This window comes from Podarcis muralis, chromosome 7, assembly GCF_964188315.1.
Source record: "Podarcis muralis chromosome 7, rPodMur119.hap1.1, whole genome shotgun sequence".
In the NCBI taxonomy this organism is placed as follows: domain Eukaryota; kingdom Metazoa; phylum Chordata; class Lepidosauria; order Squamata; family Lacertidae; genus Podarcis; species Podarcis muralis.
Genome location: NC_135661.1, coordinates 38,177,026 through 38,301,512, shown reverse-complemented (window position 1 = coordinate 38,301,512; position 124,487 = coordinate 38,177,026). Strand labels below are relative to the sequence as shown.

The window sequence follows — 124,487 nt, the reverse complement described above, 5'->3', positions numbered from 1 at the left end:
TGTTCATTACAAACTTTTCACTGTCACCTTCTGAAACAGAAAAGGCCTAGTTGACATAGAGATAGATGATAGATAGATAGATAGATAGATAGATAGATAGATAGATAGATGATTAGATAGATGATAGATAGATAGATGATAGATAGATAGATAGATGATAGATAGATAGATGATAGATAGATAGATAGATAGATAGATAGATAGATAGATAGATAGATGATAGATAGATAGATAGATGATAGATAGATGATAGATAGATGATAGATGATAGATGATAGATAGATAGATAGATAGATAGATGATAGATAGATAGATGATATAGATGATATAGATGATGATAGATGATAGATAGATGATAGATAGATGATAGATAGAAGATAGACAGACAGACAGATAGATGATAGATGATAGATAGATAGATGATAGATGATAGATGGATAGATAGATAGATAGATAGATAGATAAGCCTTTTCCATTGTGTGTGTGTGTGTGTGTGTGTGAGAGAGAGAGAGAGAGAGAGAGAGAGAGAGAGAGAGAGCTGTCAACTTTTCCCTTTTCTTGTGAGGAATCCTATTCAGAATAAGGGAATTTCCCTTAAAGAAAGGGAAACGTTGACAGCTATGGTGTGTGTGTTGATGTTTCATCATTGTGCCAGAGTGACAGAGTGCTTTAATCCACTTTAAATGAGCAATCCCACATCACTCCCTCAAAATACTGACAGTGTCCTAATGAGAGAGGCTTCCACATGTTGCATTCAGCGAGTGCACAATCTGTATACCTGTGTACAGAGGCAGTAGGGCCATATACCTGTACAGTTATTCACATGTAACACTTAGGGAGCTTACAGTCTTTGAACATAGTAGTTGAGTTTTACAAAGCAACAAATGTGCATCCTGTCACAGAAACACTTGTCCATGTGCAGAGAGAGCTTGCCCTTCCCTCTGTTCCTGGGTAGCATGTAAATGATCCTTCGGCACTGGAAGGCCAATATCTGAAGCACACACCCCCCCCCACCCCATACACTGCTAAGGTCCGAGAGAGATCTGTGTCCACTTCTTCCACATCTCTTTGGTTTATGAGCCATTGAACATGGATCAACCCTCTTGCTTGCCTGGATGGAAGGAATTGTGGCTTAAAAAATAAAAATAAAACTGGTTGTCTTATAATATAGTGTGCTCACATCTTACGTAGGAGAGCAGGGTTCCATACGGCTAATGTGCATATGTGAAAGTCGTGCATAGTCAAAATTGTGCTACCCGTGGAGCCGTCCCACAGCTAGCCAGCCTGGGGTGAAGAGAGAGCACCCCCTCTAGTCCCAGAGCTGGCGTGCCAAGCAGGCCTTGGCTGGGAGGCAAGGCTGAGAGCTTAAAAGTACTTTTTGCACCAGGTCTACTTGGGGTTACCCATCACGCTTTTAAGCTCTCTGCCTTGCTTTTAGGGGCAAGGCATGCAGACTCTTGGAGTACTACTAGGGATGCTCTTGTGAGATATGATGGGACAATCTCAGTTTCTGTGCGATCTCACAAGAGAATCCGTACCCGTCCTGTGTATGGTTGAAATCATGCAAGTTAAATGGGCGTCAGATGTGAGTATTCTCTCTCTCTCTCTCTCTCTCTCTGAAGTTGGAGCTCCCTGGAGTTACCCAGATTCACCACCTGTTATGTCTCATTCACATTTCACTTAAAAGCAAAAATAAGAACACACTGGAGTCCAGCTGGTAAGGAGAAAGGTCCTTTACTTACTGTTGCTTCATATTCACAAAGATGGCTTCAGATTCCAAACTACATGGCTGGAGCTACTTTCATGGCATCCTCGTACCAGGAAAGAGGGAGAAGACAGAGAGTGAGCAGGAGGAAGGGGCAGAGGTTAGGTCTTCAGTGGGAAGCCACACATTCCATATTCCCTGACTAACTCTTCGTCCCATCCCTGCCTCCCACTGGCTGGAGGCATGCAAGGTTGCTTATGCCCAACAAGATAAAAAGGTAAAGGTACCCCTGCCCATACGGGCCAGTCTTGCCAGACTCTAGGGTTGTGCGCTCATCTCACTCTAGAGGCCGGGGGCCAGCGCTGTCCAGAGACACTTCCGGGTCACGTGGCCAGCGTGACATCGCTGCTCTGGCGAGCCAGAGCCGCACACGGAAACGCCGTTTACCTTCCCGCTAGTAAGCGGTCTCTATTTATCTACTTGCACCCGGGAGTGCTTTCAAACTGCTAGGTGGGCAGGCGCTGGGACCGAAAGACAGGAGCGCACCCCGCCGCGGGGATTCGAACCGCCGACCATGTGATCGGCAAGTCCTAGGCGCTGAGGTTTTACCCACAGCGCCACCCGTGTCCCATTCAAGATAAAGGCTCACGCAAATTTACAGCCTAATCTGTACAAGGCTTCATAGGCAGGACCAGCCTGTCCATGAGGCAAGGTGAGGCAGCAGGCTCCTGAGGGTGACACCGCCAGGCAGCTGACACTTGGCACTGCCAGGCTGCTGTCAGATGCTTACCACCCCCTCCTGCTCCACCATGACACCAACCCCTGAGGTTTTACCCACAGAACCACCCATGTCCCTAGACGCCAGGGGAGCCATTACTGGCACCCTGAATTGGGCCTGGAGACAGACCAGTTGCCAGTGCAGCTGCTATAACAAGTGAGTCATGTCAGAGGCTGTTTTAGAGTGGCATGACTGGTGAGCTGCAGGGGGCGCCAAAACAATGCTGTAGAACCGAGTGTGAAAGGCTGGGGGGGGGGGCACGTCAAATGGTTAGCATTGCACAGGGCACTGCTGAAATTTGAAAAACCCAAAGTCCTTCATTGGTCATATACTCCCTGTAACCAGCCCTGATCAACAGTCTGGCTGCAGCTCTTTGAGCCAGTTGCAGTTTCTGATTTTCAAAGGGAGCCCCACGTAGAGCACATTACAGGAATCCAAATGGAATGTGTCTCATTGCGGCTACGTGAATTTTCATGATGGCTGTAGAAAAAAATCACAAGCTGGTGCACACATGTGGCAAAGTGAAGATGGGCCACATCAGAAGCTGAAATGCATGGATTTGCCCTTCTTTACCCACAGGAAGGACACAGCAGGCCAGAAGTTTTCTCCTACCTCATTCTGCTGCAGCGTCTCATTTCCCAGACCAAATGTGCTTCAATTAAGCTCCTCTCTTCTAACCTTTTTGCTTATCAGTTCAACTTTATCTAATATAAACTACTAAGGCTTCTTTGGATCAATTATACCTCCTCCCCTATGTAATTTCTAAAGCTTAATATCTCTGTTACTTGTCAGCCCCTGGGGCAAAGTTGTCCGACTGACTCCTATAAACAATCTCAAGCCTTTAATTCAATTGGATCTTCTTCTTCTCTTTCTTTTTTTACCACAGCCCAGGCAATTAGCGTAACTCTTTTATGGACAAGGAGCCTCTTTAGAAATAATCCAATAGCTCATATTAAAATATAGGCCCTCGCAAGAGCTGCCAAATAACTTGTCATAACTCTCAAGGACGGAGTTTCCAGCTTCTTTCATTTTGAAGCCATCAGCTCAAGAAGGAGGGCTTCCAAGCAATGCACATGACAGGAGGCCACACCCTTGGGGGGCAACTGGAGGTTCCCCTGGGGCCAGTCAGTGAAACATCACTTTATGTACCCTTAGAGAAAGATTTGTAAGAACTTAAGAAGAGCCTGCTGGGACAGGCCAAAGACCCATCTATTTTTTTTTTTTTTAAAAGAATTTTTATTAGGTTTTCAGTCATAAGGCCAAAGACCCATCTAGCCCAAGCATCCTTTTCTCACAGGGACCAGCCAGATCCCTCTGGCAAGCAGAACCCCCAAGCACAAGAGCCCTCTCCCTTCCTGCAGTTTCCAGCAACTGGTATTCAGAAGCATTGTTGCCTTTAACTGTTGTGGCAGCTAAGAGTTGGAAGACACAAGATTTGCCCACGCTGGAGGAATGGCAGAAGCAGTTGATGGACTACATGGAGTTAGCTGAACTGACCGGCAGAATCCGAGATCTGGATAAAGAAACAATTGAGGAGGACTGGAAAAAATTTAAAGACTATTTGCAAAAATACTACAAGCTGTATGAATCTTAAGATAGTGCATGATTAGGAAAAGTTATGCTTTTGTAATCATGATTAAGTAAATTGTAAAATAAGTGATAAAAGAGAAAAGGAGACAATGTGAATTGAACATGTTATGTTTATTTTAAAGGTACTGAAACTGAGATACAATATATTGAATTTGGGTACATAACATTTGAAAGTTACAATAAGGCATGAAATAAGGTAACAAAATGCGGACATTGTTAAATTTAAATAACGCAGAATCGGAAAGGGTGGGGAAGTCCAAGTTGTTTTTGTTTGTTTTTGTTGTTAAAAAAAGGGAAAATTTGTTTCTTGCAATTATGTTATTTGTTTGTAACCTATAAAACTATGGAAAGAAACGCAATAAAAAATTTATAAAAAAAAATAATAACTGTTGTGGCAGAGCATAGCCATTATGGCTAGTGGCCATTGGTAGCCCTCTCCTCCATGAATATATCTTAGCATTCCATAGTCAGTGCTTTTAAAAGTACATAATTTGTTTTTAAACTGCTTCTAGTGCTGTATTTTAAACTGGCCCACCCCACCCCAACACCTCTGCATGAAGGGTGGGTTAATAATATAATAATATAATAATATAATAATATAATAATATAATAATATATAATATTAATATACTAATAATAATAATAATAATGTATAAAAACTGCAGCTATAGAAACAATTTTAAAATATTACTTATATAAAAACAGGTAAAACAACCATTCCTTAAACAATGAGTGACAGTAAAGGATATATAATGTGATCCTCATCAGTAAGAGGATATGTTTTCCATTATACAAATCCTTCTACAGGATGACCTAAATGCTTAAAAAAACGATTCTCTCAAAGTTGGAGAGCCTAAAATGACAGATGTTCCCAATCTTAAAATTTCACATTATGCCACAGCAGCCAAAATTGGCTCTCCCCGCAACCCAAACCTCCCCAGTCAGAACTTCTGCAACAATAAAAGTTTCCACTCATCCACCAAAACCTTCTTCTAACATTCAGAAGGAGAAGAAAAATCTGGATTCTTTTGTGAATAATTTGTTCTGTACAACTGTTTTTGAGAGTGAGTCTGTAAATGCTGGAAAAACATTGAGATTTTGACACAAGCTGAAACGGTATGGGCAAGCTCTCACTTGGAAATGCTAGGGGGTAGGAATTAGGTTAGTAGTGCTTGGAGTAAGGCCATGGCTCTTTGGCAGACTATCTGCTTTGCATACAGCAGGTCCTAGATTTAAATTAAGATGACTGAACCCCCCCCCAAAAAAAAAAATTTAAAATCACATACCCTCAGAGGTGTTAATTGCACAGTTTTCATGTCCAGTATCATGTTTTCGATTTTCTCCTGAAAGTCAGTAATGAATGAGGCAGATGCACCTCACCAGGAAGAGTATTCCACAAACAGGGAGCCACCACCAAGAATGCCCTATTATGGGTCAATGTCAACTGGGCGGCAGCTGGAGGCAAAAGCTCCAAAAAGGGATCCCCAGCCAAGCGGAAGAAGAAGAGTTTGGATTTGATATCCCACTTTATCACTACCCTATGGAGTCTCAAAGCAGCTAACATTCTCCTTTCCCTTCCTCCCCCACAACAAACACTCTGTGAGGTGAGTGGGGCTGAGAGACTTCAAAGAAGTGTGACTGGCCCAAGGTCACCCAGCAGCTGCATGTGGAGGAGTGGAGACGCGAACCCGGTTCCCCAGATTATGAGTCTATCGTTCTTAACCACTACACCACACTGGCTCTGAGATGGTTGTGATTTGGCTAATATTAGTAAAGCATCCCTGCTGCATTTGGGAGTCCTTGTGCACATTCTGCTGAATGAGGTCCTGGACATCCACCCCAAATGTCTGTCCTGCCACAATCAAGAGTCTGCAAGCATGCTCCTCTATTTGTCTGTAAAACACTGTAGGGTATGGAACAGGGAATGACTTCTGGCACAGGTCTTGGGGAACCTCTGTAACTTGGGTATGCCCGGAGTAACCAAGTCAGTGCCCTCTAAATGTTGCTGGACTCCCAACATCCATCAACCCCAGCTGGCAAAGCCAACAGATACTAAGGGCCAGTGAGAGTGGGCAGAGCTCTCTCTCTCTCTCTCTCTCTTCCCTGCCCATCAGGCTCTCTTTGCAGGCTTTCAAACTAAACAAGAGCAAAAATGAAGAGTGCTGTGTAATTGCAAATCTGCTGGTGGTTTTTTGTTTTTTTTAAGGGGGGGGCAAAGGTTTTATAGGATCTGATGAAAAGGCAGAGTATAAGCTTGCTTGTTTTGAAACCCAAGGTACCCAGTGGAGGCTGATCTGTTAGGGCAAGTGGGGCACTGCCCCACCAACCTGAATCTGCCCTCAGCCAGCCTTCACCTGCCTGCCTTCTTCATGACAAATGGCCCTGGGCTGGCAGCTTCTTCTCTCCTTAGTCTCAGCGTTACCCTCATAAAAGTTAGCAGCGATTAGGAGGAGGAGGAGGAGAAGACTGGAATGATTAGCTCCACCTCTTGCTTGGGCTCCCTGCCTTCTGCACTTTTTCCGCCCCTCATTGATCCTGCCCAAAGGCAACATCTCTCCTTAGGCTGTGCCTCTGTTAAAGAAAGAAAAGAAAAGCTAACCTATCTATGCACGAGTTTTAAGGCTTCTTTCAACCCGTAGCTTCTGTGTTTAAACAGCTGCTGCCTTTCCAGCCAAGAGCTCGTTGAATTTATCGCCCATGTCAGCTAATGTTTGCAAAGCAGTACACCAGGTCTTCCTAGACTGCAATAGTTTCTGGACCTCATTCTCTGCTGTGATTTTCACTTCATATTTCAGCTTGAAAACATCGCCGCTGAAGGCTTTGAAATGGTTTGGGCACCTTCCATCATGACTGAGAGCAAAGGAGGTTGTTAATCCTTACAAGGCAAAAGGTGTGATTTGCAGAAAATTAGGCTCATACTAAAATTCATTCCATTTTTTCTTTCTCTCTCCACTACTTGCCATGCCTTCTCCCAAAGAATCCTGGGCATTGTCATTTGGGCTGCCTTCACACAGCTGTTTGGTCCACTTCCCTGACATTTCCCTAGCTGTTAATTTCTATAGTATTTTTGAGCTTTCACAGGACATAAAAGCCACTTCTGGGAAGCCAATGCTGAAGACTCATTCCTGTGTTATTTGATTCCAGGAAAAACCCTGTGTGCAGCTCCCTTAACCTGAAAAACAAGGGGGATAGTGACAGAATTTGGACCAGTATATTGACAGACCATTCATTCCTGCTATTTTCATGGGGGGATCCTGGGGGGACAGGAGTACACATCTATGAAAGGGTGGGGGAACAGCGATGTTGTCCAATGATGTTCACTGTTGTGTCACACCACGCCCACAGGTGCAAATGAAATATAGCACAACATGTGGCATATTGGTCAAAATGCTCCAGTTCTGTAAAACAGCAAGCACTGGAGTATGAAAGAAATGTTAGAAAACAGGACAGAAGGACATACATTGCAACCAGGGAAACAAATGTGATTATTTCCCAGGAGTGCATGCACCCTTGGTGAAGATATCCTTGGGCTGTGTACACATTCCTATTTACTCTGTCTCTAGTTCACTTCCACCACTGGTGCTGGAAGCCAAGTAACCAAGGGGTTTGCCACAATTCAAAGGTGTCCTATATAGCTTCTTGAGAAACACTTCTACTGGATGCCCTTTCCCCTCCAACCAGTTTCCATTTGATATGAAAATGGAAGCTGATGTGTGTGCGTTCCAGGCACCAATGGCACATGCTCAGATAACAGCACATGCACAAGCGACAGCTTCAGTGAACTGGAGTTCAGGGCAAGGAAACAAATCAGGTAATGGGCTTCAGGTGAAGACATCCCTGCCCATCTCCGGTATGTACAGCAAGGTAAGATTGTGACTTGAAACACAGTTGGAGGGTAAACAATCTCACAGCATTTCAAGCTGCCAATGTGTGCAGAGTCTTAGGTAGAGCTGGGTGGGAAACGTTGGCAGGTACTGCTGGGCTACATCTCCCATCAGTCCTGAGCACTGGCCATACTGGCTGGGGTTGATGGGAGTTAACTATGGGAGCACATTATTAAACGATGGAAGGCATCGATAACCAATGGTGGTTTTAAAAGATTAGACAAATTCATGGAGGCAGTCAATGACTGCTAGCCATGATGGCTATGCTCTGCTTCCACAATCAGATGTAGTAATTATTCTGCATATGAGCTTCTGGAAACTGCAGGGGAAGGAACTGCTCCTGTTCTCAAGTCCTGCTTACAGGCTTCTCATGGACACCTGGTTGGCCATTGTGAGAACTAGATGTTGGACTAGATGGGCCATTGGCCTGATCCAGCAGAGTCTTCTTATATTCCTGTATTCATATGTTCTCATCCAGCAGGCTCTCCTTATGTTCTTTAGAGGCTGCTCATGTGTTACATTGAATGCAGGTGAAACATGTCTCTGCACATGTATAAGTGTTTGTGTGAAAGGGATTTGTTGATTTGGACAACTCAACTATTCGTGCACACATGTACTCAGACTGTACACCGGTTGGATGCAATGTGTGAACACCACTTCTCTCTCCACCCATGGTCCACCTCCTTTAAGAGTGCCTGCTGTGTCTCTCCCTATCTGCTTTTGCATTTGTAAATGTAGCAAGCATTACAAAAATGTCCTACTTTCTCCAGTGGTGCAGTGAGGCAGGGAAAGGCAGGGATGAAACACAACCACTTGTTTCATAGCAGGAACGATGACACCATCTCCTGGGGTGCTATCTGCCTGTTTTCTGTATGCCAAATAAATAAAGCTCCCCACCCTCTCGAGAGAGAAACCTACCCAATAAGCAAAGCGAAGGTAGGCTAACATGGTTAAGTACTAAACAACACCAATGTCTATTTATACGCTACCTTTTCATAGTTAAAACAATGCTCAATGTGGCTTGCAGCATGGTAAGAGTTACATAACTAGAAAACATATATATATAACCAAAGCAGTCATAAGCAATATATTTAAAATATCAATAATTATGCAATAAAACCAAACAATCCCCACACAACGGAAGGGAGGTGTGGAGGGGCTCTTCACTTATAGGATGGCTGAATGCGTTGAAGAACTGAGTGCTGGTGGGACCCCAGACATTTGCCACCTTAATTTGCCCAAAGCCATTTATATCCATATACAAATATTTTGCAAATTGGTGCAATGTGCCTGTGCCCTGCCGTCGAGTCTTTTAAGTAACAGCACTACTGGAGGTCAGAAAGAAAGCAGGAGATGTTTAGATTTCACCACCCGAAAAGAATTGTCTTTCCTCTGGTCTGATCCAGCCTCTCTTCAAAGTTTAAAGCACCTCAGGTCTCGGGGTGATCAATGCCACCAACTGAAGGCACCAGATCCTCCTTACCGACTCCTCACCCCCACCCCACCCAAGCAAAAGCAAACACAGTCAGATTGTTTTCTATATCCCCTTTCTCCCTTGCCTGCAACTGCTTCAAGTGCTGTCAAGCCCCATTAGGCACAACGTGGTCCAGACTGATTCAAGATTAAGCCCTTTTTTGGTGAAATCCAATTGAGGACTTTTCTTACCTTGAGGGGGCGGCTGATATTACATTAACTAAGGCTGCCCACACTTTTCCACCCAGAAGCTCCGCAGAAAGAGAGAGAGGGAGAGGGGGAGAGAGAGGATCAAATTCTTCAGGGGAAACAACTATTTTGGGGGGGGGGGAGAGAAGGGGTTTCTGGGGCACCCCCTCCTTAATGCACTGAAGATCAAACCCGCTCCCCACTCCAAAGTCTTGAGCCTTCAGGAGAGAAAAGAATCCTTCCAGCTGCTCCAGGCTAAACCTACTTTCTCCAGTAAGGGAAACCGATCAGGATGCTCCAGGGCAAAACATCTGGGAGGTTTTTATTAATACAGTAATTCAATCACGTGGAAAGAAGAGAGACACAGAGGTTTAAAAAGCTCTCTGGTGCCTTGCCTACAGCTTTTCCTCTGGTCCCAAAGGAGAGCCGGGTCTGCGACACTCATCCTGCCCTGCTGGTCCTGTATATGTCTCACCCACCAAGCTCGGCAACCTTTGGGGCATGGGACATCTATCTTGGTTGAGTGTCGTCTTCTGCTAAGAGAATTAACCTGTCTGCTGGTGAGTTTTCATAAGACCTCTGTTAAAGCAGGGGTTGGTTTTGTGGGGGTGGGGTGGGTTAAGTTTTGTGGGGTTTTGAAGAAGCAAGGTGTGACCTCTGTCTCTATACACAACAATATTGTCTATTTTATGCAGTAGGGAGGAGTGGGTCTGGTGTTTTCAGTTTCTCTTTCTTTCTCATTTTTCCAAGCTGAAATTCAATTCTCCACATTGCTACATAAGGTTGTGGGGTTTTTTTTGTTTTTTTTTTATGTCTTCATGAAAATTTACCTGCTAATTTCTCCCATTTTGTGTATGCCATTTTTGCCAAATACTTTTGCAAAACAATGTTCCCAGCTGTGATGCATTTTTGTATGTTATTGTCATTAATATATGCTCTCACTCTCTCTTTTGCACACTTTACCCTAATATATACATTTTGTACACATTACTTGGATGGAGAACTGCATTGCAAAATTCAGAGAAGTGCATATTTCAAACTCTGCCTGCGTTTTTGGTTCTCATACTGTTTTGGAAAGCACCAATTAGATGTGCCTTTAAATGTGAACTGAACTGAATTTCTGCTCCATCTCCATCTACAGTGTGCAGATGTGTGTCCCAATGTGCACAGCATCATCATGGCAGACTGTGTGTCAGTCTGCTGCACTGCCTGTGCACAAATATGATTCTTCCATGTACAAGGTGTGAAATTTGTCTCAACAATGGGCCTGGCAAAACCTTAACAGTGTATATCTGAAGCACAGTTGTGTAAGACAGTGCATAGCTGGTTGTGTTTGGGGTTCTCTCTTGTGTGTCTGTGTGGAGGCATGTTAGTGTGAACAGTTCCTCTGCAATAGCTTTGGCTAACCCTGGTTCTGTTTACACTGTAATTGTAGGTAAATCCTGAGAACCCACATTTATCTCCCATTTCATGCATATGCATTCTAGGAACTATGCAGAACGGGAGTGGGGAATTTTTAGTCCTCCGGGTGTTGCCGAACTTCAAGTTTGAAATCCCATTGATTTTCATGAGAGGGAAAAACATGTACTTATCATTCTTCTTATGCTGAAATCAGTGAAGTAAAAAAAACCCACACACCAAAAACTCTTGATTTGGGCTAGATTGCCCCAGGGCATGAGATGTGTCACTGTTGCCCACTGCCTTGAAAGCGCACAGATTGGTTAGGCAGGTGTTATTTTTTAAATGCATTATTGACACTGATTTCCCTACCCTTTGTTGTTTCCTACTCTCTGATTCAAAGCTGAATTTGGCTTGTTTTTATTCTTTACCCTTCACTCAAATTAAGTGGAACAAGGGCAAACATTTTATAGCACAAATTGGACCACTATTGGATTGTGGTTTGAGCTTGAGAATGTGTGTGTGTGAAAGAGAGACAGACAGACAGATGTCTGCTAAAAACACAGGAATAGCTCAAGAACTATGTTGGATGAAGACTATGAAGGGATGGATCAGGGAGAGGAATTCACTTCAGATCTCATTTAAAGATGAAGATAACTTCTGAAAGCAATATGCACACCAAAATGCAGCTTTCTTTTAGACTTCACTCTTCGCCATATTTTGGGAGGAGGTGTGAAAATGCATGTACTGGGGGAAAGTGTGCGTAAAAATGCACATATTGCTGAAAATGACACATGAAGATGCATCATACTAGGGGAAATTACTTGCCAAATATTGCATTAGGCAAGATTGCAATCCAAAAAAAAAAAAAAAATGTATATAGTAGGAGAAAGTTGAACTAAACTGCTGATGGGTTTTCATTAGGACTTTTGGTTTTTGTTTTTTTAAAGCAAATTGATGTGGAAATGTGGAGAACTTAACTGAAGGTTTGAAAAATGATACACTAAGAGAAACTGAAATCAACATATTTGCCCATTCATAGTGACATGACATAACTATTCCAGAAGGAATTAAAGTCACCCTCTGGACTATGTTTGGATTTTGTTGTTTGGGGAGGGGTAGTACTTCTGGTGGAGGACATGTTGTGCTCCTTCTGGGGTAGTTTGTCCAACTTTGGTCACCGCATTGCATTCTGCTCTCACCTGTGCCTCCTAAAAGCTGTCAGCATGGGAGAGTGGCCACACCCCAAGAATGGCTTTGACTAGCTGGCAAAATCAGGTGAAGGTAGCCAATTGGTCTCAAAACACTTGGCGAGTCAGGGACTTCCCCTGCATGCAAATACAGGCTCTGGTGGGTTGAGTGGATGAGACCAATAATGGGTTCAGTGGTCAAGAAGACAGTTTCTGAATGTGCTGTAGAGGGAAGTGAGGGGCACATGAGGCTCATTAATCTAGGAAGGTAGCCCCTCTAGGAGAAGGGAAACTCTGATCCTAAACCTCCGCTGCCTTGTGGGATATCTTCAGGAGAAGAAAATGCTAAGGAGTAAACCCTACACAAATCCAGAGTGGAATCCTTAAGATTGTTGGATGGCACCTTGCATGCCTCTGTCCAGCAACCCCTGCAGCCAAGCTGGTGCCAAATGTATTGCTCTGCTTTGCTTTGGACCACATCAGTGAGGCAGAGAACCAGGTATTGTCGTCTGAGCAGCCCAGGACCTCCATACTCACTGCCCATGCTTGCCCCCTGGGTAGTTCACTTAAGTCAGGGGTCGGCAAGGTTTACCTCGCAAAGGCCGGTTCACTCCAGCAGAGACCCCTCTGTGGGCCAGATTGTGTGCATGTGTGAGCAAGCGCGCCCATGATTTCCGGCATCTGTGCAGGCGCAATTTCCAGCACTGTGGAAGTGAGTTACCGCGCTGAGTCGCACCAGTTTAGTGCAGTGTGCGAGGACTCGCCAAGCGGGTGGCTTGGTTCGGGGACGGCTCGTGGGCCACTTAAATGACCCCCGTGGGCCACTTGTGGCCCATGGGCCTTAGGTTGCCTACCCCTGACTTAAGTGCTGCTAATGCAGCGGTTTGACTTAATCCACAGAGGTGCACTCCATTGTCTCTCGAGACAGACAGATGCCAACAACGGTTACTATGTTTGCTTTGTGTGTGTGTAAGCTGCCCTGAGAATATTTTTATTTTTATTTCTGCAATTGAAGGGCAGCATAAACATTTTTAAAGTAACTACAGGCAAACAAATAAACACACAAGGATGGCCCTATCCCAAGTCTGGCAGTGTTGCATTGTAACTGTGATTCTTGGGAACAGCAATGCTGATTTCTGATTTCTCTCCATAGAGATGCCTCCTTTCTTCCACAATTTCCTAACAGTGCCGTTACTTGAGGATAGAGCATTTGCTCCAAAGGAAGCAAATGGAGCAGCGATTCTGAAATAGTAATTATCATAATTATTTATTGATTTTATTGGTCACTTTTTAAAAAGTAACTCAAAAGCAACTTACAAAAATAGCACATACCATAAAACTAAAACAAAGTAAAAGCTAAAGACACTTTCAAATTTATGAAAAGGCAGGACAAAAACATCCCACTCCCTGAAGGAAGCCACAGGTAATTTAAAACCAAAGACCTGGCAAAAAAGAAGCACCCAAGAACAGGTAATGAAGGTGACAGGTGGGCTTCCTTGGGGAGAATAATCCATCCCTAGTTCTTCTGCAACAGTGGTGGAAACCTGTGGCCTTTCAGGCATAGTTGCCAACTCCCTGGGTCCCTGGGTGCCCAAGCACCTACAAAATTCCCCATGAAGGGGCCAAGCACCCACAAATTTGGGGGCCAGGACCATGGCACCCACAGCCCTGGGCACCCATGGTCACGGGGCGAAGTTGGCTCTCCTGCTTCCAAGTGTTGCTGAATGTCAACTACTATCCTGACCATTGACCATGCTGGCTGGGGCTGATGGGAGTTGGAGTCCAACCACAGCTGGAGGCCTGCAGGTGCCCCATCCCTGATCTAGAAGAAGTGTGCAGAAGTGTGTGGGCTGGGACTGGGAGGCAACGAGATATCCCTGAGCAACGGGGGGGGGGGGATCTCGTCTGAAGGCAAGAGTAGGCAGTCCGAATTGTGTCTATTAATCGATGTCCACGATTCTAGAATCCACGCTGAACATTCTATCTGCGTGCCTAAAGAATCTCTCTCTCTGGCACTTAGCTTAGGTGAGCAATATGAGCAACATCCCTTCCCTCCCCTCTCCGCCTCGACGTGCGACTGTGCGCCTTGGGTAAAGCGGTGAGTCCCCAATTGAGGGTGGGAAGCTAACAGAGGCGGGAGAGTTACTCTGAATCCCAGGAGTACCGTTGCCTTGTGCCCTTCCGTGGCCACCTGCTTGGTGCGGAGCAGGGATGGGCGACAAGGAGGAGGGTCCGCTCCGCTGGCGAGAAGAAGAAGGCGCAGACGGTGCACGGCGGCGGCGCCTGGAATCAGGGGCCGGTTTAGTTTGGCCCCCGAGGTGGAGGAGGCGAGCTAGGGTTTTGCTAGGGGAAGGGTGTCAGGAAAGCGAATCGCTGCTTTTTCCATTTTTCCTCACACACCCGCCTCATTTGCATGCCCTCCTCCCTCACCGCCTCCTTTCTCCGAGGCGCGTTTTTGCGCTGCGCTCTTGGAGAGCCCTAGCCAAGAGCGCCCTTGCGCGCTCCGGGGGAGAAGACGAAGGGGGCGCTTCCGTTCGCTCCCACTTCTCGCCAGTCTGCCTCGCCTCCCACTCGCGCTTCGCCCCTCCGCTCTCCCACGCTGAGCTTCTCTTTCTCTCTCGGTGTGTGTGTGTCTTTCCCCCTCCCTCTTTCTCTCTCCTCTTGGACGTCTCAAGGCGACAATGACCAAGTCCCTGAGCCAGCCCGAGCAGAGGGACTCGGCGGTGGCGCCCTTGCGGGACTGCTCTGACCCGCCGCTCCAAAAGAAGGACGTGGAGCTTCTCCTGGTGAAAGAGCAGAACGGCGTACAGTACACCAGCAGCAACCTTCTGGAGACCCGCAGCCCGCGCTACAGTCCCACCGCCGCGGAGCCAGAGCGGGAGACGTGGGGCAAGAAGATCGACTTCCTCCTCTCGGTCATCGGGTTCTCGGTGGATCTGGCCAACGTGTGGAGATTTCCCTATCTCTGCTATAAAAACGGAGGAGGTAAGAGAAGTCTCTCCTCTCTCTCTCTCAATCTCTCTCTTGTACACATACGATCTTCTCTTCTGCATCTTTGTGTTTCTCCATAGCATAACCGATCCGACTAGCCTGTGGAAGTTTTACGCGAATGGTTAGTTAGGAGAAGGTTTGGAAGCCAGGGAGTGGAAGGCAGGTTCTTGTCCCACTGTGCCCTCCCTCGATGCACACGAAGGCCCTTAGCAAGTCGCATGCTCCCACCCTCAGTTCCTACCAGGAGAAGGGAAATAGCAGGGATCTACCTCCTAGGGTTGTTATGAGGGTGGCCGTATTAAAGAACACGGGGGCACCCTGATCTGAAACACGGTTGCTTACTTAGAGTTCATTTATTTGCTTATCCTTCACTCCTCTTCCTTTCCCTTCTTCCAAACAGTGTCAAGGAAGTAAACACCACCACCTCCTCTTTTTTTAAAAAAAAATTATATTGAGTGACAGGGTTGGCTTGGGGTCTCCTAGAACTTCACTGGATGAGTAGAAATTTGAATCCAGCACATCATGCTCCTTGTACTACTGCTAACTGTGCATTTTAAACTGTATTCTAACTTATATTTTAATCAACTGTTTTTGTGTGTGTTTTAATGTTTTTACTGTATTTATATTCAGTGTTAGCTGCCTTGAGCCCGGTCTTGGCCGGGGAGGGTGGGGTATAAATAAAAAAATATAATTATTTATTATAGGATCTAACCTTGACAGTCCCAGCTGATGCACGTTTTACTTGAAAGGTGCAAGGGGTTACGGCTTGAAAGTGTCATCCTATGCATGTTTACTCAGAAGTGAGACCCGCTAAGTTCGATGAAGCTCAGCAACATAGTAGTGATTCCCACTGAGTCTTACCCCACTGATAAGTGTGTTAAGGACTACAGCTTGTGTTTAGGATTGCAGTATGAAACTCTTTGCAGATTAAAGGGGAGTGTAGTGGGAGCAGTTGGTGGAAAGGGCAAGCTGTTTTAAGCACTTCTGTTTTCCTTGACTATGAAAGAGGGAGAGAGCTGAGTTACAAACTGACTATGATGAACATTTCTATACAGATCCAGGACTTCAAAATTTCCCAGCATCTTGGGGCTGATTCATTCCCTGCACTCTAGTCAGTGTCTCATTGCCTGATGACTCTGAATGGGTGATCTGCTGTGCTTTCAAAGAGAATTGTGTCTTTTGGGTCATGAAACAAGTACTCAGATTGCTTTTGATGATTGTTATATTAATGATTACATTTTTATCCCTTTCTTCCTCCAAGGAGCTCAATACAGTGTAGAGAGGTCTCTTCTCCACCCCTTCCTTTGTTCACACAACAACCCTGTGAGGTGGGTTAGGCTGAGTGAGTGATCAGCCCAAGCTCAACCAGTATCTTAAGTAGGATTTGAACCCAGATCCACTACTTTTGCATAGCCATCACTTGGGGTGCAACAATCCTCTAGTGATTGATGTGGTAGATCTATCCTAAAGAAAATACAGAAAGGCTGCTAAATCAGAACTTTGTTTTTTGTGAAATAGATGTGCACCAATCCACCCACCGTGGCTGTCCCAGAGAAGCTTGACTTATTTTGAGAGTGGATCAAATCCAGTCGCCCAGTGATCAGTGTAGGGCTGTGTACAGAACCCCCCGTCCCTGTGAAATTACTACCCCAGGGACTCCTAAACTGTGGTCTTCCAGTCACCAGTGGTGCACAAGCTTCATGCATGTGGCCTGTGGTGTGTCTCTAAAAAACAATCGCTATTTGAATTCTATAGAATTCTATTGGATTTGGATTGCAATGCAATCCAATACTACATAGAAGATAAACAGGGAATAAAAATGCAAATTAAAGTCTAATACAGGGCATTGCAATTGCTACAACAGGTATATTCCAAGTGGTCTGCCAAGACCCTCAACAATTTGCAGGTGGTCTGATGTGTGTATGTGCAGATTTGGGAAGTTTGGCCTATTCAAACTTTTCCGCCTTGCTGTATTTAAATTTGGATGAACTTCTTGTGATTTCCAAGCTTCTCTGACACGCAAAGGGGTTTGCTGGATCACATCAAGGACCCATCTAGCCCACCCTCCTCCTTCCCACATCAGTCCCCTGCTGGGCCCTCTCAGCAACTGGTGTGCAGTAGATGCTGCCTCTTGATTCCAATTAGCCATCAGGGCTAATAGTTGTGGCTCACCCAACAACTCATGCACCCATTTGTTCACCACTGCTGGATTTAAGATTAATTTAAGATTCCATTTCCATGGCTATGTATCTGTGGCTGCATACACACCATACATGGAAAACACATCTGCCAGCCTCCTGGCTAATAATCCTGGAAACTGTAGTTTGTCCCTCACAGAGCTACACTTCACAGCACCCTTAAGAAACCATAGTTCTCATGGGGTTTTTTGGTGACTTTTTCTTGTCGGGCGCTTTAAATGTGTTGTGTGTGTGCAGTCTATGTCAGGGACATGCGCTCCCTGCTGCCATTCCACTTGAACAAGAACTCCCCTTCATTGCAGAAACTGCAGGGAACCATGAGGACTAGGCAGTTGTGCAGAGTTGCATGATTTGACAGCTGTGTAAATTTGTCACAGCGCAACCAGGTGTAGAGCAATGAATTAGGACAGTTCAGATTTCATCTGGTCAACAGATAAAAGGGATAAAGGCAGGGCCGGATTTAGGTTTCATGAGGCCCTAAGCTACTGAAGGTAATGAGGCCCTTTATATGTCCAGCTGTCCTTTGTCAACAACAAATTGTCGCTGTTTTGTTTTTTTTGTGTTGAATATATGTTATATGGTAATTTATGGACCTAATAGTATCTGAAGCCATTTGCACATAACAAAATATGTATTTTATCAAAGTAATTGTTGAACTGAAATACAATTAAGAAGAAGTATATCAATAGTGAAATAATTATTAAGCTCTAACTTAAAATGATTTTTTTTATTCATAACAAACTTAATAATGCAAACACATTGGCATTTGGCAATAACACAAGTTCCTTTAGAAACACAGTTTACAAAGACTCATAATGAGCAAACCAGGGATATTTTAGGGAGCAGGCTAGCAGGCGGGGCCCATTACTTACATCATAGGAGCCTACACAACACAAAACACTGTTGCTGTTTGTAGGTTTTATTTTATTTCTTTTTTTGTCTTATATTTTGGAAACATAGATCCAGGTGTTTTTTCCTTAAATTTTTTTTGGGGCCCCCAAGAGAGTGGGGCCCTAAGCTATAGCTTGTTTAGCTTATACGTAAATCTGGCACTGGATAAAGGTGCTTCTCCTTAAGGAGAGGAGCTGTTGCTCAGTGGTAGAGCTTCTGCCTTGTATTCCAAAGGTCCCAGGTTCAGTCCACAACATTTCCAGGTAGGGCTGGGTATGTCTGAAGCCCCAGAGAACTGCTGCCAGTCAGAGAAGGTGATGCTCAGCAAGATAGTTCAAGGGACTGGTTTATATAAGGCTGTGTACACACAGGAGGCCCAGTCCTTCTAGTGTCTGTCTAATTGGACTTGCTTTTGACAACAAGATGCCTTCTGCATGCTTGCTGGAGTAACTCCATCTTTGGGAATCTGCCAGTTCCATGCTGGAGGAACAGAGAGCATGGCAAACAGATGGAGAACTCTTGGCAAGACTGGGGTAGACGTTTGGCTACAAGGGAACCAGCAACAGAAGACACAGCTATGCTATGATGCCTGGACCACTTGGTTGCCAGATTATAAAACAGTAGCTAAACATACTTCTTGCTTTTCAATAAATGATTTTTATTGAGTTTTAGTCAACATGCAATAAACACAGAGCAATATAGGCAATATAGGGACACAGGTGGCGCTGTGGGTTAAACCACAGAGCCTAGGACTTGCTGATCAGAAGGTCGGGGGTTCAAATCCCCGTGACGGGGTGAGCTCCCGTTGCTCTGTCCCTGCTCCTGCCAACCTAGCAGTTCGAAAGCATGTCAAAGTGCTAGTAGATAAATAGGTACCGCTCCTGTGGGAAGGTAAACGGCATTTCCGTGCGCTGCTCTGGTTCGCCAGAAGCAGCTCAGTCATGCTGGCCACATGACCCAGAAGCTGTACACCGGCTCCCTCGGCCAATAAAGCGAGATGAGTGCCGAAACCCCAGAGTCAGTCACGACTGGACCTATTGGTCAGGAGTCCCTTTACCTTTAATATAGGCAAAGTACGCTATAGGAATGTCTGCAACAGGATTTGGAGTGGTATTGCAAAAGTTCATAGCACAGAATATCTGTAGCCGTGTGCGGTGATTCAGAGTGGACCAATATAAGCGGAAGTTCTCAAGCAGAAGGTAGACGTTATAGATATGCCCTCCACAATGTAAGCTGACTCACTGAAAGTTGCAGTGGAAAATAGAACTCAAAGGGGATAGGTGAATATGCATTCCCCATAGCTTGGTGGGAGAGCATCTGCTTTGCATGCAGAAGGTCCCAGGTTCAATCCCCAGTATCTCTGAGTAGGGCTTGGAAATGCTAGATGGACCTAATTGAGCTAGATGAGTCAATGAACTAAATGGGCCTGCTTCTGCAAACCTTTACAATAATGTTTTTTACAGTGAGTTTTGATAGGTATAAATTAGAATTGCAAGGGATGGAACTAGCCTCCTAGAGCTTATGTTTTAGGGCCCAGAAAACAGTTTCCAGTCAGAAAACTTGCTTTGTTCAAGTTTACTTACACTTGCTTATGTTTCTGGTTACAAATGCAACATAATGTTCACATTCTGAAACTGAAGAGTGTTTGGCAAATTTGTCATGTGCCATTCACACAAGGAGGACATCACTTGCTTGCCCTGCGTATGATTCCTGTGCATTTGATATCTGATGGCTGAACTTGTGAACTGACTTGGCTGAAAAGCTTTGCGTTTGAGATCATGGGGTAATAGGAACTTTCGATTTGTTCTTTCTTTCTTTCTTTCTTTCTTTCTTTCTTTCTTTCTCTCTCACACACATGTACCACATAACTTTATGTAACCATTGACAGGTGATGGACACCCATATCTGAACCAGTTATATGTGGGTCACCAGAACCCTCAGGCTATAATCTTGTCCACATATTACACTCAATGCACGAGCAGTCTGTGTACCTCTGCACAAAATGGTTGATCTGTATACTCATACAGTTATTCACATGCAATGTGCAACTGGTGTACAATTTCTATACCTTTATACACAGTAGTTGAGCTGTACAAATCAGCAAGTGTACACTCTTCCACACAAATGTGTGTGTAGGGTCAGCATGTACCTGTATTCAGTGCAACATGTGTCAACAAGCCAATAAATAAATATCTTTCCCAAGTTAAGTAATATGCATGGACATCCAAACCAGTCGTAGGCATTAGAATGATTATTCCCTCATCTAGATAGCTGTGGTTATCCCTACAAGTCCTCTGGTGACTTGCTCAAGACAACCCCACACCTAAGCAAGCCCTGGGCCCATTGTCATTTTGAAGTTGGAGATATATCAGATTAAAGCTCTCTACCAGCCAGCCCATGAATTTGGGTCTTTCATTTTCATGCACAAACGCCGGATGCTTTAACTTCAATCACCTGGGTTTAAAAGATTTGGCCCGATTCCCCAAGTAGTAGCATAAGGATATTTAAACACACACACACACAAATCATTTCCTGCATTCTGGGGCTTTGTTCTCTGGTGATTTATTTATTTATCATTTGCCTTGGGAAGGTCATGGATGAGAGTTCTGGCACAGTGCGTCCTTTGTGCAGACGGCTTATCTCTACTAGCTCTTGCAGTAATTCTCCCCAAAGCATGACAAAGGTGAATGTAAAAGTCCATTTTCTTTGTAAAGGGAAGACATTATGGGTTGTGTGGGCTATGCAGGGCCAGTGTTGGGAGCTGGCACTGCTGGGAACCTGTCAGGGCCTTCGCACCAGAAGCAGTCGTGCTGCTGACTAAGGATATCAAAACACATTTTTTCTGCTCTGCCCTGTATTCATTGCATGCAGCGTGGTTTCCATTCTGCTGCAGTTCATCTTCCACCAAAGCCAACCTTTTTCATATCAGTGTCTGCTGCAGAAAAATTGTGCAACTTATGTACTTTATGTAATTCGTGACATTGTTCCACCCTGTTCATTTCAGGGCAAAGGAAACACAACGCAAAGGGAGGAATGTAATCAATTACATATGATTTTGCAAACTGAAAGCAACAACAATGGCAAATGTAAATTGCATTCACATGTTTGATATTAGTTCCGGGCATGGGGTAGCATTCAATGTTAGGGTGGCACAGAGCATACCCACTGAAGTTAATAAACATTATGATTGCCGTATTTACTCAAATGCAGTGCTTTTTTAAAAAAAATGTTTAGGGGTACTCTCATTTTCCTACTCATATTGAAATACTGCCCCTCAATGAGACCAATGTTTAGATTCATGAAATGTTTAGGGGTATGCATACCACTACGTCCCCCCAGAAAAAAAGCACTGCTCAAGTGTAATGTGCACCTTTTTTGGCCAAATTACGTCACGGAAATTAGGGTGTGCATTAGATTTGATGGTGCATTAGTCTCGATTGCAAGCTTGAAAAACACCCTCACTTGGCAAATACTTTTTTGGTTTCAAGGTTTTGAAAAAAGAGGTGTGCATTAGATTCAATGGCACATGATTTGTGTAAATATGGGAATTTCATAAGGTCTACTCTGAGTAGGACTAGTGTTGCATACCACCCACAGAATAGCATATCGTGAGCATCAGCAGTTTTCATTCCCTTCTCTGTTTTCATCTGAATTCTCTGAGATCCCTACAGCCTCACTAGTGTTGCTTCTCATCTTTACATCTTTATCCTTGCTCTTTGCAAGTCTCTGAGTTGTAAGAAGTTCAAGGAGGAGGAGAAGGCTCCACTTAACTTTGCTTTCTCTTGGGTTGTAGTGTGGAGAGTACAAGCAATTTATTTTTATTATTTTTATTTATTTATTTATTGCTCAAGGAAACCCAAAATGTGGAGCAAATACTGAGTTGCCTCTCTGCCTAGACTGGGAATAATTTAATGCCAATGGTGCACTAGACGGTCTTTGAGCAACTGTGAATCTTTCATGCTCCAAAATGCATGCAAATCTTAACAAGGACTCTCCTGCTCCACAAGATTTTAAGCTGAGCCACATGTTCAGCAGCGCTGGATGGTGCAGCTCTTGCTAGACTGTCCCAGTTCGAATTGCAAATGGAGAGCTACATGTTTCAATGCTCTCCATGTAATAATGTGATATAGAACATTACAGTATAGCAAATTAGGGGTGGGGTAAAAGGTCAACCCGAGGGCCACATTTCCTCCTGGGCAACCTTCCAGGGGCCATATGTCAGCGTGTCCTTGGACTCTGATAACACCTCCTGCTTCCCTGGATGGAGGTTATAGCAGTGAGTGTGTGTAGAAACTAGCCTCCTGTACAAAGGTTAGAATTTACATTTGTTGCTCTGTCCACTGGTCTCTGGCTCTGCCGATCTCTGAGATATGGAGCTCAGAAGTTTGCCCAGAAATGAATATGGCCTTTGGGATGAACAGGGTTCCCCATTCTTGGGATGGGGGTGATCTGAATTGCTCAGGGAGCCAGTGTGGTGTAGTGGTTAAGAGCGGTAGTCTCATAATCTGGGGAACCGGTTCGCGTCTCTGCTCCTCCACATGCAGCTGCTGGGTGACCTTGGGCCAGTCACACTTCTTTGAAGTCTCTCCGCCCCACTCACCTCACAGAGTGTTTGTTGTGGGGGAAGAAGGGAAAGGAGAATGTTAGCCGCTTTGAGACTCCTGAAGGGGAGTGAAAGGCGGGATATCAAATCCAAACTCTTCTTCTTCTTCTTCTTCTTCACCCCGGCACACATCATATGTGCCTGTCTTTCTCTGCCTTGATACTGCATGTGTGTGTGTGTGTGTGTGTGTGTGTATATATATATATATATATATATATATATATATATATATATATGCAAAGCACTCTGGCAAATCACAAAGCCATTCACCTGACATGTGTCAAAAGCCTTCCTATTGTTCCACGATCATTCTATTGTTCGTTGGTTGGTACTCTGCTCTGCTGGCATGTGTGTAATACGGGGAATCTTTTTTGCTACTGGAGAGCTATTCTTAGCTGATGGAAATAAGAGCCCAATCTATGCCTGCTGTGTCTTGAACCGCTTCCTGTAGAAACCGCATGTCGCACACTAGTCGAACGGCAAACTACTGGGGGAAAGAGCAGTTTGGAGAGCTCCTTTTGGAGTTCCTCATAATCTCATTTTTCCTCAGACCACCCTGATCAATTTGGTGCCACCAGGAAACTTGGCTGTTTTGCTACTTGCTCCTAACTCCAGGGCATTTATGAAAAAGTTACAAAGCACAGGTTCCAGAAGTGATTCTTGGCGGGGGGGGGGGGGTGTCCTACTTTTTACATCCCTTCATTGTAAAACAAAAGTAACAAGAACTCTGTATATTTATTCTGACTTTCTGCTTCCTTGGAACTTTGGAAGGGAGGTCCGACAGCTCGCCTGTCAATCATCTGACATATTTATGACATCAGATAATTGGTGCATTATCCTGCCCACCTGTTGAAGTCCTTTGCTCAGTATTTGGTAAGTGCTCAACTGCCAGCTGGTTGTTGGGCGCTTGGAAAGTGCAGTGCAAGGTGTTTTGCAAACCATATGCCCAGTGCTTGGGAAGTGCAAGGACTGGGGAAAACTGCAGCCTCATGGGACAAATTGACCTGCAAGTTGTAGGTTCTCCATTCTTGCTTTCTGCCTATAATATATATGCTCTCATTTGAAACCAAGAACTCCATCTTACCCATCTTGGTTTGGAGGCTCCTAGCATTAGCATATAAATGCTTTCAGTATTTACAGTGTCTTTCTCCAAAAGTCTTTGGCATGTTTACTTTGTTCTATGGTGCTTTGTACTCTTTGAATTGCTGTCATGTCCCCCTTGTGCACACTGATTCCCTAGTTCTACACCACTCCCATTTGCACCATCCTAAACAATTTAACCCTCATCCCTTGGGTATGATTTACCCTGAACTGGAGACTCCTCATCTACTGTCAGCTTTCTGAAAGTTGCTCTGCCAGAATTTTGGCTGTCATGTCCAACAATCTGTTTCCATTCTGGTTCACACAGAGCCCTTCTTCTTTGTATAGTCCTGGCTTGTCCCAAAATGCTCTCCAGCACCTACCAGATCCAGGCATCTTTTCCTGACACCAGTGTCATGGCTACCAGCCATGATGGCTAAGCTCTGTCTCAGGGTGGCCCAACTTTTCATACCAAGTGGGCCACAAGAATACTTTGACACAGAACCCACAGGTGCACACTGCCTTATTGGACCGGTGTGTGTGTGTGTGTGTGTTAATGAACATTTCCCCAGCTCTTGCACTGCCTTCCCAAAGCTGGGAAAGCACTAACTAGGCTTTGGGAAGGAGGCAGGAGGACTCTTGAACCCCGCTACAGCCTCGTGTCTCTTTCCCAAAGCCCAGCACCATGCTTGAGGGCAGGGCCGTCTTAAGCATAGCCGGTGCCATGGTGCAAAGATCCCTCCGGCGCCCCTCCAAAACAAGAGAGGGGGCAGTTGAAAATGTCCTCTGCCTCCCCCACCGCCCCGATCCCCAGTGTGATCAAGCAGGAAAACGTGCTGGAGGACATGCTCTCTGGCGTCAGGGCACCCAAGAAGGCAGCCCAGGAAGGCTGCACACCGCCTTTCGCCAGGAAGCAGGAGGAGGACAATGACCGGGAGCAGGGCTGTCTTTAGCAGATTCAGAGGCTTGGGGTCCTAAGCCTCTGTGTGGATCGCTGTCCTCCTGCAGAGGCTTGGGAGGGAAGCTGCACGCCCACCAGCCCACCAGTTGGTGGGGCGCAGCTGGCGGGTGTGCAGGGAACGGGGAGGCTGCCGGCAAAGCTGCACATCTCCCCCACTGAGAGGCCGGCGCCTTGGCGCAACGAACCACTAAGACCAATGGGAAAGACGGCTCTGCTTGAGGACTGGGCTGGGGTTGTCAAATGTTGCCGAGGGCCACCAAAAAGGCCTTGGGGGATCAGCTTGCTGTATCTCCATGTGCTTCTGAATACCAGTTATTGAAAACCACAGGGGAGAGTACTCTTGTGTTCAGGTCCTGCTTGCATATTTCTCCTCAAGCACCTGGTTGACCACTGAGAGAACAGGATAATGGACTAGATGGGCCATTGGCCCAATCCAGCAGGACTCGTCTTATGTTCTTATATCCAGGTGGGGCTAGGACAAAGCTTACCTGAATGAAAGCTTGGAGAGCCACAGCCTGTCATTGTAGACAATACTGAGCTAGGTGGCCAATGGTATGACTCAGTATAAGGCAGCTTCCTTTGGTTCACTAAGCACATGCCCACAACCTCTATCCACCAGGGACATTCTGTACAATACATCCGGCAATCTAACAGCATACCAGTTATTGCTGTTTATTGAGATAATTTTATTTGGAGCCTGGGTCATGAAATGGTGAGGTGAGGATAGTCTGTCCCAGCCTTATCTCACTGGTGCACTGAACTCACATAGCTGCCCAACTCACGTGTTTCCTTGGCTTGCGGATTAGGGCCTGAGATGCTTCTTCGAGTGGGGCTCTCCTCTTGCTCACAGAGCTTTGATCAAAGCTTCCCTGATGGTTTTCTATAGAATGAAGAAAATGCTGCTTAAGAAGGGGGGGGGAGGGAATCATTAGCAGTGTGGGAGGATTCACTCTTCTGTTATGTGTTCAGTCCCTTTCATTTGGGGGAGCCTCAAATATATATATTATTTTCTTCAGGCCACAAGGTGGAGCCATGTAACTTTAAAATAATAATTAACGTACAACGTATATAAATGTATATGCTACATATTACCAGCTCCTGAAGAAGTCAAGTAGATAATTTCAGGAGTATTTCTTTATTTTTATTTTTCGTAGTACCAAATCTTTGGTACACGTTTTCCCAACCTGGCACCTTCTAAATATTTGGACTACTCAGTGGTGCTAGCTGAAGGGTTGTAGCCCCAATCATCTGGAAGGCACCAGTTTGAGAAAGTCCTCTCTGGAATCGTAAACATGTACTTTACAGCTGGGAAAAGGACAAATCTGCTGAGCACCAGTTTTAAACACCAGCCATCAAATCATCTGTACATCATATTTAGCTGGTCAGATATTCACGTGTACCACAGAATGAAATCTCCCTGATCCCGTACAGCTGAATTTGGTTCAAGGCAAATGATGCAACTCCTGTGCTGAAGCTAAGCAGGTCTTGTTCTGTGTCTGAGGCTACTTAGGAAAGCCATGATAGAAGAAATGTGGATGATAGGTTTGTGAATAAACACAATCCAATTAGCAAACTTGAGATTGGAGTTCTCTTCAGCTTTTGGTTCAGCTTTTACTTTCAGAGTAAAAACAGGGATGTGGAGCCTTTTCCCTTTCCCTCAGAAGTACCGTAACTTTCTGAGGACTGAATGCCAATTATAGGTGGGGCTGGAGCCCAAAGGCGGGCAGGGCCAGAAGTAATATGTAGGTAGAGCAACAAGTGTGACTCCCTAGCCCTTTCAGAGAGGGGCCCAGAGAGACCCAGGTTTAAAAAGGTTGCAACATTTGAGACTTTTTAGTTTTGAGAAAAGACAAGAAGAGGTGATACGGTAGATGTATTGTGGTAAAACTGGATAGAGAAAAGTTCCTCTCTCATAGCACTAGAGCTCATGGACATGCAATGAAGCTGAATGTTGGAAGATTCAGGAGGGATAAAAGAAAGCTCTTCTTCAACCAACACAGAGCTAAACTGAGTCACTAGGCCTGTGGCTGCTCCTCCAGACATAAAGGACAGCAGATCTGACCTGGTGTTTGTTTTTGTTGTTGTTTTATTTGGAGTAGCTTCTGCTGAAGTAAACACCTGCGAAGTTTGGAGCTATGCAGAATGCTTTGTTTTCATAAGCAGCATGGAGGCTTCTTCTATCCAGTGAACAATTTTTGTATCATTCAGAGAATGGATACCTGCTTTGTATGCAGAGAAGAACAGATTCAGTTAAAGCTGATTTTCTGTTGTATCATTTTATACTTTACATATTGTTGTAACAAGCACCCGCTCCCCTCTGGATGAAATTGCAGAGCGAGAACTATTTCTTAAAAGGCTGTGAAATCTGGAAAGCAGAATTTCCACCTTTACAGGGCACTATGTATGTTTAATTTGGAAGAGAAACAGACTATTTAAACAAAAACAAAAACCTGAGGTTTATGAGCACTGTTACAAGATGTGAAAGTGTGTGTGCAGGGTGGCGGTGGCGGGGTATAATTTCTCCCTTACAGTGTCTCATCTTGCACACTTGAGCTTTTCAGGATAAGACTTGTAAATGAACACTTTGATGTCAAATAACAGTCACGTGGTTTGGAATAACAAGGGTAGGAAGTGCTCTGTCAAAGCATTCAGAAGAGATTGCAGGATCAAAAGGGAGCAGCTGGATGTGATTTGCATCTCTGCAGGACTTTTTTTGCCAACATTGGGAATCACAGCTCTTCCTGGGGGTGGAGAGGTCAGCCGTGGCTGAAGGAACTGAAATATTACACTGAGATCATTAGTTGCACGGCTGTGTAAACCTTCCTATGAGCACCTTAAGGTGGGTGTCCAAAGAGGTTCACTGTTGCCACAGATCAAAGCTGAGGGACACCTTGAAGCTCCCATCTTTGAACTTTATCTGTACTTGAGATCCGTTATGATCTCTGGTTGTGTATCTGCTACAGCTTCATGGGTTGCTTATTTCACAAAATCTGTATACTGCTTGAATGAAAGAAAACAACAACCTAAAAGTGTTTTACAGAAATAATAAAACAAAACAAACATCACTAAAAAAAGAGAGAGTTAAAAATGACTTTAACCATTCCAAAAAGATTGAAATCAACGATAAGCTAAAAACCAGACTAAAGTGCGTGTCTGCTAGAGTTTCACATGTCTGGAGAGACTTGCCTAAACAAAAATGGTTTAGCAGGTGCAGAAAAGAGTACAATGAGTTTCGGGGTGTGGATGCTGCCATATGGTGTTTTTAGAAATGTGGAAGTGGCTGAGTGGAGATATATAGGGTAAAGTGATTTCTCAGGTCAAGAATATGGAAGAAATTTGATTTAGTTTGCCTTTAAAGGTGGACCTCCCTATTTTGCACTTTCCATGACAATACACATAATGAAAGACAGTTATCTTTTGAAATTCAGTTTTTGGAATATGGCAATGCATTTCTCTAGTCAAGTCATGTGTTCAGAAAACGGGTAAAGTAGGGTAAAGTCTGCATACAAATGCATATGTAAGTGAACATACAAAAATGCATTCTATTAGGGGGGATGGCTTTACAAAAATGTGTATGTTGTGACTCTTCAGTTTAAGGGATGCATCCTGTTTCAGCCATCACTTACTTAGACAGTGTCAGGGAGACTTGAACCGAAGCTTCAGCAATGCCTCCCATCCAGTTTGAAACCATTCCAGACGCTGCAAATGCACTAGCAGTTTTATTGCTGTACCACTAGGAGATGCATTTGAGTGGCAGCAACGTGGCGTCCTTGTTCCAGAGGGGCACTGGTACCATGGGCTCATCTTGCCAACGTATTCTAGGGCCTGCAATCCATGCAAATGCTTTTCTTGCTCAGAGTCCTCTAAGACCTGCTGCCTCTGCGTAAGGCTTAGTCTAAGGCTGGTGCTTGCTGAAGCAACATCAACATGACTCTGGAGGGCCACAGGCTCTTTATCTGTGTTATGATGCAAGCACTCACTTTGTCATTGACAGGAGTGGGAAAATGGTCCTCTGAGAAAGGGCTGCAGCATTTATAATTGAGGGGGAAAGGGTGGGGCGTGATAGAGGCGTATGAAATTGCGCATGACATGGAAGTTTTTATTTTTCTCTAGTTAGAAACCGATTGGGGAATTCGCAGACTGACAATGGACTAAGGTAGTACTTCTTCACATATTGCTTGGTGAAGTGCCAGCACTTTTTTATAGAAAAAAAGGCTCTAGAACTGCCCCCTCTCCCCTGCCTTGCTCCCACCTTGCTCTTACCCCCCTGCTCTTAGCCCCTTCCATGGCGGGCTGCTGCTGTGGTCACAGTGATCCATATCTGATCATGGTGGTGGCAGCAGGTTTCTTGATGTGAGGGAGAGGCGGGCAGAGGGAGTGGGCAGGGGCTGCCAAGTCAGAGCCAACCAGCCTCTAGGAGGGAGAGAGAAGGGGAGTTGGGAGTGAGGGGGAGATAGGGGAAGCGGGGGGGGGGGGGGCTGGAGGGGTGGACAAGAGGATGATTGAACCTAGAGCAGAAAATCTCACAAGCACCTCTTGGGTAGAAAATCAAACCATAATAAATAAGGAGGGAGGGAGGTGGCAATAAAGCAGAATGAGGCGGCGGCGGGTGGAAAACTCAGACAGCAGTGGCAGCGGCGCTTCAAATCTCTTGGAAAGGCTGACCCAGCGGCTGCTGAAGGGACAGGCAGAGATAGATTTTTTTACATATGTATATATAGTGCACTTCTTTTTTGCGGGAGGGGGGGGAGAGACAAAAGGTGCCGGGACTGCGCTCCAGTGTGTTCCGGTTCAAAAAAAGTACTGCCCTTAGCCTAAGGTTACCAGATTTTTTTCAATGAATCCAGGGACACTTTTCAACTTCAATGGATTTTGTATGGGGACTGATTTGTAAATCCGGGGACTGTCCCCAGGAAACGGGGACATCTGGTGACCTTACCTTAGCCACAGGGAACATAGGAAGTCATCCTGTACTGAGCCACACTATTGAGCCTTCTGCTTCTATGATGTCAATGCTAACTAGAGCAGGGGCTGTCCAGGGTTTCAGGCCGAGTCTCCCCCCCCCAGTCCAACCTGAAGATGCCCGTGATCGATCTTGAGAGCTTCTGCATGAAAAGCAGATTCTCTACCATTGAGCTGTGTGACAACCCTTCTCCTGCTACAACCTTGGAAGGTAGAGGCACTTTCTGCTTCAGTTTCTTGGCTGCAGAAACATCCCTTGTGAATTAAAACACAGTTGATTGTGGCACAGTGATAAGAGCCTTAAGTGTAATCTTGAGACGCTCGTGTTTTTTGTTTGATCCTGCTCTGGGCAGAATTTTCAATCATCTACCTCCTATTGGCTTCTGCATTAATCCTCTTGAAAGACACACGTAGCTTATTTCAGATGTTTTAAAGCACTTTTCTTCACCTTAGTGTGCAGTGGCTCTCAGTGATCCTTCTCCTCTCTGCCCCTCTTGACCCTTTTCTAAGAAGCTATTTTCTCTTTCCTCTCCAGAATGTGCTCCTTTCAGAATGGTTGTCTGGAAGCTTGTTTGCTTATTTGGGTTTTTTGACTCTGACAATCAAGGAGGAGTGAGCTAAAAAAAGAAAGAAAGTATTAAAACATTTTGAAGATCTGACTTCAAGAAAGAAAGAAAGAAAGAAAGAAAGAAAGAAAGAAAGAAAGAAAGAAAGAAAGAAAGGCATTTGCAAATCCAACACTTGACCCTGCCTCTCTCTGGCAGTTGCTACAGCTGAAGTGTTGGACACTTTAAAGTAGCAATCCAGTCTTAAAGGGATTTATATGCGAAATTTGGTGGAATCCAAAATGACTGATCTTTGTTCACATCAGATCATGTCTTGCATATTTTAATTTATTTGTTTAAAAGCATTGCTTGACAGCTTTAATATGTTAAAAATCTCTTAAGTGGGTGTATTCTTTACACTGATTTATTTATTCAGTCTATCATTAATTTATTGATTACCTTCCTTCGCCCTAAAGTCTCAGGGTGGGTTTAGAGCATTAAAACACTACATAAAAGCAATTTAAAACAGCTATGCCCCACCCTTGCTCCAGAAGGTTACCAGGCCACCAAACCTATCAATAATAATAATAGCAATAATAGCAATAATAGCAATATATATTAAGCATTATAAAAGCAGTTAAAAGCAAACTCTTAACCAGTGATTTCAGGGTTGCCAGGCATGGTATTCTTCTGAGCTTATAGTGTGACAGAAAAGATTTTTGGAAGATGCTCTTTTGAAATACCAATCCTCTGGTTACCAGCATCTCAGAGGGGCCTGGGGGTGGGGGCTGTTGTTGTTGGGCTTCTTTGTTTTGTACCGCAGTGTCTGTCAACTCCCCAAATGGATGCATGCAATCTGCCTGATTCTTATTTTATTTGATCTTGAACATCCCCCATTAACGCTTGTTACACTTTGATATTTAAATTAGCCGTGTCCTGATGAGAGAATGCATTTGCTTTCCCAGAGAGACTGTATCGCGGGGATGGATTTACTCAGCCAAGTGTTGTAGCTATTGCTGTATACACACACACACACACACACACACACACACACACACACACACACTAAAACATTATATTATATCACACATCTGGAATGTTGCTCAGTGCATTGAACACTGTCCAGCCACACAAAGCTTAGCAAATGGGCAGTTGAAAAGTTGGGAGGGAGGGAGACAATGCGAGGTTCTGTGTCTGCAGTGGAAAATGGTGTGGGATGCAGGAAGGGAATCCAGGGACTCAGCTATACAGCTGCAAACAACATTTTAAGTGTGTTTTAAGTGCATTATTAAGGGGCGTGGGTGGCGCTGTGGGTTAAGCCACAGAGCCTAGGACTTGCCGATCAGAAGGTCAGCGGTTCGAATCCCGCGATGGGGTGAGCTCCTGTTGCTCGGTCCCTGCTCCTGCCAACCTAGCAGTTCGAAAGCACAAAAGTGCAAGTAGATAAATAGGTACTGCTCCAGCGGGAAGGTAAATAGTGTTTCCGTGCGCTGCTCCGGTTTGCCAGAAGCAGCTTAGTCATGCTGGCCACATGACCCGGAAGCTGTACGCCGGCTCCCTTGGCCAGTAAAGCAAGATGAGCGCCGCAACCCCAGAGACGGTCACGACTGGACCTAATGGTCAGGGGTCCCTTTACCTTTAAGTGCATTATTATACAAATGAGTCACTAGATGACGATGGTGAGCTAATGGGAAATTCAACATATATTTTAAAACTTTCTTTTAAAAGAGCATTTTCATAGTGCTTTTTTTATATATGTCTAGATTCAGCCCAGGAAGCATTGCTGGGTTAAAATGGGTTGCATAATTAGAAGCATAGAATTGTAGAGTTGGAGCTTGGTTGATCTCTGTCTTGGTGCTTCTGTTTCCAGGTGCCTTCCTCATACCTTACATACTCTTCCTCGTCATTGCTGGGATGCCCTTATTCTACATGGAACTAGCTTTGGGCCAGTATAACAGAGAAGGGGCTGCCACCGTATGGAAAATCTGTCCACTTTTTAAAGGTAAATCCCAGGCTTTCTGCTTAATATATTTGCAATATCTTCTGGAGTTCCTTGATATTGAACGCATCTCCGAGGCTTGCATTGAAAGTTTTTGGCAAGGCCAGAATAGCTAACATCTGTATTTTGAGAGTCACTTGTCACTAATGCCTTTATTGCTCATCAGCAAAAAAAATCGACTTTAGGGCAGCCTTCAGTAACTTGGTGCCTTCCAGATGTTTTTGCACTACAATTTCCATCAGCCCCAGCCAGCAATGGTGCACTGGCCGAGGCTGACAGGAGTTGTATTCCCAAACATCTGGAAGGCACCAAGTTGGTGAAAGCAGATATAGCAGGAAGATAGACACTATTTTGCATGAAAATGTAGAGGAGATTTATAAAAAAGGTTCCTCCAGGGAAAGTGTTAGCTATTTGACAAGTCTAAAAATATCTGGGCAAATGCTGATGAACTATCCCTGCCCAAAAGCATTCACCTTATTAACAACAAAAAGATGCCGTGCTCATCAACAGGTCTGCACGAATCCCCAAAACAGTCTTTAATAAAACTGTAGTGAATTATTATAAGGATGCTGGATTAGACGGCACATTGGTTTCACCCAGGAGGCTCCTCTGTTCTTTTGCTGTCACCGTTGCAAAACTGCTAGCAAAAGTGAAAACAACAACAGGGGTGGAGTCTGGTGCAACCTCACCCTGAGCTAGGCCAAAATTTGGTGCACCACCCCTGCAGCCCTCATGCAGTGCCAGGCTTTGGGAAGGAGGTGGGAGGCTCTGGCAGAATCCTAGAGGCTTCCCTCCTCCTTCCCAAAGCTGGGAAAGTGGTAACTAAGCTTTGTGAAGGAGGTGAGAGGACTCTAGGCCCCTGCCAGAGACCTCAAGCTTCTTTCCCATAGCCGGGCAAGTGCTTCTATCTACTCAGTACCCAGTGCAGGGGAACTGGCCAGGCTGCCCTAAAACTGCCTCTGATAATAACAACAACAACAACAACAACAACTATTATTATTATTATTATTATTATTATTATTATTATTATTATTATTGCCTGCCTCACCTGAACAATAGGAACAGCCATGGTGGATCTCTGTGTGTTGCCATTTAAACTCTAGTACATTTGGACCCAGAGTAAAAATGTAGCTGTTGATGAAATGCTGGTAGCGGGGAAGCCTTAGACAGAGCCCAGTTCAAAGCTCTAGCTTTGGGTGTCATGGGCTGCAAACTGCTCCAGAGCTCTCATTTTCATGGTTTTTCATGAATTTGAATCTTTAGTAGTGATGATAAGCCAACAGTTTATTCCTAATTAGTTAAAAACACTTCTAATGGGGAGGGGGAGGGAGAGAGAGAAGTTGGCTAATTTTAGTTTGCTGCACCTGGAAAGACCCTTTGGACCAGAAAGCAAACAGACATTAAACACAACAGGCTAATATTAGCTATAAATGGCAGTGCTGTAAAATCTGGGACTTGGTGGTAATGATGTGAGCCCGCCGTGTTTGGCACCAGGAGCGTACCCTGCAATCACTGTGGAAGTATTCATTCAAATGTTGGGATAAGAAGGCTGCCTTCAACCACTTGGGTGTCACCCAGCTGTTGTAAATAGCAGGCTGTGTCCAGATTTGCTTCTCAAATTTACTCTAATGACATGCTAGAATAATATACCCCACGGGTGCTATTCTGGATTTTCAGTTTGGGTTTACACTACTTTTGTACACATTTTTGCTAGGATTGACAAGCCAATCAATTAACCGGTCAGATCATCAGTTTACGCCTGTTTGTTTCACTACTGTTAAATGCTGTCAAATATTCCAACATACAGGTCACAGATTACCTTTGCAAGAGCCTTTCAAATGTTGCTATTACTTTCTACTATTGGAATTTTTGTATATTTCAGTAGCTGGGCACCTTTGGGAGGAAATGCAGGAATAATAATAATAATAATAATAATAATAATAATAATAATAAGTGTAAAACATGACCCTGCTGTAAAAACCCAAGAGAAGAACTATGCTATGAATTATTTGCATTTACAGTTTACAATAATTCACTGCACTTTCCTTAAAAAGTTAATTTACATGTTTTCACAATATGTTAGCTTTTTTTGTAATTAGCATAAGTATTTGGGTTGCTTGATTTAATTATGGTGATTTCTCCCCTACCTTTCAAGTAAAAGGCTCTCGGTTTTCTGCTGTAGGTATTTAAGCAGAGACTGGACAAGTCATCTCTCAGGGATTCTGCAGTTGCACCCTGCATTGCAGATCCTGCTTTGAGCAGAGGGCTGGACTTGATTACTTTCAAGGTCCCTTCCAACTCAATTTTTTAATTAAATTTGGCATCCATATGGTCAGAAATACAACAAAGCAGGGAAACACAAAGGCTGTGCCTTGATTGACCAGCCTATGTACCCCACCCTGAATGAAAGCTTCCCAGCACCAAGCAAACGCCTTGGTGTGAAATTATTATTGTTAATAATATTTGGCAAATAGTTGGTTGGGGTGATGAGCAATACCACTCTCTTCTAGCCCTCACTAGGAAGATGAACCAAATGTGACTTACAGCTTCATGTGTAATCTGGTTTTCCTTTGTCTTCAGGTGTAGGCTATGCTGTGATACTCATAGCTCTATACGTGGGTTTCTACTACAACGTTATCATAGCTTGGTCTCTGTATTATCTGTTTGCATCCTTCACACTGGAGGAGCTTCCCTGGACGAAGTGTGGCAACCCCTGGAACAGCCCCAACTGCATAGACCCCAAACTCATCAATGCCTCGACATTTGCCGCTGGAACCACTTATTCCAAGTACAAGATAACTCCTGCAGCTGAATTTTATGAGTAAGTTTGGGGCTCCTTGTGGCTTTCACTTTTGGAAAACAGTTTGCAGTTTCTCTGGGATGTATTTAAGGGCCTCTTCTGACATCCCTTTAAATATGCATTCATGATTATTTGTGCTCATGATGGTTGTCACCAGTGCTTTTTTTCTAGAGAAATAGGTGTCAGTATTCAGCATGAAGTTGTTACAGTAAGTGTCATACTTTTTAACGACAACCCCCCCCCCCAAAAAAAAGGTGCCGGTACTGCGTAGCCTTGAGTACCCTGGGGGGGAGCACTGGTCATCACAATAGTTATACACAATCACCCTTTTTTTTACACAATCTCACTTTCATTATCATTTGAACCTGCTAAAAATTGGGATGGCCAAGCTGCTTCATTTACAATTGGTGCATGCCCTGTAGCTTCCTGCTCAAACCCTGCAACTTTTTATACCATAGTTGTCCTGGGTTTGTGCATTTCCCCCACTTTTGTAGCTCAAGGCAACAATAACGTTGTAACATTTGGGAAACACCACAGGAAGACTAATAAAGCTGATTGATATGTGGGCAATCCAGCATTTTTTAAAAAAGTAAAGGACCCCTGACAGTTAAGTCCAGTCGCGAACAACTCTGGGGTTGTAGCGCTCATCTCGCTTTACTGGCCGAGAAACCAGCGTTTGTCCACAGACAGTTTTTCCGGGTCATGTGGCCAGCATGACTAAGCCGCTTCTGGTGAAATCAGAGCAGTGCACAGAAACACTGTTTACCTTCCCGCCAGAGTGGTACCTATTTATCTACTTGCATTTTGACGTGCTTTCGTACTGCTAGGTTGGCAGGAGCTGGGACCGAACAACGGGAGCTCACCCTGTTGTGGGAATTCGAACTGCCGACCTTCCGATCAGCAAGCCCTAGGCTCAGTGGTTTACACCACAGTGCCACCCACGTCCAGCATTACTCTACCATTAAATGTACTCTTATTGCATCAATGACTTGTTGCCAACCTCTCCACTAATCTGAAGGGAGCCTAAGTCATGCTCCACCATTCATTTTTTGGCATGGGGGCACTTGTGTATTTTTGAGTGAGTATTGTGGACACCACTGCCTCTATCCACTTATTTTTCCTCTGCCTCAGATCAGCCGCTTTTCCTGGGGACAAGAAGCATGATTGCACCTGTACACAAACTTTGCTTTCAAGAGATCTGGATAAAAGTTCTATCTAATAGAATTAACCTGAACCTTGAAAAGCACATAGAGATGAAAGTGGAAGTGGGAAAGAGTACCCTTCTTCCATCCTCCGTCTCCTCGATCTACTTTTCAGGGGAGAAAAAAGTAACCAGGGGGCAAGTTAAACCCCTGATATCTCCTGGAAGGGCTGGAAGAGAACCCTATCTGCAAACTTTGAGAGCTGCTGCCAGTCAATACTGAGCTAGAAGAACCAATAGTTTGACTGAGTATGAGTCAGCTTCCTGTGTCCCTTTGTTCCCCTTTACCCACTCAACAATGGAAATAAGTTTCCTGAGTCTGAATGATGTATTCAGGATGGAGCAATTGACGATTCAGATCCTCTTGTAGCCATTGATACCACTGTTTGTGGATTGCTGCTGACACATCTGTGGGACCTAGTGGATGCTTCAGTTTCATTATCTTTGAGCCCCTTTCGGTGTGTGTTATTAAATGGCACAGAATTCATGATTGTTACTACCCAAGGCACAATGTAAAATACTAAGTGGCTGTCTATTGCAACACCCACACCCACAGGTCTCTATTATTTGATCTAGGCAGTAATTATGGCAGTGGAAGTGGAAATAGACGTGTAGTGTTTTCTATTATTTCCTCTATAGTTGTATCAAAAAGATAATGCAAGAGAGAAGTCCGGAAAGTGGTGCTCCTTACTCAAGTTGGCCTCACAACACAGGGATGGAGCAATTTCCCTCTCAGCAAAGTTTATTTGTTTAACAATCTGTTTCGCATTGTAGTATTAATGTGTTTTCTTTTTAGAAGACAAACAAATACATTGACCAGTTTTAGAACCATGGGATCATTTATTACCTTTAAATCTTTAACCATTTCCCCTCATTATTTTGATAAGCTTCAACAGGCATAATCAAATGCCACATAATACTAAAAACAAATAATAAAAATAAAAGCAGCTATTTTCTCCTACCGTCTCTAATCTAGCACCTTTCAGATGTTACTGGACTACAATTTCCATCTTCCCTGACAGTTGGCCATGCTGGCTGGGGCTGATGGGAGTTGGTGCCTGACGACATCTGGAGGGTCAGAGGTGTAATGAATGTTCATAATGGTTTTGCCATTAGTTATTATTATTATTATTATTATTATTATTATTATTATTATTATTATTAATTATATTTATATACCGCCCTTCATCTGAGGATCACAGGGAGGTTTACAATATAACAACACAAGAATACATACTATGTTGTTTAGTCGTTTAGTCGTGTCCGACTCTTCGTGACTCCATGGACCAGAGCACGCCAGGCATTCCTGTCTTCCACTGCCTCCCGCAGTTTGGTCAGACTCATGTTTGTAGCTTCGAGAACACTGTCCAACCATCTCAACCTCTGTCGTCCCCTTCTCCTTGTGCCCTCCATCTTTCCCAACATCAGGGTCTTTTCCAGGGTGTCTTCTCATGAGGTGGCCAAAGTATTGGAGCCTCAGCTTCACGATCTGTCCTTCCAGTGAGCACTCAGGGCTGATTTCCTTAAGAATGGATACATTTGATCATCTTACAGTCCATGGGACTCTCAAGAGTCTCCTCCAGCACCATAATTCAAAAGCATCAACCTTCTTGATGGTCCAGCTCTCACTTCCATACATCACTACTGGGAAAACCATGGCTTTAACTATACGGACCTTTGTTGGCAAGGTGATGTCTCTGCTTTTTAAGATGCTGTCTAGGTTTGCCATCGCCTTTCTCCCATACATACTATAGTAACACACAATAACCTTCACACAGTTTAAAAGGCCATAGATTGTTTAATTAGCTGAACGCCTTAGGGAAGTGGAATGTTTTTGCCTTGTGCCTAAAGATATGAAAAGGAACGAAGGCATGATCTAGGGCACGGGGGAAATGGGGAAGGCTGTGCTGTAGATAAAAACAACCAAGAACAGCTTTATCATTTTCTTCTTGCAAATGTAACATCCCACATTAACCTTGGTTTGGTTTGGTTTGGTTTGGTTTTTATGTGTTTGTCTCATGAAGTTCTGTTTTGTTATTTGGGTTATATGGACAAAATTTAATAAAAATATATTTTTTTTAAATCAGAAGTTTGGAGGGACACTTTTATAGTCTGACTCACAGCTGTTAGGCTGTGCCCCTGAATCCATGTGCTGACAGAAACGACTTCGAAGTGGAAGTCTTCATATACAGTGGTGTAGCGTGGGTTGTCAGCACCCGGGGCAAGGCAAGTAATTTGCGCCCCCTAACCCATGGATTTGCGCCCCCTAACCCGTGGATTTGCGCCCCCTAACCTGTGGATTTGCCCTAACCCCAGATGTTGCGCCCAGTGCGGCCGGCCCCCCTGCACCCCCCACGCTACGCCACTGTTCATATGCACAGCTGTGCATACCAAAACTCACATGCAATTGGTCCATGAAAACATAGGAGGCATCATTATACCTGGTCAGTCCATTGGCAGCGGCTCTCCAGGGTTTCTCTAGGTGTCTCTCCCATCTCTACCTGGAGATGCACCTTCTGCATCCAATCAGATGTTTTACCACTGAGCTATGTCCCTAATCACTGTTCTATAGAGACAGTTTTGAGATAACTTCTGGGATCTATTTTTGAAAAATGTGTCCCCATTGCCTCTCTGTCCCAGCATGCCTCAGCTTCATTACTCTGAAAGCAATTCCCTTCAGCCATACCTTAAGCTTGAAACAGCTGCACGAGAGGGTTTGAACCTGTTATTTTCCACATGCAAATTTGTGGGTGGTGAAAACTGGGGAATTATTTTGCTGAGTTTTCCCCCAGGAGAGGAGAAAATCTCTGAACAATATCTATAGAGATATGGTTTCTACGTCATGTGTTTAAGAGTAGGGTGTTTGTTTTTTCTGGCTCCATCTTAAAGACCAAGATTGAAAAACAAAGTGGGCACATCTCATCAAGGCATTTCACATTCTTTTAAATTCTGTTTCCTGTTTAGGCTTCATGTCCTTTTAACGACGACATAAAGCGTGGACTTTCAATACAAGTCACAAAGGAAAAATTGAATCCACAATAGAGGGCAATCTAAGGGTCTTGGGTTTAGTTTGTATCCCTAATGACCATAATCTTTTTTCTTTTCTTTTTGTCAGAGGTCTCTAAGGCTCCATCTATACCATGTATATAAAGCTGTATCATACTCCATTAAACAGCCATGCCCCCCCCCCCGAATCCTGGGAAATGTAATTTGCTAAGCCTGCTGAGAGTTGTAATGAGACCCCTATTTCCCCCCAGAGCACTACAAACTACAATCCTAACCCTCTATTTGCCTCACCAAGCTACCATTTCCAGAGTCCCCTGGCAAGAGGGATTGACTGTTTAAATCACTCTAGTATTGTAGCTCTGGGAGGGGAAATGAGATGTATTTAAAGGTAAAGGGACCCCTGACCATTAGGTCCAGTCGTGACCGACTCTAGGGTTGTGGCGCTCATCTTGCTTTATTGGCCAAGGGAGCTGGCATACAGTTTCCAGGTCATGTGGCCAGCATGACTAAGCCGCTTCTGGCGAACCAGAGCAGCGCACGAAAACACCGTTTACCTTCCCGCTGGAGCAGTACCTATTTATCTACTTGCACTTTGAGGTGCTTTCGAACTGCTAGGTTGGCAGGAGCAGGGACCAAGCAACGGGAGCTCACCCCGTCACAGGGATTCGAACCGCCGACCTTCTGATCGGCAAGTCCTAGGCTCTGGTTTAACCCACAGTGCCACCCGCATCCCATGAGATGTATTTATGGGAGAACAAACGGTGCACTTTGCCCAGGGCAACAAATTCATGGGAGCATTTGCAATACCACGGGGGGGGGGGGATGAACTCTTAGCTTTCATTTTTTAAAAAGTTCTCTCCACTATGAGAAAAGGATGCTGGACTAGATGGGTCATGGGCCTGATCCAAGAGGCTCATTTTAGGGTCTTGGGCTTGGAGGGATGAATTTACCCTTCTGGGCCAGAGGTTCCACACCCCTACTCTAAAGCAAGAGTGTATATCCGGGGTATTTTCACAGCTAAGGCAAAACCTGTGTAGAGTGACCCACTTGAGTATGTATTTTTGCTTAAGGACACAAGAAATGCCTTGATGGGGCAAAAAGAGATCCACCTAGTCCAGCGTCCTTTGCAACAATCCCTGAGTAAACTGCCAGAAATTGATTACTAGCTCACCGCTGAACATGGCCTACATCGTTGCTTAAGAGGAATGACAAAATATGCCTGGGGGGTGCAGGAGAGCTCCCCCTCCAATCTAGGAAACCTAGATGTCCAGTCCTGACATCAAGCTGTGTATTACTTTCTCTTTGTTTTTACTTCTATGTTTTTCAGACCCCTTGATGAGACCTGATCTTGACAAACAGTTCACTGTTTGTGTGTTGGGACCCAGAGACTCCCCCCTAAATAAACACACATTTGACTCAAATTTTAGTTTTGGTTTTTGGCTGAAAGTTGGCCACAACTTTATTGATTACAAAAAGTGAGTGGTTGCATAAGCTCTGGTTCGACTAGTTCCCTGCACCCTTGCAGGTAGCGCTGACCCAGAGCTCTATCATAGGTCAGCCAAGGGTGAACACCTGAGGTAGGTGGAAAGCCTAGGAACAGACTATGTCCACTCCCCAGATGCTCCCCTGGACTCAGGCATGGGCACAACCCCCTCTCGGGGGTTGACCAAACCAAGTTGAGTCCCTGGATTCCTTTAACAGAATACCCTTCACATAGGGATGGCGAGACTGTTCTCCCATCCCTATCACCTGAACCAGTGCCTATCTGCAACCTTACAAGTTGTGATGATTTGCTATGCGGCAAATGAAACCCAAATGGCAACAGCCAATCAGCCAAGTGGGGAAAATTCCTGCCGTGCCCCTGTCCCAACGACAGACGACGCACGATGGCATAGCAAGGTCAATCACAAAATACCCTAAATATAGGGAGAGGTGGGTGGGTGTTCCAATGCATGAGCCGAAAGAGGAAGCTCTGGGTCACGTGCATAGGTATATATAGGTCCCTTGATCTGTTTAGACTGCACCCCATTGGCCAGATTAAACCCAGCAACGAGGGACCTACCAGTCAGGTGTTGTGGCTGTCCAATTAACCCACCTGCAGTGTCCAGGTCTCACTGCAACATGTGCCCTCTTTTAGGGAGGACACGCTTTGCTGAAACCAAGTCACACCACTTCAATTAAGTGTGGAGCCAGTTAGTGATTGTTTTTCCATACAAAAGGATCTAACTCAATCCCTCTTCTGTCTCTTTTTGCTTAGGCGGAGAGTTCTACAGCTTCACCTAAGCCGGGGGATTCATGATATCGGCTTGCCCCAATGGCAGCTCACACTGTGTCTCGTGGTTGTGGTGATCACTGTTTTCTTCAGCCTGTGGAAAGGTGTGAAGACTTCAGGAAAGGTTGGCAAATATTTTCCTAATACATACATTTTTTTCTTTAAAAGGGGCTTTTCTATTAGGGTTTTGGTGGTTCAGATGTAACATCAAACCATGGTTTGCACAGAACACTGTCTACTTTCAAGCCATGCTTTGTATTCCAGACATATAGGCACACAGTGGTTCATGCAGCTTCCACCTTCTCTTTACCTTCTCTGATGCTATGCCAAGCAGTGGAGTACCCCCTAAACTGTGAGCCTGTCATGAACTGGCTGGATGCAGTGTTGTGGTGGGAGGCACCAGCTGGGGAACCCCCAAGGTCAGAAGCCAAAAAGGTAACAGGGTTGGTGAGCAGGAAGAGGTTATGGCAGAGGGCAGCTCAGACTCTGAGGCAGAAGCGGAGGCTGGAAGAGAGTGGAGCCAGAAGACAGAGAGGCAGACTGTTGAAGAAGCCAGGGAGTCTCCCCCTCCTGCTGTGGTCAGCTTCCCTTCCCCTTGGGTCTCCTAGAACACAGAGAAAAATGGAGAGAGTGGAGCACAGTTTGCAACTGCTTGGGAGGAGGAGCCTTAGGGAAGGCGGGGACCATCAATCAGTCCCTGCATTTGCCTTGTTAGAACAAAACCTACTGGAAAGAGTTGCTGTTATGGCTTCTGGAATAAAGAGTTAACTTCACTGACTCTGGGTTGATTGCTGACCTACATTTGACTCTAGCTCCTGACAGCCTCAACCCATCTAAGATTGACCTTACCCCACTCACCACACTTTTGTATTGTCTCAATTAAGTTTCAGCTTCTTTGTCCCCATCATCCATTCCAAATTACCCAGGCTATATCCAGATACCTGTTCAGACTTCCATAGCCTCCCTTGATTAGGTGTCAGAGACTGAACATGGTTTGATTGAGGTTTGTTTTATGTAACCACAGTTAGATCAAGCCACAATTTCCTGCATTTAGACTTAATGGCAAATTCTGCTTAGTTCAATCTTTCTTTATACATGAAAAGCAGAAGGGAGAAAGGAATGGGGAGCAAGACAACCTTGTCCTGATGTATATTTTGCTCTAGGAGGTTTAGTTTGGCCAGAATCGAATATACACTCCCAGAGTTGGTGCTAAATACTGCTACGTGAGCCACCATAGCCACTAGAAGGCCATGAAAATTTGTGCCTCGGGCTTTTAAGACTCATCTACCCATGTATTATCTGAAACCAAAGGGGCACATTGGTTGCCAGATGTGAATTTTCCTCCCAGCTCTCCTACCCCACTATACTGAATGGAAAGATGCTGTTCAAATGGTTGGTTGCATTTCTTTTTTAACAAAGAAAAAAGTAGTCAAAGAGAGAGGAGCGTCTCCACTCCCATCATTCAGCCCAGACAGTGAGGTCCAGCTCCCAAGGTCCTTCTGGCAGTTCCCTCACTGCGAGAAGTGAGGTTACAGGGAACTAGACAGAGGGCCTTCTCGGTAGTGGCATCCATCCCTTGGAACGCCCTCCCATTAGATGTCAAGGAAATAAACAACTATCTAACTTTTAGAAAACATCTGAAGGCAGCCATGTTTAGGGAAGTTTTTAATGTTTGATGTTTTATTGTGCTTTTAGTATTCTGTTGGGAGGCACCCAGAGTGGCTGGGGAGGCCTGGCCAGATGGGTGGTGTATAAGTAATAAATTATTATTGTTATTATTATTGCAGTAGTAATGCTGTCTTTGCCATTCAAGAAACAGATCAATTGTTTTTGTTGCTTGTCTTAACTTAATAGGTTGTATGGATAACAGCCACATTGCCTTACGTTGTTTTATCTGTACTGTTAATCCATGGACTGACATTGCCTGGTGCGTATGATGGAATCAAAGCATACCTCAACATTGACTTTAGAAGATTAAAAGAAGCCACAGTGAGTGCTTGGTTTCAACCTTTGCATTTAACATTGAAAAGGAGATTACAGTAACAAATCAAGTTTGTTCATTCACATGCAGTTGATTTATCATTAGCTAGAGAGATGTTTTATGCCTCTTTCATAATAATAGAACACTTAGACATCCAACGAGGCTGAATGTTGACAGATGGAGGTCTGGTTAAATAAAGCACCTCTTCATATATTACATGGTTAAGCAATGGAACTCACCCCGCCCCCCACAGGAAGCAGTGATGACCACCATCTTGGGTGGATTTAAAAGAGGATTGGACAAGTTCATGGATAAAGATATCAGTGGCTAGCAGCCATTATGGTTATGGTCCAAGATAGTAATGCTTCTGTACACCAGTTGCTGGAAATCACAGTTGGGGAGAGTTCTCTTGTGCTTGGGATCTGCTGGTCAGTTTCTCAGAGGCATCCAGGTGGCCAGTGTGAGAAGAGGATGCTGAACTAGATGAGTCATCAGCCTGACCCAGCAGGCTCTTCTTATCTTCTTAATTAACAACAACAAAATTCAGTAAACCATGTTGTATTAAGAGCTTTCCATGTGCACTCATGCTTAGAGATGCTAGGGAATTGCATTTGTTAAGGGTCATGTACTTAACAGATGTGTTATTTAGGTAATTCAAGATGAACCTCTGCCTTTTAGAACTGGCTGGCTTGGTGGACCTAAGTCACAGCTTTGTCTGTTTGCTGTTCATTTCCAGGCCCAATTCAAGCTGCTTCATGTTGCTATTCTCTGGGGTTATCCCATATCTTCTCAAAGGTACCTGATACTGAACAATGAATCCCTGCCTCTGGAATGCCCATGGCAGGAAGTTGTAACCTCATTGGCTCCCCAGCAATGAATGAATTGCTGTCCTGCAGACATCTAGTGTCTCTTTCACAAAAGGAGCAGCAGTAGCTACCCAGTGAAATCTGAGATGCCAGGAAGAGTGTGTCTCCCTTCCTCATTGTTCTCTGCGAAGAGCTTCCTGCAAATACTTTAGTGTTTGTGGGTGCCCTGGTTGTTTTTCTCTTCCTCAGGCTATAAATCTGCCTATGATTGTTTGCCAGCCAGAATCATGCATTACCACAATGGCGTAGTAATGCTTGCAATGACGCAATGCTAAAGCTTAGAAGAAGAGACTGGCTGGCACCTCTTGGGAAAATATTTAGGAAACTTGAAGTAGTTTTGGGTAAACAGCTCTGTGTAATACTAGTGCTGTTGAAGTCAACATATAGCACAAATGTAGAGTGCAGCCTGCAGCTGTGGTGTACTTGGAATTAAAGCAAAAACAACAGATGGATTTATTTTTAAATGCATATGGCATGTGTCAGAGGTGAGAAATAAAAGAGTTTTAAGCTTAAACCATGCAGGAAGTAAATTTATTGGTGTGGGGGGAACGGAAGGTCAGGGAACGGTTATGGTGGATCAAATTATCTGAATTAGATGTGGCTTAAGGTTGAATCGGGATGCGGGTGGCACTGTGGGTTAAACCACAGAGCCTAGGACTTGCTGATCAGAAGGTTGGCGGTTCGAATCTCCGTGATGGGGTGAGCTCCCATTGTTCTGTCCCTGCTCCTGCCAACCTAGCAGTTCGAAAGCACGTCAAAGTGCAAGTAGATAAATAGCTGCCGCTCCAGCAGGAAGGTAAATGGCATTTCCGTGCGCTGCTCTGGTTCACCAGAAGCGGCTTAGTCATGCTGGCCACATGACCCGGAAACTGTACGCCGGCTCCCTCGGCCAGGAAAGCGAGATGAGCACTGCAACCCCAGAGTCGGTCACGACTGGACCTAATGGTCAGGGGTCCCTTTACCTTTACCTTTAAGGTTGAATCAGATGTAATATCTGCCCATTGGAATGACTTTTTTAAAAAGTACAGACTGACATGTACATATAACATGGGCCCTAGGCTGGCATACCTGTGGGCCTCTGAATGTTGTTGGACTCCAGCTCACATCAGCTCCAGCCACCATGGCTAATGATAAGGGAAGATGGGAGCTGTAGTCAAGCAACCTCTGGAGAGATACAGTTTCCTTACCCCTCACCTAGGGCACAGTAATTGCTAGGTACATCACGCTTGGTGTCAACCAGTAAAAATAAGAGCAAAAGAAGAGCCTGCTGGATCGGGCCAAAGGTCCATCTAACCATATAATCATACCAGCATCCTATTCTCGCCCACAAGCAGGACCTGAGCACAAGAGCACTCTCCCCTCTTGTGGTTTCTAGTATCTGATATTGAAAGGCATTTGCTGCCTGGAGGCAAAGCTAGTAGCCATTGATAGCCTTTTCCTCAATGAACTGTCTAATCCTCACTGGCCCTCACTGCCTCCTGTGGGAGGGAGTTCCATTGTCCCATAACTGTGTGCTGTGTGAAGAAGTTATTTCATCTATTGATCAACATTCAGCTTCATTGGATGTCCATGTTGTGATTGTTTTGTATTACTCATTGCCTGAGTCCAGCGATCCTCTGCTTGAGTTCTGTGTCACATATCCACAGTCCTATAGCATTTTTGTTGGTTACCTGTTTGTTTCCAGGTTCAGTTGTGAGTGCTGGTGCCAACTTTCCCATCCATTAATGGCCTAGAATAGCCTTCATTGACATAGTGCCCTCCAGATATTTTCTGTGCCAGCTCCCATCAGCCCCAGCCAGTACGGGGGGAGTTTTCATCCAAATTGTCTGGAGGGCACAGTCTCTCTTAGTACAAAAATACATTAAGGACCATCTTCTTCCCCCACTCAAACATGTCTAAACCTTAAGGGTGGCTTTGGAGACCAGGGGCTACCTAATCTGCACTTTCCAATGGAATACACAAACCTGAACACAGCCACTATTTTAAATAACGTGCTTCTCCGAATTTTGTAATGCAGTTGTACAGCCAAGTAATGCATAAAAAATGCATATGTTGGGGGCAAAGTGTTCACAAAAATGCATCTGTTAGTGAAAATGACATGCAAAAATCACTTCGTTTGTAATTTAGGCAAATGCATACAAGCATATGCATATTAGAAGAAATTTGCACCAAAATGCCAATGAATTTTCATGAGGACTTCTTTTTAAAAAAAATCATAATCATTAGCAAAGTGATTAGGAAGTGAACACTGGAAAAATGAAAAATGGAGAAGAACTGAGACTGACAGATTTGCCTATCAGTCTGCCCTCAGGAGCCCAGTTTTCCTCCTCCGCTTCATGCCACAGATGTGCCTGTCCCCTTTCCTTGAAATACTAAAGTAGGGCACCTGGGCTCAAATTCTTGCTCACCTATGCTTTCTGGATTTCAGCAGAGCTTCCCCCTATTTCTTAGTTTTAAATCCATGAAATGGATTCCCCCCCTCCCCGATTCAATTTTGCTATAATCCACAAACTACCTTCCTCTGTTCTCCTTATGCAGGTATGGATTGATGCAGCCACACAAATATTTTACTCCTTAGGGGCTGGGTTTGGGGTCTTAATTGCCTTTGCCAGCTACAATAGATTTGACAACAACTGCTACAGGTAAGCCACAATGCTGTAAACCTACTCATGTCCCTGTAAGCAATTTTATTTCTTTAAATAGATGAGGAAAACATATTTTTGTTTGTTTGACAATTTTATTTTCATGTATGTGTGTACGTTCTTAATAATAATGTACAGAGCCAGTCTACCTTTACATTCCACAAACTGGGGAAATCAGCAGGGAAAGGTCAAAACAAGGCCTTGGCTTGTGAGCTTCCTAGAGTTATGTGGCTCAGTGGTAGAATGCCTGCTTTGCACGCAGAAGCTCTAAGGGTCAAGCCTGGCATCTCCAGGTAGGGCTGGGAGAGACCTCTGCTTGAAACCCTGGTGAGCCACACCAGTCAGTGAAGACAATGCTAAGCTAGATGGACCAATGGTCTGACTCAGTATTAGTCAGCTTCCTATGTTTGCATGCATGTCTGTACAGTGCTGTCATTGTTCTGGAAAGAAGGTATTCATTCCTGAGGTTACTGAACTTAAGAACCTTACTGGACCCAGCTAGTCCAATATCTCGTTTCCCACACCAGCCAATAAAAAGTCTATGCAAAGTCCAAAAGAGCAACCACTTTCTCCTAATGTTCTTCCCTAGTGACTGGCTTTGTAGGGGCATGCAGTCTCTCATTCTGGAAGGTATCACATCACTTAGAGACAGGAAACCTGTTAAAAGATTAGCAGGGTTGAGTAAATATCAAGATCTTTGTGCGGCATCTAAGCCCCCGTTCCGTTACCAATAAGCACATGATGCCTTTGCCCAGCGTCACTGTGGCCCCTAGATTTGCAGCAAAATACTGGGCAAGGTTTCTTATCTGTGTGAGGGGCTCATGGGAAAAAGCTGGCCCATGAGCCTTTGCTGCAGAGGGGAGGGGAAAGCCTATATTAGGCTGCTTCCCCTGGATGTCACAGCCATTTTGCTTTGACAGCATCTCGCCCACCCTCGGGTTAGAGCCTTCACTGAGCAAATTTGGGTCATTGGTTGACAGGGCCAGAAATGATTTTCTTTTCTCTCAACCTGATTGGCACTTGTTTGGGGTTTTTTTCACCTTTCCCTCAGTGAAATTACGGCTTTCTTTTGTTAAGCAGAAGAACATTGTATGAGGGCAGAAATGGCATTGGTCAGGATCAACATAGTATAGGCCTCCCCCTGAGGGGAGGATTGACCACGGCAAACCCAAACGAGAGTATTTGGTATCTGCCTGGTTGGAATATGTACCCTGGTCCCCCAGTGAGACCTTGCTTGCTTGCACCACGGCAAGGTTCAACACTGGCTGACTCCTGTTGTACAGGTTTGGAGCGATCCAAAACCTGCGGATCCATTCCATCAACATGGGACTTGTGGAATGATGAACTGATCCTGGGACCCAATGCCATGCCAACTCTTGCCCAGCCTGCTGCTGTCAATAAAGATTTGGCCTGATTTTATCCCATCACCGTTGTACAGTCTGGTTATTTTGTTGCTCTCATGGGTCACATAACACAGCTGCCTGGGCAAAAGTAATTAAATTTGGCAGCAGATGAGCCTCTGGTGGAAAAACATTCCACCTCTGGGACTTTCTCCCCATTCACCACTAGCCTAAACTCTTATGGCAGTGGTACCTGGTGAAGGATTCAGATGATGCTCCTAGAAACTGCACGTGAATACGTGGCAGTTGCTGGACCACAACTCCCATCATCCCTGACCATTGCTATATTGGCTGAGGCAAAAAACATCTGGAGGGCCATTGGTTTCCCAAACCTATGGTCGATGGTCATTTAGGATGGATAACTGCCCCAGAGTGGTTATGTGTAGTTCCCTCCCTCCACAGAACCATTCATATTTTCATGCATCCTCCAAACTGGTGTCAGTGCAAGAGATTTGGACCAGTGTGTCTGTTCCACTGAAGTTATGGTACCTGTCTCTGGTAAGCCACAATGGCTACACACAATTGGAGGCAGTTACGCTTCTGAATAGCAGTTGCTGGAAACCGCAGGACAGGAGAGGGCTCTTGTGCTCGGGTCCTGCTTGTGCATTTCCCACAGGCATCTGGTTGGTGACTGAGAACAGGATGCTGGACTAGATGGGCCATTGGCCTGATCCACCAGACTCTTCATGTTCCGCAAAATTCACAATGCCACAATGAAGCAAACAGTGGCTTTGGCAGTCTGCTATTTTGTTTGGTTCAGATTTGAACTGGGCTTTAGATTTCCAAGTAAGACATTCCACTGTGACAATGAATGGGCATCATCTTGCAGCAGAAGCAACACCTGCAATCACATGCAGTTATCCAAATGACAACCATCTGCCTTTTTTTTTGCAATTAGATTACCATTGACCAATCACTAGGAAGCATGCCTTTAAAATGAGAGAGAGAGAGAGAACCGTTTCCTGCATAATTGCTTTTATCCTGTAATCTGAGTAAATTTGCCATGAAACATCTAAAACAGAGTGGGGATGCCACCCCACCCTGGATAAAAACTGCTTGAGGCGATATTCAGTATTGCATTAAATTCTTCAAAGATTAATAATCCTGTCTTCCTCTCTATGGCTCGTGTCATTCACTCTCTTCCATATATATAGCCTTTAGAATTGATGCAGGGAAAGTGGTCCCCAGATGGACTCCAACTTCCATCAGCCCCAGCCACAATAGGCAATGGTCAAGGGTGATGGGAGTTGTGGTCCAACTACATCTGGTGGGCCACAGGTTTGCCACCTCCGCTCTCAAACAATGTTTGGTCCTGAGACCATTTCAATTTATATTACTCTGGGGGTAAGGCAGTAATGACAAGGAGCCTGAGGAGACAGTTGTGTTGGCTGCATGGCCTGCCCTCTGCCCTCTCCTCGGGTGCTGCTGTAGGATCTTGGCCTATTGCCATTCTCACCACCTTCTGTTTCTGGAATTGGAAGGTGGAACCATTTTGCCCTTTGCCTCAGCTAACCAAATGTATTGAGATGTCCCTGCTCTTTCCCCTTCATTTATCCCCCTCACAACAACCTTGTGTGGTAGAATAAACTGATGGGGACTGGTTGTCCCACAGTCACCCAATGGTGGTGAAAACCTGCCCTGCAATTTCCCAAAAATTTTCTTCCCTCATGAAAGTGCCTTCTGTTTCTTTCTGCTTCATCTGCAGGGCATTTCAAAATTCCTTTAGAATCATTAAACTCTACAAGTCTGGGATATATATATATATATATATATGCAGGTTTTGGTGTCCTCGGGTATCTTCCCGTGTAAAAGTTGGGGTGTCTAGGCGACGTTTCGACGAGGTCTCACTCGTCATCTTCAGGCTGGTGCTTTCGGCTTCTTGTTACTGGAACAGAGCAGGATCTCAGTGTTTGAGTTCCTATAAATACTGTTGAGGAGGTGTGGCCTCCAATGTTTTGGGCAGAGAGGAAGTTCCCAGGCTAGTGTGCCTTTTCTTCTTTTGTTCCTTAATTGCTTGAGGGATATCTTGAGTGATTTCTTGAGTGATATCCTGAGTACCACTTAGGTGGGTCATTAGGTGTGGATTAGTTGCTAAAGCCTTTGTGTCTTGACCTCTTGAACTTTGTGAAGAGTTTTTCTGAGAAGATGGGTGTACTACATTTAGTTGTGCTCTGGCTTGGCTTCGTGTATAGGGGCGAGCTGTGGTTTTGTGGCCTGTGCCAGCCAGATCTGTGTAGGGATTGCAGGGGGGTGCAGCATCCGGAGGTGCCACCATGGTTTGGCTACTGGATGGTGTCTGTAATTTATCTGTGGAGAGGGTCTGGGTTTGGGTCTGGTGTGGTTGATTGGTGATGGCGTTCTGTGTGCCTCTGGATCTGGTGTCAGTTTTTGTGGGGAGGGCTAATTTCCAGATGTCTGGCAAGCGGGATGTGTCGTCACGCTTGTTCATGTTGTGAGGGTGTTTCTCTATCTCGATGGCTTCCATGATTATTCTCTTGTGGTGATGTTCCATGTTAGAGAGCAATTTGGAATCTGCAAAATTAATTTCGTGTCCTGTTTCTTTCATGTGTTGGAAGAGAGAGGAAGTTTTTTCTTCTTTTTTGACGGCATTCTTGTGTTCTGCGATACGTGCATTTATTCGTCTGTTTGTTTGTCCAATGTACGTGGCTGGGCAGACTTTGCAGGGTATTTCATAGACCCCTTGGTTTTCCAACTGGATTTTATCCTTGGGGTTTCTGAGGATATTGGCTATTTTTTGGTTGGCGCAAAAGGCTGTTTTGATATTGTGTTTATGGAGGATTTTGCTAATTTTATCTGTAGTGCCCTTGATATAAGGAAGGAGGGCCATGCCATTGTTTTCTTCTGTGTCTTGGTTTTTGGGGGGTGTTTCTTTTTGGATTAGCTTCGTAACCCTGTTTTGCTGGTATCCATTGGCAATTAACACATTTGAGAGATTCTGTAACTCAGTTGTCAAGTGGTCTTTGTCAGCCAGGCGTTTGGTTCTGGAGATGAGAGTCTTGGCTACGGAGTTTATTTGTGCAGGGTGGTGGTGTGATTGTGCATGTAAGTAGCGGTTGGTGTGTGTTTTTTTCCGGTAGATAGTGTGTCCTAGGGAGCCATCAGGTTTTTTGTAGATTAGGACGTCAAGAAAGGGAAGTTGGTTGTTGGCTTCTATTTCCATAGTGAATTGTATTTTGGGGTGTAGGCTGTTGAGATGTGTGAGGAAGCTGTCCAGTTTTTCCTTCCCGTGTGGCCAAATTACAAAGGTGTCGTCAACATATCTGAGCCAAAGTTTGGGTTTGTGTTCTGACTTGTCTAAAGCATTGGTTTCAAAGTGTTCCATGTACAGGTTTGCGATGACCGGTGAGAGGGGTGATCCCATAGGTGCTCCTTCTATCTGTTTGTATCTTTGTCCATTGTGGATGAAGTACGTGTTGGTTAGGCAGTGGTTGGTCAGGTCCAAGATGTATTCGGGGGGATTGTATTTGTTTTGAATGGCTGTCAAGGCTTCATTAATGGGCACTTGTGTGAAGAGAGATACAACATCGAAGCTCACAAGTAGGTCATTCGGATGTAGGTTTTGCTTCTTTATTGTTTCTATGAACTGGAAGGAGTTTGGAACGTGTGAAGAGATGGATTCTGCATAGGGCTGGAGTTGCTTGGCGAGAAATTTAGCGAGATTTTGTAGAGGTGAGCCTATGGAGCTGACTATTGGTCTGAGTGGTGTTCCTTCTTTGTGTATCTTGGGGAGGCCGTAGAGTTTGGGGCATCTGGATGATTTTTCTCTGGGGATGATTCTTAGCTGGATTTCTTCACTGATAGGAGAGGCTTTTATTTTGGATTTGGTGGTTTTTTCCAGGTAGGTGGTGGGATCTGTTTTTATAGGTTGGTAGGTAGGGTCTACGGCCTCCCCAAGATACACAAAGAAGGAACACCACTCAGACCAATAGTCAAAAAATAGCCAATATCCTCAGAAACCCCAAGGATAAAATCCAGTTGGAAAACCAAGGGGTCTATGAAATACCCTGCAAAGTCTGCCCAGCCACGTACATTGGACAAACAAACAGACGAATAAATGCACGTATCGCAGAACACAAGAATGCCGTCAAAAAAGAAGAAAAAACTTCCTCTCTCTTCCAACACATGAAAGAAACAGGACACGAAATTAATTTTGCAGATTCCAAATTGCTCTCTAACATGGAACATCACCACAAGAGAATAATCATGGAAGCCATCGAGATAGAGAAACACCCTCACAACATGAACAAGCGTGACGACACATCCCGCTTGCCAGACATCTGGAAATTAGCCCTCCCCACAAAAACTGACACCAGATCCAGAGGCACACAGAACGCCATCACCAATCAACCACACCAGACCCAAACCCAGACCCTCTCCACAGATAAATTACAGACACCATCCAGTAGCCAAACCATGGTGGCACCTCCGGATGCTGCACCCCCCTGCAATCCCTACACAGATCTGGCTGGCACAGGCCACAAAACCACAGCTCGCCCCTATACACGAAGCCAAGCCAGAGCACAACTAAATGTAGTACACCCATCTTCTCAGAAAAACTCTTCACAAAGTTCAAGAGGTCAAGACACAAAGGCTTTAGCAACTAATCCACACCTAATGACCCACCTAAGTGGTACTCAGGATATCACTCAAGAAATCACTCAAGATATCCCTCAAGCAATTAAGGAACAAAAGAAGAAAAGGCACACTAGCCTGGGAACTTCCTCTCTGCCCAAAACATTGGAGGCCACACCTCCTCAACAGTATTTATAGGAACTCAAACACTGAGATCCTGCTCTGTTCCAGTAACAAGAAGCCGAAAGCACCAGCCTGAAGATGACGAGTGAGACCTCGTCAAAACGTCGCCTAGACACCCCAACTTTTACACGGGAAGATACCCGAGGACACCAAAACCTGCATTCCTGTACCCGTGAAAATCTACGAAAGCAAATATATATATATATATATATATATATATATATATATATATATATATATATCCAGTGGCCTCCTTGAAAGTGAGGAAAGCACTCTACCCATGAGCTTTTCACTAAAGTTTCCGTACAGTACAGCACTACTGAGTGATTTTTGAGGCTGAGTAGGAATTTGAACACATGTCTTAACACTTTAACCACTATGCCGAAGTGGTGTGGAGATCTCATGAGATTTCTTTTCACTCGGACAAGCCTGATTGACTCTACCTGAGCCTTCTGTTCCTGACACTCGGAGTATTAACACACTGACACCAGTTCACTCAAAATTGCAATCTACCACAAGTTGTCACCTCAAAACAGATGCTTTGGTCAGCAGAATTTGATGATCTTGGTGTAAATTGATGCTGGGTGGTGGCATTAAAAAACAGTAGTCAAATTGTATACAGTACTTCAAATTTGTGTTTAGCTCTACTAAAATGACATTGCATGAGGTTCTTAACTGGGTTTGGCACTGGGATCTGATTGCTGCCTTTTCATCATCTCCTGATTTCTCCTAGGGATGCGCTGATGACCAGTACGATCAATTGTGTCACTAGCTTCATCTCTGGATTTGCCATTTTTTCTATACTGGGCTACATGGCACATGTATACAAAGTCAAAATTCAAGATGTGGCCACCGAAGGTAAGAATGCATCTGCACACTTTCCTCATTTCAAACTACATAAACCTATGCACCTCTCCTTTTTAGTTGAAAATGCCACATGACAGGATACAGCCAATGAATCTGAATGTTGCAGAATTCAGGACAGATAAATGACTCATCTACACAGTTTGAAATGTGTTGTAAAGTGCAATATACAAGCGTGACACTAGATGGCAACAGTGGACTATGCAAAATTCAATGTATTATTCAAAACGTTTTTTTTAAAAAGCATTTTTTATTTGTGTGTAGATTCTACCAAAGAAAGCCCTTCTTTACACAGTGCATGGTTAATCTATGGAACTCACTCCCACAGAAGGCAGTGATGGCCACCAACTTGAATGGCTTTAGAATTAGGATTATACATGGAAGAGAAGGCTATCAATGGCTGCTAGCCATCATGGATATGCTCTACCTCCATGGCTGGAGGCAGCAGTGTTACTGAATAATAGTTTCTGGAGACCACAGGATGGGATATTGCTACTTGTGCTTTGGTTTTGCTTGTGAGTTTCCCACAGGGATTTGGGTGGCCACATTGAGAACCGGAAGCTGGGCTAGATGGGTCATTGGCTTCAGCTAGCAGGCTCTTCCTGTGTTTTTAAATGCGCTACCTGCAATACCAGATTGGGTCCATTACTGTGTTTACACCACATTGACCACACTGCCACCTCAGTCCTCCTCCTCTCTCTCTTGGTAAGTGACAGTGACCCACCTACCCGGAAAATATAGCAATGGTATGCTGTTATACAGTATGTATAGTCTGGTTAAGCCTGCTGGTTGAAAGAATAAAGTATTGTAAGGTTTATTACTTCAGGCAAAGAAAGCCATTCTGAGTACAAGATTGCATGTGGCCATCATGGAGGCATGTGGTTCGCAGAAAAGAAGGCCTAACACTAAGTGGAGGAGGAGGAGGAAGGAAGCAAAGCCTGATCTACAGATAGTTACTTGTAGGCAACTTATTCTTCCCTCATCAATTCCATCTTGCCTTTCTGTTTATTCTACCCCCAAAAACTGGTTCCGGTAACAATGATGCTTCGCTCCCAACAAGAAGCACATATCTAGGCTCCAAAGTACAATTTCTGGCTAATGTTTGTGTGGGATTTATTTCCCTGGTCTATATGCAATGTCTATCTGTTTGTGCTGTTGACAAAACCACTTCTGCACCACCTTGAAGCAGTACTTTTCTCCTTTTTCTCCTCTAGATTTTCACTTCTGGCCTATGTGCCTCTCTCAGTCTTCTGAGTTGCATGCTGCAAAATGAGTGTGGTCTAATCCTGCAGAACTGGAAAGGTTTCTCTGTCTCAGAAATGTTTTAAGAAAAGACTGGTTATTTTCAAGGCTTGTTTCCTAATTCATTTTATAGGGAATAATATTTTACTGTATCACTTGATGTTCTTATAACAGGTGACAGTGTTGCTACCTATAACAAACATGTAAACAGCCAATCTTTTCTTAACACATTTTGGGCCCGAAGCAGAAGCCTTTCCAGGCAGGATTAGGCCACATACATGATGTTGCAAGCTGTGCAAGCAGCACTATAGTGACACCTGCTGACATATTACAAGCATTACAATGCAGCATATATAACTTTTCAGCCAAGGGTTGGGGGGGGGGGGAGAAGGGAAGCAACTGAATTAGAGGCGATATTAAAGAAGGCTCTCTAACCAAGGCATAACCAACCAATATTAAATATAAATATAAAATCTTGCCCTAAAGTTGTGCAATTAGGAAACTATTTTTCTTTCTTTCTTCCTCAGGAGCTGGATTAGTTTTCATCATTTATCCAGAAGCTATTTCAACCCTTAAAGGATCAACTTTTTGGGCAATAGTGTTTTTCATAATGCTGCTTTCACTGGGTATTGACAGTTCTGTAAGTATATGTTATTTTTCATTTGCAACATTCTTTATTCACACACATATATGAATGTCACTCCCACGCTGCTGCTCCATTTATGTAAGAGGTCCCACAGCAGAGATCATTCAGTTTTTAACTTAAGGGTTATTTCTGTTATCAGTAAGCCAGGCCAACCAAGATGGTGGTGGTGGAGGCGGTTGCTTAGCCAGCAAGCAGAGCAGCATGAAATTGCTGAGTTAGCACACTCTCTGGTTGATTATGTAGTTCTGGGGGAGCTTTCCTCTGTGTGGTTAGTTGAATCTCTCTCTGCTATGTACAAGGCCTGAAATAAGAAAGACAAAAGCCCTATGTTCTTTTCTCAAATCATGCACTGTTTTTGTTTAGCTGCCTCAGTAAAGTTTTACTAGGATTTCATTTCTGTCTGGATTCAGCCTGTGTTTATGGCTGGTGCTTGAACAATAACAGTTAAATGAATCTCAGTCATTTCATCATGGATTTCAGTGACCTAAATGTAATTTCACAATCAGGTCCCTCAACGTCTGTTAACGTATTAAGAGAGCTTTAGAGAAGGGGAACCAGTGGCACGGGGGAACTTTCATAAGTGTCTGTCTTTACTTTCTTTAACTGGGATTAAGTGGCTTGCTGAAACTTCAGACTTGCCCCATACATTCAGAGCACTCTAACTGCACTCAGTTCTTCTTGTTCTTGATGCTGGAGTGGCATCAAGATTTCTATATTTAAATCAAGAGTGAGTTCACTTCTGGGAAAAACAAACAGAGCCTTCAAACTACAGGAGGGTGACTAACTGACAGACTGTGATGCTCAGGGGGGCTGTTGCCGTTCCATCACCTTCAAGAGGAATAAAAGCTTGAAAGACACCAGTCATTTATCAGGAGGAAGCAAGAGACCCAATGTATGTCAGCATAAGGTAGAAACTGGAAGTTGTGTTGGAGTCTGTGCTGTGGGTGCTGTGCACCCACCCCCCAAAATTGTGGATGTCTGGGCCCCCAAGGCCCCCTATAGTTGGCACCTGTGCTCCCCTCATGAGGTTTCCAGCAACTAGTAATCAGAAGCATTACCGCATCTGACTGTAGCAGGCATAGGCAAACTCGGCTCTCCAGATGTTTTGGGACCTACAGTTCCCATCATCCCTGACCACTGGTCCTGTTAGCTAGGGATCATGGGAGTTGTAGTCCCAAAACGTCTGGAGGGCCAAGCTTGCCTGTGCCTGAAGTAGAGCATAGCCATTGTGGCTAGCCTTCTCCTTCATGAATTTGTCCAACCTATTTTAAAGGCATTCAAGTTGGTTGCTATCACAGTGCCCCTCCCCATGGGAGGGAGTGCCATAGTTTAATTACTGTATGTATAAATAATTTATTATTATTATTATTATTATTATTATTATTATTATTATTATTATTATTAGTGCTGCATGGAGAAGTAGTTTCGTTTACATGTCCGAAATCATTCCTATGAGGAGATGTTGGCTATAGAGAGTGGTTGCTGTTGTTCCCTCTCATTTTACTAGCTCTTGGATCATGATGAAACTAATTGGTAATAGGTTCAAGACAGGCCCCCTCCCCCCCAAAAGGATTGGTCTGTCCATTGTCATCAGATGTCATATGGTGTCTGGATACAAGATATCTTTGGTTACCAGATGTTTGTGGCAAACAGCAGAAAATAGCCATCTCCCATTTTCCTCATCTGATGAGTTTCCCTTGGCCAATTCGACTCTCAAGGTGGCTCCAGAAGCCAGATTTGGTGGATCTTGGGTCATGGAAAGCTGCCTTATACTGAATCAGGTCATTAATCTATCTACTTCAGTATTGTCTATACTGATTCACAGTGACTCTCCAGGATTATTGGAGCTGTAGTTTCTTAAGGATGCCAATAGTTGTTAGGTGACCCCATTCCGCTGCCAGAGCTACAATTTCAGAATGGTTTATCAATTCCTTTTGACAGAGAACTCTGGGAATCTTACTCAGAGTAGACCCACTGAAATAAATGATCCTAAGTTAGCCATGTCCATTTACTTCTAGGTCTACTCTGCGTAGGACTTGCATTGGATGCCACCCTTGGAGTAATTAATTTATACCAGTTTTTTTAAAAAAAATGGGAGAAGGTTAAATGATAAAGCATTTTTGCTAACCTGCAATTTTCTTTTTTAATTTTCTTTTTCTTTTTAGATGGGTGGCATGGAAGCTGTCATCACTGGCTTAGCAGATGATTTCCACATCCTAAAAAGACATAGAAAGCTTTTCACATTTGGGGTCTCCTTTGGCACCTTCCTTGTTGCTCTCTTTTGCATAACAAATGTAAGTGTTCCTTTTGGAAGTCTGTGCCTATTCTTGGGCAACAACTCAAGTGACTACCAAGCGGATAGCTGCCAATCCTTCCGTCAAATTTTGTGTCGGAGAGATAACGATTTGGCACAATGGCCAGAAACTGCTGCCGACCCAATACATAGATGATAGAGAAAATCCTGTTGTCTTATGCTCCAGTGAGAGATTCAAATTACAGAATTAAAAATTAGTAATGTATTTATTGCATTTATATCCCCCTCTCCCCCACTCCTGGAGATCAAGTTGATGTTCTTTACTTATCATTCCCCATGACAGAACTGTTTCTTTTAAATCTGTCTCTTCCTACTTTTACTCTGCATTATTGGCCAACAGCCTCCAGGATGATAACCCAATGGTCTGTCCATCACAGACACCAGGTTGGGGGGGGGGGGACTGGTATGTATTGAGTCAGACTCTCCTAGGACTGAAATAGATTGGTTACATGGGTTGTCAAGCAAATTAGATCCCATCCAATCAGAGCTTTGAGTGTTCGAGTATTTCTGGGCTGCTTGTTTTATCGGATGCTTTCTTCTTGTTACTTAGGGTGGAATCTACATACTGACTCTGTTGGACACATTTGCTGCTGGGACGTCCATCTTGTTTGCTGTTTTAATAGAAGCCATTGGCGTCTCCTGGTTTTATGGTGAGCCAGCGGTGGGGGAGGATTGTTCCAATTGTTTATGACTGCAACCAGTCAGAGTAAACTGCAGTGTTTTCCCCCAAAGTAATTGCTACAGTAACATCATAGTAGTTTAGAGAAAGGGAATGTGGATGAACAAGAATCAAAGAAGAAGAGACAAAGGGGCTATCTAGACCAGCATTCTTTTTCCACTGGGGCCAACCAAATTCCTATGAGAAGCCCAAAGCAGGGCATGAATGCTGCAGCCATCTCCTGCAGATGAACCTCAGCAGGTATGTGCTGGGTAAAGAAGTCCTTCCTTTTGCCTGTCCTGAATCTCCCACCATTCAGCTTCATTGAATGGCTCAGGTTCCAGTATTATTGGGGGGGGGGGGAAATCTACATCCTAATTAAAAACACATCTCATGAAAACTTGTCAGAAATTTAGTGAAGATTTCTCCTGATCATCATACTTTTTGTGCGCAGTTTTGACTAATGTGCATATTTCGCCAGCTGTTTTCCCTAACATAATGCGTTTCTGTATGTTGTTTTCAGTTGCTGATTTTTATGCACATTTCACCTCTGACATATGCATTTTGGTAAACGCTGTTTGATTGGAAAACTAAACTGAAAAATTCGAAGAAGTGCAAATTTCGAGAGACAGCTGTGTTTCAGTTCTCATACAGTTTTGAAAAGTGCATATTAAGGAGGTTCACTATTAAATGCAAGCTGAATTGAATTTCTCCTCCATCCCTAGCTCTGGAATGTATGACATCAGACTGCAGCTCATGGGATCAGGGTGATTGCCTGTTGAACAAAAGTCTCCATTCCCATATACTAGAATATGCACATGAAAGGCATGTTATGGCCTTTCTCCTTGACATCTAGTTTTCAATAGGCTGTTCTTTCATATGCATTTTATGTTATATACAAATCAATATAATATTGTGAGCCTCCCATCAGCCTTATGCAATAGTCCAGTCCAAACGGAGGTGTTTCTTTTTTCTTTAACGTCTTCATCTGCTGTCTATCAGACAGAGACCAAAACATCAGGTCAAAGACTCCCTTTATTTACACACTCAGCTCAGCTTTTTGAGATTAGTTGCAATTCAACATCAGAGAACAGAGCTTTGCCCTCTGATGCTTTCTGTATGTCAAATAGCCAAAGGACATAAACACAGACCAGTGGAGTAAAGGAGACACAGAGAGATTAATTTCCCCCCTCTTTCCCACTGTGTAGACGATCATAACACTGTCAGCCAGCCAGATGTCTCTCCTCCTTCTCCTGCAAATGAAAATGAATGCGTTTAGATAACCTGGGCTTGAAAAGCTTGCTGAAGCTGTATTTATTATAACAGCTCTTTAGAGAGTTTACTAAACACAGCAGGGCAACCTGGGGGGAAATGGCTTTTTAATCACACATGCGCCTGCCAAGAGGTAAGAGCGAGGAAGCTTCTGACTGACTACTACCTTGAAGGCTGGGAGCACGGCGTTAATTATGCCCTCAATTACACTGTTCCCATCATGTATAAATGCATGTGATTGCAGGGAAGCTCAAGCTCTGCTAGGACAGTGTTCCTTGGGGAGAGGGTTGGATAGTTAAACCACAGTCAGTCCCTCTTCCCAAGAATCTCTGGGGATTGTAGCAAGCTGCAAGCAGAGTAGGGCTCTCCTGACAACTCTCAGCACCCTTAACAAACTACGACCCCTAGGCATATTTGGAGGAAGCCATGGCTGTTAAAGTGGAATCGTAATGCTTTGAATGTAATGTGCCTAAGACTGGATCCCCCTTCCTTCCTTCCTTCCTTCCTTCCTTCCTTCCTTCCTTCCTTCCTTCCTTTCTTTCTTTCTTTCTTTCGAGTAGGGAACCTAGTACCATCAACAAGTTGTTGCATGACAATTCCCTTCAGTCCCAATGGTCAGAGGTAGAAAGTTATAGAATCATAGAGTCTGAAGGGAGCCCGAGGATCATCTTGTCCCACCTCCTGCAATTCATGGGAGCAAAGATCCAACAACATCTGGAGGATTGCCTCTTCCCTATCCCTGTTTAAAAAGGTTTGCATCAGTGAAGGTGCTCCGTAGCCTAGTCTGAGCCACAAGACCCTTCCCCGCCTTTTTGCTAAATTTCTTCTCTTCATTGCTCTCCTCAAAATTATCTCCCATTCTGTTGAAACAAGAGGTCTGGAACTGAGAATGCTCCACATTATTGCCGTCACGGAATGAAGTCCACCCCCACACCACCACCCTTCCTTTTTTCTCTGGTCATAGCCAGGTGTCTTCTTAAATGGTTTTCTTATGAACTTTTCTCCCTTTGTTCTTACCATTCCTTTCTCTCATCAAACGCCTCTCCTTGGTCACACACATTCTCATCTTTCAGTTCTTCTGCCAAAGACCTCCTAAGTGCTTTGGCAACTCCAAAAGCGCAATGAGGACACGATCATCCAGACAAGATGATGCAGGTTGTTGCATGCTCCCTCACCCCTTTCCCCATCTGCATTAAAAGGCCTGTAACCAGGTTCGTGGAAGTAATTCTTCATGCACCATATCATTTCAAACTGTCCCTATAAAAAGTTCGACGTTAATCAACACCTTCCATAGAGATTGCATTTCTTCTTCATCTCTTTGACTCACTTGTTAACCCTCCAGATTCTTTCCTCTTTGATTCAGCTGTCTCCTCTTCAGTATAATAGACAACATAGCTTCAGTCCTCTCAAAGTTGAAACAAGGTCAACATTTGTTGTGTGAAATTCATCCTATGCCTTCTGCTTTGCTGCTTATAAACAGGCCTCTACTCTCCCTGCATAAGTTTAAAGGCTGGGATGTGACTGAGGTTACGGCATATCTGTTGGAGTTTGCTGATCAAAGAATATGACATTAACAACATCCCTATCTTCTTTGGACTCAGAAGTTATTTACTCCTCCTGAACTCGGATTTACTGGCCTTTTGGAATAGCTTCCTTTTGGTTGCGGTTCATGTCACTGACTCTCTGCAATTAGCCAGACTATGTTCATTTCTTAGAACTATTTCTTTCCTAATTACTACCATTCTTCCTTCTCTTGCTCATATCCCCTTCCCTTTGGAAGTTCTACACACAAAGGGTCCCAGGTTCAATTCCTGGTGTATCCAGGTCAGACTGGGAAAACCTCCTGCCTGAAACCTTGGAGAACTGCTGCCTGCCAGTGCTGCCCAGTGCTGAGCTTGATGGACCAACTCAGTATAGGCAGCTTCCTATGCTCCTATTCAAATTTACTGCTGCACATAGCTCAGTGGTAGAGCACACATTTTGTATTCTAAAGGTCTCAGGTTCAAGCCCCGGTATTGCCAGATAGCGCTGGGAGAGACCCCTGCCTAAAATCCTGAAAGGCCACTCCTTATCATATAGACAATAAAGGTAAAGGGACCCCTGACCATTAGGTCCAGCCGTGGCCGACTCTGCGGTTGCCGCGCTCATCTCGCTTTATTGGCCGAGGGAGCCGGCGTACAGCTTCTGGGTCATGTGGTCAGCATGACTAGGCCGCTTCTGGCGAACCAGAGCAGCGCACGGAAACACTATTTACCTTCCCACCGGAGTGGTACCTATTTATCTACTTGCACTTTGATGTGCTTTCGAACTGCTAGGTTGACAGGAGCAGGGACTAAGCAACGGGAGCTCACCCCGTTGCGGGGATTCGAACCACCAGCCTTCTGATTGGCAAGTCCTAGGCTCTGTGGTTTAGTCCACAGCACCACCCACGTCCCTATCATATAGACAATACACTGATCTAAATGGACCAGCTGTATGACTCAGTGAATAAGGCATCTTCCTATGTTCCTGTGTTCAATGGAGTTTAAAAGATGTCTAGTAGAATAGACCAGTGGTCTGGCTGGGTAGAAGGCAGCTCCCTACATTAGACCAGGGTCATGACTCAGTGGTGGAGCATCTTCTATGCCTGCAGAGTTCAATTTCCAGGTAGGTCTGCTGCCTAAAACTCTGGAGAGTTACTACCAGTCAATGTAGACAGATATATGATCAGCTATAGAAGGTAGAAGGCTGATTCCCCCCTGTGGATCAGTATGAGGGGAGACTTTCAAGTCAACTGTTTCAGGAAGCTAAGAGATGATTTTTGTTGTTGACACATTGCTCTGTAAAAAATAATTTATTATGGCTGTATGGAATGTTAAAATTGATCATTGGTTAAATCTGGCATGGCTCTGCCGACCTACTATCTTCAGAGTTGATCTCTCTCTCTCTCTCTCTCTCTCTCTCTCTTACACACACACACACACACACACACACACACACACACACACTCACACACACCAGCCATCCCCTTCTTTCAATGTCCAGTTGCCTTATTGACCAGCAGAAAACTCTGTTTAGCTGAAAGGCGCACTTGACATTTTAGCACCAGCCAAAGGAAGTTTTTCTGAAATGTTTTGATGGCAGCTTAAGCTATATCTGTGTCAGTTTATGTGGGGAAGGAATGACTGCATGTAAGAGTTTTTACAAAGAATGATTCCAAATAAGAATTTGTTATTACATGGATAAACTGTGGTGTTTACAAATTGAGTGGATATTCTTATATGTTTGACTGTCATTTTGGGCAACAAAGGGATTTTAAGGAGGGGCAAAATGTGCACATGTTTCCTTCTAGTTTCCTTCTAGTTCTCTGGCATTATTTTCCCTCTTCCCTGCTTTAGTTCCATTTTCCTGGGCTGGCTTCCTCCTGAAAAAGAGGCACATGGGAGAACCCAGATACCATGGACAACTTTAGGGGTTAGACTAGATGACCCTGGGGGTCCCTTCCAACTCTCCAATTCTATGATTCTAACATTAGGAACTTGGTGCTGTTATGGTGCTGCATTGCAGATGTTGCTGCATGATGCCTTTCTCTTTTTGCAGAACTCCTTGAAAATCATAAAAGGAAGTGACTTTTTTTGTCATTGCAAAATGGAAAAATGTGCCCATTTCAGCAGAACCCTAACTAGATTTGCTAATTAACATTGTAAATAATGGTACTTTGTTTTTAAAAACCCTCATACTAACAGATGTTGGGAAAGGTTTTGTAGAATTAAGGGACTTTGCTTACAACAATTGAGCTGAATTAGGGTTTTAGAGAGGACAGACCTTCGCTGTGATTTGCTACTTGACAGCATTCCAAATGTATGAAACCTTACCAGAGCTTAGTCCCCCCCCCCCCCCCCGAGTTCCTGGGACTTACTCCCAAATAAGCACACACAGGAACTGCAGCAAATTGCTTAAATCTCATTGGATTCAGTGACTTCAAGATGGCAGTCATTTGGCCATCATTTCATAGAGCACCATCCTTTTGATGATCCCATAGAACATGAGTCATATTTGAACAGCTTATCAGCTTTAAGTGGGATGGCAAGCAAGTAGTGTGAACATCAAGCATTGCAGTGGCTGTTGTTGTCAAATGTATCCATGCGCTGTCTGCTTCTGTCTTATATTTGTGGTTGATCTTCAGGTGTGGACAGATTCAGTGAAGACATCCAGCAAATGATGGGCTTCAAACCAGGCCTCTACTGGAGACTTTGCTGGAAATTCGTGAGCCCTGCTTTTTTATTGGTAAGCCTTTCAGATGTTTTAATAGGAATTATAGAGCATGTGAATCTATGGCAGGCATAGCCAAAGAGGTGCCTTTCCACATGATGTTGGGCTTCAACTCCCATCAGCCTTATCTGACATGACCAATGGTGACAGAAGCTATAGTCCAGTAGCAACAGATGAAGGGAACCACATTGACTACTCCTGTGACATGGTTTGCTCCCCTGCCTCTTCTGGTGTAGATCAAAGATGTGGGTCCTGGCCCAGACATGTTCATGTATAAGAAACCTACAATCAGGTAGAGTGGGGATGAGCATGCTAGCTCAGCCTCAGTGCCTTCCATGAACTGAAGGGTAACCATATAAAATGGGGAGCCTTTTCTGTTCATACAGACTTCCTGTGTGGTGTAGTGCCCTAGAAAATACCATATTTTTCCATGTATAAGACTAGGAACGTAAAGCACCATAGAAAAAATATAAAATAAGCATTAATATTAATCATAGAATTGTAAAGTCAGAAGGCACATCAAGAGTCATCTAGAGCAACCCTCTGTGATACAGGAATCACAGCTAATAACTGGCTAATTAAGAAAGTTTAAGCAGCTGCAAAGGCCAGACAGCATAAAAAATAGTGTTCAAAAGATGCCTGAAAGTCAAAAGCAAGATGCCTGCTGCATCTCTGCTGCAATATTATTTCAAAGCAAGGGACCAGCGATACTAAAAGCCCAACTTCTCATTGAAGCTAGTCAGGGCTCTGTAATATTGGAGACAGCTAACTGTGCTCCTCTGGATGATCTCAGTGATCAGGCTGGGATGTAAGAGCTCAGGCATCCTGGACCCAAGCTGTTTAGGGCTTTGTATAGTAATACAAGAGCTCTGATCCTTCCCTGGTAGCATCAAACAGACAGTGCAGATGTTTTAGCAGAGAGGGGGGTCACATGCTGTCGGCTGCCTGCACCTGCCAGCCATCTGCAATAGCAAAAACCTTCTTCTGCATTTGAATCTCCCTTGACCTTGGACACCTTCAACTTGAAATTGCTCTGCACAGTTCTACTGAAAGGAGTGGGGCTTCAGAACAGCACGTGTTAATGGATTTTGTACAAGAAATAGATTGTTCCATAGGTGCAGGAACATGAAGATTAATGGGAAAGAGTGATCAGTAACTGGACTGTTGTTGAATGGAAGTTTCACAGTTTTGTTTGTGGGTCTGGTTTTGTTGTTTTATTTTCAATCTTCAGCTGCTGCAAAGGTGCTTTTGGTGGGAAATAGAATCTGAAAATGAGATATTTGTTTATTAATTTTAAAAGCGGGAAAAACAGTAAGCCGTTTGGCGTCATTTAAAATTTTCAACACATGGAAGATGTTTCTGCTTGGAACACTCACAACCCACTTTTGTTAACATTTCCCTTTTTAATTTCCCACTCAAAATCTGAAGATCCCCCACTCCACTACTTCTAATCATGGGACTCTGTAAGACCATTAAGTGCATCTTTTTCAAATGAAATATAAATAAATAACAGATGTGTCCTACCTTTTTGGGCTCTTTGCTCTCAGAAGATTTGAAGAAGATGAAAACACACATACTATCTAATTGCAGTGATGAGCAGCAGATGGTTTCTTTTTTCTTTTTAATTGGAAACAAAAAAAAAAAAGAGCAGATCAACCCAAAACTTCTTTAATTTTTTTATTCCAGATGTCAAGTGAAGTGAGTGTGAATGTAGTAAATATATATATTAAGGATAAATGTGCTTTCAAATGCTAGTGGCGGGAGAATTGCAACCTGATGTGGAAAAGGGGTGGGGGAGGGAGACTGGAAAAATGAGGGAAACTGAAATTGAGAAATTTGTCTATTTCTAGTCCATAGTAGCTTCCTGGAAGCAAATCTCTTGCTTTAGTGTAAAGATGGAGTTGGGTAAGTTTAGGCTGGAGAAGAGAAGCCTGAGAGGTAATATGAAAACCATCTTCAAATATCTGAAGGGCTGTCACATGAAAGATGGAACAAGCTTGTTTTCTGCTGCTCCAGAGGGTAGGACTGTCAGGTTTGCATTTATTGGTACAGGAAGTATTGGTTTAAAGTGTAGAGATCTTTCCTATTCTAATTAATTCAAGAAGGTTCTAGAAGCTTCTCTGTATGAGACAAGCTGGTGCAAGCCGGAAGTTTCTAGCTTCTATCCTGTCTGGAAACAAGCAGAAGGTTCAGCTGTTTCAAACTGGTTTTGTTATCTATTTCTGTCCAGGTCATGCTGACTATAATAATAGGCCAGAAGGAGCCTAGGTTTCACTTTCTGTATCTCTTTCCTTCTGGTGTGGTGGTCTGTATATAGTGTTAAGGTTTTAGTCTTATTTTAAGTTTAAGTTAAGTCTGCTGCAACCTGATTTCTTATGTACTGTGATAATCCTGAAGACTTGGATTTGTGACAGTTATGCTCATTTGCCTTCAGTAGTAAAAACTCTGCTGGATGAAGGTGATTGCCTATGGTTTATTTTTTGGGAACCCTGCACCGTGCTTAATTTTTTACTTTGCTAACTATACGTTGGAGTCTGCTCTGGATCAATATGGAGCAGAATCATGACAAGAACCTGAACCAATGGGTTCAAATGACAGGAAAGAAGATTCCAGCTAAACATTAGGAAGAACTATCTGGTGGTAAAAGCTGTTCAACAGTGGAATGGACCACCTCAGAAAGTGGTGTCACTGGAGATTTTTAAACAGAGTTTGGATGGCCATCTGTCAGGGACTCTTTAGCTGTGACTCCTGCTTTGCAGTGTGTTGGACTAGGTGAGGATACCTTCCAACTTTATGATTCTATTGTTCATCATCCAGCTTTTACTGTGTTGTGGCAGTGGTGTTTTTGTTTGCTTGCTTGTTTTCTGTTCTAAAGATGGCATGCTACCAGCAAAGACTATAAACTCACGCTGAAGCCTCTTCTCTGACATCTAATGCCTTTAACTTGATGTTTGAGCGACAAGCCTAATAGCTAACATTATAGGCAAATCAAAACCCTTTCGGGCTTTTCTTCTGTGACAAGATTTAACTTGACACTCAATATTAAACAATGAGGTGCATCAGGTCTTGTCCCCTTTCTGAGGTTGCCATTTGCACTCGTGCTGTTAAGTTTGATAGCTGAGAATGCCACAATCGACAAGCGCATGGTGAGGCTAGACAGCAGAAGCAATTGGAATTTTGTGATGAGAGAAGACACTGAGTTTTTGGATTGTGATACAGACAAATAGGCTCCCACTAGAAAATAGGTGTGCCTAGGCCAGGGGACATTCAAAGCTCTTCCTTCTCAGGTAGAAGACTGTTTGGGGCAAGTCAATGGGTAGGCACCTTCGCACATCAATATGGTGTAGTGGTTAGAGTGTCAGACCAACAGCTTGGGGACCAGGATTCAAATCTCTGCTCAGCCATGAAGTTCACTGGGTCCCCTTGGGCCAGTCACTGCCTCCTTTCAGCCTAATCTACCACACAGAGTGGTTGTGAGGATAAAATGGGGAAGAGAACCATTTACAGTACACCACCTTGAGTGCTGGTGGGGGGAGGTATATGGATGTATTAAATTTATAAAATAAAGATCTGTACACCCCTTTGTACACCCTCCCATTCCAGCAACTTTGTTCCACTCCTCCCCTTCACTGGGTTTGACACTGGTCTTTTCTTACATATTTCACTTTCCCGTCCTTAAAATCGAGCATGTGTATATACTGTTCCTCTGTAGACGAGGTAAAGCCCAGCTGTGAGTCAATTGTAAAGCCAATTCTCTAAGGTGATTCTATCATATTACTTTTCAAGTGGAAGCATTTATAGGAAGTTTGATAAGCCGTTTGGTGACTAACGTAAGTGCCGAGAATTATTGTGTGGTCACTAATATGATTGCAGATAAATATTGTATGTTTATTTTACGCTAAACCAGTCATCTTCAAATTACAAAATAAGCTTCAGAGTTCTACAGCAGCCTTTGCTAACTTTGTGTCCACAGATCTTCTTGGATGACAACTCTCATCCTCTTCACCCAGCAGGGCCAATGGACAAGTGAGGACAGGAGTTGTCATCCAATAAGATCTGGGAATCCAAGGTTGGGGAAAGATCCGGAGGATGCAGGTAACCATAAAGACCACCTCCTTCCCTGCAGACGCTCCTGGGTGTTGAGAATGGCAGAGAAGGCCCTCTTGGTTGTTCCATTGCCCCAGAAGCATGGGTGGCGGCAGTCTGGAAGAGGGCATTCTCTGTGGAAGCCCCTAGGTTGTTGGACTTCCTCCCCACAGAGGTGTGTCTGACACCTTCATTACACAGCTTTCATCGTATACTGAAGATACACCACTTTAGCCTGGCTTTTGATACTTGAGAGATAAATATCTTAGGACCCACTTTATTTCTGTGATTGCAAATTGTTCTAAAATGCTTTTAACGTTGTGCTTTAATTGTTGTAAGCTGCCCTGGGACCTTAGGATCAAGAGTGGCTTCTTCTTCTTGTTGTTGTTGTTGTTATTCTGAGGAGACACCTGAAGAGTCTCCTTTGTTTCATCTTGGAATAAACATATGGTTCAAAGGAAATTGATTATAACTTTCTCCTCTTATTTCCCACAGTTTGTGGTAATAGCCAGCATTGTCACTTTTAAACCTCTGACCTACGATGAGTACGTCTTCCCACCCTGGGCCAACTCTGTCGGATGGGGAATAGCATTGTCATCAATGATCCTTGTGCCTGCGTATGCCCTCTATAAATTATTGAAGGCGCGAGGGACCTTTAAACAAGTGAGTGGCCAAGCAGTGAAATGTCATGGAAATGTTCTTTGTGAAATGAAAATCGCCAGTATTAAGCTAAGAGTTTGCTTTCTTTAATTCCACAAACACTTTTGCAGATAGGTGACCTTTCGGAAGCAGCTTTTAAGTAATTTGCCATTTCAAGAAGGGATTTAGGACTCTTTTTCTACTTCCTGTTCTGGAAGTTTGGAAGCTAAAACACCCCAGGACCTGACCTATTAAAGGACAAACTAGGCATGAGAGCCATCATCTCGTTTTCTAGCACGATGATAGCCAATTGGTGCCCTGCAGGTGCTGTTGGACTCCATTTCCCATCAGCCCCAGTCAATGTAGCCAATAGTCAAGGATGATGTGAGTTGTAGTCTAGAGCAGTGTTTCCCAACCTTGTGCCTCCAGATGTTTTTGGCCTACAACTCCCATCATCCCTGACTAGCAAGACCAGTGGCAAGGGATGATGGGAATTGTAGGCTAAAAACAGCTGGAGGCACAAGGTTGGGAAACACTGGTCTAGAGGGCACCCTGTTGGCTCTGCTAGCAACTTGTTCTTAACTTCAAAACATCTGCAGAGATTAGATTAAGGAGTGGAATTGGTTGAACGTTTCTTTTATGCTATTTCTATGATTTGAAATTCGCTCCTTGAATGTGCCGGGACTAATAGAAGCTTCAGACTGGGAGGGATGTGATTTCCATTAGGAAAAAAAAGTGTTGGGGAGAACCATTAACACCCACCCCACCCACCCCCAAGTGCATCCCTGAGTATCTATTTTGGCATTAAGTGGTATATCAGTGAATAAAACATGATAATAATGTATAGAAGCAAAATATAATGGGAAAGCTTTTAAGATATACTTCCTTGCCTTGGATGTGAAAATAAATTCTATTACAGAAAATGAGTTACAGGAAATTCTTCCACAAACCAGATGTGAAAATAAATGGGGGAAACCCTTCTCTGCAGTTTTTTCACACTTAAGTTGTTAATGGAGGCGAATCACTTGCAAAGTAATGGGAATGTGGCTTGAGCAAAAGAGGTCAAGACAGAGGTCAAGGCTGGGACAGACGCGGTGACAGTGACACTCCTTTTCCAAATTTAAATCCCAACTGCTATTTCAAAACTCTCTCTGTAGACCAGTGATGGCAAAGGGTTCTAGTTCAGTGCTAGAGCATCTGCCTTGCATGCAGCCCCCTCCAGGTTCAACCCCACAGGTAAGGATGGAGGGAAGCCCTATCTGAAACTCTGCAGAGCCACTGGCAGTCAGTGTTGACAATTCTGAGCTAGATGGACCAACTGTCTGACTCAGTATAAAGCAGCTTTCTATGTTCCTAACCTGTGGCTCTTCTGACATTGTTGGACTACAACTCCCATCACCCTGACCTGACCGTGCTGGCAAAGTCTGATGAGAGTTGCAGTCCAACAACATTGAGGGGCGGCACAGGTTAACCAGCACTGGTATAAGGATACAGAACCCAAAAGTTATCATATTTGGTTTATCTATACTTTCAAAAAGAGAGCCTTGGTTTCTATGGTGAAAAAATGTCTCCCATTATTCTGCATTGCAATTGCACTGTGCTCGCTTCCCAATTACCATCCCTAAACTGTGCAGAATTAAGTTTTGTGATCATATTAATTTTCCTGTCACTGCCATGGGAAAGCCTTCTCAGTGCTGTCATGTTCACTTTAGATGCGCTTCAGCCTTTCAGTAAGAAAGCATGAAGGCACAATTTTCCTTCTCTTGCTTTTCACTTCCCAGCATCTTCTATTGCAAAGCTGGTTCAAAGCAGGTTATGTTATTTGCCACTAAGCTTTCTGTGTCCCACTCCTGCCTTTTGTTTAAGGTGCTGTGGTGTCACAGAATCCTCACATGCAGCCAAAGATGTCTGTGTAACTTGTGATGTGTTTACTTCCGCACTAACTAAAGTGTGTTTTTATTGCTAAAAATAAAAATAGAAGAGCTTTATTCCATCATCAATATGCAAGTATAATTTTCCTTAAAGTGATTCTTCTCCTCTGCCTGTGCTCCTCTGTAGAGACTAGCATATTGCATCACACCTGAGAATGAACACCATCTTGTAGCAGAAGGGAATGTGCGGCAGTATAAGGTTTGTATTCTTCTCTGAACTTTATTCATTCGTAAATGTCCATTCCTTGAAAAGATGTAGAGTGGTACCTCGGGTTACATACACTTCAGGTTACATACGCTTCAGGTTACACACTCCGCTAACCCAGAAATAGTGATTCAGGATAAGAACAGAAATCAGGCTCCGGCGGCATGGCAGCAGCAGGAGGCCCCGTTAGCTAAAGTGGTGCTTCAGATTAAGAACAGTTTCAGGTTAAAAACGTACCTCCAGAATGAATTAAGTACTTAACCTGAGGTATCACTGTACAGGGTAATAATGTACATCAAACAGGAATATATGAATCACAAATGTGTATATGTGTACAGGTAGACAGATGGGTTTAAGAAACCCATCTGTCTACCTGTACACATATACACGTTTGTGATTCATATATTGTGATTCATATATATATATATATTGATTCTGAGCCATTGTATAAAAGTTTTATTAGAAAGAAAGCCCCTTGGATTTATGTAGAGCAGGGTAGCCAATGTGGTCGCTTTCAGCTGCTGGAGGACTACAACTCCCATCATCCCTATCATAGGCCATGCTTCCTGGGACTGATAGGAGTAGGTGTCCCACAACATTTGGACATCCTGATATAGTGGGATCCATGTTATTCTTGCAAAGAGCAGTTTGGACCTTTTTGCTGAGAAGCTTTCCAAACCCCAAGAAATTTGTAGTTCAGAGGCTGTACTTACTGACTGATTTTATATTTATTGCTCATTAGCCTTCTCTTCAGGTTTTAGCCCCGTGAAGTGGGCAGGGGAGGGAGGTCTTCATTATTGTTTTTGCTAGAATTTAGCAATACAATTAGCAACATCACCATAGTATTCAGACAAATCTTTTCTTCTTCTTTTTCCCCTTGCAGTTCCAGCATTGGCTATCTATATGATGATTAAGAAAAGGAAAGCCAGTACCTTATAAAGAGAAATTGGGAATACCTGTGAAGTCAGTGACAAAGCTCTCAATCATGCTTGGTCCTGGCAGGCTGGCACACTCCGAAGAGTATCTCCAGCTTTCTTTGGGCGAAGATTCATCATTCACACCCTGTCACACAACCATTCAGTTTGTCAAATGAACTTCCCAGACCATTCATTGGTTTTTGTTTAAGGTTTACAGGGTGGGTGGGGATTAACATATAAGTTCTCAGTGTGCTGATCTTGATCCTGACCAAAGCAGTCATCTTTGCTAATGACTGAAGCAAAAATTGGGGAGGGGGAGGGAGATAAAAATCAGTGTTCAGCTAAAGGTTGTCTTATCTGGGGGCAGAAATGTCAACAACATATTTCAAATGCTTGTTTCAAAGGGAGAAAATAGGAAGGTGCCTTATACCAAGTCAGATCATTGATCCATCTAACTCAATAGGGTTTCAGTTAGGAGATATTCCCAACCCTACCTGGAGACTCCATGGATTGAACCTGGGACCTTTGCATGCAAAGCAGGGGCTCTGCCCCTGAGACACAGCCTTCTCCCTTTAAAGTATGTCTGGCATTGGTCTAACTAGACAAAATTCTAGTCTCTGAAACAGGTATGTCCATCTGCAAATCAACATTTGATTGTGAAATCATAGACCCCAGTCCCACTGTCAAATTGCTCTTAGCATCAAGATGTCTCCCCCTCCCATGTTTGGTCAAGTGGGTGACTTGCTTAGGTAGTACTTTGGAACACTCCCATGTCATTTCTGGTGCGATACTTTTCTAAACAAAGGTGGTTGTCTTAGTTGCACATATCTGCCTTTCCTGGAAAGTGGCCAGAGTTGGAATTAGGTTCCAAGCTCTTGAGCCCTAATTGCAGAGAATCTTTGTGTGTGTGTGTGTGTGTGTGTGTGTGTGTGTGTGTGTGTCACTGGGCAAAATCATTCCCTAGTAGTTCCTGTGTTTTCTACACAAGTGGAAGTGGAGGACCAGAGAGAGAGAGAGAGAAGTAGTCAAATACTCTTGCTATGCTTTGTTTATACTTTGTGCTTTAAATACACACACACACACACACACACACACACACACACACACACCCCAAATTCATTATGCTCTCACACACATAAAATAAAAGGCACCACCAGCTGGCTGCATATCAGATGTGGATATGGTGGCTCCTCTGAATGGGTTGACCTATTCCACAAACCATCTTGGCAGTCCTTTATAACTGAAACATATAGGTGCTCCTTGCTGATATACCATGATCTATCTAAATTCTAATGATCTTCTGCAGAAGCTAGAAAGACAAAATTTGGTTAGTAATTTTTTTGGGAGGGGTGATAATCTAAAACACCAGTTTTTAAAAATTGATAAATTCAATAGCTTTTAGGGGTTTTAGTGCATGTCGCATAGGGAGCCCCCCAAAACCTGGTGGCTAGAATGTTGGGTTTGATGAACAAGGTAATCCCAAGGTCATTTGGACAAATCATTGGCTGAGTTGGTAAAGCTGTGCATGGGCTCTACCAATTTAGGCTTTTGTTTGGGGGTTGACATGATGTAATGTTCCACCATACCACCCCCAGCCAAACAGCTAAACAAAGTGCTTATCAACCTTTTTCAGCCCAAGAACTACATTCTCCCATGGACAGCCTTCCAGGAACCACATCCCACGGGCAGGCAGCAACCCGAGGATAGAATGAGTGGAGCAATGCAATTGGCTCTTACCTTTAACACAGTAGGCTACAGTCAAGCTACGTATATATCATTTTCAGAAAGGCAGCCAGCCCCTCACAACACACATTTCTCCATCCAGGAAAGCAAAAGGCATGCCCACGTCAGGGACACATTCCAGCCAAGGGAGATATGGAGCAGGGTAAGTGTAGCTTGCGGAGAAGAGAGTATAGAAGGACAATGCCCGGGGAAAGTCCAGTAGCTTTGAAGTTCCAACCAACAGAGCCTCTCTCAAGCCTTCCTGCCTATGACCACTTCCTGACCCCCACTTTCTCCCTCTTTCCCCTCCTTGCTACCAACAACAGATCTTAACTATCAGCATTCTACCTCAGAAAGTTCCTTCTCCTCCACCTCTCCAGCCTCATTTCAAGTAGGGTGTAGACACACTCATTTTCTCCTCCACCACCCATAATAAGTGAAGCCAGGCTTTCAGAAGTTATTTGCCACAGAGGAGGGGAAAATGTTGCCCTTATGTGGGGCTCTGGGAGCAGTATTTGCTCCACTGCATACTCTTCTACACATCTGCCCAGCACATTGATTTCATTTCAAGAAGTCCAATAGCAAGAAGTCCATCTGACCCCAGTGTGCCTTAACATCATGATGTGCTGTTTAGCATTAGCATGACATCCACACCAAATCAGACTGTTGTGCAATTAATGCACCTCAAACACTTTGAGTGTAGATGATTTATGATGTAACCCAGACAATACAAATCTCAATTCTTCACTTTTCTATACATTGCTTTCATTGTCCTCTCTTTTCATCTAACATCCCCTTGAGAGTAAGTGCTTTAGATCTGAGGAACCATCAAACCTTCTAAATGATTGTTTCAATACACAGTTGTTATATTAGTGCTGTGCATGAAGGGCAATTTGGAACTGGACTGAACCTAAGAATACCAAGTCACCCAGCTTAGTATTAAACAAACCTTATCCACATGGCCAAGTGCCAACGTCGTGTCTCCCTCTAGCAACACTGGGGAGGGAGGGAGACCAGCTACACTGTTGAGGACACGGAACAGAAGCTTATGGTAGAGAAGACCCAAATATGCTCAGTTTGGGTCTTTCCAAAGCCATGTGCAAATCCCAGTGTTGGACCGATATTCATTTGAATGGAAGAAGTAGAGGCACTTTTGACAGGGAACACCTTCCAAGACCCACCTGTTCTGTTTTGTTTTCCATCTTTAAGATGGATTCTTGGCAATAATTTAATTCTGAGTGTTTCAGCAGGCAGAAGACCAATAACTTTATGACTCTGTGGTCACAAATTGAAGTCAACACGAGTCTACACAAAGTCAACAACTTCCCCTTTTGGACTCAATATTTAATTCATTGAAGCAGTATCAGAAATAGCATTTGAAAACCGTAGCAGAGGATTATGCCTTTGTGTTACCTCAAATCATCTTCACAGATCTTGGTGTCATACCCAAATGAATCTCTGGAAGAGTGTGCAATGCTGGTGAGGGGAGCCTGGCTGTTGTTGAGACTCACCTGCTGCCAGTCTTTTATGTACCTGTGGATCAGCCTTTCAAAATTATAAATGATCTGCTTCCATATATGTGTATAATGTACCTGATATCCGGGATCCAAAGGGTTGTTTTAGCCAGGCTCGGTGGGATTTTTGACTTACTTTACTTTGAATAGCAGGAATGAGTTTCACATCAAATTTTCATAAGGGTAAATTTTCACTGTGAAAGTTGTCATCTCAGGGTGAGATGGAGAGGGTCACCTTCTGCAACTTGCAGTATTCTGTATTTTTTTCTTCTTCATGCTGGTTGGCAGCTGGTTGACTTGCAAAGAGGTGTAGCAGCACACACATAGCAATACACACACACATACATTCACGAAAAGAGTTCCCAACTTGTTTTGGCTCAGCACTAGCAAACATCCATACTCATGAATTATATCCAACTAAATTCTGCTCAGAGTAAATCCATTGAGACTGATAGACCTATGTTAGTCCTGTTTGTTAATTTCAATGTGTCTAAACTGAGTAGAATGAACAGTATCTACAAATGCTAATGGTCACCTGCCTTGAAGCTCTCTACGGTTTCAGAAATGGACATGGATTAACAGAGGTGAAGAGAAGTAAAAAAAAAAAAAAAAAGCCCCTTGAATGTGCATACCTAATTGTGTCACCCTTTGGATCCTGGCTCCTATGATCTTTTCTCAATCATGCACTTCATTCTATTAAAGCAGGAACCTTTTCCCAAATATTGCGCAAGTATCTTACACCATATAGTCTTTTCAAGTTTGCCTTACTGAGAAGAGCTTTATAGTTAGCATTTACTTGGTTGCTTTCCCCCTCTCCTTTTGCTTAATTTGTAATGCCTTTTTATAGCAAAAGGTTCAATAAGGGTACCTCTGTGTATATCAATATTTTTATCAGTTTTTTTATTATTTTTTCATAAAATGAAAACAAATGTATATTGTAAAATGAAATGTTTTATGCTTTTTATGTGGGAAGCTCCCATCAAACCCAATCTGATTAGCCAATCTAGTTAGATCTGGGCTAGCAGGATGGGTTCGCCTTTTTTGATTCACAGTGTAATGTGATAGAAGGAGAATAAAGCATTGGCATCAACAGTGTTGTGATCTGCAGTGCAATATTCTCCAAAGATGCCTTAATCTGATAGAGGAAGTCATGTGTATTTGTAGTCTATATTCTCCAGAAACCAGAGAGTATTTTTGTGTGTGTTTATTGGGAAAAAAACCTATATGTAACCAAAATTGGAAGTGAGGATGGAAAACCTAACCCATTGCTTTGATCTAGCTTTTCATGTATAATCTGCACGCACAAAACACTTAGGCTCAGGTTCCCATTAACTGAGCCGCCAGTGCCCCAAAATGCATGTGAGTCCTTATAAATCATCTCCCTTAATGGAAATGATGGGGGGGGGGGCATTCTAGGTAATCTTATGTATTCATTAAAAAGCACCCGCTTCACTACTATAATGGACAGAGCACAGGGCTTGGAGCTGCAATGACTAAGGTCCAGATCTCTTCTCAAAGCAAACTTGGTGGCCTTGGGCATGGCTCTTGTCTCTCAGGCCACAGGGTTGTTGTGAAAATAAAAGGTGACACCCCCACACACACACCAACATCTAAAGCGTCCCACAAACCCTTTGGAGAAGTGGTGGAAGACAAATCTGAGTAACAGATTCATCCATCACTGGATTGGGGCCAGTTTGTTATTGAGACTCTGTGGAACCTGAAAGACCTCCAGGGACATCTTTGGATTCTTCTGATACATTAATTAAAGATGAATGAGAGCTCACTCATCCCCAAAGGCGTCAATCTCAACAGAGTACTTGATATCACAAGAAGGTGTGTACAACTGCCCAGGAAAGTCCTGGAAGATTCACAGCTCTTTCCATGGGCTTCAGCCCTCTGTAGGTGCAGTCAGCAACAGTTTCCTTTTAACACAGCCCTGTTATTACTTTAGGCAACTGAAAAGCTCATCTTATTCTATTCCCTTCCCACTACCCGTCCCCCATGAGAGTAGGGACAAAGCTGCATCCCTTGGTATGGAACCTGGAATAGCCACGTCCCCTATAATTATGGACTTAAGTGTGATGTATGCACTGGTTGACTATATTCAAGATGTGGGTCAAGTTGTTGAGTGTGAAATATTTGTCCTCTTTTTTTAATGTCCTCCTATGGGTCACTGTAAATAAGAGTCAGTGTTTTTGTTTTTTTGGTTTGTTTTTTTTTAAAAAAGCTGTGCACTGTAAATGTTAGGGGATTCTTCAAATATTGTGTTACAAAGTCTTATTTAAGTTGACATAGAAATATGCACTAAAATGAAGTATATACAATAAAGAGTATCTTCTGTACCAATAAAACTGTTTTGCAAGGTGTTGTATTTTACAAAATAGTGGTTGTGATGTTCTTGAAGGCATCAGTGAGGTTAGATTACTGCAATGTGTTATACGTAGGATTGCCTCTGAAGATGGTTCAGAAACTTCAGCTAGTGCAAAATTCAACAGCCAGGTTGCTCACTGGGGCAAGACGGTTTGAACATATTACACCGATCCTGGTCAAACTGTCCTGGCTATCAATTAGTTTCTGGGCCCAATTCAAAGTGCTGGTTTTGACCTATAAAGCCTTAAATGGCTCAGGACCACAATACCTCAATGACCACTTCTTTCCATATGAACCTACCCAGAACTTGAGATCATCTTCTGAGGCCCTTCTTTGTGTGCCTCCTCCATGAGAGGTCCAGAGGGTGGCAACACAAGAACAAGCCTTTTCTGCAGTGACTCCCCATTTGTGGAATGCTGACCCCAGGGAGGTTTGCTGGGTGCCTTCATTAAACACCTTCAGGCACCAGGCAAAAACATTCCTTTTTAACCAGGCCTTTGGTTGTTTGACATCCAGTGCCCTTTCAAAATGTGTTTTTAAATCTTGATTATGTATTTTGTGTTTTTATATTGTGGGTTGATGGTAACTGTCATCCAGAACATCTGGAGGGCGCCAAGTTGGCTACCCCTGAGGTAGGTCTTTAGTCAGAACCAGCAGAGTTCTTCTAATGCTCTTTCAAAGGCAATTCCTGTGCTCTTAAGAGGACATACTCAGGGTCATTTAATTTAGCTTTGCCTGATAGGGTTGCTATGCACCTGGAATTTCCTGGGCATACCCAGAATACTGTATCCAAAAGCAATATTTGGGCACAAATCAGACTCAAGCTTCATAATTCATTGGCTGGGAATATGAACCTCAGTTACCCAGAAAGCTCACTTGGAATACAGGGTGGTTTAAAAGAAATTAAAAACCCATTAAAACTCAATTAAAATTGCACTATCTGTGGAGCTCCAGAGCCAGCTGCCTGACCAGTCGCCATGTTAACCAGAAGTCCCAGGTTGGAATACAGGGTGAGCATTGTAACTCCCTGCAAGTTCATCATTTTGAGCTTTAATCCAAACCAGAGAGTAATCCCTTGCACAATTGCTTACCTGTGCTCCAACTTCCCACCCTCTACTTCTGAATCACCAGAAACACTCCCCTTCCCAACAACCTGCTTAAAGTGATTCTGACTGGGGTGGGGTTAAAAAGGAAGTGGGTATGCCTCTGCCCACTCCCATCTCCAATGCTACTACAGCAGCACTCCAGGCACCAGGAGAACTGGGTGAGTGCAATTTCCGCAGTGCTCCCAAAATGTGTCTGGGTTGCTGGGAAAGCTAAATTTCCCAGGCATCCTGGTGTGAAGTCCACTGCATTGCCAGTGCCAGGCTTTCTTCCACTGGAGCTTCAACAGAAGTAGCACCTTTGGAGTAAGTGAACATGAGTGTGGCCAGCTCAGAAGTGAGCAAATAGGTTTTGGAGGTTCATGGAGTAAGTGGAACCAGACTGTATTATAGACCCTTGCTCTGGGGTTTAACACACAGTATTTTAGAATAAGCCAAGCTATTGCCTGATCATCTACATAGTTTTACATCGGATAAAGCTTACACCCACGCCATACATTTAAAGCACTTTTATAGCAGTGCAACAGTCATGCCTCCCCCCCCCCAATAATCCTGGGAACTGTAGTTTTTTAAGGGTACTTAGAGTTGTTAGCAGACCCCCTCACAGACCTACAATTCCCAGCACCCTTGACCAACTACAGTTCCCAGGATTCTTTGAAGGAAACCACAACTGTGAAAGAGGTATAAGGGTGCTGCAAGTGTATTGTGTAGTGCAGTGATGGCCAAACTTGGCCCTCCAGCTGTTTTGGGACTACAATTCCCATCATCCCTGACCACTGGTCTTGTTAGCTAGGGATGATGGGAGTTGTAGTCCCCAAACAGCTGGAGGGCTATAACTGGTGTAGTGTGACCAAAGGAAACAAACTTGCATGAGTCTTTGGATCTTATGTGCACACACCATTAGTCTTCACTTTAGAGAGACTAAGGCAGCACAATCCAAAGCACATTTATTTGGCAGTAAATTCCACTGGGGTCAGAAGGATTTATTTCTGGGCAAAGATGCTTAAGACTCATTACACTTCAAGTATAGCTTTTAATGTCTTTAATTGCTCTCCTTAAGAACTGGAGAGAATGAGAGCAGAATGAAATAAATGTTCTGGTTCACGGAGGATGACGACGAAAATATGGCGAGTACCACTGTCGCCACAATAACTATGGATTAATTCCAAACATCTGATCCGATGACAGTGAATTATATTGAAGGGAGGAAATTAACCAAAAGGAACAAGAAATGGCTTTAAATGGTCCAGCTATGCTAGCAAATCACAATGGAAAGAAAAAGCACAATCAGTTGCACAGCTGTGATTTTGCACAACCCATCATGAAAGCTTGAGTTTAAGTGATGGCTATTGGTTATGCTTAGCAAGCTACTGATCCTCATGAATGCAAGGGAAAGCTCTTCATTTAAAAAAATTGCTAAAGGTTTTGCAAAAGAAGAGTCTGAGCAAAGAGTGGTGGTAGGAGTTGCTCGCTCATAGCCTTCTTACCTGGAGATGTTTGTGCCAATGCATGGATGTCCAGGGGGCAGCCACAGAACTCTGCTTCCCATTCATTCCATTGACCGTCCTTCCTGTGAGTGAAAAGGGCTGTCACAAGGCAATGCCTTCCCCTGCCTATAGTTTTCTATGGCTGTATAGAACCATGGTCCAATAAGAACACAGGACTATTGTCAAAATTTTCTCCAGCACTTCCTTCTTTTCCCCACCATTCTCCATCAATTAATGAGGAAAGGGAATTGCATTTGAACATAATCATTATTATGGGAGATAAAATCTCTGTGAAATTATCAAGGGTCTGGTACAGGGCTTTTGTCGTACTTAGCTTACTTTCAAGGTGGGCTAGGGTACTTGTGGGTGTCCTGCCTTTCAATTAACAAATCATCTCACCAGTAGCCTGTGCTCTGCAGGATTCTTGGGTGCCCACATTTCAATTAAAGCTCAGTGAAAGATATCCTGGGGCTTTTTCAGATCAGTAAATGTGGGCAGCTAGGGAGGCTGCAGGGTGCCAGGGTGCTTACTGGGAAGGAAACACACATGCCACTCTTGGCCACTCATGGAGCAGAAGTATCAATGGGTACTAGTCATTATGGCTATGTTCTGCCTCCATATTTGGAGGCAGTATCCTTCTGAATACCAGTTGCTGGAAACCACAGGAGGGGAGAGAAGAAGAAGAAGAGTTTGGATTTGATATCCCGCCTTTCACTCCCTTTAAGGAGTCTCAAAGCGGCTAACATTCTCCTTTCCCTTCCTCCCCCACAACAAACACTCTGTGAGGTGAGTGGGGCTGAGAGTGCTCTTGTGTTCAGATCCTGCTTGTGGGATTCCCACAAGCATCTAGGTGGACACTGTGAGAACAGGATGCTGGACTAAACGAGCCATTTGCCTGGTCCAGCTGGCTCTTCTTATGTTCTTATGCCATGATAAAGTTAGCTCAAACCCCAACACCTCCCCAAAGTATATAATAATCCTTAAGAAATTCTCAAAGGGCCTGAGAATGAAGCATAAAAATGAAGCCTCTTTCACAGAGGAAGAAACCCTTCTGAGAAACCAGAAGACAGATTTGCACACAGGGCAACAGATGAAGTTTTGAGCTCAAACACAAGCATGAAGACATTTCAGAGCAGCGCGTGTGCGTGCGCGCGCACACACACACACTTTGCTGCTCTCCAGCCCTGTGCTCAGTCTCACCTAATTATTTTTCTAACTCACAGGGAAAATGGGGTTGGTTTTCACTTCGCTGGAGCACTAAGAATAAGGCATGTTTGTGTGTAGCTGAGCTAATGCCAAGCCATTCTTGGGCATCTGGGCACTAAATTAGAGTATGAGGTGAATGTCAAAGCACACAAGGAAAATGAAGTTTGGGTAGGAGAGAGAGATTTGTGTGAAGTCATTAATACCTTGCAATAAGGCCAGCTGTGCTCTGCATTGCAGAAGGAAGACTTCAGGAAGAAGCTCAAAGAAAAGACTTCAGAACTTAACTGTACTGCAGGGGTGGGTAACTTCAGATACTGAAATCTCCACACCATTCCATCTTCCCTGGCCTATTGTAGTTTCACAGCCCCAGAACAATGTGGCTCCAGCCCATTTGAAGATTGCTACTGAAAGAGTGAAAAGACAGCCAGTTTCTCTAACCTCAAGCCAATTTCCCCCCAGGTTTGGAGTGAGCTAGCTGCAAGGTGAACAATCTTACAGACTTTAGGTTGAACCAAAGGAAGCTGGGAAGCTTCTCTGCAGATAGATGCATTGGCTTCTAACCAATTCAGCTTGAAACATAGCCTTGGATTTGAAATGCCTTTTAATTGTGCACAGAAGCTGGGGTTTTGTTCTTAAGCCAAAAATACTTGAGGTACCATATTCCTACAGGCATCTGGTTGGCTGGAATACATGGGCTATTGGCATGAACCAGCAGGCTCTTCTCCCCTTACCATTCCTGTTGCAGGTCCTCCTTAGGTGCCTTTACTAGGCTAGATTTTTACTAGGCTAGAATGTGCCCTGGAACTGTGATAAGGCCTCTTGCTTGCCTGTATGGAGGGCAGACATGTGGCCTAAATGGTCATGCCACTCCCCATTTAATCCCCACAACAGCCCTGTGAAGTAGGTTAGGCTGAGAGGCAGTAAGTGGCCCAAGGCCACCCAATGAACTTCATGGTGGAATGGAAACTTGAACCCTGGCCTCATAGGTCCTAGCTCAATATTTGAACCGCTGCACCACACTGGAATGTAGCATTCTATGCAAAGGGTAAGAGTCCCATCCATTGCTCTGAGTGCTGTTACCCATGGCTCTGCCCAGTTTCTCATTGGTCCCTTCCCACGACTGGCATGTGGTCAGCAGATAGCCTATGAGAAAGTGTGGCTCCCAGGTGGAAAACCTTTCCTCCCCCCTGCTGTACTGGCTCATACGATCCTAGCTGAACATAAATCTAGTGAGAGGACCTATGACCCATCCACACACCCAAATTCAGATAGCATGTTTGGGTAGTGTTTTGTAGATAGCCAGGTTTGGCCTGGAGCCAGGGAGGTTGGCAACATAAGAAGAGTTTCACTGGATCAGACCAAGTACCCTTCTAATCCAGCATCCTGTTCTCATTGTGGCCAACCAGATGCCCACAAGCAGAGCCTGGCTGCAATGCCAATGCTCCCCACTTGTGATTCCCAGATTGCCTCTGGCACTAGATTCCACTGGCATGCCATTGGATTGCACTGATTCCATAACTTTAATGTAAAGGTAAAGGACCCCTGACAGTTAAGTCCAGTCGTGGACGACTGGGGTTGCGGCGCTCATCTCGCTTTACTGGCTGAGTGAGCCGGTGTACAGCTTCTGGGCGAACCAGAACAGCCCACAGAAATGCTGTTTACCTTCCCGCCAGAGTGGTACCTATTTATCTACTTGCACTTTGACGTGCTGTTGAACTGCTAGGTTGGCAGGAGCAGGGACTGAGCAATGGGGGCTCACCCCGTTGCGGGGATTCGAACTGCCAACCTTCTGAATAGCAAGCCCTAGGCTCTGTGGTTTAACCCACAGTGCCACCCGCGTCCTTTAATGTAGAGATCCCCATACTTCTGAGCCCAGGGGAACATCTGAAAACCATATGATACTTATTTCACAGAAGTGAACTTGTGGTGCTTAGAACCTGACTCCAAACAGGCAAAACTCTTAAATCCACCAAAACAAACAATGCAGATTTGTTTTAAAGCAGGCAACAACCCACCAAGCACCCCCAAAAGCACAAAAAAAATCATTTATAAATGGGGGGGGGGGCTTTGCTAGTTCTGCTGTCCTTTTTTACCAGAGACTGTTCCTATATTGTTGGTACCAGGCTTTGAACCTGGTTTTGCTATCATTATGTCTAGTGAGAAAACCAAGTGCCGGGTGGGTAGATAGAGGCCACATGGCTCTTGTCAACTAAACCCGCCCTATCCAAATAAAATTTTAAAATCCTCAAAAGGCACAAGTGACCCTTTGTAGTGAGGAAAGAGTTGCATGAAGCGTTTCTTATCACCACCTCTTCAGGTTAATGAAGTGTCCCCTAGGCATTCCCCATTAAAGTTATCTTTCATGTGCTAAGTTGCAACTTCCTTTCAAGTTGTAGGTTTTATGTGGAAAATTGCAGCTTGTAAAATCCTTGCACACTACAGCCAGTAATTGCAAGCAGATGTGCAAAAGCGACCTCAACTTTGGGTTGCGGAGATGATAGCTGGCTGCAAGTCAATGGTAAGATGCTCTACAAGCTGCAACATAAACTCTCCATTCAGAACATCTGTCCATCCTTTTCTCATCGAAGTGCCAGATGGATCTCATTGATGTCCAGAATGTTCTGTCACTGCTGGCAACATGCACTTAGAGAAGATACAATGTGGCCCTTGGAAATTTTGCTGCGGATTTTTTTTTTTTTTTTTTTGGCTACAAATAATACAATTGTTTTTTAGGGCTGCACAGAAGATGATTGAACGATTAAATGACTCACTACTCAAAACACACAATGGGATATTAAAACAGCAAGACAGAAAAGCAATTCAAATGCAGTCCAAAATTTGACAAAAACCAATTTCTAGCAGAGGGTTGCCCACCACTCCCCAGAAGATATTGATCGGTTGTCTCTAAGCTGGTGATCTCAAAAATGTTTTTCAGTCCAACTTCCAGCAGCTCCAGTATAAATGGCCAGTGGTTAGAGATGATGGGTGCTGTACTTCAAAACATCGGTTGGGCACCAGTTTAGAAAGGCTGCTCTACCTCTTGGCTTTTGTTTGTTACTGGCAGTGGAGGACAGCTGGTTTCAGTTTAAATGAATGCAGAGTGCAGAGGAGGACCTTCAGCAAATATGGGACAGTAATTATTGTAATGAATTGGGATGCTACACGCACTTTTATAGAGACAGTCAGTTGGAACACAATAGATTCAATCAGGACCCAAGCAGTTGTCATGCAATCCCAAAACATTGCCCCCTGTCCCAAGGCCAGTGTGTTCTGTTCTAGTCTGGTGAAAAAGGCTAGAAGACAATGTGGCAAGATAGGCCAGGAGTTTCAGCACCACGGAGAACTCTGAGTAAGCCACTTGAGCTTTTTCAAAGCCTCTGCCCCCAAGCCACATTTCCTAGGCTCTGGGCACTCCTACATTCCATGGTCTTCCGTCTGGTGGGCTCCCTGTGGCACTGGACCAATAACATATTGTGGGAAGCATTTGATTCCTTAGGCTCAAGGAAGGATGACCATGAGGGTATTGGCTCTGGCTGTACAGGCCCTGTTGCTATGGGAGATGGCTCCAAGGGCTCCTGTCTGTCAACCTTAGGCTCAGTGGACTCCAGTAGCAGATTCACAGGTGTGAACCTGGTCTGGCTATTTAAATGGTGACTCTGCAACCTCTGACTCTGTGTCTTGATCACTGCTGGATTCTGGGGTCATAATAGACAGCCTTCTACAAATCTGGTGCTCTCAATGTGCTGTGTGGTGCTTCTTATCACTAGTCATGAGCCTCTCTCTCTCTCTCTCTCTCTCTCTCTCTCTCTCTCTCTCTGTGTGTGTGTGTGTGTGTGTGTGTTTAAAAATAATGAATGTGTGGAATTAGGGGTCTATTGCATTGCAACCTTATACCCTTGAAAAGGCCAGTAAATTTCACCCGGCAGTTCCTATAAAATGTACAACCTTTTCTGCCCCCAGTGTATTTTCTCTTATTTAACCAGGCTTTATGGATACAATGTAAATGTTGATTTTATTATGTGGCCTATTCAAAAAGGGGTTGGGGTGAATGTCAGACAAGCTTTAATAATAACAACGAATACAAAGAAAACACACGTTGGCATTACCTTTAGAGAGGGCTACAGCAGCTGAGTACCAGGGGGAGGTGGGGGAAAACAACAGAGCGCCACTGACTGCCCTTGTAAGATAAAGTGTCCATTGCTCACTGCTTATCACTCTTTAAAAAACATCTCTTCTCACACAGTTGAAGTTTCACATTTGCCAAGACTGATCTCTCCCTCTCCATCACTCTTCACATCCACTTACCAAAAACCTGGCTTTTAAAAAGAAATCCCAACATTGCTTGCAGGTCTCTTAATCTCACCACGATGTTAAAAGTTTGTTGAGTTTGAAGCAACTAGGAATGGCTAACCTCCTGTTCCCACCACTTCCAATATATACCATCCCTCCCAAAGCGCACACTCCAGCCCCACACAGATGAATAGAAATGAGCATAAGAGCCTGGTGGGTCAGCCCAGTGGCCCATCTGCTCAAGCATTATGTTCTCACGTGCATTTCCCCCCATGGTGAACAAATCTTCTGTCCAGGTTTCAGCTAGCAGTGGGAGTGAGAGTTTCCAAGATGGAAGGATAATGTGTTTGACTGCTTTGACAACATGCTTATAGACTTCTGACAGGCATTTCATTGGCCACTGTGAGAAAAAGGATGGGCCTTGTCATTGTGGTTACATTTTGGGATCCGAAGTCCATACCCCATCTCAGTCCTTCATTCGTCAGAAACACAACCTAGGTAGGAACAATGAAGCATTGTTCATGGAGGTGTTTATCCCCTAATTCTGTGCAAGCACAAAGGAAAAGCCACTGAATATTGTGTTTAGTATGGCCCTCCAGACATTGCTGGACTACAACTCCCATCATTCATGAGAATTGATTAGAACTGATGGGAAGAAGAAGAAGAGTTTGGATTTGATATCCCGCCTTTCACTCCCCTTCAGGAGTCTCAAAGCGGCTAACATTCTCCTTTCCCTTCCTCCCCCACAACAAACACTCTGTGAGGTGAGTGAGGCTGAGAGACTTCAGAGAAGTGTGACTGGCCCAAGATCACCCAGCAGCTGCATGTGGAAGAGCAGGGAATCGAACCCGGTTCACCAGATTACGAGACTACCGCTCTTAACCACTACACCACACTGGCTGGAGCTGGAGTCCAACAACATCTGGAGGGCCACATGTTCCCCATCTCTGGAGTAGAGGATTCAACTTCCTGAAAACCTCAGCTCACATTATTAAGCAAATGCCCAAATGTCTATACCATATGGCTGTGAAGATAGGTGCTAGGATGTGTGGGTAATGCCTAGTGAAATCTGAGAAGACAAGCAGCTGAATAAGATGTTAAGGTATCAAGATTTCAGCAGCCTCCATAGTTATTTGCTAGGGAGGCCAACATTTCACCAGCTTGACTGGCAAGTGATAAATCCTTCTTATCTTGCCACAAAAAGCGACACTTGCTTTTTCAATGGATCATGCTGTTAGGAGTGAGCTAAGCTAGTTGTTCTGGTCAGCTGGCAACCTTATTCCTTAGGACTCCCTATGACTGCTAATATTATGTGGCATTACACAATGTTATTCTACTCAAAATCCCACTTCCCTTGGCTAAATGAATAGAGGTTTGATATATCCTCCTATTTTCTGCTGTGGAATAAATGGAAGTCTAGAACAAATAATTAAATGTACTTCTTGAAATGACTGCTAATTCCTTGAATTGTTTCATTGTCCTATCCTTTATTAAATGGCTGCTTCGATCTATTTATTGAACAACAGCTAAACTGTAAACCAGTCCAGGCATCTTGATTTGACCTGCCTTCCTTTGTTCAGGACTGAGTTGCTTCGTATTGATTTCATGTGCCTTCAGAGGTGGCTAGTGCCCATCAGAGCAAAAGTTGGGGAGGCTATCAGTAGGTAGTGCCAGAGGCAATGAATGGCAGAGCCAGCTAATTTTGTTTGTGAAGCAGCGCCCCATTTGCCGTAATGGGTCAGCCACCACTGGGGGAAATGTCATCTTTGTCCAAATAGATTGGGCCGGGCTGCATTATTGAGAAGATTCTTTTGTATGGGAATAGTGTTCTTCTGCACTTTAAAGTAAGAGGAGGTCTTCTTCACTGCTTAGTGTTATCACAAAAACATAGAATAAAGGAAACAGCCTTATACAGAGTCAAACAGTGGTCCTACCAGCTCAGTATTTTCTATGCTGCCTGGCAAAAGCTCAGAGAGCCAGTGTGGTGTAATGGTTAAGAGTGGTAGTCTCGTAATCTGGTGAACCGTGCTCGCATCCCTGCTCCTCCACATGCAGCTGCTGGGTGACCTTGGGCTAGTCACACTTCTCTGAAGTCTCTCAGCCTCACTCACCTCACAGAGTGTTTGTTGTGGGGGAGGAAGGGAAAGGAGATTGTTAGCTGCTTTGAAACTCCTTAGGGTGGTGATAAAGCGGGATATGAAATCCAAACTCTTCTTATTCTCTAGGGCTTCCAATAGGGGGAATTCTCAGTCCTACCTGGAGATGCTGAGGATTGAATTTGGGACCTTCTGCCTGAAAATCAGATGTTCTACTACTAAGCTACTGGCCTTCCCCAAACATAATACAACCTCCTGTTAAGGCCTTCTGGAATTTGAATATAATTTGTCTTTACAGGTGACATGAGAAGACCTGGCATTTTGATATTTCCCCCATCCACTCGCTTTCCTCTAGGCTCCCCGCCCCACCCCTCACCGCCAATTGTCGTTATCGGATGTGAAAAAAGGTCAAGCTCAGAAAATTCTTTCAAATTTGGTTAAACAATAAAAGTCTGCAAAGCGACCGCAAACCTCAGCATAATTGTTGTGGCTTTGGGAGAACTTAATCCAATTCAGGGGAAGAAAAGGAGTGTTCAGAGAGCCAGCTTGTATCACAAACTCATTCGGACAATACTGGCACTAATCTAATTGGCAAGATGTTAATCCGCCTGGTTCCCGAGCTAAAAGCTACCATTGTCAAAGAAAACCCTGCAATCTAATCAAATTTGAATATTTTAAGGCTCTATAAAAACAAATCCTCAAAGGGCACCTTTGCTGAGAATAGCCATTGACTTGAACGTTTTCCAATGTACCTTGGCAGTTAGAATGAAAACAATGGTCAATATTGTGAGAAGCACAGCTCTTTGAATAAGGGGGTTCAGTACTCTACTGACAGGAGCTCACACAAAGAGTTTTTGGAACATGAGAATCAGCCTTAAACTCGGAAAGAGCATGGATCCATCTAGCTCAGTATTGGCCACACTGGCTGGCAGCAGCTCTCCAGAATTTCAGGCAGGAAGCCCTACCTGGAGATGTTTCAACCAAAGGTATTTCAAAGTACTGGTAAGTATTTCAAGGGAAGCTAAGAGAATGTTGATGACACTAATAAACTGCATCAAAGGGGGTTCATATATCCTTAACCCAAAATGAATAATAGATAGGTTGTTTGATTCAGACTTGTACCAATTTATTTTTAACATGCTAGGAGAGTTTTGCCATGGATTGTATCCAAGATTAGTAAAACAGAAAAGAAAAAAAGAGTGGTTTCTCAGGAATTCTTCTCTCTTAAAAATAAAACCAAATTCATATTTATTTACACATTATGCTTCATGTGGACTTAAGGCACAGAGGTCACTATATTTAGCATTTTCCTATCTTACTCCATTAATTATGTGTGATAGCATAGTCTAAAATAAGACTATGGGACTGCAATAAAATGTCTAATGTCCCAACTAAACTTGGACAAGAACACTTGAGAAACTTGCAACACTGCACACAGGTTCCTTTCTGATAACAGTTTCTCCAATCATAATGATAGCCATTTGCTCGTTAATGATAATCTACTATATACTTTGGAAAGTGGTTCACCTGTCTTCTCTCTATGCTTTTGGACACTATTGTAACCAAATTTCACACAATGGTTCCTAACACCAAGGAACAGATTTCCATCTATGTTTGGATGCAACCAGAAACCATTTCTAATCAAGGTGGTAGACTGAACCTTGCAAGACTCCATTGTTTTTAACCATATTTTAATCCTTGCTTCCTTGCAGTGGGACCAATGGGAGTTGGAGGGCAACAACAACCAGAAAGCTAGTGGTCCCTCATCCCTGGTCCACACTGCCTGGCGACAGTCCTCCAAGGTCTCAGATAGGATTCTTTCCAAGCTTTATCCAGAGATGCTATGGATTGAACCTGGGACCTTCTGCAAACAACACAGAGCTACAGACCTAATTCAACTAGTAAGAACGGGAGGAGTGATTTGAAGGGAGGCAGAGGGAAAGGTTGTGTGACTTAGCTATATGGAAACAAGATGAAATTGATTTTAAAAATAATAATAATGCCAAGTTTGGGCAGAATCCTTAACTTGCAAATGACATGCATGATGTGTTTGCATACAAACGGATCACTCCCATTCGCCATCGAGACCCAGTCACTTACACACAAAGAGAATGGCAGCTGTCATTGAAGCAAAGGCAGCCAAGGAGACAAGCACACAAGAGGGTGTGAGATGGTGAAAAGCCAAGTCCCCATTAATCTGTCTCTTTGAGAAGCCTTGTTACTTAACGCCGGGAACAAATTTGCCATGGGGCATTCTCCAGGCCTATTGTAAACTCCACACAACTTAACAGTGGCAAATTTGCTTTGTTGAGTTTTAGCTGAGCCCTTGTGGGTCCGATAAGCTTATCTTCCACAACTCAGCTGAACAGCAGGGTTTCAATCAATAACCAGCTGTCTTCAGACTAAGTAGTAGGACCAACTCAGGTGGTTCTGAGTACAAATTGTTTCTGTGCATCCTCATTGCTGGGTAGCATACAATGGATAAATCTGTCAGAATTCAAAGGGTTGGCACAATGACACCCACTTGCTTGTGAAAGGCTCATGCAGACCAGCAGATACATTTTTAAATGCAGACTGTTTTACTAACCCAATCCCTTTCCAACTTTTCCACTCTCAGTGGTGTGTGTGTTTTTGCCAGCACTATGGATCACTAAGCTGGCTGTTTACACATGAAGAGTATTCTTTCGTCTTATCGGTGCCTTCCTGCTGGTGAATCCATTATGCAGATGTACCAACATGTACCAACTCCATAATAGTACTAACCGACCAGCAGATATTCGTCCGTCAGCACCATCCAGAAATCTCAGAGATCACAATGATTAATGGTGACTTACTACTCAGGCTCCTGTAAATTCTTAGGTCCAGAACACTCCTGTAAATGTTTGGGATTTTAATCACCAGTACCAGGGCTGGGGAACCAGTGCCCCCCGCCCCAGATCAACAGGACCCCAATTCCTATCTGTCCCAGTCAACAGGGCCAATAGTCAGGGAAGATGGGAGTTGTAGTCAGATAACATCTGGAGAGTCACTCCTGATATAAAGTAATAGTGAAATCATTTTCCATGTGAATCCTTATGTAGACATAATGGCATCATCCGTATGCCAATATTTAGGACTGTAGAAAGCTGCCTTATACTGAGCAAGACCCATCTAGCTAATATCACTCCCTTGCCCAGCTTCTAAAGGGGTCCAGGCATTTGCAAGGGGAACAGGAAGAAGGGCAGGAAGCCATTTCCGGCATTCTCCTGGGCATGTGCCACCATAGGGGCAAAGGATACAGAAAGCTAGCCATTGTCATGGTCTGGGTCGTAGGTAGCAGCAGTCCAGAACTGACACGCCGAGACCAGGGTATGGATGGTAACAATGGTAGCAGTTCAATGGAGGACGGAAACTCGAGGAGGCTGGAATGCAGGAACAGAAACTGGAACAGGATCAGGAACTGGAGCAAGGACAGGAGCGCTGAAACAGGACCAGGAATTGGATCAGGAGCAAAAACAGGCACTGGCAACAGTAGGGTATAAACCATTTTGCTGTGGCAAAGAACCAGGGCAAAATGCTGGCCAAACCCCTTTGGGGCTTGTCTACAGGTGCTGTACATCTCCTGATCTGCCCACCCCTGCCAGGCTGCACCTGACTCTCCCAAGACAAACACAGCAAGGGCCTGGTTCTGCAGCTCCTCACTGCCCCTGCAAATACTCATGGTAGTCCCAGTGGCGGAGCTGCATGCTCCAGCACCAGGAGCGGAGAACAGGTGGGGCGGGGCTGGGGCTCGTCCCAGGGGCGTGGTGCGTGTCCTGGGGGTGTGGTGCACTGCGTGAAGGGGCGTGGTGCCCGGCGCCGGGAGGTGCGTTGTGCGCGTCCAGGGGGGCGGGCGCAATGGCACCGCACCCGGGATGCTACCCGGATCAGGCTGCTCCCCCTGCCCCCACCTTCTTCCGCCAGTGGGTACTCCTTACAGCCAGCCAGCCACAATCCCCTTCTTCTGCAAAATTACAGCATCCCGCCTGCTCTCCTGTTAGGCAGTGTGAGATTATTTGGTTGCCATAGTTGGAGCCAAGCTGGAATTGTTTGGTCCTTTGTGATTGGCTGGTGGAGGGCAGGATTTCTCAGCTACTTCATCCTGTAGTCAGGAGCAGCTAATGGTGAGACCTGGATAAATAGGTTGATTAGTTTTGGTCACTTACCAGGTTGGGGAGGGTCCATAATGTATATGGGGCCTTGGATGCTTTACCTCAGCCTTTGTCAACCTTGGGTTCCTAGCTGTTATTGGACTGTAACTCCCATCATTCCTAGCCAGCATGGCCAGTGGTCAGGGATGATGGGAGTTGTAGTTTAAGAACACCTGGGGGCCCAAGGTTGAGAAGGAAGTGGCTCAGCCACCTCTGGCCTTTCTGAAGCTTCTTTCTGTCCAACTTCAGTAGCCAAACAGCCCAGGACCAATGAATGCCTAGATCAGCAACCTGCCAGAAAGCAGTCTTGGCTCCAGCACTTAGTCTTGACCAAGCTGGCACCAACTCCCAGCCCACAGCCCAGTCTCTTGAAAAGTTCAGCTAAAAACTTTTCCAGCTCTCCAGTAACCCACATCATTCTTCTTGGTCAGTATATCCACAAGGTGTCCTTTATAAACTTTTTAGTCTCAAGCAGAAGAAAGGGAGATATGCCACAACCCCACCCAAATCTAATTGTGAGCCTAATTTTAAAAGCCAGGATCATAATACGATATCCGCAGATGTAATAAAAGGATGTTATAAGATTTACAAAGAGCCCATGAAGTTGTACAATGCCAGATAGCTGGGAAAGAGCATAACTAATGCTTGGTTTGGCTTTTCAGTGAAACAGTTCCTCTTAACACAATTAGACCGGTCAGCTCTTAATTTATGAGCAATTGCAACAAGACTGACAGAGCTGATCAACACCCAATTTATATATCTCTGTCTCTCTATCTCTGTTTATTGATCTCTGTGTGGTGTGAGGAACATGGAGAGGTTTGGATGAGGAAGCCAGGGTTCAAATCCCTGCTCAGCTCCAAAGCTCATTGTCAGGGGTTCAGGAGCAGAGGGACAGGAAAGGGAGGAATTAGAGACCGAGGGAGAGGAATCCGAGGGAGAGGTCAGCGATGATAGCCGTCCGAGGTCTCTAAGTCTCTCCAGCGAATCAGAGGATTCACAGAAAGGGGCTCCCGTGGTCAGAGCTAGGGGGTTGCCAGAGGGAACACCCCAGGAAGGAGGGGCCAGAGGGGACTCAGAAAGCAGCAGTTGGAAATCGGGACCAGCTTCCCCACCGGAGAGCAGTAAGGGGGAGGAGTCCCAGGCATCGGCAGCAGGCAGCTTTCCGTCAGCGGAAGGAGAGGAGTCAGGGTTAGCCACGCCTGCATCAGAGAGCGAGGAAACGGTCAAAAGGAAGGTCAGAGGCAGCGCGCGCGCGCCAAGTTCAAATGTGCAAGAGGGTGGCGCAATGAGCAGCCCGGAGAGGGAGCCAGGTCCCAAAGCCCGCCGAAGAGAGGGGGAGGAGTCCGAGGGGTCCGCCTCCGAGGCGTCCAGAAAGGAAGGCACCCCGGGGGGTAGTAGGACCCAGAGGCGGAAGGAGAAATGAAGAAGGTGGAGTAAGGCTAGAGTCTTAAACTGGTGTACAGGGGGCGGAGACTCAGACGAGGCTTCGCTGGTCTAGGGTCTAGACGTAGAGACGCACGCTAGGGCTTGAAAATGGAAACTAAACTTCAATAAAGACTTTTGTACAGTTCTACTGGCTAGCGTTGGTCTTCTGTGAGCTGGGACCTGGAGGCAGTCTCTGACACTCATGAACAAAGATGGTGCCATGTGGGAACTTGGCATGGTCCACATCCCTGCTGAGGGCCCACTGCTAATCCATAACACAAGATTAAGGAGGCAGAAGCTCTCTTGAGCATGATGCCCTGAGGCAACTGCCTCACCTTGCCTCATGGGTGGCTGGGCCCTGGCCTGTTACACTTGATTATACTCTCTCTGAAACAATTAGGAACATGGGATAAGTTGGGTGAATTTAGGTCTCATTGAAATCTATGAGTTACGATTCAGGTAGGTAGCCAGGTTGGTCTGACACAGTCAAAATAAAAATAAATAAATAAATAAATGTCCAGTAGCACCTTAGAGACCAACTAAGTTTGATACCCAGAACACTAGGGACACGGGTGGCGCTGTGGGTTAAACCACAGAGCCTAGGACTTGCTGATCAGAAGGTCGGCGGTTCAAATCCCCACGACAGGATGAGCGCCCGTTGCTCAGTCCCTGCTCCTGCACACCTAGCAGTTCAAAAGCACATCACAGTGCAAGTAGATAAATCGGTACCGCTCCGCCGGGAAGGTAAACAGCGTTTCCGTGTGCTGCTCTGGTTCGCCAGAAGTGGCTTAGTCATGCTGGCCACATGACCTGGAAGCTGTACGCCGGCTCCCTTGGCCAATAAAGTGAGATGAGTGCCACAACCCCAGAGCCGGTCATGACTGGACCTAATGGTCAGGGTTCCCTTTACCTTTACCTTTAAGGTGCTACTGGCACCTAAAAGGCACCTAAATTTTTTTAATTTTTTTTAAATTTATTTTGACTGTGAGTTACAATTAAGTGAAGTCCTGTTGATTTCATTGGGAATTAAATTCAACTAACTTAGCCTGGACCTAACCCAAAGGAGATTGAAATTCCCAGAGTGGTTTAACAATCAATCCCTCTTCCTAGGAAATTCTGGGAGTTGTAGATCTCTGAGGGGAATGGGTAGGGGTCTGTTAACAGCTCTCAGCATCCTTAACAAACTCCAGTTCCCAGGATTCTTTTGGGAAAGCCATGAGTGTTTAAAAGGAAATGTATAATGCACGGGTGGCGGGGTTCAAACTGAACAAGCAAAAAACTAAGGTTCTGGAGAAAAATTTGACACCCTTGGAAATAGAGGGGTTTCAGAAAGAGACAGAATTAAATGTGGTTAAAAAGGTGAAATACCTAGAGGTTAATTTGTCTGCTAAAAATTTGAACTTATTTAAAGATAATTATGAAAAATGTTGGTCCGAAATTAAAAAAAGATTTAGAGATTTGGTCAAAATTGAAACTTTCCTTGTTAGGTCGAATCGCAGCTATAAAAATGAATGTACTGCCGAAGATGTTATTTTTGTTTCAGACCCTACAGATCGTGGACAGAGTGGAATGTTTTGGAAAATGGCAGAAGGATATTTCTAGGTTTGTCTGGCAGGGCAAAAAGCCCCGAATAAAATTTAAAATACTAACTGATGCAAAAGAAAGAGGGGGGTTTGCCCTGCCAGACTTAAGGCTATATTATGAAGCTGCAGCCTTCTGCTGGATGAAAGACTGGTTACTTCTTGAGAACACTGATGTCCTAGATCTGGAAGGGTTTAATAACGCTTTTGGATGGCATGCATACTTGTGGTACGACAAGGTAAAGATTCATAAAATGTTCAAAAACCATATTGTCAGGAAAGCAATATTTAGGGTCTGGACAAAATATAAAGACTTATTAGAAAGCAAGACCCCGAGGTGGCTATCACCAGTGGAGGCCAAGGTTCGAAAAAGACCCAATATGGAAGCCGGCTGGCCGAAATATTGGGAAATAGTAGAAAAAAATTGGAGATAACTGGAAGCTGCAGAGCTTTGAAAAATTAAAGAATAGGGTGCAAGATTGGTTTCTTTATGCCCAAGTTCAAGAGCTCTTTAAGTTGGACAAAAAAATAGGATTCCAGGTGGAAAAATCAAAACTAGAGACTGAACTGTTAGAACCTAAGACTAAGGTACTTTCGAGAATGTATAACTTGCTGCTTAAATGGAACACTCAGGATGAGACAGTTAAATCAGCCATGATAAAATGGGCTCAGGATATTGGGTACAACATTATGTTTGAAGACTGGGAAAAGTTATGGACCACTGGAATGAAATTCACGGCATGTAATGCCCTGAAGGAAAACATTATGAAAATGATATATAGGTGGTACATGACCCCAGTCAAGCTTGCAAAAATATATCACCTGTCTGACAATAAATGTTGGAAATGTAAGGGGGCTGAAGGGACATTCTTTCACCTCTGGTGGACTTGCCCAAAAGTGAAGGCCTTCTGGGAAATGATCTACAACGAGCTAAAAAAGGTGTTCAAGTACACCTTCCCTAAGAAACCAGAGGCCTTCCTCCTGGGTATTGTTGGCCAAAAGGTGTTAAAGAAGGATAGAACTTTTTTCATGTACGCAACTACAGCAGCAAGAATACTTATCGCAAAATACTGGAAGATACAAGATCTTCCCACACTGGAAGAGTGGCAGACGCAATTGATGGACTATATGGAACTGGCTGAAATGACTAGCAGAATCCAAGATTTGGGAGAAGAAACAATGGAAGAGGACTGGAAAAAATTTAAGGACTATTTACAAAAACATTATAAGTTGTATGAATGTTAAGAAGTTGCACGATTTGGAAATTCTAGCTTCAGCAATTAGATTTGGTGAGCAAGAAACTAAGATAAAAAACGTAAGAAAAGGTTGAAATTTAAAGCTATATTATGTTTATTTTAAGGTACAAGTTATTGACAAAAGGTACTTTAAATTTAGAAGAATAATATTTGAAAGACACAAGTAAGGTATGAAACAAGGTAATAATTTGCTGATATGTTTATTGAAAGGAACGCAGGGTGAGGGAGACGTGGGGAAGTCCTGTTGGTAATGTAAAAATGTTTATGAAAGTTGGATTTTTTCTTTTTTTCCTTTTGCTTCTTTCTTTTTTCTTCATGTACTTTACACTTTTGACTTTGTATTTGAAAATGCAATTTTTTTTTTTTTAAAGGAAATGTATAATGCAGATGGGGCCATGGATGGATGGATGGATGACTATTCCATGTTTCAGTCCTGAATTAAAGCTTAAACCAGGATACTCTTCCCTTCCTGCTTCATATCAGTGCTTTGCCAAACCATCTGTGTATTTTATGGCCCACAAAGCCTGAGTCAACCTTACAACCTCTTGTGATGTGCCTAAAAACGTCTCCCTACAGCTGTCTGTGAATTTATGGACTTGGCAGGCATGGTCTTCTAGGAAGCAGGAATAACTGACGTTCAAAGCTCAGAAATCTTGATTTGCCAACCACAGGTCATCTCAGGTCATGTCTCACTCCTAATTCCAATGCCCCTAAACTTTTTCACGGAAAAACCAAAAGCTACTGAAGAAGCCTGCAGGTCTCAGATTCTCCATCAGGGAACATTGCTGAAAAGAAGCTAATCAAATTGTGTGCAAATAAGGCTTACTGGTGGCCAGTTTGTTCTGTGTTTATAGCTTGATTCTCTCCATTTGGAAACACACCACATCCCTGAAACACTGCATAGACGGGGAATTGGATTAGCTTCAATTTACTGATACAACTTCATCACTAATGCAATAAAATGGAAAGAGAGAGAGATATGTTTGGCTAAGACTTCAGCAACATCTGCACCATACATTCAAAGCACTGTTATTCCATTTTAGCAGTCATGTCTTCCACCCAAGAATCCCGGGACATGTAGTTTGTTAAGGGTGTTGAGAATAGTTAGGAGACCCCTATTCACACTCCAACTCCCATCAGCCCCAGTCATGATCACCAGTCAGGAGTAATGGGAGTTGCAGTCTAAAACATCAAAGGGACCCCATGTTGTGTACTCCTGGTCTTAGAGTCTAAGGGTGATTTTGAGGTGGGAAATGTTATATTAGTTTCCCTGATTATAATGCTAGTGTTTCTGTCCTGTTTTCTAATATCCCCATCCCACTGCAGCACCTGTTGTGTTATGGAACAGTGGTTTTTTGACCGACATACCAGTTTGCTGTGCTAAATTTCACTCACACCAGTGGATGTAGCATGATGTCATTGATCAACGTTGCTACTCTCTCACCCTTTCTGCACATGTGTTTTTCTGTCCCCACCTCTGTGATTCCCCCATGAAAACAGAGGGAAAGAAGTATATGCCAGTATGCTGCCACAGATTTTATCACTTGACTCCTGTGATTTTCCAAATCAGGGGCTGCAAATGAACTTCTTAATAGAATCAAATAGAATGGAAATAAGCACTAAACATGCACCACACTCCATTAGTTTTCCAGATGTGGCTTTTACATCATGTGAATGCTCAACTTTAAGAAATCAATGGTTAAGAACAGTGCTGTAGCAAGGGCAGGTGGTACCCGGTGCAGAAAATTTCTGGTTACCCCCCCCCACACACACACATTTCATTTCATTTCATTTCATTTTTTGATGTAAAAATGGTTTGACTGTATTTCATTTTCTTTTGGCAGAGCCAAACTTGTTGAGCTTTTTGGGAGGAGATTGAGTGCCTTGCAACGATGAGTCTGCTACCCGCCCTACAGCTGAAGGAGAGCTGGTGGGTGGACCGTTTCAGCAGCTGGAAGCCTGCGCGTGCCAAAACCAAAACGTCTCACTGCACAACATTTTGTCACCCCCCTTAGAGGTGGCGCCCAGGGCGGACCGCACCCACCGCGCCCACCTTGTGACGCCTCTGGTTAAGAAACGTTGGGGAAATGCAATAAACTGCCATGTGAATGCAGCTTAAGAGAGGGAGCAGTATCCTGACTGAGTAAAGTCCTCCTCACATGGAAGAACCCTACCTGTGTACACAAAGGGAACGCTTTCTGGTGCCCACTGAATGTGCAAGCCCCTGAAGAGTGCGGTGATGGCACACAGCAAAAGTGGGGAACTGTGGCCTCTGCAGCTGCCTAGCCAACCCCAGGCACTCTATTTCAGTGGGTGGAGGGCTCCATGTGAGCATCGCCTTGGAGTGCATCCATGGACAACTCAACTAAATCTTCTTTCCTTTTCTGTAATAGAAACATCTAAAAGCACTCACAGTCTGTTGGTGTTTTACCCTTAAGGTGAAAAGGAACATGGGGGGGTTGTGGGGGTAAGAAACCTCAACCTAATCACATTATAAATGTGCTTACTACTCCTACCTCAAGGGCACAACAGGAAATTGCTTTTATTTTCTAATTAGACTGTTAAGCTTCTTTTCAGAGGCAGGAGACACAGTCCAAAATCTGCTTGTCCTTTGCTTTCTCATCTGGCACCAACCAAATGCCACCTCTGAGTTCAGACACAAATGAGTTTCCAAGTGAAGGAAGCTCTACCAATATATATATTGCATGCATGCACACACCTGGTTTCTCAAAAATTAATCCTGCATTTTCCCCCCAGCTGTATTCCATCAATTTATGAGGAAATAAATGATCAAAGAAAAGATTTCATCAATGGAGGTGCAGAGATTTGGGGGGCGGGTGGGTTGCTAGCCACTGTGTGAGCAGGATGCTAGATGAGTCACTCACCTGATCAATCCTGCTAGCTTTTCTTATGTTCTTAACTTATTTCATGCGCATTAGTGTCGTTTCAAAATATGTCCTCCATTTCCCCAGTACTTTTCTTCTTCTGCAAAAGAGGCTTCGTGGGGTTTTTTTCTGCCTTATTCTCAAGCCACTTGAGAATTTGGGTGGGTTTGAGGTTTTGTGCTTACCTTCTTGACACAGGGTGACTGAGGCTGGTGTGTGTATCCCCCCCACCCACACAGAACTTTCCTCCAGCCCTTTTCAACCCCTTCTTCTGCCCAGGCTTCCTAATCTGAGAAAGCTCTAGGACAGAAATGACCTCACAAGGTCTTCTTCTGGACTGCAATTGAAATGTTGGTACCCAATAACTTTGCACTTTGCAGAACGCTGGTGAGATGATTTGCAGAATGATAAAAAGGACACTCACAAACACCCTTTGGCCACCTCAAAAGTGAAGCAAGAGTGGCAAATACCCTGCACCCCACCAGTTAGAATTTCTCTGAAATTTTCTCCCCCATTTAAGAGTTTTCAAATGCAATTTCGTTTTCTTGTTAATTGATGGAGGGTGGTTTGGGGGAAGTGGTATACATTTTCAGAATAGCACTAATCCATGCACAAGAGCCAGGTATAAGCATGAACTGGGGAAGTTTCTAAGCAAGATCAGGGACAATTGCCATCATCTCTGATCATGCACTATGCTGGCTGAGGCTGATGGGAGCTGGTGTTCACCTAAAGGGCCAAGCCAGTGGGGCCATTGCACTCTTGTCAAGTAACATACCCAAGGTTTTTTGGTGCAAGGAGGAAGTATTCCTTGTAGTCTTTTGTTCCAAGACCACAGATGTCCCTGTAAACATGCCCAGGAGAGAGGAGCACCCTGGTTCCCCCTGTCCTAGAAGAAGAAGAGTTTGGACTTGATATCCTGCTTTTCACTCCTCTTAAGGAGTCTCAAAGCGGCTAACAATCTCCTTTCCCTTCCTCCCCCACAGCAAACACTCTGTGAGGTGAGTGAGGCTGAGAGACTTCCAGAAGTGTGAGTAGCCCAAGGTCACCCAGCAGCTGCATGTGGAGGAGCGGGAATGCGAACCCGGTTCACCACATTACAAGTCCACCACTCTTAACCACTACACCATGCTGGCTAGGGAACTTCCTGCCCAGACTATATTTGGCTAATTCTTATTTGGTTTGCAGATCCTCTAGACTGTTATGTTTAATAAATATAATCAGTGGGGGGTTTCTTTTAAAAAATGTTTAGGGGTATTCTCATTTTCCTACATATATTGGAATACTGCCCCTGAATGAGGACAAACTTAGATTCACAAAATGTTTAGGGGTATGCGTACCCCTGCGTACCCTCAGAAAAAAAGCACTTAATATAATGTCCTTTCTCCATAATACAGTGTCCTAAGTCTTCCTTTGGTGTGTTGACAGTGTGCCGTTGGAACCTTTTTTAAAGACCTGAGCTTAGTTCAGCAAGCATCACGCCTGAAAAGTACCCCTTTTTCTAACTGAGAAGACCAACACTTTTTTGAAAAGAAAAAGAAAAAGAAACCCTCTGAACTGCCTATAATTTGCTAGAGGGGCTTTTAAATGGCACATTTAAAACAAACGCTCCCGCAGTGATCATTAAAATGTCAAAACTCTGTAGTAACTGTTGACAACTATCGACTTTTCTTAAATGTCGGCCACTTGTTAGCCAACAATGGCAATATTTCAACACAGGCCGCCTGAAAAACCTTTGTGCTATTAAACGGGAACTGCTGATTACTTTAAGATCAGCAATTTCCCTCTTCTTTGAGAAACCATCAGCTTGATTGGACCCCCCCCCCCCAAAAAAAAGAAAGAATGGCATGGAAGAAGCCAGATCTAAAGTGTTTGTTTACACAGTCATTGGAGTGATTTAATGCAAAGTTGAAACAAACACTGGATGGCAGAAAGGGCAACTACTATTCCTCAGGCTGGAGAGGGTTCTGGCACATGGCATGGTCACTAATTGTCAGAGCTGGCCCAATACATTTTGACACCTGAGGCAAACCACAAAATGGCACCCTCTGCCAGGGAAGAGGAGGTAAGTGAAGATCTACACCAGGAGCAAGAGGGGAAATCAAATCCACTTCACCTGATGGCTGAAGTGAGATTCAAAGGCTGTTGCAGGAGGGAAAGGGCCCCACTCTGAATCATACTAGGCAGGAGCAGACCCCAGGATTCCCCAGAGGGCAGCCCCACCATTTCCTCCTGGGAGGAGACCAGCAGCACCTCCTATTGGGAGGTGTAAATAAATTGTTGTTGTTGTTGTTGTTGTTGTTGTTGTTACTGTTACTGTTACTAGAGCTGTCTCAGCTTGGCCTGGACAAATCTCAGATACACTGAAATGCACAACCCTAATGAGCTCCTATTAGAATTCCTAAATATCGGATAGATCATGCATCCCTTATTGATCCTCCATTCCTTCCATGTGACCAAGGGCAGTAATGCAGAAAGCTAAAAGCACGGAAAACCATGCAGCAGAACACTTCATGGTTGACCCTTTCAAATGAAGAAATGACACCTTTGAAAGCCTCGCTATTATTTTTGATTTATTTTATTTATGAATTGTCTCCCATGGACCACCTCAAAGTGATTTCACAATGCAATGAAAAATATCTCCAAAACAATTCTACGTCTCAAAGGGGTTTAAACAATTGCACATATAAAAACAACAAAATCAATTACATATATAGAAATGGTAAACAGTGGCATTTATTTAAAAACAAGCAGTTGCATACTTAAAAGGATTTGAAGGAAGTCCAGGTACCAACTGGGATAAAAAAATACCCACTTAGAAGGTATTGTTGAAAAAGTAAATGTATTATGATATAGAAACATTTTTGTAAATCCCTTTCTTAAGTGCTCCATCCCCGTTCAGCAACATATTGCCCATTCAGTCTTACAATTTAGACCAAACAAAAATTATGAATATAACTGGTGGTGAAAACAGTTTACAACAATGTATGGTGGAGGAAAAGTCAGATAATAATTACCCACCGGCCTTCAGCTTCCGTGACCACAACTCACTTCTTACAACAGCAGCCACTGCAGATTTAGACAAAATAATATTGATCAGACAAATGCAATCCGATTAATGAACCCTTAGACTGCCTGGAGGTGCAGGCCTTTCCATAACCTCGTGCCATAATAATAATGAAAACCAAGTGCTTGGTATTTTAAGAAAACAACACAAAAGTCAACAGGGAAAGGGTTACATTTCAAGATACCAAAAAGGCCGGCAAATGTCAGACTGTGTCGGGGAGAAAGAGTTCATATCATAGCAAGCTGATGTCTGCTAGCATTGTTTGTAAATGCCTTGATTATGGCTAGAAGAGAACCCTGTTGTTCCCTTTCTGTTCCTGGAAATGGAAGGACAATAGCAGCCCCCACCCAACCCCAAAAGAAAAGGAGCTTAGCTATCAGTCTTTCTGAGATAATCAAGGCAACAATTCTTTGGCCATTCATCCAAGGCAACTTATAATATACATATTTGTTATTGTTATCACCAAGATTGTTGGTCACAGGGTGGCCCCAGGTGCTAATTTAGCTGTATTCCCTATACAGTGGTACCTCGAGTTAAGTACTTAATTCGTTCTGGAGGTCCGTACTTAACCTGAAACTGTTCTTAACCTAAAGCATCACATTAGCTAATGGGGCCTCCTCCTGCTGCTGCTGCTGCTGCCGCACCACCGGAGCACAATTTCTGTTCTCATCCTGAAGCAAAGTTCTTAACCTGAAGCACTATTTCTGGGTTAGCGGAGTCTGTAACCTGAAGCATATGTAACCCGAGGTACCACTGTACTGCCTATATCTGTGGGAGGAAATGGATGCCTGCTGTGGCCCCTCATGCTCAAGCCGCCATTGCGTGGTGAGGCCCCGGGCCCCGCAGTTCCCTCAGAAATAAACACACAGACACAAATATGTTGGGTTAATGGGATAAATTAGGCCACAACTTTATTGGTTAGAGATGTGAGCGGTTTGGTTTAGGCAATTGGGTGAAGCCAGACTACATCCTGACTCCTGCCCATCTGCAAGAGTCCAGTAAGAGTCAACCACCGATAGGGAGAGCCCTATGATATACTCCCAGAGCACCCCCAGGGTCACCGATGGGGTCATGACATGGCCCTAGCCCACACCCAGGTTTCAGACAGGAACCACACACCTGGATCCCTGTAACAGGACAGCCTTAACGGGGAGGGGCAGTACAGAGGCAACAACCACCCCTCCCATGACAAGGCTTACCCAATGCCTAACCTTGACAATTGCTACTAGGTAGGCGAAAACCAAATGGCTGGTGTCAGTTTGCCAAGTGGAAAAAATCCTACCTGGCCCCAACGACCAGGTGACTGACATTAGTCATAGCAAGGTCATAGTCATGCAACACAAGAAAAGAGGGTGGGTGAGCTGGGAGATCCGACGGAGGAGACGAATGGAGGCTGCTCTCCCCAGCCGTGTTGCAGTTTAAACACCACGTGGCCATGCCCCTGGCTAACCCGATTGGTCAGCCGGGGGTGTGACATGATGGCTGGGAGTCCTAATGATGTAGGCAGCATTACTCCACCCACAGCCGGGTCACTGGGAGGTCCCAGGTCGCTGCCCACAACGCGGTCCCCCTGTCCCGAAAAGGGGAGCTGTTCTCCTGGGCAGTGAGAACGGGGCACACATGACGAGGCATCCCTTAGGGGAATTCCTCCTGGCTGCCTGGGTAGTTGGCTCAAATGCCCAAAGGCTGCTGCATCCCAAATTGGCCAATCAGTGGCCTCTCCTGGGGGTGTGCCTCGCAGGCTGAGAGGGCATTGGCTGCAAATGTGCCCTCACAGCTGACAAGGCATAAAAGCTGGTAGTGCCATCCTGCCTCAGTGCAGTTCCTGTCTTATCCTGAAATCTCTGGTTGTGCACCTCATACTAATTGTGTATTTAGTTATCTTGCTAGAGGGGAAGGATGCAGCCAACATAAATTCATGGACTGGGCATACTTAGATCCATTGATATAAATGGGTCTGCTGTGAGGACAACTTTCTTGGATACAACCATGTTTCTTCAGGGCAAGCATTAGTTCCTAGCAAAAAGTTAAATTCTTTGTATTTGGCCATCGTTTTTATCTAGTTGCAAGAGCTGGCAGATTGTTTCTTCAAGGTGGCTGGTGATATTGGCAGGGTGGCATGCAAAATCCGTCAGGGGAAATGGTAAAATAAACAAAAATGTCATGGGTAATTGTTGCTTGATATGGTTCATTCATACCGACACCCACAGAAAACGCTTCTTGGAATATCTGATGAATAGATTAGATTTGGCTCTTGGTGGGCACAGCTGCACTTAGATCTTACCGCGTCAAACACGGAAGAATGATTTAAACAATTGTCTCCAGGTGCCCAAGCCAGGACCCAGGGCACACCAGGCACGTCAAGGCCGAGAACCCAAATGATGCATTTTTCAAATTCTTCAGGTCAATTTGCTTCTTGTTCCAGCAGACAATGTACCCACCCCCAGCAAGAAAAAAACTAATTAAAAAGAAAATTGCTTGGGATTTGAGATGTGATTCTTTTCCATAATTCTAAAGAGAAGTCACAACGCTGCTCTCGCCAGTTTTGTAGAGTGGGTAGCAACAAGCCTTTAGAAGAGAAGAAGCTGCCTTATATGGAGTCACATCATACGCCTATTGTGGTCAGCATTGACTACACTCACAGGGAACCACGTACTGGGATTTCAAACAAGGTGCTCCCCCAAGCCTGCCTAGAGCTGTTGAAGTAGGGCTAGAAATGTTTCCTGCCTAAAAGAAAAATCTTGGAGAGTTGCTGCCTGTCAGTGTAAACAGAACTGAGCTAAATGGACCAATAGTTTGACCCACTATAAGGCAGCTTCCTGTGTCTCTGCTGCCCCCCTGTGGCTGCCTTGGGGGTGTAACACACAATTTCTCAATCCTCTGTCTCTGCTGCCATCTAGTGGCTAAATATCAGCAGACGCACGCAAGCAGTTCCTCAATTTTTCAGGGGCATATATGCTGAACATATTTTTTTTCTTTCTCATCTTTCTCCAACTTGCATTTCTCCCACTTATCAGAAAAACAGAGTGCAGGAGTTCCTCACTCCATTGAGCAAGGAGCAGCCTGTGTCCTCAAACGCAACATCATTCTGGTGCAAGATGGACATAAATCTACCTTAGAAGTTACACTTGATAGCTCCAGATTGTCAGGGGGTTTTTTGCAGGAGAGGGTTTTTTTTTGGGGGGGGGTTCATCTGTCTTGCAGGAATGATCCCTAGCAGCTATCGGTGGGACTGGGCGAGAACCCTACTCTTGCAAACCACACCAGCGTTCAGAGATGCTGGAAGTTGTAGGTCAGCAATATCTGGAGGGCCAAAGGTCAGTCAAATCTATTATTCTTTTTTTAAAAAAAAAAAAATTATTAGGAATTTCAGCAAAACAATTTGTCAAAAAATAATACATCCTCCTCCTCTCCCCCCCCCTCATTTTTCCCTCCCTCCTCCCCCCAAAAAGAAAAGAAAAAAAACCCACCTTCCTTCCCCACCCATCAGACTTCCCTCAGCTCCTCTCTCTGGTTTGTCAGCAAATGTTATTCTCTGCATATTATAAAATTGTAAGGATCCTTAATTTATTTATCTATATATTACCAATAAAAAGTTTGTGAATGTTTATTCAAAACCTGCCAAGGAGTTTCTTTAAATACTTTGTAAAAGGTTGCCATTCTTCTTTAAAGTCACAGTTATCCTTATCACGTAGTTTGTGTGTCAATTCCGCATAGTCCATCAATTTCTCTTGGCACAGTTCTTTAGTCGGAATTTCCTCATTCTTCCATCCTTGTGCTATTAAGACTCTTGCCGAGTCAAATCTATTATTCTTAAAGTGCTGCTTGTATATTGTGATCCAGGGTTCACCACCACGGCACCCACGCACCCACATTGGCCTTCTCATCTCCCATGCCCACTGAAACTACGCTTGAAAGAAGTATACTAGTACGCCAAACAGAAAGGGCTATGTATGGGGTACACTTGGCTGCAGGGTTCATGGTGCCCATTACATTCTCTCCAAACTTCATGTCCCCCAAAAGATTGATGACCCCTGAAATAATCCTGCACCAGAAAAATTTTGGGCTCCCACTCACTTCCTAACAGATCCTTCTCCTGAATCTGTTATACCAGCATGGTGAGCTAAATTTCATTCACACCAGTGGGCATGATGTGACACAACGACGAACATCATTGGACATTGTTACTAACCCAGCCACCCTTTCCACACATGCCAGCTTCTGTTCCCCCATGATTCCCCATGCAAACAGCAGGAAATAGGTGCATGACAGTATTTTACACCAAATATCTCCACTTTACTCCTGGGATTTTCCAGGTTAAAGGGGCTGCGAATCAAATCACATGGAAATGAACACTAAACATGACTTTTCTGGAAGCAGCTTTTACACTGTGTGAAAGCTCAAACACAATGTGGAAATGAACAGTTAGGTAAACGTCAGAGAAATGGAATAAACGGTTGTGTGAATGTAGCCGGTGTCCTCCAAAAGCTAATCCTTCATTTGTTTTCCTCTCTTCTGTCTCCTCTTCCCTGCTGCTTTGATAATTTGAAGCTGTTTCTCACTTGCTTTTCCTTCAAGTCCTTCCTTTCCTCGTGTCCAAGCATAAATTTCTCCAGGCTATCCTGGGACTTTGTAAATCTTCCTTGCAATTTGTTGCTGTTGCTGCTGCTACTGCCGTTCCTCCCTTGCTATGAGTTTGAGCCCTGCTCCCTTCCATATATCACGGTAAGAATTGCACAGGAGTCAAATACATCTCTCCCCTCGGAGAATTGATGTATGTTTTGTGTGTTCTCTCCATCAGATTCCAAATTGGTTTCCTGGGTGGAGTGACAAAGTGAGGCTGTGAGGATGCACATTATTTTTGACGCACACCATAGCTCTCACCTACACCCAATGCCTGAAGCCCCATTTATGGAAGACCCAGGAAAGAAAATGGCAACCTAGGTGATCAGGGAGATGGAACAACTCCGTTATAAGGAAAGATTGTAGGGTTTGGGACTTTTGAGTTTAGAAAAAAGGGGGCATGATAAAAGTTTATAAAATTCTGTATGGCACAGAGAAAGCTGATAGAGAAAAGTTACTTCTCCCCATCTCAAAACACTAGAATTTGTGGACATCACATGAGGATGACTGATGGAAGATAGTTGAACTATGGAACTCACCCCCACTGGAGGCAGCAATGGCTTTAAAAAAGGACTGGACATGTTTGTGCAGGGCAAGGCTATTAGCCATGATGGCTATGTTCTGCTCCAGAGTTTGAGGCATTATGCCTCTGAATACCAGGCAGAGGGCCTTCTCGGTAGTGGCGTTCACCCTGTGGAACACCCTCCCATCAGATGTCCAGGAAATAAACAACTATCTGACTTTTAGAAGACATCTGAAGGCAGCCCTGTTTAGGGAAGTTTTTAATGTTTGATGTTTTATTGCTTTATCATCATCATTAATATATATTAATATATATATTAATATATATATTAATATATATCCCACACACACAGTGTGTGTGTGGTATACTACTCCTACTCCTATTATTATTATACCAGCTGCAATTTCCTCAGCGCAGATGTAAAATGTGCACATATGAAACTGCTTTGAGTCCCACCACTGGTCCATCTTGCTCACTATTGACTACTCTGATGGACAGTCAACAGACAGACAGCAAAGCTGCAGAAGATGGGTTCATTTAACCAGAGATAGGAAGGACCTTCTTCGTGAAATGTGTGGGTTCTGCTACTGAGCTAGGTATAGGGAAATGGTGGCAGATCTCTCAGTGAACTTGCTCCACTTGCAGTTGGAGGGTTGGAGAGGACAGAGGGTGAAGAAAGAGCTGTGAGTGGAGAGGGGACCTCATCCCACCTTTGGACCCTCCCCTCCCCAGGAAACTCAACTAACCTGCTGTGCCTGGAACTGGATCTGGAGAGTGCAGCTGAAAGGGACATAGCAGTAGGAAGCCTGAGGAAGTACCATCCACCTTGGGCCTGCCCATGAAAATCAAGTCTACAGTGAAGGACTGGAGTCCACTGTTCCTGTGAACTCTTTTGGTTGTGAGCCTTTTGTGAGTGAGCTGAGAGCAGAGGCAGTTTTAGGGTAGCACAACCAGTGCAGTCGCTCTGGGCACTATGCTGCTGGGAGTGCCCAAACAATGCTGTTGAATGGAGTGTGAGAGGCGGGGGAGCCAAATTTTAGAATCAAATGAGGAGCCGCTGAAATTAGAGAGCCCAAAGTCTGCCACCTCTGAGAGTTTGTTGGACCCTGGGTGAAACCCCGGAGGCTGAGAGAAAGCCTGTGTCAGAAGAAAAAGAAATTGATACTTATTTATAAATATATTAGTAACTTTGATGTGCAATACTTTAAGTTATCTGTTGTTGCTTCAGTTTCCACATACACTGCTTAGAGATATTTTTAAGATAGCAAGCAGTGTAGCAATTAAAGAATCAAAATAATCAAAATTGTTGACATTAGATGAGGGTGATTTTTCAGTGTGTGCGTGTGCATGCGTGCAAGCCCATTTTACATTTCTAATAGATAAAACTCAACAACCTTTAACATGAATCCAGAGGGAAATTCTGCTCTGGAAAGGGCAATTTGTAACGAAAGATGATGAAAACACCGAAGGACCCCCTTCCAAAGACTTCATGCCAGCCTTGAGCCAGAAGGTGGCACCCTAAGACCTTTCAACGCTGAGCCTCTTTGATGCTACTTCCTGAGAGGCTGGCACATCCTTGTTCAACTTTTATCTGCTTTTAAAAGTTGGATTTATTGATTGTGCCTGTGACCTGCTGTACTGCTCCTGACCCCTCTTTGCTTGCCTCTTGCCAAGCCCCAGAGGAGTGCCAAATGTATTGTACGACTACCAAGCCGAGAGATGACCTTTTCCAGAGAAGCTGCAATTCACAGCAGCCGCCTTCACACGAAAATCCTGCCTCCAATGGGACTGTGCCTCTGGCCCAGCCCTTCAGCTTATGGGGTGCTGCTGGCTGCACCCCCAGCATTAAGATAGCATTAAGTTTAGGCTCCTCAGGCCAGCTGCTTTAAAACTACTCTTCTAAAAAATAATAATTAAGAAATAAAAATTACAATTAACCCAAAGAGTAAAATGCCAGCCAACCAGTGGAGACTTCTGCATTAGGGCACCAGCCTCAGTCTCCTCCCAGTCAGTTCCCACCTGCTTACCTGCTTAATCACAGCTATTCAAGGGGGGTGGCACCACCTGTCAGCTTCCTCTTCCTTTGTCTCAGTCTGCCCTCTTGTAGATCTCAGCAGGCAGGAGGATGGAGACAAACCGAGAATGACTTGTCTCTGACTATCATTGACTCTTTGGCTCCACCTACTGTTGGGCTCCCTGTCTTCAGCCCTACCAGCCGCAATGACCCCCAGCTGCCACTGGAGGCATGCAAAATAATAAATCCAAAGGTTCAGGGCAAAGGAAGGTGAGTCAAACCTAGATGCCTGTGTGCTCTCTTATGGTTGAGCTATCCACCATATATATTGTCTTTCTCTGTCTGTCTGTTTGTTCTCTAGCAGTTCAGACACCTCTTGAGATAGCGTTGCACGAGGGTCTCTGAACTGGGGGGGGGGGGGGTGGCACTCGTCACCAAACTCAGCATGAGGGATCCCGAGCTGGAGATATCATACAAAATGCTTTATTTATTCTTCTTCATCAACCCTCAAAAATGTACAGCCTCACTTTGAACATGAAAGGTTTTATTCATTAAGAACTTCTATAAACATTTATAGTTGTGAAAAGGGAAACAGCGACAAGGCGGCAAAAGGGAGCTGAAACTGAAGGAGAAGGAAAAAGATAAGCTGTTTTTGCCGTCCATCTTTTATGGAAATCGCTCACTCCTCCAAGGAATCATTTTATCCTTTGCAAATTGTACAATGGGGGCTTTTGGCATCAAATGTACATGTGAGATGTTATTGTTCTCAGCTGCTGTTCATCAAGGGAGACGTCATGCAAAATAGCGCAAGTTTCCTGAGGAATTACTGGGGCTTGCAGGGAAGAGGCTGACATGAGCCGCGTGTGCAAAAGCTGGAATGTAAAAAGTATTTCTGTTAGGTGCTACCCCAATCACCAAGCAGTGAGACTCCAGGGGTGCCTGCGCTTTACCCAGAGTTTGGTTTCTTTGCCATGAAGGTCAGTGGTATCTTTAGGATAGACGGCTTTATTTAATAGATTCACAGAAGGTACCAAGAGTCATCTAGTCCAATCTCCTGCAATGCAGAAATCACAGCTAAAGAATCCCTGACAGATGGTCAACCAACCTGTTTAAAAACCTCCAATGAAGGAAAATTCAAAATCTGAGGTAGTCCATTCTGCTATCAAACAGCTCTTACAGTCAGAAAGTTGCACTTCTACACATATATACATCCTGGGCAAAGGACAGAGGGGCTTGCCACATTAGCCCACCCATAGATATTGCTTCTCCATTCGATTTCCAGAAAATCCCCAAAGTCCAGTTTAGGATCAGCACAGAGCAAGCCATCTCTCTCTCCAGCTTTCAGCATTTTTGCTCACACATACACAACAACAATGACCATTTCTTATCTACCTACCAGCCGGGTGAGGAGCATGGGTGCAAGGTTCACTCATTTGCTCTCTCTCTCTCTTGATGCAGATGGCAGGTGATGAGCCAATCAGCCAAGGTCATTACCCTGGCCAAGGAACTAGCGTGACCTGTTCACTGTCTTCCTCTTATCCATTCTATTGCACCCTCACTGATACAGGATCTGACAAATTGGAAGGGAGCCAGGGTTTCACCATAGCAGTATGTATACAGAGGACGAAGAGGGAGGGGACAGGGCTGACATTTATTCTGTTTATTTATAAAAGAATTTCTATACCAATGTGTCTGTCTGTCTATATCTATCTATCTATCTATCTATATCATCTATCTATCTATATCTATATCTATATCTATATCTATATCTATATCTATATCTATATCTATATCATCTATATCTATATCTATCATCTATCATCTATCATCTATCATCTATCTATCATCTATCTATCACAGCCGTTTACAACAATATAAAAACATAGAAGCAAACAACAAATTCAGAAGTGGGTGTGTAATGAGAGCCAAAGCAGATGAGAAGAAGCTTTGGGCAGTAAGAAAAGTCCTGCTGGATAAGGGGCGAAGAGGGCTCAGTGGGAGAGCATGTGCTCTGCCTGCAGATGGTTCAGTCCCTGGCATCTCCAGGTAGGGCTGCCATATCTGGGGAGTTGCTACCAGTCAGTGCAGACAAACCTGAGCAATGGTCTGACTCCGAATAAGGCAGCTTCATGGGTTCAAAAGGATGCTACCCTTGGAAACCATTTTTTTCTCTCTCTCCAAGATGGCTGCCAAGAAGAAGCAGGGTGCCGGAGGGACAGCACTAGCTCCCAAACTTTTCTAAAAGGCCCTATTTCATGAATAAAGTTTGGGGCTCTTTTCTTTTTTAAGACAATTTAAAGAACAGTAAAAACAGATCTGTGAATATGGCTTTGATGCAAATCGAGCCTTTACAGGTGCAAATAACAAATTGTTGTTGTGTTTCATGCATACATTGATAATACACCCAGCTTTGAACTTCAAGGGATTGGAAGATATAAAGGGGTAGCATACATTCAAAGTGTTCCATATCCATTTTTAAGGAAAAAAGGGGTGCACACAGGTGTGTTGTGTGTAAATAGCTCTTAAAGCAAAAACAAACAAACAAGATACAGCGCTACCTCATAGTTTCTTTCTTTCTCTCAGTAAAGAAACGGTTCTCTTTGGTGCACAGCGTCTACTGTCAAGTGGGAAACAATGTGATTCCCCCCCCTCACTATTTGCTACTATTAGGGTGAAATGACCAAGGGGAAGAGACAAGACTTCAAGAAGTGTTTATTTTCAACTAAATGCTGTGGTGGGAAGTGTGCGTACATGCGACGGGAGGCCCTTTATACCAGCGGCGGAGAGCAGGTGGCCCTCAAGGGCTCCAACTCTCATCAGCTCCAGCCAACTTGGCCAATGACCAGGGATTGTGGGAACTGGAAGGTCCAACAACATCTAGACACCACCCAGTGCCAAGGTGGTGGGTCATTTTTTGTTGTTGGGAAAGAAAAAAAGGGAGCATGCCACTTATCTCTAGGTCACAGATGAGGAACCTGTGCTTCTCCAACTGTTGTTGTTGGGCTCCAAGTTCTATCAGCCCCAGTTGACCCAGTCAACATTGAGGGATGATGAGAGTTGTAGTCCAACCACACCAGAGGGTCAAAGGTTCTCATCCTGCTCCAAAGAAACAAACGCAATTTTTCTTTCTGTCAAGTAAAGTGTGTGGCAGCCTCCGAGGCTACGTAGGGGGCAGGCATAGAAGGGACAATGGCAATGATTCTGTTCCACCTATGGCATATCAGATCCTTGGCAGGTCTGGAAGGTGCCTAAACTTAGGCTGAAATGCTATACTTCCTTATGTGGCTGTTAGTCTCATTGACCTACACTGGGCTTGCTTTCGAGTCAACACATGTAGGACTGAACTGTTAGCCTGTACTCCTGTGCCTGGGAACAAGTCCCATTGACTACGCACAGACTTATGATATGTGCTGTTCAGATGACTGGGCAAGTTCTTTTTATTCTCCAACTTTAGGGTGATTTGTGATTTCTGCTTCTGTTTGCTTCAGGCTATATTCTGTAAATGCATCCAACTGTGGACTCTCATGTGATCTGATTGAGTAGCTCTAGTGAAAACCACGGGAAAGCATTTTGAAGCTTGTAGGGCTGCCATCAAGGGCCTTCATTTTTTGTGATGCAGCAAACTGAGTATTATTTCCACTGTTTTTTAAATGATTATGCACATGAAAAACAAGTGTGTGTGTAAGAGGGGAGCCAAGAAACTCTGATTTCATTGGAGTTCCTGATTCTGTGCCTGATTAAACAGCTGCCTACAATTCTAGATAAATCACTTTCCTTGTTTAAGGTTTAAAAATATCAAAGCCTACTCTCTGTGGCTTTCAAGGTGTTTGGGGAAAGAAAGAATACACTTCAAGTGCCAACATTTCCAGTTTTATCCATTTCTACTTGCAGCTGTGCACTGATTTCAACAGCACACACACTCTCTCCCCCTCCCACCTTTTTTAAAAAATAACCCCCCCCCCAATCTTTTAAGCCATGCTTCAGATAATCTATATTTAGCACTAAATGGCACACTAAATTTTAGGAACATTATGACATAGTGCTTTGGTTCAAATAATTGCTGGCATTATCTATGCCCGATCAGACAGAAAAAGACAACAAAGGCTAAAAGAGCATCAGCTTAAACCTGCCCGGTATCTGTGATTCCCCCCTCCTCTGCTAAAAGGAAAGTGCTACAACGATGATTCCCAAACCATTTTGAGCTACTGCACCCTTGGGTCCATAAACTCATCCCCAGTGCTTCCCACCCTATAAAAACCACTATGGTTTGCGCAACCCACTAAAGATAACCATGCAATAAAACTCAAAACAATAACAGTGATTTGCACATTTATTCAAGGTTGAGTTAAAACGATTTAAGTTTAATTAATTCAATAAAAGTGACAAACTTGATCCAGTGATATCAGCTTTTCAAAGTGTGATAGTCAGTTACACTTTCATAGTCCACCTGCTGTCCCCTTGCCTCTCTGCACCTGCCTAGTTATCCCATTGCACCCAGGGGGCAATACCGCCCAGCTGGGGAACCACTGTACTACGATAAGCATCTAAATGCAGCCCTCAGGTGGGTAACAGTCTTTTGCCCGACATGAGCCCTGATTGGGCATTTAGGAACACGTTGACTGTAACTGGGTAAGGCAAGAAAGTGGGGTCACCCATATTTACGTACTGGTGTGCGGTCCAACAGTGGGGTAGGTCACATGACTCCCCCCCCCCCCAATGTCTCACATTACAGTCACACATTGCCAAATGCCTCAACAGAGCTGTTGCCAAAAACACGCTGATCCTATAAAAAGCCGAAGGGGATGAATGCCTTTGCCGACCAATTTGCTTTAAAAAATCAAAAATAGAAATACCCATTTACCTCCCATCTGAAATATAATCCCCCATTAAAAACTTTTGGAGCTTAGCGAGAAACAAGCAGAGTTTTCAGCCGGCTCCAGATTCCGAAACGCAGAAGTAATTTAAGAGGCTGCAAGCCTGGGATTTAACGTTATCAATACGGAGGCTCACTCCAAATGTAAAAATGGCAGCTCCCTAGATTATAAATTTAAAGTCTGCTTGATATTTCCACTTGGTGCTATAACAGGCAGAAGACGGAAAACAGCAGCCTTGTAACTGCCGTTCCAACATCATTCATCTCTGTGTTCGACCAAAGTCCCTTTTGGCTTACACGGTTTAAGTTAAGGCTTTTATTTATTTATTTATTTATTTATTTTTCTGTTTCCAGAAAGAACATTGCAAGCAAGGGAACATGAAACAAGCATAAAAGGAGAAGTATTTACAACAAGGGCGCTAGGAAGAAACTTTGAAGCTGTGAGTTTGCTGGAAGAGCGATTAGAATACCCCCTGTAGGCATCAGCCAGCAAACAGGTGTGTTTATAATTAAACATCAGCAACAAACCCGTAAACCTCAAGTTTTGCCAAGTGTGAGGCTCCGGCAGTTATTAGACATAACACCTTTTACAAGTACTCCAAGAGGCAAAATATTACAGACACAACAGAAAAAGGGGTTCCCAAATGACGGACAGCGAGCTTCAGGTTGTCTGTGAATTTACAATCAAGGATGGGAGAGGAAACCATCACCGCATTCGTACTGATGTTTAATTGTACTTTATCGTCTATTTCTGATACAGCATTTTATTTTGAGACAAGTTGCATTGTTTGGAATTCAAACCTTAATTCAATTAAATGTGATAGGTAAAAAAAGAAATTAAAATATCATACAGTGTCCTTTTGTTGTAGCAAAAGGGGGGGGGGTCATGAAGTGTTGCTCTAAAACCCACAGCAGTTTTCAGGTGGTCCATGGAGGAGAAAGGGTGGTGCAATGTGTTTAAATGTGGTTCGAGCCACCCAGGGATGGCTTAAGGTCCCTTCCAACTCTACAATTCTATAATAAAACATAATGTAGGAACAGGGATCCGATCATTGGGCCATCTAGCTCAGCACTGTCTGCACCAGGCATGGGGAATCTCAGGCCCAGGGTCTGAATGTGGCCCTCCAAACCTCTCTATTTGGCCCTCAGGACTTTCCTGGGGCCGTATTTCTGTGCCTGCTCTGCCTCCACCTCAAGTGGTTTTGCTTGGCTGGAATGCATATTTGCTTGCCTGGGTAAAGGTAAAGGTACCCCTGCCCGTACGGGCCAGTCTTGACAGACTCTAGGGTTGTGCGCTCATCTCACTCTAGAGGCCGGGAGCCAGCGCTGTCCGCAGACACTTCCGGGTCACGTGGCCAGCGTGACAAGCTGCATCTGGCGAGCCAGCGCAGCACACGGAACGCTGTTTACCTTCCCGCTGGTAAGCGGTCCCTATTTATCTACTTGCACCCGGGGGTGCTTTCGAACTGCTTGGTTGGCAGGCGCTGGGACCGAACGATGGGAGCGCACCCCGCCGCGGGGATTCGAACCGCCGACCATGTGATCGGCAAGTCCTAGGCACTGAGGTTTTACCCACAGCGCCACCCACGTCCCGCTTGCCTGGGAACAATCCCAAAGAATCCTGGGAACTGAAGTCTCCCTTCCACAGAACTACAGTACTCAGCACCCTTAGCAAACTACAGTTCCCAGGATTCTTGGGGGGGGGGGGAGTCATGTGCTTTAAATGTATGTGTGGATCTGCCTTAAGATGTTCCTACATCCGGGTTAGCAAAGAAGGGTTGATTCCCAACATGTTATTTTACCAGTGTTAAAAGAAGTACAGTGGTACCTCAGGTTACATACGCTTCAGGTTACAGACTCCGCTAACCCAGAAATAGTGCTTCAGGTTAAGAACTTTGCTTCAGGATGAGAACAGAAATTGTGCTCTGGCGGCACGGCAGCAACAGGAGGTCCCATTAGCTAAAGTGGTGCTTCAGGTTAAGAACAGTTTCAGGTTAAGTACGGACCTCCGGAACGAATTAAGTACTTAACTTGAGGTACCACTGTACAAAGAAGCTTGTCTCCTTGCTAGTATCTCCCATCAGAAGACTCTGGGAAACCAGGAAAGGATCACCACTGCAAACAGGAGGACAAGTACCATGTCCCTAAATAAATGTTTTGCAGTGTACCTCCTGGACTTATGGACATAGCCATGAGATTTAAACCACTCGACTGATTCTTTAATGCTGTGTGGACATGGTGCGTACCCCAGCTCCCTCTTGGCCTTTTCCATGCTGAAATAATTAGAGACACCACTTTTGTAAACTTCTGTGCGAGTGAGGAAGGGCTGGAAGTTATATAAGCGCCCAACCACGGAATATACCATCTCAGTGAGAAATGCGAAGTAGTAAACAACAGACAGAGGGAGGCGGTAAGTTGGAAAGGGGTAGCCTAAGCCTTCTACAAAAGGCCGGAAAAAATCAAAGTTGTTGATTGGTCTGCCATCTGAAATGAAGTAAGCTTGACCAGCTGACCTGTGACCCTTACTATCTCCCAGAGCTTCGGAAGCTAAGATGTGAGCTTCCACCAAGTTGTCCACATGTACAAAGTCCATTAGGTCTCCGGGATCTCCAAACAGGAACTGAAACAAGCCCTGTTCAAGGTAGCCAAGGATCCTCGGCAGATGTCTCTGCTCTCCAGGCCCATAGATGGCGGCAGGTCTCAAGGCACAGGTCCTCAGCAACCCTCGCCCTCCCTCAAGTGAGCTTCCATTTGCTTCCAGAACCTTCATCTCAGCTAAGGCTTTGGTCCTCGAGTAATGGTCAGGGTGGAGATGAAGAGGGAAATAAGGCAGAGACTCATCCCCGTTTTCGATCGCTTCGCCCCCAAACACCACATTGTAGGTGCTCGTGTAAACCAGCCTTGAGACGCCCACTTTCTTGCAAGCTTCAATTATGTTTTCTGTCCCCTTGAGGTTGACGTCTTCTATCAGTTTTCGGTTCAGCTGCTCCCGGCCAGACATCCCATAGGAAGCAATATGGAAGACGCAGGTTGCACCTTGGAGTGCCCTTTCCACTTCAGAGACCACACGGATATCACCCTGCACAAATTTCACTCCTTGTGGCATCGGTTGGATGGGCTCGGTGACATCAAAGAGGATGACATCTACTCCCTTCTTGGAAAGGGCATCACCTAGGCTGGAATGTGACAGGCAATCCAATCCAAATAATAAAATATATGATTTTGAAACAAACACCTTACATCAAATAAGGTAATATTCAATACCAGTTAGAATATATTATTGCGCAATCAAAGGAACTCTCAAAACATCAGCAAATAATAATAATTAAACAGAAATCTACCTAACACCCCCCTGTTTTCACTCAAAGGGGCTTTTCACGGTTTTACTGATAATAACTACGTGGTCTGCAGACTTTCATCAGTAGACCAACCCAACCTAAGCCTCCATTGATTGAACTGGTGGGAATCAAAATTATGAAATTACTAGGTAGCACATCTGTTTTACATGCAGAAGGTCCCAGAGTTCAAACCCTGGCATCTACAGGTAGGGTTGGGAAAGGCTCCTGCCTGAAGCCCTGGAGAGGTGCTGTCAGTCAGTGCAGACAATACAGAGCTAGATTTTGAAGATTGAAGTGGGACCTTCTGCATGCATCTATCACTGAGCTACGGCCTTTCCCCATAGCTGTATAGTGTATGTGTGTACAAAGAAATGTGTGTGTGTGTGTGTGTGTGTGTGTGTGTTGGTGAGGGGAGAAAGAAATTAAAATAATAAATTATTTAAAACAAACATATTGCTTCATTGCTAAATATGATTGCTCCATGTGTCCTAAAATAAAAGTATACTAACCGGAAACCAAAATAACCACCTCCTCCTGTAATAAGGACTGTTTCCTTGACGGTGTTTTCTGCATCCATGCTGTGCTTTTTGCTGCTACTTCCAGTCATTCTCTATAAATAGATAAAGATAACACATCATAGCTGTTATTCTAATAATACAAAAAATGAAAAGATGCCGTGGCTCTTAATAGCTCATGAATTGCAAAACCTGCACATTAAAGGATTTTGTTCCGAGCGATTGCTCCCTCCAGATTTCCCCAATGCCATTTTAGATGTGTGCATATATATATTTGTGCCCCCCCCCCCCCACGGACCATATTTTTCCATGTATAAGATGCCCCCATGTATAAGACAACTCCTATTTTTTTGAACCCAAAATTAAGAAATTAAGTTGTTTAGCTTTTTTGAGGGGTGGGGGAGGTCACTTCCGCCAATCGCTCACCCTCCTGCCTGCCACTGCCAATCGCTTGCCACAGCCACTGCCGATAGCACACCTCGCCGCAGCCACCAATTGTCTGCCAGCTCGCCGCCACCAACAGCCCACCCACCCACTTGCCACAGCCACAGCCAATCACCAGCAGGCCTTGCCACAGCCGCCAATCGCCTGCCTAATTGCCGCAGCCACCAATCACCCGCCCAATCGCTGCTGCCATTAATCGCACGTCCCCCCTCTACATTCACTATCCACGTATAAGACGACACCCAATTTTTGCCTAATTCTTTTTAGCAAAAAGCATCGTCTTATACACGGAAAAATACGGTATATCACAACTGACTTGCTGCTTTGGTGCAAAGTGCACTTAGCCCATTTTGTAACCAGAGGCAGCTAGCCAGGTGCAAACAGAGTATGAAGGGAGGTTGCCAGCACCTGTGAGGCAATCGTAATTTCCTCGAACGTTCTGGAGCTGAGTGGCACTCTATAGGTTGCCAAAATGGAACCAGCCTTGCAGAAGAGGTTGGAAGAAGCATTCTTAAAATATAGGGAGGAAATGAGGACTTAACATGCTCTGTGGGCACAGGGTGCTGAGCATCTACTGGGGTGAAAAATGGGGGAGGAGGAAATGAAATGGCATGTTCTGGAAAAGGGTGTTGCTCTCTGGTGCCTCAAACAGGAGCCTTCCTCACTGAAAGATTATGTTGCATAACCAGCACAGCAATCTTTTCCCAGCAACCAGTGCTCAGGAGTATATTGCTTAGCCACACAGAAGTTGCCACCCTGCACAAAGGCTAAATGATTTGAGCGGATTGTCAAATAGGTCATTTGAGGGTCAGGTCTGCACTAGGTCTGCAATCCTCTGCATGCTTATTTGGCAGTGGCTCCCATTACTATCCATAAAAAATGCAGTCAAGTGAACATGAATAGAATTGGGTTGTGGGCAGCCTTAGACAAAACACTATTCTCTTGGCTTCAGTCCCCCCCCCCCTCAACATCTGTAAAATGGGAACAATAGTACTTATCAGATATCCATCCATTAGATGCCACATCTCATAAATAGCTAAAATTGTGTTTATTAGTTAGGTGTCCCTTTATAATATTTCCAGGGGAGTTCACAATAAAAAAATAACAACAATTTAATAATATAGGGTTGCCATATTTCAAAAAGTGAAAATCTGGATACAAACGTTTTGCCCAGAAATCAGCAGTAAAGAGTACGTATTGTGCTATCTCTCCCAATGTTTTAAAAAGACATCTTGCAAAAACAGATCAGTTGCTATCACTCAGCCTAGTGGACCTCACAAGATTGTTGTGAAGATAAAATTACCGTAGGTGGGAGAGGGAATGCAATATTGGTCAAACTGGGTCTACCACTTCTCTGCTTAGCACAGAAAGCACTTCACAGGAATAAAATCCACACTAAAGTGCTAAATCTCAAAGCCCTAACATTTCACCCATCACTATCATACCAAAGGACCTTTGTCCACCATTATCAATCTGATATTTGAAGAATCCAGGATAAGCCATGAATTGCAATAGCACTCCAGCCATAAATGGAAAACTTTAGATATAGATGAGAACTGGTGGCTTATCAGGCATACCATGAGGTCCTTGAACATGAAGCAAGGTTGATGATTGGAGTCTACGGTCACTGCTAGACTGTTGCTATCTTAGCAAGTTCAGATTGTTTTCTTTCTTTTTCTTTCTTTCTTTATTTTTACATTTATATCCCACCTGCCCTCCAAGGAACTCAATGTGTCATACAAAGTTCTCCTCATCTCTATTTAGCCTCACAACGACCCTTTAAAGCAGTATCATAACACTCTGAAAGAGGAGGGAAGCAGAACTTCTTCTGTAGCGTGTAAGACCTCTGGGTGGGAATTGTAGTGGATCAGTCCAATTAATACAATAGGAATACACTTGATTGCATCATCTGAATGGAACTGATGGAGATACATTTCTAAAACCACACTTTTTCTACCCACTCACTGACCGTTTAGTATCAGGTGTTTATTAAGAGGACGGTTGCACTTAAGGCCATAATTGAGGTACTCTGCACAGTATCAATTCAAGGGAGAGCTGAGCCCTGGCATCAAAAACAAATCCTAGGGCCAAATCCAAGCTCCCTTCACAATTATTATAGTTCATGGCTTTGTAGAGCCATGACATGAAAAAAAATTTTTAGCACTGGTGCCAAATTCAAGCTCCGTAGTAATTCCCAATCGTCTCTTCACCCCACGCCCTGCAGTGGAACCCTAACCTTTTGTAACACCACCCCCTTGGTTCCATGAACACATCTCCAGTGCTCCCCATCCTATGGAAAGTATTTGTTTAGGATACAGTGGTACCTCGGGTTACGGACGCTTCAGGTTACAGACGCTTCAGGTTACAGACTCCGCTAACCCAGAAATAGTACCTCGGGTTAAGAACGTTGCTTCAGGAGACCACAGATTCACTGAAGACTGGAGTAAATTTGTAGACTATTTGAAAAGTATTTGCGATGAACAATTAACGTTTGTAGGTTTGCAAGAGGCTCTGTGAAAATAATAATAGAAATATTGTAAAAAGGGGAATAAGAGGGAGGAGGTTTTTTAATAAAAGGCAATATTAGATTAAGAAATGCGGAAGAAGGATTAAAACGGAGGATTTGCAGAAGAGCTGAGGGAAGTCCAAAAAAATGTATCTGTGAAAAATTGTGTTATGTGTTTTTATATTTTTGTATTGCAAAATGAATAAAAATAATGAAAAAAAAGAAGAAGAACGTTGCTTCAGGATGAGAACAGAAATTATGAGGAGGCAGCAGGAAGCAGTGGCGTAGCGTGGGGGGTGCAGGGGGGGCCGGCCGCACCAGGCACAACATCTGGGGTAAGGGCAAATCCATGGGTTAGGGGGCGCAAATCCACAGGTTAGGGGGCGCAAATCCACGGGTTAGGGGGTGCAAATTACTTGCCTTGCCCCGGGTGCTGACAACCCACGCTACGCCACTGGCAGGAAGCCCCATTAGTTAAAGTGGTGCTTCAGGTTAAGAACAGTTTCAGGTTAAGAACGGACCTCCGGAACGAATTAAATTCTTAATCCGAGGTACCACTGTACTGGTTTGCACAGCCCACTATAGAAGATGATTAACACAATAGAATTCAAAACAGTAACAGTTAATTGCACATTTAGTCACTACCCAAGTAAAACTATTTTATTAATTCCACGGAATGGATGGACTTGATCTAGTGATGGCAGCTTTCCCTGCATCTCCCTTGCCTCTTGGCGCCCCCCATGCCCAAAGCCCCGCAGAAGGCGGAGCCGCCCACTTAGGAAACTACAGTACTACAGTACTTCTCTACAGGCTTGCTCCAAATAGGCAAGAGGGAGCACCATAACGCCACCTTCTGCAAAGCAGCCACAGACAAGCCTGAACGAGGAACTTCCCAATGCAAGCCCACTCCCCAATTCCGAGGAGCCTGCATACCCCCTTCTCAGTAATTTAGCCCTCATTACAATCTGTGCAATACGAGCTTGGATTTGTGGGGAGGAGCTATGAACGAAACGGACCGCGCTGAAGACTGGGGCAATTAAAAGAGCCAGTTCATTGGATTCCTCCCCTCGCCCCGCTCTAGAGCAGCAGGGTTATTCCCCCTCCGCCCCACACAGGGTCTGATCTCCCCTACTCCCTTACCAAACAAAGTTTCTGACTTTCTCCTCTTCGCAGTGTGCGATGAGCCGTCTTTCCCGCCCCATCACCCTATATGCCGGCTCCTCCCTATAGGGAGGGCGCGTTACGAAACCACCCCCTGCAGAATTATGCACCTTCCCCTCGCATCGAGGCACGCAGGGAAAGGAAGATCTGCCTATCCCCACTCCGTGCCGACCGGACCCTTTAAAACAAAGCAGCCGCGCCAAAGCACGACACCAAAACTTCTCACGCTTTTATCTCTGCAGTCTGAAACCAGCCGGCACCTCGCTGGTTTCAGTAGCGCCAACATGGCGCCCTCCATAGCGGATATTTTCCGTACAGCAAGATGTCTGAACCCGAGGACCGGGCTTTCGTACAGCAAAACGGTGCTCTCTACTCGGGATAATGTCGTACAATAAGATGATAGCTGCTTTTGTTTATGCTATTATTATTATTATGCCTCCTCCTATTATTATTTGCTGTTGCTTCTCTTTTTATTGTTGTTGCTCTTTGTTTCTGATGTTATTGTATTATTTTATTAGTTATTTCTTCTGCTACTGTTATTACTTGCTGTAGCTTCTTTAGTTTTTATTGTCATTTTTAAACCAGTTTATATATTATTCAATTTTCTGTTTTACAATTTAATGTACTCATTTTTACATCCTTATGATATCAATGACTTCCCTTATCTTTCCATGGTTCATTTTACATATCATAAATCCCTTTATATTTTACAAAAACTATACCTTTCAGTATTCCATTATTACATCCATCAAAACTTATTTACACTGTTGAATTTATCTTAATGCTGCCAGCGTTTTCAGCTGTGCACAGTTATTTCCCATATATTCAATAAACATTTTCCAATCTTCTCTAAACATATGTAACATATGTTATTGTTCTCTTATTCTATATGTTAAGTCTGCAAGCTGTGCATATTCTGTCAATTTAAGTTGCCGTTCTTTGGCTGGGACCTCTCTCATTTTCTATTTTTGGGCTAACAAAACATGGGCCCCAGTAGTATCGTACATAAATAACGTTTTTTGACACCTGGGAATTTCAATCTGAATTATCTGGTTTTTGGAGGAAAGTACTTTTAAACATTTTTTTCATTTTTTTATAATAATATTTATTCCTTTTACAACAATTTAAACACTTACAAAAAAAACCAAAGAAAGAACAGTACATTACAATACAAAAACACTACATAAAAATTAACAAAACAAAACAAAAACAATTTAAAAACACATCAAAAGAAAGAAAAAAAGAAAAAACTTCCAATATATTATCTTTCTTTCACATATTTCCACGGCCTCCTCACACCTCCCTTTTTGTATTCCACTTCTATTAATTATTTCAGCAATTCCTTTCCATCTTCCCCTGTTTTCTATCCTATAATTATCTCAACACCTTTTAACCTTATTTTCCTTTAATTATTAATCTATTTATACTTAATTCCTTATAACATTTCTATTGAAGCCATATAACTTCATTCCAACATTCTTCTAACATTTATTAATTTTACAATATTTCTCTAAATAATCTTTAAACTTTTCCCAGTCTTCTTCCACCGACTCTTCTCCCTGGTCTCGGATCTTGCCAGTCTTTTCCGCCAATTTCATCTAGTCCATCAACTTCATCTGCCATTATCCAACACTTCAGTGCTTTCAAGAGACAGCCATTCTCTCAGCCAGCAAAAAGCAGATGGTTCACAACAAAGTTTAGGGGTCTGGCAGGGCAGGTCCACCTCCTTCTTTGGCATCCGTCAATATCTTAAATTTTACTCGAGGCTTCCTGCCCTGCCAAACAAATCCAGAAACATCCCTCTGCCACCTCCTGAAACAATCCATCCCATCCAAAACTTGCACTGTTTGGAACAAAAGCAACATCCCCGGCAACACAGCAACCCTCATCCCCACCACAACAGCTCGGCCCAACAAT

At 44.1% G+C, this 124,487-nt stretch overlaps 2 protein-coding genes across 6 annotated transcripts; one reads left to right on the top strand and one right to left on the bottom strand.

Moving 5' to 3' along the window:
- The first annotated feature begins 9,840 nt into the window (after nt 1-9,840).
- On the top strand, nt 9,841-77,856 carry SLC6A2 (solute carrier family 6 member 2). Of its 2 annotated transcripts, XM_028740126.2 has the most exons (15): nt 9,841-10,179; nt 14,883-15,192; nt 32,309-32,440; nt 35,018-35,258; nt 41,702-41,840; nt 43,571-43,705; nt 47,102-47,205; nt 54,115-54,239; nt 56,015-56,127; nt 58,299-58,427; nt 58,998-59,097; nt 64,543-64,643; nt 69,210-69,377; nt 71,412-71,483; nt 72,373-77,856. In XM_028740126.2, exons 2-15 carry the CDS (start codon nt 14,889-14,891, stop codon nt 72,394-72,396), a joined length of 1,887 nt encoding a protein of 628 aa, XP_028595959.1. In that variant the 5' UTR covers nt 9,841-10,179; nt 14,883-14,888; the 3' UTR covers nt 72,397-77,856. The 2 variants fall into 2 exon arrangements, with proteins under 2 accessions (XP_028595959.1, XP_028595958.1); XM_028740125.2 differs by lacking the exon at nt 9,841-10,179 and having other exon boundaries at nt 14,581-15,192.
- A 37,895-nt stretch (nt 77,857-115,751) lies between these two features.
- SDR42E1 (short chain dehydrogenase/reductase family 42E, member 1) lies at nt 115,752-122,863 on the bottom strand. Of its 4 annotated transcripts, none has more exons than XM_077931542.1 (4): nt 122,797-122,863; nt 121,228-121,414; nt 118,454-118,554; nt 115,752-117,782 (listed from the first exon to the last, which is right to left on the bottom strand). In XM_077931542.1, exons 3-4 carry the CDS (start codon nt 118,549-118,551, stop codon nt 116,687-116,689), a joined length of 1,194 nt encoding a protein of 397 aa, XP_077787668.1. In that variant the 5' UTR covers nt 118,552-118,554; nt 121,228-121,414; nt 122,797-122,863; the 3' UTR covers nt 115,752-116,686. The 4 variants fall into 4 exon arrangements, with proteins under 4 accessions (XP_077787668.1, XP_077787667.1, XP_077787669.1 ...); XM_077931541.1 differs by lacking the exon at nt 122,797-122,863 and adding an exon at nt 122,550-122,790; XM_077931543.1 differs by lacking the exon at nt 122,797-122,863 and adding an exon at nt 122,550-122,790 and having other exon boundaries at nt 121,296-121,414.
- Nucleotides 122,864-124,487: the final 1,624 nt, after the last annotated feature.

Bases quoted from the DNA above. Each gene is read 5' to 3' on its own strand.
- SLC6A2 (XM_028740126.2), top strand. From the start codon at position 14,889: ATGACCAAGTCCCTGAGCCAGCCCGAGCAGAGGGACTCGGCGGTGGCG. The intron at 15,193-32,308 runs GTAAGAGAAGTC...TTCTGTTTCCAG, and splicing joins CTGCTATAAAAACGGAGGAG to GTGCCTTCCTCATACCTTAC. The intron at 56,128-58,298 runs GTAAGTATATGT...TTTTCTTTTTAG, and splicing joins CACTGGGTATTGACAGTTCT to ATGGGTGGCATGGAAGCTGT.
- SDR42E1 (XM_077931542.1), bottom strand. From the start codon at position 118,551: ATGACTGGAAGTAGCAGCAAAAAGCACAGCATGGATGCAGAAAACACC. The intron at 117,783-118,453 runs GTTAGTATACTT...GTCACATTCCAG, and splicing joins GGTGGTTATTTTGGTTTCCG to CCTAGGTGATGCCCTTTCCA.